The sequence below is a fragment of the Bufo bufo genome, chromosome 3 (genome assembly GCF_905171765.1).
Source record: "Bufo bufo chromosome 3, aBufBuf1.1, whole genome shotgun sequence".
Taxonomy (NCBI): domain Eukaryota; kingdom Metazoa; phylum Chordata; class Amphibia; order Anura; family Bufonidae; genus Bufo; species Bufo bufo.
This window is the reverse complement of record NC_053391.1, coordinates 406913772-407057950: the sequence shown is the minus strand read 5'-3', so window position 1 is coordinate 407057950 and position 144179 is coordinate 406913772. Positions and strand designations below refer to the sequence as shown.

The window sequence follows — 144179 nt, the reverse complement described above, 5'->3', positions numbered from 1 at the left end:
CATTCCTTCCCGTCCTTGGACGCATCTGTCCATGGACTTCATTACGGACCTACCTCGTTCCTCGGGGAAGACTGTGATTCTGGTGGTAGTCGACCGTTTTAGCAAAATGGCGCATTTCATTCCCTTTCCTGGGTTACCCAATGCTAAGACGTTGGCGCAAGCGTTTGTTGATCACATTGTTAAATTGCATAGCATTCCTTCAGACATTGTTTCTGATAGGGGCACGCAATTTGTTTCCAGATTCTGGAAGGCCTTCTGTTCTTGCTTGGAGATTCAGTTGTCATTTTCTTCTGCTTTTCACCCGCAGTCGAATGGTCAGACCGAACGCGTCAATCAGAATCTGGAGACATATCTGCGCTGTTTTGTGGCGGAGAATCAGGAGGATTGGTATTCTTTTTTGTCCCTTGCTGAGTTTGCTTTGAATAACCGTCGCCAGGAGTCCTCTGATAAGTCACCATTTTTTGGTGCATATGGATTTCATCCACAGTTTGGGACATTCTCTGGAGAGGGGTCTTCTGGTTTACCTCATGAGGAGAGATTTTTCTCGTCTTTGTCATCTATTTGGCAAAAGATTCAGGGTAATCTGAAGAGGATGAGTGAGAGATATAAGCGTGTGGAGGATAAGAGCCTGGTCCGGACCTGAATGTGGGTGATCTGGTGTGGTTGTCTACAAAGAATATCAAACTGAAGGTTCCCTCCTGGAAGTTGGGTCCTAAGTTTATTGGGCCTTACAAGATCTTGTCCGTCATCAATCCCGTTGCCTTCCGTCTTGATCTTCCTCAGACTTGGAAGATCCATAATGTTTTTCATAGGTCCCTATAAAAACCTTATGTCCAACCCACTGTACCCTCCTCTTTGCCTCCTCTTTCGATTTTTGTTGATGGTAATCTTGAATTCCAGGTCTCTAGGGTTGTGGATTCTCGCATTATCCGTGGTTCTCTCCAATACCTTGTTCATTGGGAGGGTTATGGTCCTGAGGAGAGGATGTGGGTCCCAGTGGCGGACATTATGGCCACTCGTCTCATCAAGGCTTTCCATAGGTCTCATCCTGAGAAGGTGGGTTCTGAGTGTCCGGAGTCCACCCGTAGAGTGAGGGTGTAACGGGGTTCCGAAGGTGCACTTGGTCCCCCATTACCCGCAGACCTGTTGCTTAGCTTTGGGAATGAGGATCTGTGTTTGACCTCATTCCCAGGGTGGCTTTACTAGCTGGGTGGCTCCCTGCTCCTAGTCTGCCTTGAGCGCCGAGCTGATCACTCGGTGCTCGACTGGTTGGTCTGTCGGTCATGTGATGCTGGCCACGTCACATGACCCTCACTCCCCACTATAAATACAGGCAGCCTGCTGGCCACAGGTTGCCTGTTAATTTAGGTTCCACCTGTGATTTGGTCTTTCCTGGCGTACTTACCTCCTGCTGAATTCCTGACGATCCTCTGCCTGCTCCTTGTGTACTTTGCTGCTATCCTGGTATTCTGACCCTGGCCTCCTCCTGACGTTCCTCTGCTGACTCCTTTGGTACTGATCACTCGGTGCTAGACTGGTTGGTCTGTCGGTCATGTGACGCTGGCCACGTCACATGACTCTCACTCCCCACTATAAATACAGGCAGCCTGCTGGCCACAGGTTGCCTGTTAATTTAGGTTCCACCTGTGATTTGGTCTTTCCTGGCGTACTTACCTCCTGCTGAATTCCTGACGATCCTCTGCCTGCTCCTTGTGTACTTTGCTGCTATCCTGGTATTCTGACCCCGGCCTCCTCCTGACGTTCCTCTGCTGACTCCTTTGGTACTTCACGTCTCTCCTGGTATTTATGACCACGGCTTCTCCTGACAATTCTCTGCTTGCTCCATTTGCACTTTGTAGCTTTCCTGGTATTGACTCGGTCCGTTCACGTCCTGTTGTTTGTCTGTCTGTCATCCCTGCACTTATTCCAAGTTAGGGATTGCCGTCCAGTTGTGCCCTGTCATAAGGACTCGTGAGGCAAGTAGGCAGGGGTAAGGGTGAAGCGCAGTGGTCACTTCCCTTCCCCCTGTGTGTGTGTGTACGCGACCGTTACAGAGGGGTACTGTCACCGCCTCTTCTGTGAGAAGGTCTGACAGACGTCCTTTTCTACCTCTTGCATGATGTTCTTTGTTTTGGCTTCACTTTGTCATCTCATTTCCTCACTTTGCGGTTTATACTACTTCCTGGATTGATGTTCACTGCTGGAGACTTCTGTTGCTGCTTGTTCAGATAAGTCCTTTCATGTATTGTGTTTCCTTGCTGGCTTGATTCTAGGTGACCCTGACTCCCTCCGTATTAAGTGCAGGGAGCCGGTGGTTGTGTCCCCTCACTATTATAGGGTTTTCAGGTGTCACACAGTCTAGGTACGAGGGCATGCAATCGTCTACCTAGGCTCTGAGACCCTTGTATGTGCTTAGCAGTCAGGGTGAGCTCTTAGGGTTTTATAGGGGTCACCTTTATGCTCCTTAGTTTGGGATCAAGCCAGTCGGATGTTTATATATAACTTCCAGCTATCTGCAACATCATCCGTGACACAGCATCGCTGCGCTGCCTGTGCGGTTCACAGTGTGCCCTATACTGATGAAAGGCAGAGAAAAGCCTAAAGCTTTTTGGTCCGCCTTAGGCTGGGTTCACATCACGTTTTTCCCATCCGTTTAACGTATACAAAAAGCATGTACGTTAAACGGATTCCTCAGACTGATGCCATACAGTGGCATCTGTTCACCATAGAGTTACATCGTAAAAAAAAAAAAAGTATACGTCAAACGTAGGCATAAAACGTGATGTGAACCCACCCTTAAGGCCTGGTTAACACTTGAGCGTATTTGATACGCGCATTTTACGCGTGTTTTTGCCAGACGTTTTCGGGTGTTTTCGTTCGTACGCGCTGTAAAACGCTCAGGTGTGAACCAGGCCTAAGACTTTCGTGATGTGATCCCACCCTTAAGACTTTCAGGGAGTAAAATGGCCTGAACAAGCGTCTATGACGCTTGTACAAGCGTTATTGCGACCTCTGTGTGTACTACACTCCAGCTGTAATTCTACATGTGTATTACACCTCAACTGTAAATCTACACATAATCTGTATTACAGGCCAGTTATACATCTACATTACATGTATATTACACCCCAGGTCTACAGTATATATACTGTGAGGCAGTGACAGGCCTCATATATGAAGGAAGGTATCTATCTCCCAGAATGGTGCAGGAAACCTTCTAAGGAGATACATATTGTGGTTTGCTGTGGTGCACCTGAGACATGCCACAAAGGTACCTGGCCTTGGTGGAGTGGAAGATAAGATAGATAGTGGACACTGTTGTTACCTAATATAGCTGGTAACAGCTAATCCGGGCCTGACTTTTACTGAGAGTAAGTAAAGAGCTGGGTGGGTGCTTACTCCCCACGATCCACTCCGGGGTTTATACGTGGCCCATGTCCACAATTGCGTTTAATAGTCAGCAGCATGAGGCAGGGTGTGTCTGTGGTGTGAGAGGCTGAAGATCACACCCTGCAAGGCGTGTGTGAAGCAAACCCTAGCCTGTGGACACTTCTAAGTCGTTCTGAGCCCTGAGACTGCTTGACTTTATTGTGGATGACATGAACTGATTACTTGTCCCGGCTGTGATCCGGCTGACTTGAACTCTAAGTTGGCTGGAACAAGCAATAAACTGTATTGAAGTGACTTTGTTGTGTCCCTGCCTGTCTTTAAAACTGGTCATAGGAGCCCACGGCCTGACAATACATATAACATGTGTACTACGCTCCTGCTGTAATTCTACATGTTTATTACACCTCAGCTTTAAATCTGCACATGATATGTATTATAGCCCGGTTATATATCTACATTACATGAGTATTACACCTGATGTCCATATATACTGTACATAATATGTGTACTATGCCCCAGCTGTAATTCTAGATGTACTGTATATTACACCTCGGCTTTATCTGCACATAATCTGTATTACAAGCCAGTTATACATCTATATATAGCGTGTATTACATCCCAGGTTAATATACATATATATAATGTGTATACTACACTAAAGCTGTAATTCTACATGTGTATCACGCTTTAAAGGGAGTCTGTCATCACAGTTTCATCTTTTTAATCCTTCCCATAGCTTTCTAGCAGCATTACAGTTGATAAAAAAGTTACCTTCATAATCAATCGTGGACTTATAAAACGGGCAAAAATCATCTTAGTAGGATATGCAAATGAGGGCTCGCAAGTGCCCAGGGGCGGTGTCAACCTCGTAGGTGCCCAGGCAGCTCTGCCTTATCGTCGCTTCCCCCCGCCCAGTCTTTCCCTCTGCCCGCCCATCTTCTTACTTCGTCTCTCGCCAAGATTGCGCGCTGAGGCCGGCGCATGCGCACTACGATGTCCATTCCTGCCGTTAGCCGGCGCATGCGCATTAATTACTGTGATGCCGTACCAGGAATGGACATCGCAGTGCGCATGCGCCGGCCGACGGACTCAGCGCGCAGGCGCGGGATCTCGGCGAGAGAAGTAGTAAGAAGATGGGCGGGCAGAAGGAAAGACTGGGCAGGGGGAAGCGACGATAAGGGAGAGCTGCCTGGGCACCTAGGAGGTTGACACTGCCCCTGGGCACTTGCGAGTCCTCATTTGCATATCCTACTAAGATGATTTTTGCCAGTTTTATAAGTCCACGATTGCTTATAAAGGTAACGTTTTTATCAACTGTATTGCTGCTAGAAAGCTATGGGAAGGGTTAAAAAGGTAAAACTGTGATGACAGACTCCCTTTAAATCTACACATAACCTGTTCTACATTCCAGTTATACATCGATTTAAAGCATGTATTACATCCCAGACATACATATAACTTATACTGCACTTCAGCTGTAATTCATAATTGTCACAGTTTTTCCTTAAATATATATATATATATATATATATATATATATATATATATATTTTAAAATATTTATATCCATCATCTAATGGCACAAAAGAAAGGTCTAAGGTGTCCCGAGAAAAATAATATCAAATACATGTAGGCTGGCTCAGAAATTAATCAGTTATTTGCATTCCCATTGCTACAACTGAAAAACTGGCCTGGTAAGGAAGGGGGATAAACTCTGGTAATGAAGTGGTTAATTTAGGTATTCAACGTATACTATTACAGGCAACTGTAAATTGACTGCTCAATATTAGATCAGACCTGTTGCTCCCACTAAGGGCTCATGCACCGACCGTGGGGCAGCCACATGCGGTTCGCAGAACCCATTAATTTGAATGGGGTCCGCGATCTGCATCCGAAGGTCCGCACAGCAAAAAATAGTGCATGCACTACCTTTTTGCGGTGCGGAGGCACGGACAGAAAACCCACGGAAGCACTCCGTAGTGCTTCCGATCCGTGCCTCCGTTCCGCATCTGTTATTGCGGACCCATTCAAGTGAGTGGGTCCACGATCCGTGGTGCAGGGTGCACACGGCCGATGCACGTGTATTGCGCCCCACAATACGGCCACAGCTGGGCAACGGTCGTGTGCATGAGCCCTAAGTCAGAGTTCATTAAAGGGTTTTTCCGAGACTTTAATACTGATGACCTATCCTCTGGAATGGACAGAATCTGGACAATCGACAGTTGTGTTTTGTCTGGTAAGATGCAGGGCTCCCGGACAGAAATTCCCCTGGCCCCATTATAGTGAATGGGATTTATTGGGCACTGCTCGTTTCTGTCATATGATGGATCCGCCAATGCTGAACATACACTTTTCACATGTTGTACACTAATGTGAGTCTGCTATGGAAGCAACTCTAGGAGGTTTTTCAAGAAATGCATTTTTTACGATACAGTCATAGTACACACTTCTGCCAGAAAATATGAACATGGAATACCAATAGTTTAGTTAGTTGCCTTTTAACAAAAAAGAATATTACATTAGTCATATTTCCTTCTCACTGTACTTGCATTGGACTCTATTCCTTGTGTCCAGGAAGGCATTCTATCACATTATAAATCTGAAGACAATCATTACTCATTATACTGACTATAGCGCACTGGAAGACTTTGACCCATTGAAAATATGACATTTGGTTAGAAAAAAAAAGTTTCATAATCATATTGTGCATAACAGCTGCTCGATCAGTCCACATACATAGATGTCCAAGTCTCCACTTACTAAAGCCTCATGCTAACGTCCGTGGAACACGGTCCGTAAGATACCAGGACTGTCATTACAGGAGCATACGGCGTCATTGGTTGCTATGACGCCGTGCGCTTCGTGCCGCCGGTGCTGTACAGTAATACACTCGTATATATCATAAGAGTGTATTACTTTACTGCGGCGGCGGCACAAAGCGCACGGCATCATAGCAACCAATGACGCAATGTGCTCCTGCAATGCCAGTCCGGTATCTCACGGACCGTGTTCCACGGACGTCTGCATGAGAGCTTGTTCACATGAACGTGACATGCCCGTTGTCGTATTGCGGACCGCATTTGCGGATCCGCAATACACGGGCACTGTTCTGTGGCCATTCCGCATCACGGATGCGGGCCCATTAGTTTCAGTGGGTCCGCAAATCCGGAGATGCGGAATGGAAGAACGGAACGGAACACTACGGAGTGCTTTCTGGGGTTCCGTTCCATGCTTCCGCACCGCAAAAAGATAGAACTTGCTCTATCTTTGTGCAGAACGGAAGGATAGCAGACCCATTCAAGTGAATGAGTCTACGATCCCCATGCGACGGTGCCGTGCATTGCGGACCGCAATCGGTCCGCAGCAAATTCACACGTGTGAACGAGCCCTGAGGCTTAAGGCATCCTGCACACGACCGTATGACTTTTTCAGTGTTTTACGGTCCGTTTTTCACGGATTCGTTGTGCTTCCGTTCCATTTTTCCATATGGCATATACAATATACAGTAATTACAAATTGGGCTTGGCATAAAATTTCGAATAGATGGTTCCGCAAAAACGGAACGGATATGGAAGACATACAGAGTACATTCCGTATGTGTGTGTGTTTTTTTTTTTTTTGCGGACCTATTTACTTGAATGGAGCCACGGAACGTGATTTGCGGGCAATAATAGGACATGTTCTATCTTTGAACGGAAACGGAATGCATACAGAGTACATCCTGTTTTTTTTTTTTTGCGGAACCATTGAAATGAATGGTTCTGTATACAGAACGCAAAAAACAACCGGAAAAAAAAAAACAGCCGAGTGAAAGAGGTCTAGGGGTCCTCCTCAGTGTCTTTCTGGACCAACAGCCTACAGAGTCTTAACAACCAGCACCATTCACCCAACTAACATACACATTATCACTTATCTATTATATATAGAGATAAATAATGTTTTATTTTTCTTTGGATTGGGGTGTAGGTATTCGTGAAAAGGAATTTACTGGTAAGTGTAATCCAGTTTTTCCATTTCATCCTCCACAATGGCATTACCATAAGATAAAACAGATAACTAATTCTAGGGTGGGACTATATACTACAGTACTCTTCTGCCAAATGCTAAGTCCTGTCTTGCATTAACGTCAAGTCTGTAATGTCTTATAAAAGTATGAGGGCTAGCCCAAGTGGCTGCCTTACAAATTTGTTCAACAGACGCCACTGCTCTTTCAGCCCCAGAAGTCGCGACTAATCCAGTGGAGTGTACTTTGAGAAAATTCAAGGGTTCTTTAACCAACACTTTGTAGGCTTCAGCAATCGATATTCTGATCCATCTGGCAATCAAGTTTTTTGTTGCCTTTAACCCTTATTTACCCTTATTTACCCCCTGAAACGGAATAAACAAATAGTCTGATTTTCTGAAGGAACTGGTGGCTTCTAGATATTCTAGAATGATATGTCTTATATCTAGAGTGACATTTTTTTGTCACCCCCCCAAAACTCATTTTTCATTTTTGGGCGTATTAAAATCCTTATTGTACGACTATTCAATATATAGGGCTCTTAACTTGTTCTGCGACTTCGTTTCATTTAAAATCGAGCTTTTAAAATATGCAAATTACTTCACTACCAGCAAGTAGGGCGTCTACTTGCTGGTAGCCGCCGCATCCTGTTTTAAAAAAACGCCCCCTCCTCCAGTTGATTGACAGGGCCAGCGAGCGCTCTCCTCCTCTGGCTGGCCCTGTAAGTATTTCAAATCCCGCGCCTGCGCCTTACGTGTCTTCATTCGGCGCAGGCGCTCTGAGAGAAGGACGCTCGCTTCCTCAGCACTCCCTTAGTGCGCCTGCGCCGATGACGTCACCTCTAAACCCGAAAGAGAAGACGTCATCGGCGCAGGTGCACTGAGGAAGTGCTGAGGAAGCGAGCGTCCTTCTCTCAGAGCGCCTGCGCCGAATGAAGACACGTAAGGCGCAGGCGCAGGATTTGAATTGCTGACAGGGCCAGCCGGAGGAGGAGAGCGCTCGCTTGCCCTGTGAATCAACTGGAGGAGGGGGCGTTTTTTTAAAAGGAGGATGCGGCGGCTACCAGCAAGTAGATGCCCTACTTGCTGATAGTGAAGTAATTTGCATATTTTAAAAGCTTGATTTTTAATGAAACGAAGCCACAGAACAAGGTAAGAGCCCTATATAGGGAATAGTCGTACTATAAGGATTTTAATATGCCCAAAAATGAAAAATGAGTTTTGGGGGGGTGACAGAAGCCCTTTAAAGAGAACAAAAGAATGGGCGCAAAGATAGAAGATCTTGAAAACCGTTCCCGACGGAATAACCTCAGGTTAGTTGGGATTCCTGAATCTGTAGCCCGCATGAGTTGTTCCACATTTGTGAACAAGAGCTCCCAAGAGCACTAAACCTACCTGCTACCTGCAAAGCTGAAAGAGCCCACAGGGTGGGTCCGCCTCAGATCTCCGACCAACGAGGCCAACAGGCGCCAAAATTACAGGTGTTAGCGCATAGACCAAAACAAGTAATAGTGCGCTAACTGGACTTTGCTGACAAGGTATCCATTTTACGAGCCTAAAAAAGTCACAAGGCACCGCTAGAAATTCGGGGCCATAGAGTTCTTCTATTCGAAGATTTCTCTGCAGAGGTCGCAAAGAAAAGGCGAGAGTTCTCATCCATTTGCTCCGAGTTGCATCGGTCGCAAACAAAATTTGCGCTACTTTACCCTGCGATCCTGCGGATATGACCTGACGGCTCATTCGAGACTTTTACCGACTCCCAAGAGGCGCGAAAAGCTCTCCAAGATGGATCCCTACGTGCCAACAACACTATGCCGTGCGAAAACAGGCGCTAGTATTACTCTCCGCAGAGGGACAATCCGCTATACAGCTCCAGGAATCCAGCTTGGACTTGGATCCGAAAGAGCAACGGAAGAGAACAAGAATTCAGACGGACCCGTGATAATGTTTTCTTTGAGGTTCTTTGTTGCTTTTAGTAAGTTTAACCCTGTCAGAGAATATTAGATATTACAGGTGCATGATGCAGAGAAACAGGGGGGAGAAGAAAAAAATACCATGATTTCTTTGTGTAAGCCGTTAGATGCTTCCCAGTATCACTTCATAAGAAGTTACTTTACTAATATATCTCCTGACACTGCGCCCATGTTGGGAAAGCAGAAGCCATGCTGGGAAGAAGTGAGGTCTGAAATGTATGGTTATATAATATGTTTATGTTTAGAATGGTTTGGGGTGTTAAAGGGATTAGGGATCTGGGGAAATCTTATTTCATCTCAGTTACAGGATAGTGGGCAGACTTCAATTATTGTTAGCATTATTATTGCGGTCAAACAGATATCTAGCTTTAGAAGCAATAATGACTAGAATAGTCACATGGAACGTTAAAGGGTTTCTGTCACCCCATTAAACCGTTTTTTTTTTTTTTCTTTACTAATATTCCCTATAGTGCGATCTCATGATACATAAGCAAATTAATCATTTTGGTTCAGTAGAATTTGCTAAAAATCGATTTTTAAAATATGCTAATTACCTTGCTACCAGCAAGTAGGGCGGCTACTTGCTGGTAGCAGCCGCATCCTCCGATGGTAATGACGCCCCCTCGGCATGCTGATTGACAGGGCCAGGGAAGGGAATCGTTCTCTACTGGCGCTGTTAGAATTTGAAATCTCGCGCCTGCGCCGTACCTGTCTTCAATCGGCGCAGGCGCACTGAGAGGCGGCCGCTCTCTCGACCACTCCATCCTCAATGCGCCTGCGTCGATGACGTCATCAAGTACACCCGGAAGAGATTTATTATTAATAACCGTTAGTGGTATAGTGTTAATAACTGTCATTTTTATAAAATTATTTATTCCCATTTCGTTGGTGGTTTTTGTGGCAGCATGCTTATTATTTACATACTTACCTGATTCGAGCATCCAGCGACGTCACCAGACTCTCCGCCTCCTTCCAGCGATGCCGGCGTCTTCTCTTCCGGGTGTACTTGTTGACGTCATCGACGCAGGCGCATTGAGGATGGAGCGGTCGAGCGAGCGGCCGCCTCTCAGTGCGCCTGCGCCGATTGAAGACAGGTACGGCGCAGGCGCGAGATTTCAAATTCTAACAGCGCCAGCAGAGAACGATTCCCTTCCCTGGCCCTGTCAATCAGCATGCCGAGGGGGCGTCATTACCATCGGAGGATGCGGCTGCTACCAGCAAGTAGCCGCCCTACTTGCTGGTAGCAAGGTAATTAGCATATTTTAAAAATAGATTTTTAGCAAATTCTACTGAACCAAAATGATTAATTTGCTTATGTATCATGAGATCGCACTATAGGGATTATTAGTAAAGGAAAAAAAAAAAAACGGTTTAATGGGGTGACAGAAACCCTTTAAGGGTCTAAAATCTCCCCACAAAAGGTTAATGGTTCTTAGACACCTTAAACGGTTGAAAACCGACACGGGGGGGGGGGGGGGGGGGGTTATGATCCTAATTCACAAAAAGCTAGCATGTGCCATCACATCAAACCTGGAAGACCAGGAAGGTAGACTTAGTCACATTCATTTGGATTTAAAAACTGAGAAACTGAGTATATACAATGTTTAATAGATGACATCTGCCTAGGAATGAGATGGGCAATTTTGCCCAGGAGTTAAGTTTGGTGTTCAATAAGTTTTTATTGAGTTATAACAAAAGAGGACAGCACAGTATACATAGGCGCGAATAGCGCAATTACAGTATTACAAATAATAACAATATAGTGCAAAAGAAAAGGTGTACATGATAAAACATGTGCAGCACAGTCTGAGTACATATATTTGGAGCGACATAGACAGTGAGAACTATTACAATACAATGTATACGCCCCAAATGACAGCACTTCAGTATTTTTTGGAGATTTAAAAAGGCATATACTAAATAACACGGCGGTAGATAATACTAGCAGGGGACATGAATGCAGTAATGGTCCATTAGGAAGACCATCGCTGCACAATAGGGAAAAAGATACTACCCAGACAGAGGGATTCAGCCCTAGCCAATTTATCGTCCGACATTGGCCTACTTGATGGGTGGAGACACCTTAACCCAGAGGGGAGGGAATATACACATTTTTCAGAGGTACATAATTCCTGGTCGTGACTCGATTATTTCTTGTTAACAGACAGCCCTTCAAAAAACAATACAGGTCGAAATTGGAGATATGCTAATATCAGACTGCTCCCCTGTAATTTTGGAATCAGCAGATAAAATTCCCAGAGGGTCAGACTTCATGTGGAGATTCCCATCTGATATGGACTCTAACGAAGAATTTGCGGAGATGTTGTGTCACGGCGGACGGGATCTCAGATACACAGATAAACCAACAAACCAGATTCTAGGCGAGAAGCAGGGGAAGGGTAACCTCCTAGCAAATCCCTGACTTCTCTCCCTACCCTGCTAAGCCCACATTCAGACCTTGATGGTAGGAATAATGTGTCCTCGTGCCTGGGCTAAAATACCCTAGGATCCCTGAGATAGTGAAAAGGGGGATAGGAGAAGCCTGCTCCCTCAGAACCTGAAGGGGACAGAAGACACACAAACAACCTAGACAGCAAACAACAAAAACAGAAACCAAACTTATCTGATCTGAGCTGGAACAGACAATCCTTCCTTCCTTGCTTCCAAGGCCAGACTGATTTCTATTACCCGCACAGAACACTGGGATTGAGTGAGATTTAAACCAATGACCCCACCCAGTGCACCTGAAGGGAGGCGGATCCAGCACGACTCCAAAACAAAAAACTAAATACGTGCTGCTATTCTGGCCGACCTCCGCACATAGTCAGAGCAGGGCATGACAGTACCCCCCATTCTACGGGTGACCTCCAGACACCCCGGACCAACCTTATCCGGATGGGATCTATGAAAAGCCGTCACCAGTCGGCTGGCACTGACATCCAGTGCCGGAACCCACATCCTCTCCTCAGGGCCGTATCCCCTCCAGTGTACCAGGTACTCAAGGGAACTCCGAAGAACTCTAGAGTCGAGAACCCTGGAGATCTCGAACTCCAAATTTCCATCGCCCAGAACAGGAGGAGGAGGCAATGGCGATGGTTCCACCGGTTTCACATATTTTTTCAGTAAAGACCTGTGGAACACATCATGGATCCTCCAAGTCTGCGGAAGATCCAGCCGAAACGCTACTGGATTGATCACCGCAGATATTTTATATGGACCAATAAATCTTGGACCCAGTTTCCAAGATGGCACTCTCAATTTAATATTTTTAGTGGACAACCACACCAGATCACCCACACACAGGTCTGGACCAGTCACACGTCTCTTGTCAGCCATTCGCTTATACCTCTCACCCATCTTCTCCAAATTCCCTTGGATCCTCCGCCAGATAGAAGACAAGGCAGAAGAAAATCTCTCCTCCTCTGGCATCCCAGAGGAACCAGTCCCAAAAAATGTACCAAACTGAGAAGGAAAACCGTATGCGCCAAAAAATGGCGACTTACCCGTGGACTCCTGCCTATGGTTATTCAAAGCAAATTCTGCTAGGGACAAGAATGAGGAGCAGTCCTCCTGATTCTCAGCCACAAAGCACCTCAAGTAGGTCTCCAGGTTTTGATTAGTACGCTCTGTCTGTCCATTCAACTGCGGATGAAAAGCCGAAGAGAACGAAAGTTGAATGCCAAGCCGAGAACAGAACGCCCTCCAAAACCTGTAGACAAACTGCGTGCCCCTATCAGAGACCACATCCGAAGGGATACCATGCAATTTCACGATATTATCAACAAAAATCTGCGCAAGAGTCTTGGCAGACTAGTTAATGATATAAAGTGAGCCATTTTACTGAAACGGTCAACTACCACCAAAATTACTGTTCTCCCGGAGGAACTCGGCAGATCCGTAATAAAGTCCATAGACAAGTGCGTCCAAGGACGAGACGGAATAGACAATAGAAGAAGTGAACCAGCCGGTCGAGTATGAGCAACCTTTGACCGAGCACAGGTTTCACAAGCTGCCACGTAATCCTCAATGCTCTTACGCAACCCTGGCCACCAGAACCTCCGGGACACCAGATCACAGGTGGACTTACCACCAGGATGTCCAGCAAGGACAGTATCGTGATGTTCCTTGAATACCTTGTATCGCAGACCTTCAGGAACAAACAACCTCCCTGGGGGACAAGAACCAGGAGCCCCCTCCTGGGCTCCCAACACCTCCATCTCCAATTCGGGGTACAGAGCGGAGACCACCACCCCATCAGCCAAAATCAGAGCCGGATCCTCTGAATCACCTCCCCCAAGGCAGCTGCCTTGACGTTCTTAACCCCTGGGCGAAAGGTAACCACAAAATTGAACCTGATAAAAAAATTTATGCTGCCATCCTTCCTGCGGAATTGGCGGTTAAGCAAGATAAGGGAGACTGTAGCGCATGTACTTAGCGCTTCCAGGAATGTTATAGCCCGCCAGTGGAAGTTGGCGCAGTCTCCGGAGGTAGCTGCGGTGGTGCAATCTGTTAACCACCTCCGGACCGCTGTACGCACAGACGCGTCCTGGAGGTGGTTGTTTCATTCCGAGTGGACGCGCCGGCGCGTCTTCTCGCGAGACGCGAGATTTCGGTCACAGCCGGCCCGCGCATGCGCATCGCGGGCCGGCAAAAGTTCGAGGAGAGTTGCATCAGCAACCTGCCAGCCAATGATCGTTGCTGGCAGGTTGCTGATTTTTAAAAAATCGAATCACAAACCAGATAACAGATCATATTAGTAAATATGATCTGTTATATGGCTTCTCTGCTCCTGTGCTGGTCCTTTTCGTCGGTTGGATCCAGCACAGGAGCAGACTTCACAGTGAGTACACCAAACAGCACACCTTAGCCCCAGATCACCCCCCTGCACCCCAATTAACCCTTTGATCACCCCTTTGATCGCCCCTGTCAATCACTAGTGAAAGGAAAAAAAGTGATCAGTGTAAACTGTCACTTTTTTTTTTTCACTGGTATTGGCTGTTAGGTTTTAGGGATAGTTTAGGCCCCTTGGTTAGGTAGTTAGCGTCAGTTAGCGCCCACCCCACCGCACCGCAGTCACTTTTATTCGCTGATTAGCGTATCGCTAATCAGCATTTGTACTTTTATAGTATCTGTAAGTGATCAAAACTGATCACGGTCAGATCTATAATAGTATTAGTGTCACTTTAGTTTGCCCTCCACCCAAAACGCAGTGTTTGCCCGATCAGGCCTGATCGGTCGCCCACACGTGCGTTCACCCACGCCCGCCCCACCGCAGTGACAAAAAATTATTATTTTTTGATCACTGCACATTCACTTTACACGCACTGCGGCGATAAAAAAATCTGTTTTGATATTTTTTATCAACCGCAGCGGCCTCCGGTACTTCGCTAGCCTCCCCTTTGTAAGACAGGTTTGCTTTTTTTCTTGGGTAGTCTCAGGGAATACCCCTAAATTTAGTAGTCCAAAATGTCAAACAGGGGGTATTCTTCTGAAGAGGCCTACAGGATTCTGACCCAGTCGGATGAGGAATGGGAACCCTCATCTGATGAATCTAGCGGGTCAGAATATGAACCTGTAGAAAGCAGTGGCTCTCTGACCCAAAGTTCGGACGAGGAGGTGGAGGTCCCTGGCAGCACCAGGCGTACCCGGCCCCGTGTCGCTAGACCACAGGTTACGCAGGATCCGCTTCAAGAGCAGCAGAGTGGGGCTGTCGCTGCCGGATCACGTGGTGAGGCATACACCAGCAGCGCAGTCCTTCCTGGACCTAGTACCAGCACTGCCGTACAACCTGGTGAAGTAGCGAGCACCAGAAGGGCAGTTGAAGCTGGTACGGTGGCACGTGCAGTAGTTACCCCGTCGCAGCCACCGCGCAGACAGGCCCGTAGACCCCCTAGAGTCCCTGAGGTGCTGGCAAACCCTGATTGGCAGTCACCAACTTCAGCCGCACCTGTAGTTCCCCCTTTCACCGCCCAGTCTGGAGTTCGGGTTGAGACGGCTCAAATCGCTTCGGCCCTGGGATTTTTTGAGCTGTTCTTGACTGCGGAGCTCTTGGACTTAGTCGTGGCAGAGACCAACCAATATGCCACACAATTTATAACCGCAAACCCGGAAAGCTATTATGCCCAGCCTTTCCGGTGGAAACCAGTCCAAGTTTCCGAACTTAAAATTTTTCTGGGCCTTCTCCTCAACATGGGCCTGACAAAAAAGCATGAATTGCGGTCATATTGGTCCACGAACCCAATTCATCACATGCCCATGTTCTCTGCTGCTATGTCCAGGACACGATTTGAGACCATCCTGCGTTTTCTGCATTTTAGCGACAACACCACCTCCCGTCCCAGAGGCCACCCAGCTTTTGACCGGCTCCACAAAATTCGGCCCCTCATAGACCATTTCAACCAGAAATTTGCAGATTTGTATACCCCTGAGCAAAACATCTGCGTAGACGAGTCCCTAATACATTTTACCGGGCGCCTTGGCTTCAAACAATACATCCCAAGCAAGCGTGCCCGGTATGGGGTCAAATTGTATAAGCTCTGTGAAAGGGCCACAGGCTATACCCACAAATTTCGGATCTATGAGGGAAAAGATCAGACCCTGGAGCCGGTCGGTTGCCCTGACTACCTGGGGAGCAGTGGGAAGACAGTCTGGGACTTGGTGTCACCCTTATTCGGCAAGGGGTACCATCTTTATGTGGACAATTTTTACACAAGTGTGGCCCTCTCCTTCGCAGACGACGTCCTCTTCTATTTAGAGGAACCTAAAACATCAATCCCAAACCTGTTAAACTTATTCAGCGATTATGGAGAATTCTCAAACTTTAAATTAAACATCACTAAAACGGAGATCATGAGTATAAACATAAGTAAGGTAGATGAGCAACTCCTGAAAGCGAGGTTTCGGTTTGCTTGGGTTAAAGAACTCAAATACCTAGGGATACTGCTAACTAAATCAATCAGGAAAACCTATGCGATAAACTTCATCCCCTTACTAAATGAAATTAAGACAGAAACAAAGAGGGTGGAAAACAGAGTAATTTCATGGATAGGACGAATTAACTATTGTAAAATGGTTATCTTACCAAAAATCTTATATAAATTTCAGATGATCCCTATAGCCCTTCCAAGAACACTGTTCTCTGCCCTTAGAAAAGTAATTATGAATTACATATGGAGAAATAAGAAACATAGGATATCACTCCAGACGTTAAAACAACAAAAAAAAAGGGGGGGACTAGCGGTTCCGGACATTAAGGGATACTATGACGCAGTGGTATTGACAAGGGTGGTGGAGTGGGCCAGAGCCAATAAAGAAAAAAGGTGGGTAAGATTAGAAAATGAATTATCACAGGTGAGGTTGGATAAGATAATCTGGAACCCCCCTAAATTTAGGACACTGGAAAAAAAAAATTTACACGAGATAACAAAAAATGCACTTAAAATATGGGACACTGTTTATAGGAAAACTGAGAAGGTATATAATTCACCTCTTATAGCACTGAAAAATAATGATTATTTTGCACCAGGCAAAACACAGGTAGGGGGAAATTGGATTAAAAAGGACACGGCACAATTAAGGGATATAATAAATGAAGGCCACATTAGAACACTACAGGAGTTAGGACTCCAAAAGAATTTAATGGAAATTAATGAATGGAGGTACCGGCAGCTAAATCATTTTGTCCAAGAACTCCCACACCCATTGAGGTCAGGAGACCAGTTATCAGAACTGGAAAAAATATGCACCATAGATAGATCCAAGGGAACCACCTCAAAGCTATACGGGATTTTATTAAAGATGGAGGAGCAGAGTATACCTCCATTCATTAAAAAATGGGAAAGGGAACTTGGGACACAGAGAGATAAGGTTACAATAGAGAAAATGTTGGCCCTGACACACTCCTCTGCGGTGGACAGTCGCACTGCGGAGATGAATTTTAAATGCATAACCGGGTGGTATATGACACCAGATAAATTAAGAAAATTTAAAGAAGGGCAAACAGGAGACTGCTGGAGGGGATGTGGATCACTAGGAAATATGGCCCACCTTTGGTGGGGATGCCCTAAGGTTAAGAGGTACTGGGAAAAAATATTGTCCTGTGTGGAAGAGATTACAAAGAAAAAGATTGAGATGGACCCATGGGTTGTCTTATTCCATGGAGGGAAAGAAAGTATAAAAAACTATAGGAATACCCTTGTACCGCACTTATTGAATGCCGCAAAGAGATTAATCCCAAGGGGGTGGCAAGAGACGGAGTGCCCTCCAATTTGGGAATGGATCGATGCGGTTGAAGAAACCTATAAAATGGAAGAACTGAAAGAGGGAATAGAGGGCAACCACATTTTACATAGTACGAAATGGGACAACTGGAGAATCTTTAAGAAATCATGGAGCTACGCGGAAAAATTAAGGGAAGACTTTTAAAAAAAAAAAAAAAAAAAAAAAGTTATCCTAGGAAAAGATAGAGAAAACCAGAGATACAAAGAGATTGTTTGTGGTGAGATAGGTGGGGGGGGGGGGGGGGGGGGGGGGGGGGAGGGGAGGACAAGGGGATAAAATGGTAATGGTATAAAAATTAATCATATAAGAAGAAGCAATACTAATGATGCGAAACCAGAATAGAGATGCAATGGGCTGGCACACAGAACATGAGCATAAAATGCACACTCTATGAGATGGAGTCTGAAGTGAAAAATAAAAGAAAAAAAAAAAAAAAAAAAAAAGTGTGGCCCTCTTTAGGCATTTGTTTCTAGAACGGATTTGCGCCTGTGGCACCGCGCGAACTAGTCGCGTGGGCTTCCCCCAACGGCTTGTAACCACCCGTCTTGCAAGGGGGGAGAGGGCTGCCTTGTGTAACGAAGAACTGCTCGCGGTGAAATGGAGAGACAAGCGTGACGTTTACATGCTCTCCTCCATTCACGCAGACACGACAATCCAAATTGAAAGGGCAACCCGTGTCATTGAAAAGCCCCTCTCAGTCCACGACTATAATGCGCTCATGGGAGGGGTGGACTTCAATGACCAGATGTTGGCTCCCTATTTAGTTTCCCGCAGAACCAGACGCTGGTATAAGAAGGTGTCTGTATATTTAATTCAATTGGCGCTGTACAATAGTTTTGTTCTCTACAGTAAGGCTGGGAGAACAGGATCCTTCCTCAAATTCCAGGAAGAGATCATCGCGAACCTCCTTTACCCAGGAGGTTCCGTGGCCCCATCCACCAGTGTAGTTAGCCGTCTACACGAGCGACATTTCCCCAGTGTCGTTGCTGGTACCTCAACCCAACCGCCACCCCGAAAAAAATGTTGTGTCTGTAGCAGGAGTGGAATAAGGCGTGACACCCGCTATTTCTGTCCTGACTGCCCTGACCACCCTGCCCTATGCTTAGGTGAGTGTTTCCGGAAGTACCACACACAGGTACACCTAGCATAGGGATTGCATCTCACAGGACAGGCACACAGGGCTATTAGGGCCCTTTTACTCACAGCTGCTGCAAACCTCTCCTTTCACCTGGGATAAAGTGCATAACGTACTTCGCCACATCTTTGGGCGATTTGCGCTTTGCACATTGTCCCATGGGGAAGGAGAGGTTTGTTCTATAAAGGTAAAAAAAACTAAACAAAAAAAAAATTACCGGTAAGTAAAAAAGTTACAAAAGTTAAAAAAAGTTAATATGTTCTGTTCTAAAGTTAATAAAGTTATTGCTTTGCGGCCTGGTTTTTTCTTTTTTTTTTTTTTTTTTTTTACCTTTCAGGTGGACCAACCGATCGACTAGCTGCAGCACTGATGTGCATTCGGACAGAAGCATTGCGCTGCTGTCAGATTACACGCAAGTCGGTGTATGCGGCGCTGCAAGACGAGATTTCTCCTCTGCAGTAAAAGATACGTTTGCCGAGGCATATGAGCTGAGGAGGTGGCGGTGTTCATATACTTTGGCAAACACTTTGTATATATAAAAAAAAAAATCCCGGCAATGATTTATTCATCCACATCGATTGATGTGAATGGAGAAATCGGGTTTGCCAGGGCATACGAGCTAAGTGGGCATGGATGTTGGGCGGAGCTCCTATGTCCTGGCAGACGCCTTTCCCCTCCTTTTTCTTTTTTTGGCAGAGATTTTTTCATCCACATTGATTGATGCGAATGAAGAAATCTGTGCCGTTCATTTTTTTCTTTCAGCCCAGCGGCTGAACGGAAAAAAAAAATCTCATTACCTGTATGCTCAATATAAGGAGAATAGCAGAAACTCCTAATGCTGGGCATACATGTAATGATTGCGGAGACCCTCAAATGCCAGGGCAGTACAAACACCCCACAAATAACACCATTTTGGAAAGAAGACACCCCAAGGTATTCGCTGAGGGGCATATTGAGTCCATGAAAGATTGAAATTTTTGTCCCAAGTTAGCGGAAAGGGAGACTTTGTGAGAAAAAAAAATAAAAAAATCAATTTCCGCTAACTTGTGCCAAAATTTTTTTTTTTCTATGAACTCGCCATGCCCCTCATTGAATACCTTGGGGTGTCTTCTTTCCAAAATGGGGTCACATGTGGGGTATTTATACTGCCCTGGCATTTTAGGGGCCCCAAAGCGTGAGAAGAAGTCTGGTATCCAAATGTCTAAAAATGCCCTCCTAAAAGGAATTTGGGCCCCTTTGCCCACCTAGGCTGCAAAAAAGTGTCACACATGTGGTATCTCCGTATTCAGTAGAAGTTGGTGAATGTGTTTTGGGGTGTCATTTTACATATACCCATGCTGGGTGAGAGAAATATCTTGGTCAAATGCCAACTTTGTATAAAAAAATGGGAAAAGTTGTCTTTTGCCAAGATATTTCTCTCACCCAGCATGGGTATATGTAAAATGACACCACAAAACACATTCCCCAACTTCTCCCGAGTACGGCGATACCAGATGTGTGACACTTTTTTGCAGCCTAGGTGGGCAAAGGGGCCCACATTCCAAAGAGCACCTTTCGGATTTCACAGGTCATTTACCTACTTACCACACATTAGGGCCCCTGGAAAATGCCAGGGCAGTATAACTACCCCACAAGTGACCCTATTTTGGAAAGAAGACACCCCAAGGTATTCCGTGAGGGGCATGGCGAGTTCCTAGAATTTTTTATTTTTTGTCACAAGTTAGTGGAAAATTATGATTGTTTTTTTTTTTTACATACAAAGTCTCATATTCCACTAACTTGTGACAAAAAATAAAAACTTCCATGAACTCACTATGCCCATCAGCGAATACCTTGGGGTCTCTTCTTTCCAAAATGGGGTCACTTGTGGGGTAGTTATACTGCCCTGGCATTCTAGGGGCCCAAATGTGTGGTAAGGAGTTTGAAATCAAATTCTGTAAAAAATGACGAGTGAAATCCGAAAGGTGCTCTTTGGAACATGGGCCCCTTTGCCCACCTAGGCTGCAAAAAAGTGTCACACATCTGGTATCTCCGTATTCAGTAGAAGTTGGGGAATGTGTTTTGGGGTGTCTTTTTACATATACCCATGCTGGGTGAGATAAATATCTTGGTCAAATGCCAACTTTGTATCAAAAAATGGGAAAAGTTGTCTTTTGCCAAGATATTTCTCTCACCCAGCATGGGTATATGTAAAATGACACCCCAAAACACATTCCCCAACTTCTACTGAATACGGAGATACCAGATGTGTGACACTTTTTTGCAGCCTAGGTGGGCAAAGGGGCCCATATTCCAAAGAGCACCTTTCGGATTTCACTCGTCATTTTTTACAGAATTTGATTTCAAACTCCTTACCACACATTTGGGCCCCTAGAATGCCAGGGCAGTATAACTACCCCGCAAGTGACCCCATTTTGGAAAGAAGACACCCCAAGGTATTCCGTGAGGGGTATGGCGAGTTCCTAGAATTTTTTATTTTTTGCCACAAGTTAGTGGAATATGAGACTTTGTAATAAAAAAAAAATAATAAAAAAAATCATCATTTTCCGCTAACTTGTGACAAAAAATAAAAAGTTCTATGAACTCACTATGCCCATCAGCGAATACCTTGGGGTCTCTTCTTTCCAAAATGGGGTCACTTGTGGGGTAGTTATACTGCCCTGGCATTCTAGGGGCCCAAATGTGTGGTAAGGAGTTTGAAATCAAATTCTGTAAAAAATGACGAGTGAAATCCGAAAGGTGCTCTTTGGAATATGGGCCCCTTTGCCCACCTAGGCTGCAAAAAAGTGTCACACATCTGGTATCTCCGTATTCAGTAGAAGTTGGGGAATGTGTTTTGGGGTGTCTTTTTACATATACCCATGCTGGGTGAGATAAATATCTTGGTCAAATGCCAACTTTGTATCAAAAAATGGGAAAAGTTGTCTTTTGCCAAGATATTTCTCTCACCCAGCATGGGTATATGTAAAATGACACCCCAAAACACATTCCCCAACTTCTACTGAATACGGAGATACCAGATGTGTGACACTTTTTTGCAGCCTAGGTGGGCAAAGGGGCCCATATTCCAAAGAGCACCTTTCGGATTTCACTCGTCATTTTTTACAGAATTTGATTTCAAACTCCTTACCACACATTTGGGCCCCTAGAATGCCAGGGCAGTATAACTACCCCGCAAGTGACCCCATTTTGGAAAGAAGACACCCCAAGGTATTCCGTGAGGGGTATGGCGAGTTCCTAGAATTTTTTATTTTTTGTCACAAGTTAGTGGAATATGAGACTTTGTAATAAAAAAAAAATAATAAAAAAAATCATCATTTTCCGCTAACTTGTGACAAAAAATAAAAGTTCTATGAACTCACTATGCCCATCAGCGAATACCTTAGGGTGTGTACTTTCTGAAATGGGGTCATTTGTGGGGTGTTTGTACTGTCTGGCCATTGTAGAACCTCAGGAAACATGACAGGTGCTCAGAAAGTCAGAGCTGCTTCAAAAAGCGGAAATTCACATTTTTGTACCATAGTTTGTAAACGCTATAACTTTTACCCAAACCATTTTTTTTTTATCAAAGACATGTAGGACAATAAATTTAGAGCAAAATTTATATATGGATCTTGTTTTTTTTGCAAAACTTGACAACTGAAAGTGAAAAATGTCATTTTTTTGCAAAAAAATCGTTAAATTTCGATTAATAACAAAAAAAGTAAAAATGTCAGCAGCAATGAAATACCACCAAATGAAAGCTCTATTAGTGAGAAGAAAAGGAGGTAAAATTCATTTGGGTGGTAAGTTGCATGACCGAGCAATAAACGGTGAAAGTAGTGTAGGTCAGAAGTGTAAAAAGTGGCCTGGTCATTAAGGGGGTTTAAGCACTGGGGGCTGAGGTGGTTAATGAACATATGCATTGTGAAATGTTTTTTTGCGGAAAATGTACGTTCCAGAATACGAATACATAATCAGTGGGTTACGTGGTTATCCAGTCATTATGCTACTCTTCTACCGGCCTCTATACTTTGATAGTGTTGCATTGTTACTGAAGTTCTCACTGTCTATGTCGCTCCAAATATATGTACTCAGACTGTGCTGCACATGTTTTATCATGTACACCTTTTCTTTTGCACTATATTGTTATTATTTGTAATACTGTAATTGCGCTATTCGCGCCTATGTATACTGTGCTGTCCTCTTTTGTTATAACTCAATAAAAACTTATTGAACACCAAACTTAACTCCTGGGCAAAATTGCCTATCTCATTCCTAGGCAGATGTTATCTATTAAAGATGATGAGTATAGGCAAACTCCTCTATCCCATGCAAACACTTCCTGTCCTGCTAAAGCATTCTGAAATCCAAACACTCGAGACAGCGTTTAGAGCCTTCATTTGGCAATCCAAGCGTAGCAGAATATCCTTGACTACTTTAACTAGACAAAGAAATAGAGGAGGCGTCGGCTTTCCAGATATCAGGAAATACAATCTAGCTAGTCTTATGAGATATTGTCTAGATTGGTTAAATAAAACTTCTCATTACTCCGTACTTTCACTAGAAGGAGAGATGGCTAAACCATGGACTCTTGACACCCTACTACATACTAAATATGCCCTGTTACCTAACACAATAAAACATAGCATATTGCTGAGGGACAGAATAGCAATGTGGAAAGCGGTCATAAAAATATTTAATCTTCCATTTTTGATATCTAAAAAGATGTCGCTATGGAAGCATCCTGAATTTAAAGCTAATGCAGTGAATAAACAATTCGCTATCTGGGCGGATAAAGGAGTAAAAAAAGTCAGACACCTTTGGCTCCATTCGGAAAAGAGATAATATAATTTTCAAGAAATCCAAACACAATATGGGATACCCTCTGATCATTTTCTGGCATATTACCAGATCCTGGCTTTCTTGCGATCTAGGGCAATAAACATGGTTGGGGAATTCAGCGTTAACTCCTTTGACGTATTTTTAGATTCCAACAATATTAGGAAAGATTTGTCTATAATATATGGTTCCATGAGAGACTTGTCTTCTAAACTAGGAGACTCCCAGCTATTTAAGTCTTGGCTTAAGGATTTCCCAAACTTACAACTCCCTGAGCAATTACTAGATGTGTGGTCTTGATAAGAAAGGTGGTAAGTAGCGAAGTCTGGAGGGAGACATACTTTAAATTGATCCACCGAGCTACATACGGCTTTTATAAACCAAGAGTTCCCCCAACGGTTTTACTAGATAACAGAATCACTGGTTGCCCGAAATGTCAATTGCCTAACTCGGATGTCACCCATGGTATATGGTTGTGCCCTAGTGTACGAACTTTTTGGCAATCATTGATCTCAATGGTCAACCAGAAAGGTATATCCAGGATTTCAGAAGACCCAGAACTTCTAATATTTCATATAGTGAAAAACCCAAGTACCACGAAAATGACATCAGCGACTCATGTAATACTCTTAGCGGCCAAAAGATGTCTTTCGAGTCACTGGCTTAAACCAGATTGTCCCCCATTTAGTGAGGTCATTCAGCAGACGACCAAAATGTTTAACTTTGGAACGCATCGAAGCAGAGCACAGTAAATCCTCATCTACTACCCCGTTCTTTAATAAATGGAGGAAATCTATGACAACTTTCTTCTCTAGTCAAGAAATACTCATAACTATCAAACCATTCACGAATACAAAATTATTTCTAAGCCTAGGGCTATCTGAACCAGTAGATCCCTGGTACAAATTATATAAAGACCAGGAAAAAGAAAGGCAAAAAACCTGAGTTCAATGTAAACTCCATGTTTATTAACAGAAATTGCAACAATATCCGTAAACATCTTAATATGCTCGCTATGTATCTGAGATGGGTGGGGGGGGGTGGAAGGGATGGGTTAAGGGGGAAGAGGGGCGTTGTGGGGGGTGGGGATCTATGAAAAAAAGAAAAATTGGATGACATGCAAAATCTTGATATCATATGTTGCTTTACAGAAATGTATGATGTACTTTGTATATCTTTTGATGTGTCAACATCCTATGAATAAAAATTATTTAAAAAAAAAAAGAACTTGTCTTTTGCCTCTGTACTGTGTCTGCTTACCCTATCTACCATAGCGCAACCCCACAATTGGTGGAGGATGCAGGCAAGCGCAGTGAGGCAGGCGTGATCGCCGAAGTATTGTTGTTTTTCATTTTTGCTCCGGGTACGGTTGTATGTCTTGCATTAAATCCACTAAATTTCAACCTGTGACCCTCGACAAAATGGAGGCCATAATTAGGGCTCTTGTGGAGGCTAACCAGCAGCAGCAAGAAACCAACCTGTAACAACGGGAGGCTAACAGGCAGCAGCAAGAAATATACCAGCTGCTGTTACAACACGTGATGGCTATACAGACAGCAGGAACATCCCAAAGCGTCCATGATGTCCGAAAAGCGATCCGTGCGGCGATCCCCGAGATGACACCCTTAGATGACGTCGAAACCTACCTGCCGATGTACGAGAAGGTGGCCACAAGGGAGAAACTACCCCGAAACCAGTGGGCTGAGGTCATCGCTCCGTTCCTGGCATCCGATTCTCAGCAGGTGTATTTCAACTTGACGACTTTCGATAGGTTAATGGAAATAGCTCACTGACCTCACACACACGGAAGGTGCACAATCTAAGTTGATTCACCTTTTAAATTAAGCTAATAACAATAGAAGATTGGCACACTAATACATACTGGGCAACACGGAAATAAGCTTCACAATTTATTACAGCTGTGTATACTCATTAAAATGCAATACAATAAAAATGCACATAAAAATAAAGAAATAAATGATCAAATAATATACAGTACAATATTCCCAATGTGCCCAATGGATTCAATTGATGGCTCCCAATATCCTTGATCACCTGTTGTTAATATGGAATCAACCACTGGTGAATGTCCACAATAATTGTAGATACCCTAAGGTATTTCTTTAGTATATGTCCTGTTTTGTAATTATGCAGGGATTTGCTGTGGCAAGAAATTGCGCATGGATTATGGATCCTACTTTGATAAATGGCAAAATGTTCTTATGGCTAGATGGCACATGTAGCGATAATTTGAGCTGCAGTCGGAATGCACCCGTCCACAGGTATCACAGGATAGTGGTTAGAGCTTTTTTAGTGGACGAAGATATGGCTCAGCAGCAAACAGGTACGTTCCTCCACTTCTAAGTGCAGCCCACCCACTTTCCAAACATTCTAGATCTGATATTTGGAGAGTGAGAATATTCACAAAGCTTCGCATGAAAAAATCGCATAAAAAATTGTATAAAAGATCGTATAAAAGTCAATGCTGACAGTATTCACAAGGTGCGCATCAAAGTCAAATACTGGTGACCCACATTTGTGGGCTTACCTTCTTTTGTACCCAGCATTCCTGAATGATGAATCACCGATTATACCGATTATACATGCCCACCCTAAGGTCCATAAGGGTATTAATCCCCCACCATTACGACCTATAGTATCAGGCATTGGTTCCCTGACAGAGAAAGCGGGTGAGTGGCTGGATGCAATGTTACAACCACTAGTCAAAAGAATCCCTGGATACATCAAAGATACATCAGATGTACTCAGATGTATGTACAACCGGAGATGGCTGGAAAACCACACATGGTTAACCATGGATGTTGTATTATTGCATCCATCCATTCCCCATGCAATTGCCCTTTTAGCATTGGAGTATCATTTACATAAATACAGTAAGCATTCCAATATGTTCATTGATTACATTTTGGAAATAACTTCATATTTGCTGACACACAATCATTTTTTGTTTGATGGGGTCTTTTATGTTCAAATTGCAGGAGTGTCCATGGGGGCCAAATTCTCCCCTTCTCTAGCCAATCTTACCATGGCCTATTGGGAGGAGAGATATATATTTTCAGTGAACAATCCCTTTTCTGGATGTGTGGTCTGGTATGGCAGATACATCGATGACCTGCTCATCATATGGGGCGGCGATGTGTCTGCCATACCAGAATTCCTGACGTATGTGAATAACAATACTTACAACTAAAGATTTGTTCATGCACAACATGCTGAGAGGATCAATTTTTGGGATTTAAAACTGGTAGGGATCCCAGACCAAATAATCAATACTGCAACATATAGAAAGGAGATATCAGGGAATACAATCTTAAAGGGATTCTGTCACCTTGTTTTACCCTATAGAGCTGCGGACATACACGGCTAGATCGCCGCTAGCATGTCCGCCATATACCTGTCCCATAGCGCTGTGTCCTTTTATTGTGTTTAAAAAAAGATTTTAGAGATATGTAAATGAGCCTGGTAAGGAGCCCAAGGGGCTGCACTAACCTTCTTGGAGCCCAGCCTCGCCCCCTGTGAAGGCATCCAGCACCGCCTGCGTCCTCCGAATCTCCTCCTTGCTCACAGTTAGGTCGCTGTTATCTCTCGATGCGCGAGCTCGTGCATGGGCAGTGCCGGCATAGTGTTCCTTCCCTGTGCTGGCATCAGCCCTGCTTCAATCAGTTTTTTGGGGGGCAACTGGTATATCACACCAGTAGAAATTATTTGTTCCAATAGTGTTTGTCACTCTGTGTAGCTGAGGTAACGCAGCAAAACCGCAAACAAATGCTGCACTACCCAAATGCACTATATAGAAAGTATATAATTGGTATATAACACCCCTGCCTCAATCACTTTTTTGGGGGGCAACTGGTATATCACACCAGTAGAAATTATTTGTTCCAATAGTGTTTGGCATTCTGTATAGCTGTGGTATCTCAGCAGAACCGCACACAACTGCTGCACAATACAAATGCACTATAATATACTTTCCATGTTAGAAAGTATATTATAGGTGTATTACACCCCTATATAATGCACACCTATTGATAGCACACCTATGCCAGTCCTTAAAAGGACTTTTGTGGCCCTATTAGCTAGCGTTTGGTGTCCCTAACAGTCTGTCTCTGCTCCAGACAGCAACCTCTCCCTACACTGGCAAAAGACTGAATGTAAAATGGTGGCCAGATCAGGTTTATTTAAAGGTAGGGGGTGTGTCCATGTGCTGAAATGTCTCAATTGGCTGTCCTATACCACCTGATGGATGTGTCATGGGTCAAAGTTCTTCATAATGTAAAAGAATATGGTGTCGGTGGACATCTCCATATGTTCGGCGAACCGCAAACGAGCAAAGTTCGCCGCGAGACGACCGCCGGGCGAACCGCAAGGCCATCTCTAGTCATCACCATCAAAATCCCAGAAAACCCCTTTAAGCCTGTGCATTGCTGATTCATTAATCTTCATGAGATTGCTAGAGATAGCCAAGTGCACATGCTCAAGTCCCACTCCATTCAAACAGGTCAGAGTGGGAGCCAGGGGTGTAGCATGGATCCATGGGACCTCACTCCGCCATGACCAATTTCAGTAGAAAGTTCAGAACATTAGAAGCTTATAATTATGTTGGTTTCCATAATGCCCAGGGATGATTGCACAATAGAGGCATAATGTACACAGTGATGTCATACTACAGCAGTAAGGCTAACTGTCATATCACAATGGTATGATAACATGCATGATGACGGACAGAAATAATGCAAAATGTAATGCACTCTTCCATTGGCCATATATATCATAAATATACATACTGTATGTCTGAGTTAGGATGGGCTCCCCTCAGTTTTCCAGCCTCGTAACAGCCGCTGTGCCTGCTACCCTGGTAGTTACACCCATAGTGAGAGCTCTATTCTCGTAATCGGTGTGTCTTTCAGTGGTCAGATTCCCCCCCCCCCCCCCCATTTAAGATCTAGGGCAGTGATGGTGAACCTTTTAGAGACCAAGTGCCGAAACTGCAACCCAAAACCCACTTATTTATCGCAGAGTGCCAACACAGCAATTTACCCTAAATACTACAGTCCAATACAGTATATAATATAATCTAGTATATGTTCCATGTACTTTATCACTTATCTTTAATATCCTGCTTACATTCAGTGCGCTACCTGTGCTGTTCATAGTGCGCCCTGCTAAGGCCTCTTTCACACGGGCGTTGCGGGAAAATGTGCGGGTGCGTTACGGGAACACCCGTGATTTTTCCGCGCGAGTGCAAAACATTGTAATGCGTTTTGCACTCGCGTGAGAAAAATCGCGCATGTTTGGTACCCAAACCCGAACTTCTTCACAAAAGTTCGGGCTTGGGATCGGTGTTCTGTAGATTGTATTATTTCCCCTTATAACATGGTTATAAGGGAAAATAATAGCATTCTGAATACAGAATGCCTAGTAAAACAGCGCTGGAGGGGTTAAAAAAAAAAAATAAAAAAAAATTTAACTCACCTTAATCCACTTGATCGCGATGCCGGCACCTCCTTCTGTCTCCTTTGCTGAACAGGACCTGTGGTGAGCGTCCATTACAGGTCAAGGACCTTTGATGACATCACTCCGGTCATCACATGATCCATCACCATGGTTAAAGATCATGTGATGGATCATGTGATGACCGGAGTGACATCATCAAAGGTCCTTGACCTGTAAAGAATGCTCACCACAGGTCCTGTTCAGTAAAGGAGACAGAAGGAGATGCCGGGCTGCGCGATCAAGTGGACTAAGGTGAGTTAAATTATTTTTTCTTTTTTTTTAACCCCTCCAGCGATGTTTTACTATGCATTCTGTATTCAGAATGCTATTATTTTCCCTTATAACCATGTTATAAGGGAAAATAATAATGATCGGGTCTCCATCCCGATCGTCTCCTAGCAACCGTGAGTGAAAATCGCAACGCATCCGCACTTGCTTACAAGTGATGGGTGAAAATCACCGCTCATGTGGACAGCCCCATAGAAATGAATGGGTCGGTATTCAGTGCGGGTGCAATGCGTTCACCTCACGCATCGCATCCGCGCGGAATACTCGCTCGTGTGAAAGGGGCCTAAGGCATATTGGTACACTATAGACGTTTTACACGGTGTGGATGCCCACAGAGAGGGCTCTGAGTACCGCCTCTAGCACCTGTGCCATAGGTTCGCCACCACTGATCTAGGGGATAACTTGTCAAACAGAATACCCCTTTAGAGGGCACTGTTTTACATGCCAAAAAAGCCTCTAAACAGCCTCTTATCCATTTCAATGGGTGGCAGCACAAGAGTTTTTTTTCCAAGTGTAAAAAAGAAGAGAGCTCTATCTTGGCGCAGAATCTGCAGTGAATGGGAAGCTGATATAAACAGTGTCGTATATGTCCACACATTTTCTGCGCACAAGAAACTGCAAGCTGAAACGCAGTTTTTTATTGAAGTAAACACGCGGTGGTTAAAAAAAAAAAAATGTTTACGAATAACTTTAAAAACAGATTCTGCTCTGAATTTTGTAGGTGGATTTCAAAATCTGTTGTGTGTGAACATTCCCTTAAAGGGGTATTCCCATCTTCAGTTTTCATACTTACCTTCGTCCAGCGAGAAGTTCACTTCCTGGATTTGGCGGTGCTTGATTGACGTCTTATCCCGGCCAGGCCGCGCTTGCGCAGAAGACTGAAGTTTTTTTCCCGGCCGGGCCGCGCAATGTCCTGAACGCGCACACCACCGCGCATGCGCCATGGTGACTTATTCCTGGCCTGTATAGTGCGTGTTCGCGGCTCTGTACTATACTGGCCAGGAAGAAGTCATCATGGCACATGCGCGGCCGGGAGAGAATCTTCAGTCTTATGCGCAAGCGCGGCCCGGCGGGATTCGACAGGAGAGGTGGCCGTAACCAGGGGAGACGAAAGACATCAGGTAAGAGGGGACTTATTTTCTCAAAAAGGGTGGGAATTGGGTAATAAAATGTATTTAGAAAAATGATCACTGTCAAATCATTAAGAGATTTAACAGTGATCATTGTGATGGGAATACCCCTTTAAGTAGGAGGGGATTCTTGTGGTGTATGGTTATCTGGTGACCATTGGTATGGTATCTGGTATTGCCTGTGTCTCCTGCTGTCACTGTGAAACTTATGGCGGGAGACACAACCTTTGTAGTCAGAGGTGCACTTCTTCTGCGTCACTTCCTCTGCGCCTTCTCTTCAGTTATGGCAGAAACCCCGTCTAATTGCAGTGGTGAATGTGCGCATGTAGTGAGCCGGCTGTAATTCACACTGTCACCACTAGAGGGCAGTGAAATAGCACGGAATGTGTGTCCTCCCCTATAAATAATCTCCGGAGGCTCCCGGAAGGAGCTGCATTGGCCCTGGGAGGAGAGGCTTCCATGCAGTGCCCATGCTCGGATACCTGGCAGCCGCTGCTGTGTGCCTGGCGGCAGTGCTAGTCCTGCGGACGGATCCATGGTCCTTCCCTGAGGTCCCCGGGTTGAGCTCTATCTTTCCAGAGCAGTGCAAGGTGAAGGAAGGGCGGCTGCTGAGCCAGGAGGAGCTGTCCAGATACCATGGGGGGCAGGGCAGCCCCGGCTTGTACCTGGCTGTGCTGGGCCGGGTGTTTGATGTGCAGAAGGGAATACAGCACTACGGGCCTGGGGGCTCCTACAGCTTCTTTGCAGGTAGCAGACCTCATCACTGGTTATATGGGTGCAGTCTGCCTGTAACATGGCGTGGGAGGCATTATTGTCACTACTGGGAGTCAATGTCTATAGGTCAGGGATCAGCAAGGCACTCCAGCTGTTCTGAAACTACAACGCCCAGAATTAGGATTGCGCTGATTAATCGGTCTGCATTGTTAATGGCCATACAGTATTGTGGGTGCTGGGCAGCAATTAACAATGCAGGCCAACTAAACAGTGTGGTCCTAATTAGTTTAGTTAGAGCCCACTGCGGCTCCCTCCTACGGCCAAGCAGTACTTGACCGCAGCACCTTCGTGTTGCAACGTGTGTGTGGATTTCACCCTTTTCAATGCAAAAGTGAGCTCTGGCAAAAATGCACGGAAAGCTGTGCGGATTTTCTATTTGTATCCTTAGGCCCCTTTCAGAAGAGCGAGTGTCTCGCTGTGGACTTGCAGCAGGGAACCCGGACTGAACTCCCAGCACTGCCGGGGTCGCCAGGTCAGTGGAGTTGGAGGCAATTTCGGGTACCTGGAGTCAGCAAAAAATGAACCGACTCAGAGTCCTACTAGATTTATATTGGAATAAAAAAAGCAAGTTTAAATGTCCCAATTCACAAAGTCATAATTAATTACCGTATTTTTTGCCCTATAAGACGCACCTAGGTTTTTGAGGAGGGAAATAAGAAAAATAATATTTTGAACCAAAAGGTGTGCTTTTGGTGGGTTTTGAACTAATGGTGGTCTGTGGATGACACTGTTATGGGGGCATCTGTGGGTGGCACTGTTATGGGGGATCATTGTTGGGGCATCTGTGGATGACACATATATAGCATCTTATCTTATGTGTCATCCACAGATCCCCCCCATAACAGTGTCCCTGTGTAGTGAATGTGGGCCGGCATCTGTTTCTGTAATGGCAGCGGGGCCCGGTGCCTGCTTCATTCATAAAGTGGGCGGAGCAGGCGCGTGACGTAGTGAGCTACGCTACGAGCGCCCACCCGGCCTCCTGACTGCCAAGAAGTTAGTAGTAAGTAGTACAGCGCTAGATTTAAGATGATTAGAATACTTTAACAATACCCACAAGTTAGATATGATCACCGTATACTACAGTGAGCGGGGCCCGGTGTAGTAGAATACAGTGACTGCACCGGGCCCCGCTGCCATTACAGAAACAGATGCCGGCCCCCAGCCCCTCCTCCCTCTCAGACTATTCACCGGACGGTCGCAGCATTCGCCCCATAAGACGCACTGCTATTTTCCCCCCACTTTTGCGAAAAATACGGTACTTCTCTACTGTAAGAATAAAGGCCAATGCATGCAGTGCGTCACGTTACCGCAAAACGAACACGTTAAGTGACCATGAAGAAGCATGCTTTTCATATGCTTCACTATATGGCACGCAACGCACAGTTAAGGAGCGGCAATACTTTCCATTGCGTTGTGTTCCGCTGTTACAGGCCCATGGTTAACCTAGCTTCTCACTGATAACTGATTAGGTAAATATGTTTTTTGCAGGACTAGAGACACTTGTATAACTGAAGGGAATGGGTAGTCAATAGTTTTTTGTTTTTTTTGTTTGTTTTTTGCCTTTCTCTGGATCAACTTGCAGGATAACAGGCCGAACTCGATGGACAAATGTCTTTTTTCGGCCTTATAAACTATGTTCAAGACTGAAGCTGTAAACCATTTGAAAAACTGCTGTCATTCAGCTAAGGCTATAAAAACTTGTAAACTCAGATTGTTAGCGTAAACTTTAAACATGACTATGGGATTCTATAGGGAAATCGTGTGTTACAATAAATGCCCCTTCCTGGATCCCCCCACTGCCCTATCTTCAGCAGAAGATCAGCACACAACGGAGAAGGCAGCAGCTTCTGCCCAACTACCTCTCTCTGCTATAAGAGCTTAGAAGAACTTGGTGGAACAGCCGTATGTTGCCTTTCTTTCCTTCAAGGAATGTATAAAATACATTTGCATATTAAATACAGAGGAGTCTGAGTCGGAAGTACCAAAAACTGAGGAGTCGGAGCATTTATCTACCGACTCCACAGCCCTGGGGGTCGCATAACATTATATTGATTTATGATGCTATGTAACCCTTAGACTCTAAGGTCTGGAATGTACTGGATAAGGGCTCATGCACACGACCGTTGTAGTTTTGCAGTCCGTTTTTAACGGATCCGTTGTTCCGTATTTGAGTTTTTTGTTTTTTTTTGTGGCTGCATCCGTTCCGTTATGCCACAAAACATATCCATATGGTTTCCGTATGCGATCCGTTTTTTTGCGGATCACAAACGGAAACAGGAAGTTTATCATTACTGTAATGTTTGCAAACAGTAAACACATGGGCAAAGTGGGCATGGATCCGCAAAATATGGATGACATACAGATGTGTTCCGTATTCATTCTGTATTTTTTGTGGATCTATTGACTTGAATGGAGCCACGGATCGTGATTTGCGGACAATAATAGGACAAGCACTACTTTTTTGCGGAACGGCCAAGCGGACATACGGAATGCAAACTGATTAATTTCCAGTGTTTTTGCGGACCCATTAAAGTGAAAGGTTCCGCAAAAAAAGTAACGAACACGAAAAGAAAATAAGGTTGTGTGCATGAGCCCTAACACTGACATAATGCTGTCCGTGTTATACAATACATTCCAGAACTGTAGATCAATGTAATGCTATGTGACCCAGGCAGTGCTGGAAGTTCAAGCCGGGTGCTGCGCTGAGAGTCCGGAGTGTGACACTCGCTCGTCTGAAAGCGGCCTTAGGGTGCCTTCACCTGCGGCAGATCTAGTTGCAGAACTGATTTTTCAGTTGCCGAAATTTTCTGCAACAAGATCTGCCACGTGTCCAGACATCCTTAGGCTCTGTTCACCACTTGTGCCCATTTTGACAGGAAGAATAGCAGCATTCATACCATCAAATCTAATTTGATTAGTAGTAGAGGCTCCAAATGAAGCCATCAATGCAAATATTTTTTTATATATGTCCGACAACCTAAAGGGTTATCCGACATGTATATAAAAAAATTGTGAAAATATTTAATTCACAATTGCTCTGTGGGGGAATATATCTATCTATCTATCTATATCTTGTTTAAAAGGACCCTCGCCGTTCAAGAAGGCAGCAGCACCCTCAGTAGCACAGCAGCCTTCTCCCTGCTTTTCCTATGCCAGTAACGACACTTTCGTTGGTCATATGGCCTAGAAGCAACTCAGCCCCATTCAAGTGAATGCAATACCAAGCATCTGCTATACGATTTACAGCACTGTGCTTGTTAAGCAGTGAGAAGGCCGCGGCACTCACAGGAGTGTTGGGCGTCTGACCCCACCGATCTTGGAAAACCCCTTTTTAATGGGAATCAGTCAGCTCCAAAACACCTCCTAAACTAGAGTAAGCAGTGTATAGTGTAAATGATGCTGCATCTGGATGCCTGGTGCCGCTACCCTTAGGCCCCCTTTCACACGAGTGAGAATTCCGCGCGGGTGCAATGCGTGATGCGAACGGAATCCGGACCCATTAATTTAAATGGGTCTGTGTACATGAGCGGTAGTTTTGACGCATTACTTTTGCGTTGCGTGAAAATCTCAGCATGTTCTATATTCTGCGGTTTATTTTTTTTCCCCCCCCATGCAACGCTGACCCCATAGAAGTGAATGGGCTGCCTGAAAATCGCATCCGCAAGCAAGTGCGGATGGGATGCCTTTTTTTTTTTTTTTACGGATGGTTGCTAAGAGATGTTGTTTGTAAACATTCCGTTTTTTAACACGCGCATGCAAAACGCAGTGAATTGCATTGCACCCGCGCCATAAAAACTGAACGTGATCGCAAACAAAACTGAATGGCTTTGTTTGCGAAATTGCGCAGTTCTCACTGAATGCATCCGGACACGCTCGTCTGAAAGGGGCCTTAGGGGGAGCTTATTGCATACGGATGTACAAAGGTGGTATTGAATGACCAACATTTACCAAGGCTGCACTCGCACACTTGTTTTGCTATGGTTTTTGAAAATCAAGGCATTTTTAATGCCATGCCAGAAAACTGCAGCAAAATCCGCACCGTGGCCAGAACATGTAAACATTTGAAGGCACTTTTTTTTTTTTTTTTCTTTTTTAATTTACGCTAACAAAGGAGGCAGGCTTAGTGATTTGTGTAAAACGACTATTGATTTATCTTATGCACAGCAAAGGATGCCTCCCGAGCCTACGTGACTGGAGACTTCACAGATGCTGGCCTAGTAGATGATGTGTCCGAACTCTCCCCAACACAGATGTTACACCTCAACAACTGGCTCAGCTTTTACCAGAAGAATTATCTCGCGGTTGGTATGTTTTTGGTGGGACAGTGTCCCCAGTATGAGACTTTTGTCCTGATAATAAGGTTATATTGGACTATATTGATGGTCCATGAGTTACCAGCTCACAGATACAAATACACTGCTCAAAAAAATAAAGGGAACACAAAAATAACACATCCTAGATCTGAATTAATTTAATATTCTTCTGAAATAATTTGTTTTTTACATAGTTGAATGTGCTGACAACAAAATCACACAAAAATTAAAAAATGGAAATCAAATTTTTCAACCCATGGAGGTCTGGATTTGGAGTCACCCTCAAAATTAAAGAACGGCGTCTCAAGACTCTGTCACATGTGCTCAGTGTGAACCTGCTTTCATCTGTGAAGAGCACAGGGCGCCAGTGGCGAATTTGCCAATATTGGTGTTCTCTGGAAAATCCAAACGTCCTGCACGGTGTTGGGCTGTAAGCACAACCCCCACCTGTGGACGTCGGGCCCTCATATCACCCTCATGGAGTCTGTTTCTGACAGTTTGAGCAGACACATGCAAATTTGTGGCCTGCTGGAGGTCATTTTGCAGGGCTCTGGCAGTGCTCCTCCTGTTCCTCCTTGCACAAAGGCGGAGGTAGCAGTCCTGCTGCTGGGTTGTTGCCCTCCTACGGCCTCCTCCACGTCTCCTGATAGCGCCTCCATGCTCTGGACACTACGTTCACAGACACGGCAAACCTTCTTGCCACAGCTCGCATTGATGTGCCATCCTGGATAAGCTGCACTACCTGAGCCACTTGTGTGGGTTGTAGACTCCGTCTCATGCTACCACTAGAGTGAAAGCACCGCCAGCATTCAAAAGTGACCAAAACATCAGCCAGGAAGCATAGGAACTGAGAAGTGATCTGTGGTCACCACCTGCAGAACCACTCCTTTATTGGGGGTGTCTTGCTAATTGCCTATAATTTCCACCTGTTGTCTATCCCATTTGCACAACAGCATGTGAAATTGATTGACACTCAGTGTTGCTTCCTAAGTGGACAGTTTGATTTCACAGAAGTGTGATTGACTTGGAGTTACATTGTGTTGTTTAAGTGTTCCCTTTTTTTTTTTGAGCAGTGTATATATTTAGAAGCACTTATTTTACTTCTTTCTTTTTATAAGGTAAACTCATAGGACACTTTTATGATGAAGATGGAGATCCTACCAAAGCTTTAGAAGATGCTTTAACAGTCATTGACGTTGGGTTAAAGTTAAAAGAGCAGAGACATGAAGAGAATAAGCAATTCCCACCATGTAACTCAGAATTTAGCTCTGGGGCCAGCAAAGTGTGGTGTTCCAAAAATAGGTGAGTATTTGTCTAAGGCCTCATGCACATGGTCGTTGTGCGGCTGTTCCGTGCATTGGGGACCGCAATTTGCGGTCCCCAATGCACAGGCAACGTCTGTGCGGCGGCTGGGACGGTTCGAGACCCATTCAACTGTTTGCGGGCCGCAATACGGCCACGGCCGTGTGCATAAGGCTCTATTTGCATCAGATTTGGAGCCAGTCAGAGGTACATGTTGGGAGGATCTCTGGGCAAATACTTACAAAGGAAGACTGCTTCATATCTCACTGTATGGACATACATGATACATCAATAATAGGCTCCCATTCTTAGAAAAACCCATACCTACCCATAATCTACTACACTATTCTTTACCAGAAAAAAATACTGGTATATAAAAGTAAACTGATATCATGGAGGCCAAGAGGACACCGTTTTTGCCTCAGTTGAGTGTATGGGACCCTATGGATATGTTTGCCTTTACACCTTATGCTTTTTCTGGCTATATGCCCAATGTGGGCTCTGAACGTGATGAGAACAGAGCATAACAACGGCTGCAAACTGTATGACGTGGTCAAATCGGTAACATGTCCGTTTTGTAGTGTCGTTTGCACCTGATACACCTGTACTCCCCTGATAAATATGCCCCAGTGTTTAACCACCTCAGGACCGCCGTACGCAGGATTGCGTCTTTGCGGCGGTCCTGTTGTTCTGGGTGGACGCGCCGGTGCGTCCTCTCGCGAGACGCGAGATTTCGTGCATTGCCGGCCCGCGCATGCGCATCGCGGGCCGGCAAAAGTTAAAGAAGTATTTCGTCACCAGCCTGCCAGCAACGATCATTGGCTGGCAGGCTGGCGATTTTCAAAAAATCGAATCAGAAGCCAGATAACAGATCATATTAGTAAATATGATCTGTTATATGGCTTCTCTGCTCCTGTGCTGGTCCTTTTCGTCGGTTGGATCCAGCACAGGAGCAGACTTCACAGTGAGTAGCACCAACACCACACTTTAGCCCCAGATCACCCCCCTGCACCCCAATTAACCCTTTGATCACCCCTTTGATCGCCCCTGTCAATCACTATTGAAAGGAAAAAAAGTGATCAGTGTAAACTGTCACTTTTTTTTTTTCACTAGTATTGGCTGTTAGGTTTTAGGGATAGTTTAGGCCCCTTGGTTAGGTAGTTAGCGTCAGTTAGCGCCCAGCCCACCGCACCGCAGTCACTTTTATTCGCTGATTAGCGTATCGCTAATCAGCATTTGTACTTTTATAGTATCTGTAAGTGATCAAAACTGATCACGGTCAGATCTATAATAGTATTAGTGTCACTTTAGTTCGCCCTCCACCCAAAACGCAGTGTTTGCCCGATCAGGCCTGATCGGTCGCCCACACGTGCGTTCACCCACGCCCGCCCCACCGCAGTGACAAAAAAAATTTTGTTTTTTGATCACTGCACATTCACTTTACAAGCACTGCGGCGATAAAAAAATCAGTTTTGATATTTTTTATCAACCGCAGCAGCCTCCGGTACTTCGCTAGCCTCCCCTTTGTAAGACAGGTTTGCTTTTTTTCTTGGGTAGTCTCAGGGAATACCCCTAAATTTAGTAGTCCAAATGTCAAACAGGGGGTATTCTTCTGAAGAGGCCTACAGGATTCTGACCCAGTCGGATGAGGAGTGGGAACCCTCATCTGATGAATCTAGCGGGTCAGAATATGAACCTGTGGAAAGCAGTGGCTCTCTGACCCAAAGTTCGGACGAGGAGGTGGAGGTCCCTGGCAGCACCAGGCGTACCCGGCCCCGTGTCGCTAGACCACAGGTTACGCAGGATCCGTTTCAAGAGCAGCAGAGTGGGGCTGTCGCTGCCGGATCACGTGGTGAGGCATACACCAGCAGCGCAGCCCTTCCTGGACCTAGTACCAGCACTGCCGTACAACATGGTGACGTGGCGAGCACCAGAAGGGCAGTTGAAGCTGGTACGGTGGCACGTGCACTAGTTACCCCGTCGCAGCCACCGCGCAGACAGGCCCGTAGAGCCCCTAGAATCCCTGAGGTGCTGGCAAACCCTGATTGGCAGTCACCAACTTCAGCCGCACCTGTAGTTCCCCCTTTCACCGCCCAGTCTGGAGTTCGGGTTGAGACGGCTCAAATCGGTTCGGCCCTGGGATTTTTTGAGCTGTTCTTGACTGCGGAGCTCTTGGACTTAGTCGTGGCAGAAACAAATCGGTATGCCACACAATTTATATCCGCCAACCCGGGAAGCTCTTATGCCCAGTCTTTCCGGTGGAAACCAGTCCAAGTTTCCGAAATTAAAATTTTTTTGGGCCTTCTCCTCAACATGGGTCTAACTAAAAAGCATGAATTGCGGTCATATTGGTCCACGAACCCAATTCATCACATGCCCATGTTCTCTGCTGCTATGTCCAGGACACGATTTGAGACCATCCTACGTTTTCTGCATTTTAGCGACAACACCACCTCCCGTCCCAGAGGCCACCCAGCTTTTGACCGGCTCCACAAAATTCGGCCCCTCATAGACCATTTCAACCAGAAATTTGCAGATTTGTATACCCCTGAGCAAAACATCTGCGTAGACGAGTCCCTAATACATTTTACCGGGCGCCTTGGCTTCAAACAATACATCCCAAGCAAGCGTGCCCGGTATGGGGTCAAATTGTATAAGCTCTGTGAAAGGGCCACAGGCTATACCCACAAATTTCGGATCTATGAGGGAAAAGATCAGACCCTGGAGCCGGTCGGTTGCCCTGACTACCTGGGGAGCAGTGGGAAGACAGTCTGGGACTTGGTGTCACCCTTATTCGGCAAGGGGTACCATCTTTATGTGGACAATTTCTACACAAGTGTGGCCCTCTTTAGGCATTTGTTTCTAGAACGGATTTGCGCCTGTGGCACCGCGCGAACTAGTCGCGTGGGCTTCCCCCAACGGCTTGTAACCACCCGTCTTGCAAGGGGGGAGAGGGCTGCCTTGTGTAACGAAGAACTGCTCGCGGTGAAATGGAGAGACAAGCGTGACGTTTACATGCTCTCCTCCATTCACACAGACACGACAATCCAAATTGAAAGGGCAACCCGTGTCATTGAAAAGCCCCTCTCAGTCCACGACTATAATGCGCTCATGGGAGGGGTGGACTTCAATGACCAGATGTTGGCTCCCTATTTAGTTTCCCGCAGAACCAGACGCTGGTATAAGAAGGTGTCTGTATATTTAATTCAATTGGCGCTGTACAATAGTTTTGTTCTCTACAGTAAGGCTGGGAGAACACGATCTTTCCTCAAATTCCAGGAAGAGATCATCGAGAACCTCCTTTACCCAGGAGGTTCCGTGGCCCCATCCACCAGTGTAGTTAGCCGTCTACACGAGCGACATTTCCCCAGTGTCGTTGCTGGTACCTCAACCCAACCGCCACCCCGAAAAAAATGTCGTGTCTGTAGCAGGAGTGGAATAAGGCGTGACACCCGCTATTTCTGTCCTGACTGTCCTGACCACCCTGCCCTATGCTTTGGTGAGTGTTTCCGGAAGTACCACACACAGGTACACCTAGCATAGGGATTGCATCTCACAGGACAGGCACACAGGGCTATTAGGGCCCTTTTACTCACAGCTGCTGCAAACCTCTCCTTTCACCTGGGATAAAGTGCATAATGTACTTCGCCACATCTTTGGGCAATTTGCGCTTTGCACATTGTCCCATGGGGAAGGAGAGGTTTGTTCTATAAAGGTAAAAAAAACTAAACAAAAAAAAAATTACCGGTAAGTAAAAAAGTTAAACGTTCAGTTAAAAAAGTTAAAAAAAAGTTTCTATGTTCTGTTCAACAGTTAATAAATTTATTGCGTTGCGGCCTGGTTTTTTCTTTTTTGTTTTGTTTTTTTTACCTTTCAGGTGGACCAACCGATCGACTAGCTGCAGCACTGATGTGCATTCTGACAGAAGCATTGCGCTGCTGTCAGATTACACGCAAGTCGGTGTATGCGGCGCTGCAAGACGGGATTTCTCCTCTGCAGTAAAAGATATGTTTGCCGAGGCATATGAGCTGAGGAGGTGGCGGTGTTCATATACTTTGGCAAACACTTTGTATATATAAAAAAAAAAATCCCGGCAATGATTTATTCATCCACATCGATTGATGTGAATGGAGAAATCTGGTTTGCCAGGGCATACGAGCTGAAGTGGGTATGGATGTTGGGCGGAGCTCCTATGTCCTGGCAGACGCCTTTCCCCTCCTTTTTTTTTTTTTGGCAGAGATTTTTTCATCCACATTGATCGATGCGAATGAAGAAATCTGTGCCGTTCATTTTTTTCTTTCAGCCCAGAGGCTGAACGGAAAAAAAAAATCTCATTACCCGTATGCTCAATATAAGGAGAATAGCAGAAACTCCTAATGCTGGGCATACATGTAATGATTGTGGAGACCCTCAAATGCCAGGGCAGTACAAACACCCCACAAATAACACCATTTTGGAAAGAAGACACCCCAAGGTATTCGCTGAGGGGCATATTGAGTCCATGAAAGATTGAAATTTTTGTCCCAAGTTAGCGGAAAGGGAGACTTTGTGAGAACAAAATCAAAAAAATCAATTTCCGCTAACTTGTGCCAAAATTATTTTTTTTCTATGAACTCGCCATGCCCCTCATTGAATACCTTGGGGTGTCTTCTTTCCAAAATGGGGTCACATGTGGGGTATTTATACTGCCCTGGCATTTTAGGGGCCCCAAAGCGTGAGAAGAAGTCTGGTATCCAAATGTCTAAAAATGCCCTCCTAAAAGGAATTTGGGCCCCTTTGCCCACCTAGGCTGCAAAAAAGTGTCACACATGTGGTATCTCCGTATTCAGCAGAAGTTGGGGAATATGTTTTGGGGTGTCATTTTACATATACCCATGCTGGGTGAGATAAATATCTTGGTCAAATGCCAACTTTGTATAAAAAAAATGGGAAAAGTTGTCTTTTGCCAAGATATTTATCTCACCCAGCATGGGTATATGTAAAATGACACCGCAAAACACATTCCCCACCTTCTCCTGAGTACGGAGATACCAGATGTGTGACACTTTTTTGCAGCCTAGGTGGGCAAAGGGGCCCACATTCCAAAGAGCACCTTTCAGATTTCACAGGTCATTTACCTACTTGGAAAGAAGACACCCCAAGGTATTCTGTGAGGGGCATGGCGAGTTCCTAGAATTTTTTATTTTTTGTCACAAGTTAGTGGAAAATGATGATTTTTTTTTTTTTTTTTTTTTTCATACAAAGTCTCATATTCCACTAACTTGTGACAAAAAATAAAAACTTCCATGAACTCACTATGCCCATCAGCGAATACCTTGGGGTCTCTTCTTTCCAAAATGGGGTCACTTGTGGGGTAGTTATACTGCCCTGGCATTCTAGGGGCCCAAATGTGTGGTAAGGAGTTTGAAATCAAATTCAGTAAAAAATGACGAGTGAAATCCGAAAGGTGCTCTTTGGAATATGGGCCCCTTTGCCCACCTAGGCTGCAAAAAAGTGTCACACATCTGGTATCTCCGTACTCAGGAGAAGGTGGGGAATGTGTTTTGGGGTGTCATTTTATATATACCCATGCTGGGTGAGAGAAATATCTTGGCAAAAGACAACTTTTCCCATTTTTTTATACAAAGTTGTCATTTGACCAAGATATTTATCTCACCCAGCATGGGTATATGTAAAAAGACACCCCAAAACACATTCCTCAACTTCTCCTGAGTACGGGGATACCAGATGTGTGACACTTTTTTGCAGCCTAGGTGGGCAAAGGGGCCCATATTCCAAAGAGCACCTTTCGGATTTCACAGGTCAATTTTTACTGAATTTGATTTCAAACTCCTTACCACACATTTGGGCCCCTAGAATACCAGGGCAGTATAACTACCCCACAAGTGACCCCATTTTGGAAAGAAGAGACCCCAAGGTATTCGCTGATGGGCATAGTGAGTTCATGGAAGTTTTTATTTTTTGTCACAAGTTAGTGGAATATGAGACTTTGTATGAAAAAAAAAAAAAAAAAAAAAATCATCATTTTCCACTAACTTGTGACAAAAAATAAAAAATTCTAGGAACTCGCCATGCCCCTCACGGAATACCTTGGGTTCTCTTCTTTCCAAAATGGGGTCACTTGTGGGGTAGTTATACTGCCCTGGCATTCTAGGGGCCCGAATGTGTGGTAAGGAGTTTGAAATCAAATTCAGTAAAAAATGACGAGTGAAATCCGAAAGGTGCTCTTTGGAATATGGGCCCCTTTGCCCACCTAGGCTGCAAAAAAGTGTCACACATCTGGTATCTCCGTACTCAGGAGAAGGTGGGGAATGTGTTTTGGGGTGTCATTTTATATATACCCATGCTGGGTGAGAGAAATATCTTGGCAAAAGACAACTTTTCCCATTTTTTTATACAAAGTTGTCATTTGACCAAGATATTTATCTCACCCAGCATGGGTATATGTAAAAAGACACCCCAAAACACATTCCTCAACTTCTCCTGAGTACGGGGATACCAGATGTGTGACACTTTTTTGCAGCCTAGGTGGGCAAAGGGGCCCATATTCCAAAGAGCACCTTTCGGATTTCACAGGTCATTTTTTACTGAATTTGATTTCAAACTCCTTACCACACATTTGGGCCCCTAGAATGCCAGGGCAGTATAACTACCCCACAAGTGACCCCATTTTGGAAAGAAGAGACCCCAAGGTATTCGCTGATGGGCATAGTGAGTTCATAGAACTTTTTATTTTTTGTCACAAGTTAGTGGAATATGAGACTTTGTAAGAAAAAAAAAAAAAAAAAAAAAAATCATCATTTTCCGCTAACTTGTGACAAAAAATAAAAAGTTCTATGAACTCACTATGCCCATCAGCGAATACCTTAGGGTGTGTACTTTCAGAAATGGGGTCATTTGTGGGGTGTTTGTACTGTCTGGGCATTGTAGAACCTCAGGAAACATGACAGGTGCTCAGAAAGTCAGAGCTGCTTCAAAAAGCGGAAATTCACATTTTTGTACCATAGTTTGTAAACGCTATAACTTTTACCCAAACCATTTTTTTTCTACCCAAACATTTTTTTTTTATCAAAGACATGTAGAACTATAAATTTAGAGCAAAATTTCTATATGGATGTCGTTTTTTTTGCAAAATTTTACAACTGAAAGTGAAAAATGTCATTTTTTTGCAAAAAAATCGTTAAATTTCGATTAATAACAAAAAAAGTAAAAATGTCAGCAGCAATGAAATACCACCAAATGAAAGCTCTATTAGTGAGAAGAAAAGGAGGTAAAATTCATTTGGGTGGTAAGTTGCATGACCGAGCAATAAACGGTGAAAGTAGTGTAGGTCAGAAGTGTAAAAAGTGGCCTGGTCTTTCAGGGTGTTTAAGCACTGGGGGCTGAGGTGGTTAAATGGAGTCTTAGGGAGCTCTCATACATGGCACATTTGGTTACAGATCATTAACTTTTGACTGAAAATCAGTTGCATTCATCTGAATGAGGTTTGCAGAAATTGATGTGCTCCCCACCAGAACAACCCCATTCAAATGACTGGAACTGATTTTCAGTCGCAGAACAAAGTCTGCCACATGTGAAGGCTCCCTTAGGCCTCATGCACACGACCGTTTTTCGGGTCCGCATCCGAGCTGCTGTTTTGCGGCTCGGGTGCGGACCCATTCACTTCAATGGGGCCGCAAAAGATGCGGACAGCACTCTGTGTGCTGTCCACATCTGTTGCTCTGTTCCGAGGCCCCACAAAAAAAAGTATAGCATGTCTTATTCTTGTCCATTTTGCGGACAAGAATAGGCATGTCTACGATGGGCCGCCCAGTCCGTTCATTGCGGAAGGCACATGGGCGGCTTCCATTTTTTGCGGATCCGCATCTGTATGTCTTCCGTATCCGTTCTGTTTTTGCGGAACCATCTATTGAAAATGTTATGCCTAGCCCAATTTTTTTCTATGTAATTACTGTATATGCCATACGGAAAAACAGACCGGAAACAAAAAACGAAACAACGGATCTGTGAAAAACGGACCGCAAAACGCTGAAATAGCCATACTGTAGTGTGAAAGAGGCCTAATACTGTTGAGGGGCCCTGACAATAAAATCTTTTAGTCCTGTTTCTGGGTGGCCGTCTTCTGAGTTTGGGCCCCACAGCAGCCGCTTCCTCCGCTTTCCCTATAGGTATGCCCCTCCCCTATATATAAAAGATTTAAGACAAACCCGTTAATTGAAAAGTTACCATGTTGAAAAAAATAAAAAAATCTGAGGTAGATGGACTATGTGTATTTGTAGAATCCCTTATTTGTAACTGACCCATTATTCTTTCTTTGTCTTTGTAGTGGTGGAATAAAAAGAGATTGGGTTGGTGTCCCCAGAAAATTGTATCTAGCTGGATATGATGGATATCGTTGTGTGTGCGTCAGGACTAATGGTCCCCCATCAGAAAATCCAGACTCTAAAGAACACCATGATCGGGGAGATCTAGACAATGCATCTCTAAAGGAATATAAAGACTGCAACCCTCTGTTTGACTGGTGCTGGCTTAAAGAATAAATGATATACCTATAATCCTAACTGGCTGATATTTGCAACATGCTAAATGCTATAGTTTATAAGATGGATTCCTCAGCGAAGAGAAGAGCTAGAACCCTACTCTTCCTTCACACAATTTTGTGGCTTTTTTTTTTTTTTTGCCATGTAAAAAAACAAACATTTTGAGGTTTTTTTTGGGTTGCACTTTTATATTCAGATATTTTATACATTTTGATGTACATTTTTATTTTTTACTTCTTTATTATAACATTCATAGGCTGACCAGACAGGCAAGGGCTATGCGTTTTGACTGTACATCTTAAGACATACAGTCGAAAAGCGTAGACCTTGCCTGCCTGGTCAGCCTATGAATTTTATAATGAAGAAATAAAGAAATTGGATTTTATCCTGAGCCTGCTCCTGGATTTATTTATGTTTTCTACTGTTTTCATTTATTCCTGGTCCGGGATCCGTGCACGGCGAAGGAGGACGGTGGGTGAGCAGAAATCCCTTTTTTTTTATTTTTTCTTATAACCTGTTCACAGGTATACAAGGGAAATTGTAATGCTCGGTAACATTAGTAATTAGTATTGATGGGGCTTCATACAGGTGAAGTGACGGTGTGAGCTAGATTCTGGGCGCACATCCCTTTTATATGAAGCTAGTGTAGGCCAAAACAGTGCCAGGCCTCTCCCATCTCTGTGAGGTCTTTGCTGAAACAACCAATTATATCTTCTATTATTGATTTAGGGCTCATTCACACAACCGTAGGCTCCCCGTGCCTGTGCTGCGGTCAATGGGTCTGCATCCGTGATTCACACGGCCGGGGCCCGTATATTGGGTGAATGAGCCCATATGTACATAAGTGGCAATCCAACTGCATACAGAAACCAGGGTAGAAACAACAGCAGATTGCTGGAACTGGAGGCTCTACATCTAGACCTGATCCACACATGTAGGAACTGAATTTGTGTTTTTTGTTGGTTATGTGGGTGCTTTTATTGTAAGGGTGTATTCAGACAGTGTGGTTAGTTATTAAAACCGCGTCGGTAAATAAAAAAAACGCATGCGGTTTTTGCCATGACTTCAGTGCACTTGAAAAACAACAACTGCATCACAATTGCATGGATTTATATGTTGTTTTAACCACACGTCTAAAAGAAGCTCTTAGTGAGTTTTCTTTATTCAGTGTGTTCTAAAAAAACAACAACACACTGGTGTAATGGAAAACTGGCTTATTTGCCCAAATATTTTGTGGATCGCACACAGACCCCATTAATTTTTGTGGGTCTGCAAAACAAATGAACAACACACGGTGGTGGCCAGGCCACAAATGATAGAACCTGTACTATTCTTGTCTCTTTTGCAGACAAGAATAGGCTTTTATTTGCAGTGGGTCCTGCATTCTTTTCTCCACACCTGCCTAAAACCTTTGCACAGTACTGTAAGACGGCTATCATATCTGTCAGCCATTAAAGGGGTTGGCCAAATTCCCCTGGAATTTCTCAAAATGCCATAAACGCTCCATACTGTCCCCCAGATGCCCTAAGAAAGGCCCTATTAGGACAGCTGAGGGACAGTATACAGTCATGGAGCATACATTACTGTTTACGTCAATTTGAAAAATACCATGGGCAATTGTCCAAGCCCTTTAATTGACCCTTTTCTGCAAAAGGGAGATTCAACACAAATATTCTCATTTTTCTGTTAAAGAAATACAAAACATACATCATATGTCCATGTAGCTTGGATATTTAATTTCTATAACAAATGATTTTTTTCTTATGACATGTTAGTGTTTAAATCTATTACATGGAACACTTGTATTATGAGGAAATGAGAGACATTGTGCAAGTGTGTGAGAAGTACAATGAAATTATCAGGATCGGTAATGACAAAATTATAGAGGCCTCTGATTAGTTGGTAATAAGGATGGCGAAACCAGTTTCTATTTCATGAGATGGGCATACTAAATGGGGAAGGTGCTATGAAGATTTCATCATCATGTTGGTTTTACAGCTTATAATTTTAAGGCCACAATTTTATTGGCTTTCCTCAAACTGAACCCTGTATTACAAAAAAAGTTCCTCTTGTATATTCACCCACGGATTATGGGAGGACACAGCACGTATTTTACAGGCAGAAGACATTTTAAGATCATGGAAATTAGTGGTAGTCTGAAAAGCTCTTGAGGACAGAGAAGAGACTTTTGACATGATGCATTGATCCTCAGACCATACGGTCAGATCAACGTCGTATTTTCCCAAACCAGTAGATATTTTGCACTTGACTTAAAAAGGAGTCCAGTTAGTATCTAGCAAAGCCTATACATGTACAATCAAATTGTTTATACTGTAATATATCATAATATGGTCCTTCGTCCATGATGAAGTGCAAACATCTGCAACTCAACCCAACAGCCTTTTAAGCTGCCATTCTTCATGTAGCAAGATTATGCCGCCAAGTATACTAAGACACTCCACCCAGAGTCAAAACATCAAAGCATATGTTGCAAACTCGAACTGGTTTATTCAAGTCAAACTTGATAATGGGAATCTCCTTTGTTGAGCATTTATGACACAGGAGTCGTCCACAATGTCGACTGTAGGAAGAGAGAAAACAAAGCATGAACTTGACAGGCGCAGACAAACATTACCAAGGAACACAATTATGTGAACCGTAGCTGCAGTAAAACTTCAGTTATTGTTGACCTTCTACCTAAACATTAAATTATGATTACTATTATGTAAAAAAGTTATCCATCTTACCAGTGGTGCTTTCGTGTTGTAACGCCAAACTTGGCAGCACACTCATAGCAATTGGAACCATCGCACCATGGAGGTTCTTGAGTTAACATGTCTGAAAATGGAAAGGAACTTTGGTAACTTTATGCAAATCCTACCATAAGTTAAAGAGATATTATATATGAATCGTTTTTCCATTGCATTAGAGTAACTTGCCTAGAAGTCTAAAAAGAAGCTGTTTTGTAGCAACTTGATAGTTAAATATGTTGATCCCTTGGTTGTTGTTCACTCCGAGTCTGGCTCCTGCTTTCACAATGGCTCGGCAGATATTGGCGTTACCTTTCATGTAGGCCAAGAGAAGAACTAGAAAGAGAAGTCATAAAGCCAGGATGAGAGGTTGATAATGAATATGCATATCTAATGTAGCCATTTCCTAAAAGTCCCTTGAGTTCTATCTCTACAAGAGGAAAGAACTATAAATGTAAAAATATTTCTGCACTGAAGAATCAGTATATGAGGCAGAAGGCTGCTCCGTAAGGTTTGCACATTCCCTCTTAATATTCCTAGTGATGCTGCTGACTTTAAAAAAATAAATAAAAAAATATGTGATTTAAACAATAGCTCATTTTCCAATGACACATTAAGTTTAAAATATTTTTGGCAAGTTTTTTCAAAATGTTTCAGTTCACTATCTATATTTAAAAAATGTTTACATAATCCTGCAATTTTCACACTGGCCACTAGTTCTAATAATAGGTTGTGCTTTCCTGTACAGGTCCCTTTTCAGTAGTTATCTCTTTATCACAACAGGCAGAATTTACAATGACAAGTAACAGCTCTATAAAGATAACACAGGATCCACCATTAACAATAAGTGATATCACAGCTTATCAGCTCCCTTCCTCCTGCACAGGTCATGGAGCATGCCTAGAAAACTATTCCATACAAGTCAATAGGATCAGCTCCTGTCCATTGTGTCTATGGCCCATGTAGCTGCTCTCAAAATACAGAAAGTCTTAACATACTGTATTTTAGGCCTAGTGACCAGTGTGAAAATTGCAGGATTATATAAAAACATTTTTATATAAATATTGACATTAGAGAGCGAATCTCATATTTTGAAATTCATTCACACTTCGTTTGTTGGTAAAAGGTAAATTGTGATATGGAGTCCGTCACCACGGACCATAACGTGGTTGTTAGAGGCATTCCGTCATAATAGAAGTCTATGGGCTGCAAAATGGAAATTCGCTCATCTCTAAGCAGAAATTCATAAGCGCAAATTCGCTCATCTCTAATTGACTTGGAAGAAAATAAATAAATAAAATAACATTAAAAATAAAAAACGTTTAACATAAAAATGTGATTTAAACAATAGACCATTTTCTGAAGACAATTTTTAAAAAAGTTGTATTCCAGTAACTGATTGGTGGGGGTCGTTCTGCTGGGACCCCCACCAAGAGCTGTAATCACAAAGATCAGTTTGTGCGATTTTGGCCTGTGTCTGATTATAACTTTGATCACTGACACCTCCGCTCTCCCTTCTTCCAAGCCAGGGATAAGCAACCTCTGGCACTCCAGCTGTTCTGAAACTACAACTCCAAGAATCCTCCTTTCACTTCTATGGGAGTTACAAGAACAGCCAAGTACATGTGCATGCTGGGAGTTTAGTTTCACTGAAGGTTGCTGATCCCTATTCCATGCACACTCACTAACTAATGGGGAAGGGGGCTGAGTGGGGGTATTGGTGTTATAATCAGACACAGGCTGGTATGTGATTATAAGGCTACTTTCACATTCGCGTTTGGTGCGGATCAGTCATGGATCTACACAGATGGATCTGTTCAGATAATACAACCGTCTGCATCCGTTCAGAACGGATCCGTTTGTATTATCTTTAATATAGCCAAGACGGATCACCATCAGACGTCTTGACCACCATTGAAAGTCAATGGGAGACGGATCAGTTTTCAATTGTGCCAGATTGATTCATAGAAAACGGATCCGTTCCCATTGACTTACATTGTGTGTCAGAATTTGGCTCAGTTTCGTCAGACGGACACCAAAACGCTGCAAGCAGCGTTTTGGTGTCCGCCTCCAAAGCAGAATGGAGACGGAACGGAGGCAAACTGATAATTCTAAGTGGATCCTTTTCCATTAAGAATGCATTAGGGCAAAACGGATCCTTTTTGGTCTGCTTGTGAGAGCCCTGAACGGATCTCACAAATGGAAACCAAAACGCCAGTGTGAAAGTAGCCTAACCTGTTTGCTCGTTCATCAGCGGCACTATTACACAGGCAGTTCCCACAAATGCTTGTTAGCGATGATCTGCCCGACTATCTCCAGGTCTAATACAGCCCTAAAGACACTGCATGCAGAGATAATATTATTTTCTAGGATTGAGGGAAAGAACCATCGGCAACAATGTAATCACCTGTGTTTCCTTCTGAATCTGGTTTATCAAGGGGATATTCTGGCATACATTCCAGGAAGAGTTCAAAGATAGCAGCTGCATTTTCCTTTCCATACTGCCCCAAAATATGCATTGGCGATTGGCCCCTGTCAAAATGAATAGGTTTTTTGTTAGATATTCAGAGATATATTTAAAGGTCCACAGAGATAACAGCCCAACCGACTGCTGGGGCCTCCCGCCGATCACTAGAACGTGTTCCATGTGTCTGCCGATACATTCAGCTCTATCCAAATGCTGGTAAAAGTGCTCGCTATATGTGGCAGCCCTACAGATTTCAAGGCAGAGGCAAACATGCATGTGCGTCTGTCGCGCCAATAAAACAGAGAACAGAGTCCCTCGTTCTAGTGATCCAGGGAATAAGATGTCATGGGATGACCCCGTTAAGTTGGAAGACAGGACAATGAAAACTGTAATTTGTAAGCATTTATAAGTTGTAATTCACAACCTATATAAATCCAACTTTATTGACAGTAGAAATAAAAAAATAAAAAGTAGATGTCTGGGAAGGTCAATATACAGCTAAGATAGTGCGTGCTTTGATGTCTGTGTAGGTGACTGTGCACTGATGTGGATGTCTGTGTGGTTAAGGGAGAGCGTGTGTGGGGATAAGCTAAACCACACCTGGCCAGGAAATCCTGTGCTCAGAGCCTAGCAATAGGCTTGGCATTTCTGATAGTTCTCCATTAAAAAGGGGGTGTCCGCTTTTTACGATTGATGGATAGGTTAGGTACCAGATCAATACCAGATCGCTGGGTGTCCGACTCCCAGAACTCCCATCGATCAGCTGTTTGAAGAGAAGGCAGCTCTCAAACGAGCGCTGTCTTCTCGCCTCTGTTTACCTGCTCGCCGCAGCAATTGCAGTGGTGAGAAGATGCAATTACCTGTATGGCGTCCCCATTCACTTCTATGGGATGGCTCTGTCTGTTCAAGTGAATACTACAGAGCCATCCCACAGAAGTAAATGGGGACTCAATACTTGTAATTACACCTGTGGCGATCAGGTAAACAGAGCAGAGAAGGCAACGCCCATAGGAGCACTGCCTTCTCCTCAAACAGCTGATCAGCAATGGTGCTGGGAATTGGACCCCTAGCAATCTGTAAGGATAGGTCATAGATAGTAAAAAGCAGACAACCCCTTTAAGGAAAACAGAAATAATAAAGGTTACTACAAGAGTGTCATATTATTTCTTAGCCAAAGTACTGCACACATCTTTCTAAAATGATATAAGGTACAGGATGGTGCATTATAGACAATGGAGGAGATACAGTCTTGTGAAAAAATTAGGACACCCTTTGAAAGCATGTGGTTTTTTGTAACATTTTTAATAAATGGTTATTTCATCTCCGTTTCAACAATACAGAGAGATTAAAGTAATCCGACTAAACAAAGAAAACTGAAGAAAAGTCTTTTCAAGATCTTCTGTAAATGTCATTCTACAAAAATGCCTATTCTAACTGAGGAAAAAGATAGGACACCCTTGCCCCTAATAGCGAGTGTTACCTCCTTTGGCTGAAATAACTGCAGTGAGACGGTTCTTGTAGCCATCTACCAGTCTTCGACATCGGTCTGAGGAAATTTTACCCCACTCCTCAATGCAGAACTTTTTCAGCTGTGAGATGTTTGAGGGGTTTCTTGCACGTACAGCCCTTTTCAAGTCACCCCACAGCATCTCAATGGGATTCAAATCTGGACTTTGACTTGGCCATTCCAGGACTCTCCATTTCTTCTTTTTCAGCCAATCTTTGGTTGATTTACTAGTATGTTTTGGGTCATTGTCATGTTGCATGGTCCAGTTCCGCTTCAGCTTTAATTTTCTAACTGATGGTCTCACATGTTCTTCAAGCACCTTCTGATACACAGTAGAATTCATCGTGGATTCTATGATGGTGAGCTGACCAGGTCCTGCTGCAGCAAAGCAGCCCCAAACCATGACACTTCCACCTCCATGCTTCACAGTTGGTATGAGGTTCTTTTCTTGGAATGCTGTGTTTGGTTTACGCCAAACATGTCCTCTGCTGTTGTGTCCAAATAATTCAATTTTGGACTCATCTGTCCAAAGAACATTATTCCAGAAGTCCTGGTCTTTGTCAACTTTATCGCTGGCAAATGTCAGTCTGGCCTCGATGTTTCTCTTGGAAAGCAAAGGTTTCCTCCTTGCACACCTCCCATGCAAGTTAAACTTGTACAGTCTCTTTCTGATTGTAGAGGCATGTACTTCTACATCAACAGTAGCCAGAGCCTGCTGTAGTTCTCGAGATGACACTTTAGGGTTTTTGGATACCTCTTTTAGCATCTTGCGGTCTGCTCTTGGGGTGAACTTGCTGGGGCGACCAGTCCTGGGCATGTTGGCAGTTGTTTTGAAAGCCCTCCACTTGTAGACTATCTTCCGGACAGTGGAATGGCTGATTTCAAAATCTTTTGAGATCTTTTTAAATCCCTTCCCAGACTCATAGGCTGCTACAATCTTTTTTCTGAAGTCCTCTGACAGCTCTTTTGCTCTCACCATGGTGCTCACTCTCACTTCAACAGTCAGGAGCACACCAAACTAAATGTCTGAGGTTTAAATAGGGCAAGCCTCATTCAACATGCAGAGTAACGATCTACTAATTATGTGCACCTGGTGTGATATACCTGTGTGAGATCTGAGCCAATTTAAGAGGGAATACATGTGAGGGTGTCCTATCTTTTTCCTCAGTTAGAATAGGCATTTTTGTAGAATGACATTTACAGAAGATCTTGAAAAGACTTTTCTTCAGTTTTCTTTGTTTAGTCGGATTACTTTAATCTCTCTGTATTGTTGAAACGGAGATGAAATAACCATTTATTAAAAATGTTACAAAAAACCACATGCTTTCAAAGGGTGTCCTAATTTTTTCACATGACTGTATATCAAGACTGGCGCATCCATTTGCCAGTCCTGATCTCTCTTCACTGGCGTGAGATGCGCAGAAGCCTCTTAACAAATCAGGCGCATCTCTGTCGCGCTGTGTGCCAGAAACTGAAGTCTATGCCAGCTACAGGCTGGCGTACACTTCAGCTATAACTTACGCCACTTTCTGGCGAAAGTTATAGTAAATACGGTGGGTTGCACTAAGCCCACCCTTTTCTCACTACTTCGGAAAAGTGGCGAGAAGCCTAAAAAGTTGCAAATTATTGCGCACATATGGCGTGCTATATAATGTGCGACTTTTTACGCCACAATAGTGGCATAATTAGTTTAATAAATGTCCCTTATTATCTTTGTTGGAATACTTAAATGAGGGGATTTCTGTGGAAAAATCATATACTGATGCACCAGCAAAGGTACTAGTAGAGGCACAGGCAATAGACAGCCTCAACCTTTGCTAGGCCCTGACTCAATGCCCTTTTAAGATAAGCCCATAACGTTGCTCAAATTTCAAACACGCTCAGAATAACATAAAAGCTGCAATCAAATTTATTGTCATGAGCAACATTAAAAGTCTTTGTTAAAACATTTTTCAGACATGATGGCTAGTATGTATACATTCAGTGTGCCATGGACCACACTAAATGGCATTGCGGGCAACATGAACTTCAAATCTAGGCTCTGTTCACATCTACCTTGGAGCAACTCAAAAACGTCAGACAAAATTGCACAGCATGCAGCTTTATTTTGTCCGGTAACATAAAAGACACCACAATGGAAACCCCACTATATTCAGTGGGGCCCTCCGGGGCGCCACTGGTGTAAATCGTGAGATGGATCTGGCACTGCCGTCACTTTCGTTGTCCTGCTCCTATAACAGAGCAGAACAACCGAAATGAAAGCGCCAATGGGAAATCGATGACAGTCGTGTTAAATTAAAGGTACCACAAATGCTCGTAATCACTGCTTACCTCAAATTTAGTGCCTCTGCATCAACATTACATTCTGTTAAAAGACAGCGAATATTGTTCAGACGACCATGCATTACTGCCAGATGAAGTGCTGTAAAGGTGAACAAAAAAAAGCCACACTTGTGATGTCTGATGAGACCAGTGAAAGTAGTGTGAATGTGTTCAGTAAATCTACTTTACAAACGTCAAGTGACCGGCAGCTACAGTCCTTATCCTCTGCGTCTATGCAGTGCAGAACAACTCTTGGTACTGAAATTCAATCACTATAAACTGGCTGACGCATGGGGATTTAGGACAAACTAATATTAGGCAAAACTGCATACACCCTAAAGGGGTTATCCGAGACTATAAAAAGCTCACCCATATACCGGGCCCCTCACATTGAATATACTTACCCCGCTCCCTGCACTGCCGGGGGAGAAGGGGGTCTCCAATTCCCCTGCATGTATGGAGCACATGCATGACCACTGCTTCGTTCAATTCTATGGGGCTGCCAAGTTCAGCGCTATCGCCAACAGTCCCATAAAAGTGAATGGATAGGTCATTATGCATGTGAACCACAGCTCCATACACACAGGAGACTCCTTTCTTTATGATTGCTAGTTGGTCCCAGGGTTAGATGTCCAGTGGTCACACATTTATCACCTAATTGACTACCAAAAAATAAAAAATCTTTAGTAATTTAGTACATATTGCCCTCTAGATCAGACACAATAGGTTGACACTTCCTGTTTTCTGTAGCTCACTTGTCAACTTTGCCATATAGACTGAGAGAATATGCAGAGTTATTTCAGTATCTGAACAGTATACTCGAGTTGTTGCACTGCTGGTTTATGTTTAGAAAAGACCAGACAGTAACACTAAAATTATGTTTTCATCTGTACCGCTACTCCATCTCGAGGTGTGGGGCTGTGTTTCATCACTTGCTGGAGACTGTAATAGTCTATGACATTTCCCAATTTGATGCCATAAAGCCCACATGCCCTGCTGGACTGTCTATAGCACAGACAATACAAGCAGGTAGTGTGTGTCTTCAATATGGCTGTCCCAGGAATATTATTGTTTTTTTTTAAATAAAAATAACAACACACATTATCATTCTTCTGCATACTTAAATATAGAAAATAAATAATTAAACTAACAGCATACAGGAGACATTCTCTTTAAAAGGGGTTGTCTTATATATGGATACCCATATCCATATTTTGGTCTAAGAAGGGCAATCTGACATCACACAGATAGTTTCTTTGGACCCCCATTACAGGGGTTGTCCCATCTGGACATTTCTGAGATATTCACAGGATATACCATAAATGTCCGATAAGGGCAAGTCCCACCTATCGGACATTCATGGCATATCCTGTGGATATCTCAGAAATGTCCAGATGGGACAACCCCTTTCAGTAAGAGTGGATTCCCAGCCTACACATATTACATAGCTGGAGAATGCCTCCTTCAGCGAGGGGCTCTGGAAGCTAGACGTGGAACAATCAATAAGGGTTCTGTTCAAAAGACAAGCTTTTAAGTACTGGAATTACCATTGTTCCCATTTTCATCTGCAGCTCCAAAATCAACACCATTCTCCAGAAGTACAGAACAGATAGTAGGGAGATCTTGTTGTGCTGCAAGGTGAAGGGCAGTCTGACGGTGTTTTGTCAGTTCATTCACTTTGGCACCTGCAAGAAGCTAACAACACAGATCATAGACCTTATTGATAAAGGCAACTACAGCAAAAAAATGAAAGCAAAGTCATAGTGCCTGCAATCTGTCAGGCTACTTATGCTTTGTAGAAACAGCAGTAAAATTCTGAAAATATAAAGAAATTTATTGAGTAGGTAATAAACGTGTAAAGCGCCTGATCAATAAATGTAGACATTAATGCACATACCAGGTTGCGGACAATAATCTCAGATCCCGCCTGCACAGCCAGATGCAGAGGCGTTAACTTGGAAGCATCCTGCACTCTTGAGTTGACATTGGCTTGCACACTAATCAGGAACAGCACACTCTCAATGTCCGAATTCTGCACGGCCACATGCAGAAAATTCCTTCCTTTGTTATCCACCTAAGTAATACAAATGCAGGCACAATAACAGACATTGATCATTTTCAAATGTCCTCACTACAGCGAATGCAAACTGTGCAAATCATGAAACTTGCTCAAAGCTTTCTTGGACATGCTGTTCCCGCTGGGCTCCACTTCCTGGTCCGGATTTACATGTTGGAAATGTCAAGAAAGGCCCAATCGGCCAATCATTGACCGTGGCGGTGACCTGCCTCAGCCAATGACTTGACTGGGTAAGCCTTTAATGGGGTTTCCAGAGTGCTGAGCCAGGACCAGGTAGTGAAGATCAGCAGGGCCTGGACCAGCACCACGAGGGTGAGAATGGTTTATTAGATTTTTTTTTTGCTCTTTGTGGCCTGGACATTTCCCTGGGGGAAAAAAAACCTTGAAATAATTTACTCATGTTATTTCAAATTCTCCAGGCATATTTACATTTTTCAAACCAGCACCTGGATCTGAATACTTTTGTAATTGCATGTAATTAAAAATGTAGTATAGCCAGTGAGCTAGTCAATACAATGTATCTGTATAGCGCCACCTGCTGTTTGTTTTTTCCTTATTTTTTGTCCATCTCACTGAGCTGGTCGAACGTGCTCAGTTTAAATTGTCAACTGCCACCGCCTATATGTTCTGTTAGAACCTGTGGCCGTACAGGGAGAGAGGTGCAGCAGAAAGGACATGCCCTCTGAGCTGCCAGGCTGAAGATAATCTAGCAGAGCAATTGGAGCCGTGAATGTAGAGATCTCTGGATACATGTGCAGTACAGAGCTAGGCTTGTTAAAAAGGGATTGTCATGTACTATATGATGTCTGATTTTCATTTTTTACATATATCATAGCATAACCCCTTTAACTATATTTTAAAAAAAAGTCCTGAAATCTTGCAGTTTTGACTGTAGCCACTGATCTCCATTATAGGCTGACGTTTCCTGTTATGTAGAGATCACTTCTCATCAATCATCTCATTATCAAGAGAGGCACACCAATGAATGGTACCATCTCCATTACACAACTGGAGGCAGATAACATGGGATCCACCATTGGTGATAGACATAGCTCACCTCCTCCCCCCTTCCCCTGCAAAATGACCACTATACTTTCTGATAGAAGTCCACAAGCCATTATGATCATATATAGAAAATAAAATACAAAATGTACAATCAGAAAATAAAGAACGTGTCTATCTAGTTTATGCTAATTAGTATAACTAATAAAGCTAAGCCGATACATTCATAAACATATTTCCCCGTTTCTTTTTACTGTATTAACCATTTCATTACCTGCTCCGCCGCTCCTGGTTCTCGCTTTAATATGGCCTCTGCAGCTTTGTTATTTTTGAATGTCATGGCACATGCGAAAGGGGTCATGCCCTGTCTATCCCTCACATTCAACCTGATTTCTGGGTGTGAGATCAATAACTGGATTATTACACGGTGCTGATTGCTGATGGCAACATGTATTGGAGTTCTTCCTTCTGCATCCTGTAATACAAAAATGTGACTTAATGCTGCATAAGCAATAATGAGATCCCAACTTTCCTTTTACCTAAATTAATATCCATTCATTGATAACAGATACAGTATCTGACTTGGTGGACAAGGTGCTGTATATTCGCTGTCCTGTTCTCCAATCCTACCTGTGCATTCACATTGGCACCAAACTCCAAAAGGCACTGAACTACTTCTTCTAATCCCCAAGTTGCTGCCAAGTGCACAGGGGTCTGCCCATCTCTGGCCTCCTCTTCCCCTTCTCCATTTGGTCCTGGTTTTCTGGGACTGTTTACATCGCAGCCACTGAAAGAGAAATGCGGTGCCATTTCACTCCAATGTGTAATGTTTTCATATGTAGGATAGAAAATCAAAGGAAAAAAAACTTGATAGAATGCCTTCTAAATACTGCAACCATATACTACCAGAGATACAGTTATTTATGAAATTTAAAGGGCACCTGTCAGCAGGATCAACTATATTAAACCAGGCATACTGCCTGGTATGGTTGTTCCTGCTGATTAAAGAGATACCCGACTTGTAAAAATAAGTTGCACTGGTCTCAAGAAAATGCAAATAAGGCTCCATTCACACGTCCGCAATTGTGGTCCGCATCCGTTCCACAATTGTGCGGAACGGGTGCGGACCCATTCATTCTCTATGGGGACGGAATGGATGCGGACAGCACATAGCGGCTCCTGAAAAATATAGAACATGTCCTATTCTTGTCTGCAATTGCGGACAAGAATAGACATTTCTATGGGGGTGCCGGCCGGGTGTATTGCGGATCTGCAATACACTACGGACGTGTGATGGGACCCTAAGGGCCTCAGTGCACCTAAAGGTGGGCTCTAGACACTCGGTGCACGTCAGCTCCTCTACTTCTGCAATATGCAACTTTTTGAATGCCATTGCACCTAAATTTAAGCACAAGCAGTGCTATTATGTCGCCTTGCCACTTTCTGAAAAGGGGGCATGGTGAGGCCATGGGCCCTGGCTCATTCATTATGATTGATGCTAGTTTTCAGACAGATTTCAGTCTAGGCGCACAGACTACCAGAGGATGCACCTAACTTTTGACGAGGTCGGCATCTCCTCATAAATTAAGCACATCCTCTGGCAACGAGTGGAATATGAAAGACTGGTATAAAACGGTGGTGTTTGATAAATGACTCCCAAATAGTGTAAGAAATTTCACTAAACCACAGTAATAAACAATACATAGAGCTAACCTGCGTATGAGGAAGCAAGCAACCTGCTCTTTGTTCTCATCGATGGCTCTATGTAGAAGGGTCTGTAGACATCCACTAGGGCCTGGACCCCAAAATGTTGCATCACATCCATGTCTTACCTAAGAGAGCAAAAATAAAGAGTCTTAATGTACATTACTGTACTGCTTATGTCCTGTATGCTCACACACAGTAAATACTGAAAAAGAGTGGGGGGGAAATGAAAGAAAAATAAAAACCCTCTAACTCTTTTCAGGAAGCAGAGTATACAATTAAAAGGGTCCTCTGGGAACAGGGATTTGTACCGGCATGGTTCTGGCTATTCATATTAACGGTTCATGCCATGCACACAAAATGAAATTTTTAGTTGGTCAAACCAAAAAGCAAAAATAAAACAATTCTGAGAAACAGGTTTATTTTACCAATGTGGATGCAATGTCCTCCAAGTCATTCTCCAGTGCGATCCACAGGGGAGGGTTTCCATGCTCATCAGTAACAGACGTGTCTGCCCCTCGTGTGCAAATAGCATCAACCACTAAGGGAAGCTGATTTTTAATGGCTAGCTGAAGTGCAGTCTCCCCATCTTGGGTCCTAAAAGGGAAAATATGTAAATGCTTCATCTACGGAGCAGCTACAGTCTTGCTTTGTGTATCTGCTGCACCAGTAGAAATCTACATTTCTACACTTTGTGCCTTCATTTAAATGGCTTCAAAGTGTTTGATAATCTGCTGAACGGAAAAGGCAGAAGAATTTGCTAAAGATGATTCAGTTTATCAACTAAGGGCTCTTTCACACTTACGTTCTTTTCTTCCGGCATAGAGTTCCGTCGTCGGGGCTCTATGCCGGAAGAATCCTGATCAGTTTTATCCTAATGCATTCTGAATGGAGAGAAATCCGTTCAGGATGCATCAGGATGTCTTCAGTTCCGGACCGGAACGTTTTTTGGCCGGAGAAAATACCGCAGCATGCTGCGTTTTTTGCTCCGGCCAAAAATCCTGAACACTTGCTGCAAGGCCGGATCCGGAATTAATGCCCATTGAAAGGCATTAATCCGGATCCGGCCTTAAGCTAAACGTCGTTTCGGCGCATTGCCGGATCCGACGTTTAGCTTTTTCTGAATGGTTACCATGGCTGCCGGGACGCTAAAGTCCTGGCAGCCATGGTAAAGTGTAGTGGGGAGCGGGGGAGCAGTATACTTACCGTCCGTGCGGCTCCCCGGGCGCTCCAGAGTGACGTCAGGGCGCCCCACGCGCATGGATGACGTGATCGCATGGACACGTCATCCATGCGCATGGGGCGCTCTGACGTCATTCTGGAGCGCCCTGGGATCCGCACGGACTGTAAGTATACTGCTCCCCCGCTCCCCACTACTACTATGGCAACCAGGACTTTAATAGCGTCCTGGCTGCCATAGTAACACTGAACGCATTTTGAAGACGGATCCGTCTTCAAATGCTTTCAGTTCACTTGCGTTTTTCCGGATCCGGCGTGTAATTCCGGCAAATGGAGCACACGCCGGATCCGGACAACGCAAGTGTGAAAGAGCCCTAATGTGTAACATGTACTGTGCAAGCTGTCAGGGAGGAGGCTGTCAGCAGTTTTCTGCATGCTAAACTGCTGACTGAGGGACAGCTGTAGTGTTCTCCTGACAGGGGAGGGGAAGGACTATGAAGCAGCTCAAGGTATAGAACACTTCCCAGTGAAGTTCTGCCTCCTGGACACTCCCAGGAGCGGAATTTGACAGATTAAAAATAAATATTTACATTTCTCCTGATAATAAAAACTCCACAAAATATATGCTTGTGCTGCTCTTCCTGACCCCTATCTAGTGCTGTCAGCTGTTCAGCGCGGTCAAAACGGCTGACAGACTTTCTTTGAAGAGGTTTTCCAAATTATTTAATTAGCTTAACTGCCAGGGCCTGTCAAAACAATAAAAAATCTTACATTTACCTTCCTAGCTTGTTCCAATCCAGCACCTCCACTCCTTTTCCAACCCTGGGCTGCAGCCAGTGACATACTTTTGGGGCTGCAGAGGTGACAACCCATATACCAATGTCATATACTGCTGAGGCCAGCGATTGGCTGCAGCCCCATATGGAACGTCACCACTGCAGCCTCAACAATACGTCACTGGCTGCAGCCCAGGGTAGATGAAAAAGTGGTGCCGCTGGACGGGAACGGGCTGGGAAGGTAAGTGTAAAATTGCTTATTATTTCGACAGGCCCCCGGGTGTTTAGTGAAATATAAAAATACCTTGGACAACCCCTTTAAGACGGACTGGACAATAACAATTATATAGGACCATCAGGGGTATATGCTCTTAATCATGGGATAAGCTAAATGATACTATACGTAAAACATGTGAAGACAACTGACAAAACAAGTTGTACTTTACTGACATCCCAATTACCAGCCACTTATGAAGTGAAACCATACCTGATATTTATATCGGCCTGATGTTCCAGTAGGAAGAGGGCACTCTTACTGTCTTGTCTTCTTATTGCCATGTGTAGCAGAGTCTGTCCATCTGACATGGTGTCATTGATAGCGGCGCCTGACCCAAGCAACTGTGCAGCAATGACATGCATCCCTATAGGTGGCACCAGGATAGTCAGTAAGGCAGAAAAAGGAGTGAGACTTGTACGTAGGACTTTAATAACAATGAATACATTTCAGCAAGTTTTAAAGAGGTGGGGGGACACTCTAGTTTGGTCTTTCGCTCACTTGGTTAGGGTTCTTGGTACGTGAAATTCCTCTCCATATAACAGATCTTCTAAAATCCTGTATCTTACCTGTCCATAAGGCCAGTGCCAATACAGTTTGTTCTATTGAGTCCTTCAGGCTGAAGTCAGGAATGATCTGAAGATTATTTGTTGCGTGCAGAGCATTGGCTTTAGGGGAAACAAAGAACAATTATCTACATATAATAAGCACTGCAAAGAAAAACATGGACACCATCAGTTTAAAAAATGTAACTAATATGCATGTCTTACGGTCACCATAAGGAGGAGCGCTCACCTTTCTGCTCTAATATGACTGTCACAACATCTGGGTGGTTGTAGGCTATTGCCATGTGCAGTGGTGTTTGGAGATATGTGCTGGATGATGGGCTGGTTGGTGGGGACCCTTTAGGAGCAGAAATGGGTTCTTGTGTCTGTAGGTTTGGATTGGCTCCTTGCTGTAATAGCTCTGTAGTTAGGTTGGGAAGACCATGTCGGCAAGCTGTGTGTAAAGGCGTCTCCCCCTAGGATAAGAACAGCACAACCATGACTACAGGCTCACATATATCAAATTTGACAAGAAGAATACATCCAGAGCTACTCTAGCTGTCAGAAGGTTGGAGATCATGATGGAACCCGAGTCGACATTATAAGAAAAGTCAATGAGGTTTTTTGTATGACAGATCAGTCACAGTATTGTGGAGTCCAATATACCTAGATGCAGATGTGAACATAGCCTTATCCACAAAGAGTATTTTCATAAGGCATGCAGTAAAATGAAATATAGTAATCATGAAGGATTGTGACATGTCCCACATTATAGTCTCTTTAAAGCAGTGCTTCTCAAATAGTGGGGTGCGCCCCCCAGGGGGGGCGCCAGGCTCCGTAAAGGGGGGCTCGTTCAGGGTGCCGGCCTTTGGGGTGTGCGAATTTCTTCTGTATAATGCTGGCAGGCAGGCCGGGGCGTCCCTCAGTGATGTCACGTGCCTGTGCCGCCTGCTTTATGAATGAAGCAGGCGGCGCAGACAAGTGACGTCACTGAGGGACGCGCCGGCCCGCCTGCCGGCATTATACAGAAGAAATTCGGATATACGGTACTATTAGGAGTGAGGGGGGCATGTTTAATAACTTTAAACGGTGGCGGCGGGCACACAGAATCTGTGGATGACACAGTTAAGGGGTGGGGGTCTGTGGATGGCACTGTTATGGACTGGGGGGGCACTGTGGATGGCACTGTTATGGGGTGGGGGGTCTGTGGATGGCACATATATAACAGTGCCAGCCACAGATCCCCCTGTAACAGTGCCAGCCACAGATCCCCCCCATAAGTGTCCGTCATCCACAGATCCCACCATAAGTGTCCGTCATCCACAGATCCCCCCATAAGTGTGTGTCCGATCCACATTTCTTTCTTTTTTTCATTTTCTTATACGTTAATAAGGATACCGTGTTATGCAGAGGTGTACTTATAACAATTTTATAGACAAATGATACTATTTACAGTCGCGCGGGGGGCGCGAAATGTTTTCTTCTTCCTAGGGGGGGCATGACAGAAAATAATTGAGAAGCACTGACATAGAGTATGTCATGGTTTTTTTCTTTACATTTCATCTGAACACCTGCAATGCATCCAGACATAGTAGATGCTCCATCAAAGCACACAGAGATCACTGATGACCAGTCGGTTTTAATAATTTCAAGAACATTATTTATTTGGTCAAAAATCGACTGAGCATCAACTTTTAAGAGCCTTTGAATTGAAACAAAATGCTCAACTGGACCTTGCTGTTCATTATTAAAATATCGTACTACAACAGACATCTGTTCATGGTGTCCACAGTCAGCAGTATTATCTGCAATTATTGAGATCATTTTTCCATTTATTGCTGACACAATTTTTTGCTGCACACTATTATGTAAGGCTCTTATTAAATCATTCTGGATGCGGTTACTCAGATATGTTGCATTTCGAGGAGATTCTTGCAAATGTCTTTGCATGACAGGATCATATTTTTTTAGTAGATTGACAATATTTAGAAATAAACCTCTCTCGTGGCTATCTGTTTTTTCATTGTGACCTCGAAATGGTCTGCCACCTGTTGCCAAACACCGAACAATGTCAATCAGTCGCTGCATTAGATTTCTGTTCTTGCACCTTTCTTCTTCTTTTTTTGATAGATAAAAACTTTCTTGCTCTCATCTAGTAACACATCAATAGGTTTTCCTTCACTAAAGCTTGACCATGCAGAAGTGCTCAGCATATGAGATTTGGATTGCTGGTGAGTTTTAAAACATTCATTAGCCCTGTGCCAGTTTCTGAATCCCTTTTCGATAAAGGCTGGATCAGCGTGACCTTTTTGTGTTAGAAGCGCGGCTTTAAAGTAACAAGTTCTCAGTTGAGATTTGGTATCAGATAACAGTTATACTGTGGGATGGCTGAACATAAAATCTTGAGGGAGAACGTGTTCTACCTGATAAAACACAGGCCAAGTGTTTCCATCGCCTACAATATGCCATCATATTAAAAGCACAGCAAAGGACAAACATTGGACCACCATGAGACAAGGAATTCAATAATTGTATCAAATAAAGAAACTAGCCAAGAGAGTCTCAGCTTGTACCTGCATATTAAGCAGGGATCGACCGATATTGATTTTTTAGGGCCGATACCGATAATTTGTGAACTTTCAGGCCGATAGCCTATAATTTATACCGATATTCTGGGAATTTTCATTTTTGAGAAAAAAAAAATTCCTACACAAATCTGCTGAAAATTAATATGTTTATTGTTAACGTGTATTTTTTTTTTGTAAATCTTTTTCATTTATACTTGTTGTTTTTTACTAACTTTTAGCCCCCTTAGGGACTAGAACCCTTGTCCTATTCCCCCTGATAGATCTCTATCAGGGTGAATAGGATCTCACACTGTCCCTGCTGCTCTGTGCTTTGTGCACACAGCAGCATGGAGCTGAACATGGCAGCCAGGGCTTCAATAGCGTCCTGGCTGCCATGGTAACCGATCGGAGGAGCAGGGGAGAGGGGATCCTGTGGCCACTGCCACCAATGATTAATACTGGGTGGGGGGGCGCACTGCGCCACCAATGTTTTTACTATTGGGATGGGGGTGGGGGGCGCACTGCGCCACCAATGACTAATACTGGGGGGGTTGGGGGGGCGCACTGCGCCACCAATGAAGATAAGTCTCTCAATCATTCATATACAGGAGGCGGGAGCTGCCTGCAGAATCACATAGCCGGCTCCCGACCCCTATGAGCGTTAGCTGCAAAAACGCGGCACCTAAGGGGTTAACTACCGCGGACCGCAGCTATTGCTCATAGAGGTCGGGAGCCGGCTATGTGATTCTGCAGGCAGCTCCCGCCTCCTGTATATGAATTAATGAAAGACTCATCTTCATTGGTGGAGCGGTGGCCACAGCCCCTCCCCTCCTCTTGTCTTCTCCCCTCTCATTGGCGGCAGCAGCATCACAGGGGGAGGGAGACACTGCTTTCTTCTCCCCTGTGCTGCTGAGGGAACACAGAGAGCGCTGAGAGCAGCGCGTTCTGTGTTCCCAATACGTTATCGGTATATCGGCAAAATAGATGCCGATACCGATAACGGTCAAAATCCTGAATATCGGCCGATAATATCGGTAAAACCGATAATCGGTCGATCCCTTAAGCTTAGCTGTTAGCGGAGTGGCAAAGTAGGACTTGAATAGACAACTAAAACAGTACCTTTGCCTTTGGAATCCATGGCTGCTTTTAGGAGAAAAATCACTTTTTTAGTGCTTTTTCTGCTAAATACAGCCACGGTAAAGGTACTATTTTATGGTTCAATAAGATTTTATTATCTTTTACAATCATAAAGGAAACATCCCAAATTGCAGTATAAATACCGCATACAAGGATACATTGCGACATGCAATCGTAAACAGCAGTATAGCATCAAGGACAAGGTATAAGCATGTATCTGTATTACAAACAATCAGCTGACGTGAAGTCAGCGGAATCAAAGGCCCTGAAGGGGCTTAATAAGGCCTCAAACAAATGATATATAGGCCAATAGTTCTAGACAACCTTTGACATAAAAGGCAGGAGACAGGACGACACACATGAGGAAGGGGGGGGGGGGGGGGGTTAGGGGAGAAATCATAGGGCATAGCTAGAGAATAGCTAGGTACTTTTAAAGGTACTATTTTAAAGGCCTACAAGCGACTCTGCTTAGTGTAATACGCACATAAAAGCTGACAGACTCCCCCTAATGTATGTCACTATATCACAAGAGGATTTTGTGATACAAATATGAAGGCTGACCAAACACACATTATATGCAAGTGATCTCAAAACACTAAACTCTCTCTCTCTCTCTCTATTATATATATATATATACACACACACACACACGTGTGTATATATATATTTATATAATTTATATGATATACATTTAAAAAACAGAAACAGAACTTACCCATTTATTTTTATGATTGACTTGAGCCCCATGGGTTGCCAAAAACAGAGCAGCAGCCTCATTCCCTGCCCCCGCAGCTCTTTGTAACAAACAGTTACCTAGGAAGATTGAAAAGGGGATGTTATACATATGATCAAGTACTCTATGTAAAACAGCAATATCAGATTATGTTAATGTGGTTTATCATCTCATAAAGTGCAGTCAAGTAAAAATTTGTAGGGGTTTGACCTCTGGGAACGCCACTGATCCGCCAAGAATGAAGGCCACAATGGGGGCACCTTCACTCCTTTTACCAGCACAGCCGCGCTCCCAGCAATGTTCCTTACATTCTTGGGATTACCTAGCGACATGTCATAATTATAAAATGGGAATACCCCTTTAAAGGTTGATTCAGAAGGACGATTTTCCCATTCAGAGTGCAGAACGGACAGCACACACACTCACCACTGACCCATTAAAGTCAAAGAGTCAATTCATGAGTGATTTTCCGCCAAGAAAGGTTGCAACATGCACCACATTCCTGTAAGTGAACTGGTTTGTGAGAAGAAAGGACTGTATGTAGACACCATCCATGTGCAGTCCGTTTAAAAACGTGTGCGTGTTTACTATATGGAACATGGACGCGCTTCATACTGGTCATCTGAAAGAGCTCTGGGCTTCTAGCCTATTATGTGAATTGTCATACACCTGTGCACGTAGTTACAGTCAACTAGTTGTTTTTTCCCTTAAATTGTAATTTTAAGGTCACTGACATGAATATTTAAAAAGCATCTGTCACCATGATAAACCCTATTAAACCAAGAATACTGCCTGGTAGGGTCGATCATGGTGACTAAAATGAGCACTTTGTCTCTGCAATCGGTATTACTGACACAGAGAAGTTCTTGCTTTTAATTATATGTAAATGAGGTGCTCAAACACCAAGGGGTTGGCCTAGTCCCTCGAAGCACCACTTCACCTTCACCCTCATTGTTGCCACTCCCCCTCCCAGTCAGATTGACATCCGATGCCTGGCCCTGAAATCTCGTGCTTTCGCCAAAGGTGGTTCTATCAGCGCATGTGTTGTAAAGATCTCAGAGTGGGAACGACTACTTCACTGTACTGGCGCATGCGCAAAATTTCACGGTCAGTAGTGGTATAGGGATGTAAAATGTCCACATAGGTTCCCTCTACAGGAGTTAACACATAGTCCACAACAGCGGCTCACATTCTGGAGGGTTCATAACCCATATAGAAAGCCTGCAGCAGGCTACTGTTTGGTGAATTAAATATCATATCTTCAACCGATATTTGCAACCATTCAGCCCACATGAGACTTAGGGCCCTTGCACTAGACCTTATGCCCCTCCGAGACATACGGTCCGGGAGCCGGCCATATGTCCTGGAGCATCATAGAGCGTGCACACAGGAGTACACAGCATCATAGATTACAATGATTCTGTGCACGTCGGGCCGCCGGCAGAGCTATTGTCCCGCACTCATAAGATCATATGAGTGCAGGACAATAGTTCCGCGGGTGGCCCGACGTGCACAGCATCATTGTGATCTATGATGCTGTGTACTCCCATGCGCACGATCAATGCCGCTCCGGGACATATGGCCGGCTCACGGACCATATGTCTCGGAGGGCATACGGTCGTGCGCAAGGGCCCTTAAAGAGGTTTTCCGAGATTTTGATACAGATACTTATCCTCAGAATAGGTTATCAGTATCTGATTGGTGGGAGTCCGACACCCTGGACCCCCATCAATCATCTGTTTGTAAGGGCACTGGCACTCCTGTGAGCGCAGTGGCCTACCAAGCACAGCGCCGTACACTGAAGTGAATAGGGCTCAGTGTGATACAATGTATGGCGTTGAGCTTAATAAACTGCAAGAAGGTCGTGGCACTCACAGGAGCGCTGGTACCTTCTCAAACAGCTGATCGGCGGAGGTAATGGGTGTCAAAATTGGGGATGAGCGAATCAACTTCGGATGCTTCATCCAAAGTCGATTTGCTCAAAACTTTGTTTTAATACTGTACGGAACAGGCACTCTGTACAGTATTAGAATGTATTGGCTCCAATGAGCCTAAGTGTCTCACGAGACTTTGTGTAATAACTTCGGAAATTAAATTTCTACTATAGAATACCTTTGTACCAAACTTGGATTCGGTTCCAAGGTACTACTTGGAACCGAACCACAGTTAGATACAAAGGTTTTTTACAGTAGAAATTAATTTCCGAAGTTATTACACAAAGTCTCGTGAGACTTCGCAAAGTAATAACTTAGGCTCAACGAAGCCAATACATTCTGATACTGTACGTAGCTCCTGCTCCGTACAGTATTAAAACAATCATCCGAAGTCGATTTACTCATTCCTAGTCAAAATCCCAGAAAACCCCTTTAATAATACTATAGATATACCGTACTATAGGACAATTATCCTGACCAACTGTCGCTTTCCCCTTTCCCTTTTAGACTGTAAGCCTCATGGGCAAGACATGGTTCTCTTTCCCTCACTTTATGTTTATAGTACTTATTTTTAATACATTACAATAAGTAAATCCTTTTTATATATACCGTACGCTGGAATTAATCATGTTTTAAAAGAAATAATATTAATACAACAGTGCTATATCTCCAACTAACACCGGAGAGCTGCAGACTCTCTATATATTCTATGTGGAGTCCTGGAACCTGGATCTTGTACAGTGCTGCACCCTCTAATGTTCCATTACTGTCAAAACTGTTGTCCTGCTTCTGTTCTTTATAGTATTCCGGTGGACTTGACAGGACTATATACTACATCAGGGATCAGCAACCTCTGGCACTCCAGCTGTTCAGAACCTACAACTGCCAGAATGCTTCACTCACTTCTGTGGGAGTTAAAAGAAGCCAAGCATGTTTGCATGCTGGGAGTTGTAGCTTCACAGCAGCTGGAGTGCCGAAGGTTGCTGATCCCTGTTCTACATGATCACATATTCAATTAAAGCATCTCAAAGGGGTTTTCCAAGATTTAAAAGGAAACCTATCATCACCTGTAACCAGATCAAACTGTCAGGTAATGCATAGTATGTCAGATACTGACTCTTGAATATTCACACTCAGCAGCAGCAGAGCTGGCTGGGTGGGTTGATGAGTATCAGAGCAGATGGGCAGGCCACAGTGCTGCCTTTTGCATAACAAGACTGCTCGACAGGACTTTGGAGGGTGAAATGATTACAGGATCACAGCGGAAGGTGAGATTTAAAAAAATAGTTCCATCTTCATAATAAGGGTTCCAGCTATTCAAAAGTGGTATTAGCTAGGGGTACCAAAATGTGGTGACACATTCTCTTTAAATACTGATGATGGGTCATCAATATCTCATCAGTGGGGGATCTGACTGCTGGTACCCTGCCATTCAGCTGATTGCAAAGGCCACTACGCTGTTTCTAGGCCTGTGGCATCTTGTCTGTTGGTCATACCGCTTTGTGCAGATCAGTCACCTTCAAGTGAATGAATGTGCTGCAATACCAAGCACAGTATGAAGAGCTGATCAAACACAGATCGGCAGGGGTGCTGGAAGTGGGAACCCCAAAGTCTATGGTAAAACATCCGCATAGAAAATGATCTAAGCCCTCGGGAGAGCTCGAGCACTTAGCTCTGCAGTGAATACAAACCTCTTGTGTTTACCTGTTACTGTGTCGGGAGCATCTGTGTTGCTGCCACGTTTAATCAGCCTTGCTGCAAAACTATTCTCATCAAACGAAGTTCCGTTAACCACAGGGACATCATCAAAAGGGTTCACAGACTGGTCAGAGGACACTGTGATGTACTGGACAGCAAGCCACAAAGCCGTACTTCCTTCGTGATCCTTTAGTTCTAAATCTAATCTAACAAAAAAGACTCTTTCAAAGCCTATCCATTGATGTGTATCTTAGGAGGACGTTATAAGAAACATGTTCAATAAAAAGCAGAAGGTAGACATCTTAGGGTACTTTCACACTTGCGGCAGAGGATTCCGGCAGGCACTTCCGTCGCCGGAACTGCCTGCCGGCAATCCTGACGCAAATGGGTGGCGTTTGTCAGACGGATCCGGATGCGGATCCGTCTGACAAATGCATTGAAATACCGGATCCGTCTCTCTGGTGTCATCCGGAAAAACGGATCCGGTATTTATTTATTTTTTGCATTTTTAAAGGTCTGCGCATGCGCAGACTGGAAAACCGGATCCATTTTGCTGGAACACTTAATGCCCGATCCGGCACTAATACATTTCAATGAAAATTAATGCCGGATCTGGCAAGTGTTCAGGATTTTTGGCCGGAGAGAAAACTGCAGCATGCTGCGGTATTTTCTCCGGCCAAAAAACGTAAGAGGGACTGAACTGATGCATCCTGAACGGATTGCTCTCTATTCAGAATGCATTAGGATAAAACTTTTCCGGTATTGAGCTCCTGTGACGGAACTCAATATCGGAAAACAAAAACGCTAGTGTGAAAGTACCCTAATAAAAACAAATATACAACGAGCTTCATGATCACGACATGGAGGTCCAGCTAGTGTAAGAGGCTTATTAGACAGAGAAATTATCATTTAAATTTTCATATAATCGTTCAAATTTGAGAAATGATGGTCATGTTAATAGCATGCAGAAACAGAACAACTAGGAATAAGTGTTCATTTTCCATGGATTGGACAAATCTGCCTGACTAAAAGCTTACCATTAGTCACCACCACATCCCCTCATCTAATCAGAAATCTGACAGTCGTTAGCAGTGTAAATACACTAGGGGCAAACTAGCAACAATCACAATAATAATAGCGAAAAATATTTAGCGATTATTTTTTTGTGTATCTAATCACTTTTTGATCATATGCTAACTTGTCGCTTGCTGCTCATGAATGAAGAAGTATCTGCCCGTCTAACAGAACCCTAAGGCCTCTTTCACACGAGCGTGTCCGGATAAGGTCCGGATGCGTTGTGGCAAACCCGTGCGAGTAGGTACGCAATTGCAGTCAGTTTTGACTGCTATTGCGTTCCGTTGTTCAGTTTTCATCGCGCGGGTGCAATGCGTTTTGCACGCGCGTGATAAAAAACTGAATGTGGTACCCAGACCCGAACTTCTTCACAGAAGTTCAGGTTTGGGTTCAAGGTTGTGTAGATTGTATTATTTCCCCTTATAACATGGTTATAAGGGAAAATAATAGCATTCTGAATACAGAATGCATAGTACAATAAGGCTGGAGGGGTTAAAAAAAAAAATATATAATAATTTAACTCACCTTAATCCACTTGTTCGCGCAGCCGGCATCTCTTCTGTCTTCTTCTTTGAGGAATAGGACCTTTGATGACGTCACTGCGTTCATCACATGGTCCGTCACAAGTGGATTAAGGCGAGTTAAATTTTATTTTTAGTTTTTTTTAACCCCTCCAGCCCTATTGTACTATGCATTCTGTATTCAGAATAGGGTTGGGCGATATACCGGTTTTTCGATATACCGCGATATTAAAAAAACGCCATATCGCCGTTTCCTAATACCGCAGTATATTTCGTGACGTCACAGCATTAAAAACTGAGTCCGCGGCGCCGCTGCCCTCCCCCATCATTATCTATATCTACCAGCGGCTCCTCCTGCTTGCTCTGAATGTGCTGTGACTGTCTCTGCCCACCGACCAACGTCTAACGTCGGAATCAGGTGACGCCCCCAGGCTGAGACTAGAGCAGCGCAGTACATACAGACTACAGCAGCGAGTGGTAAAAGGTTTGTAATGTCACTCCAGTCCACTCTGCCTATTACCCCAGTTATATGTCTTGGCCCACAGCCCACTCAGTCCTTCATGCCTGCCAGTGGCTGCATGCTCCGCAGTGAGCCATCATGAGTCCCTCGACTCCCTCCAGTACCTCCCGGCTCCCCCATGACATGATGAGCATGACCAACAAGAAAGAATTATGGTGGTGGCAGCCTGGCAGGCAGGTGACAAGTCACAGTCACACAAGTGGCCATAAGACATGGGGGGGGGCAGCTGCTGCCCCCCAGCCCCATACTCTAACTAAGTAATGTCTCCTTTTGTGGCTGCTGCAGGCGCAGCTGCCCCCATACTGTATGTAATGTCTCCTTGCGGCTGCGCTCCTTGTGGCCCCCATACAGTATAACGTCTCCTTGTGGCCCCCCCTACAGTATAACGTCTCCTTGTGGCTGCCCCCATACAGTATAACGTCTCCTTGTGGCCCCCCATACAGTATAACATCTCCTTGTGGCCCCCCATACAGTATAACATCTCCTTGTGGCTGCCCCCATACAGTATAACGTCTCCTTGTGGCTGCCCCCATACAGTATAACGTCTCCTTGTGGCTGCCCCCATACAGTATAACGTCTCCTTGTGGCTGCCCCCATACAGTATAATGTCTCCTTGTGGCTGCCCCCATACAGTATAACGTCTCCTTGTGGCTGCCCCCATACAGTATAACGTCTCCTTGTGGCTGCCCCCATACAGTATAACGTCTCCTTGTGGCTGCCCCCATACAGTATAACGTCTCCTTGTGGCAGCCCCCATACAGTGTAACGTCTCCTTGTGGCCCCCATACAGTGTAACGTATCCTTGTGGCTGCCCCCATACAGTATAACGTCTCCTTGTGGCTGCCCCCATACAGTATAACGTCTCCTTGTGGCTGCCCCCATACAGTATAACGTCTCCTTGTGGCTGCCCCCATACAGTATAACGTCTCCTTGTGGCTGCCCCCATACAGTATAACGTCTCTTTGTGGCTGCCCCCATACAGTATAACGTCTCCTTGTGGCTGCCCCCATACAGTATAACGTCTCCTTGTGGCTGCCCCCATACAGTATAACGTCTCCTTGTGGCAGCCCCTATACAGTATAACGTCTCCTTGTGGCTGCCCCCATACAGTATAACGTCTCCTTGTGGCTGCCCCCATACAGTATAACGTCTCCTTGTGGCCCCCATACAGTATAACGTCTCCTTGTGGCCCCCATACAGTGTAACGTCTCCTTGAGGCTGCCCCCATACAGTGTAACGTCTCCTTGTGGCCCCCATACAGTGTAACGTCTCCTTGTGGCCCCCATACAGTGTAACGTATCCTTGTGGCCCCCCATACAGTATAACGTCTCCTTGAGGCTGCCCCCATACAGTGTAACGTCTCTTTGTGGCCCCCATACAGTGTAACGTATCCTTGTGGCCCCCATACAGTGTAACGTATCCTTGTGGCCCCCATACAGTGTAACGTATCCTTGTGGCCCCCCATACAGTGTAACGTATCCTTGTGGCCCCCATACAGTGTAACGTCTCCTTGTGGCCCCCCATACAGTATAAGGTCTCCTTGAGGCTGCCCCCATACAGTGTAACATCTCTTTGTGGCCCCCATACAGTGTAACGTATCCTTGTGGCCCCCCATACAGTATAACGTCTCCTTGAGGCTGCCCCCATACAGTGTAACGTCTCCTTGAGGCTGCCCCCATACAGTATAACGTCTCCTTGTGTTTTTTTCTTTAAAACGGGTATTTATCTCGATATATATCGTTATCGCGATAAATTTTTTAATATCGTTATCGTCTGAATATTTTTGATATCGTCCAACCCTAATTCAGAATGCTATTATTTTCCCTTATAACCAGGTTATAAGGGAAAATAATAAAGATCGGGGCCCCATCCCGATAGTCTCCTAGCAACCGTGCGTGAAAATCGCACCGCATCCGCACTTGCTTGCGATTTTCATGCAGCCCCATTCATTTCTATGGGGCCTGCGTTGCGTGATAAACACACAATCTAGAGCATGCTGCGATTTTCACGCAACGCACAAGTGATGCGTGAAAATCACCGCTCATGTGCACAGCCCCATAGAAATGAATGGGTCCGGATTCAGTGCGGATGCAATGCGTTCACGTCACGCATTGCACCCGCGTGGAAATCTCGCCCGTGTGAAAGAGACCTAAGGAGTCATGGGCAAGGGAGGACACAGTCTTTCTATAGGTGGCTATCCTACAAGTCAATACCCAGCCTTAAACATGAAAACCGTAGTCATGTTTCAAGGCCATTTAATGGGTCAGACATTGACTTACACGGTAGCTACCTACAGGTAGCACTACAGCGACAGTTTTCTCCAAGCACCTCTATGGCAAAATGATTTTCAATTGCAGTTTGTTCACAAAAATGACACCCTGGGTAACAATTACCACGCAATCCCATACTCCAATAGAATACAGATGACAGCATAAAAAGCATGTCCGCAGCCCCAGCCTGAACGTGGTTAACCAACATTCATACTATGGGAAGTAAATAGTCTGTATCCAGTAAAAAGCCTATGCCTCAACTGTATGGCAGTAACGTAGTGTGAACTTATCCTTGCAGCAAAATAGCATTAGTAGTCGGATGATTTTTAATGAATAAAACCAGAAATTTTGCAATCAACCGTCTAAAATGATCTCAGCCTCTTGCTACTTACTGTTTGCATTGAAGCAGCTGGTTAAACACATATTCATTTCTAGAAAGAATAGCTCTATGTAGAGGAGTCCTGAAAGCAAGAAGGAACAAGTATTAGTAGAAATCCACTGAGTGCTGTGAAAGGTACTGGAAGCATAGTCCATTTAAAGTGAGCCTCTTGTTTCTTTCAGATTTCATTTAGTAGCGGTGATTACTGAGTTTCATATTTCAGGTTCTTTAAGTAGGACCAAAAAAGAGGAATTAAAAAGGAAGTTACGGCTGAGGACAGTGTTTGGCTGCAGCGGTCACATGCAGTTTGTAAACAGGCAGCGGCAGGAGGACTGGATCGGTGGCACCAGAGACAGAGGTAAGTACAGCATCATTTTTTATTTTACAACAAATGCATGCTTGTCCAACATTTTTAATTCTCTCAGACAACAACTCTATTGATCCCTTCATGATCTACACTTGGTGTTTTGTCTTCAGAATACCTGATCAAAACATGAATGTGTATGGGCAGCATAAGTATAGCTCCTGCCTAAATTTGTGAATTATTAAAGGGAATCTGTCACCACAATCTTGACTATTATTTGCTGTAATAAAGAAGCAGTACTAATGATTAGGAGTCCAAATGTCTACTTTTTATTTTCCATTCCCCCACTGTCAGGGCTCAAAGATGCCCTGAGATACATTATCAGGACTGCTGTGCATACACACAGCAGTCCTCTCCATTATATTAGAATGGCACAGCAATCCAGACTGTGTGGGGGGGAACAAAAATAAAAAAATAGTGATATGGATTCCTTATCTACAGTACTACTCGTGCATTCTACTGCAGATATAACCTAAAATCGTGGCGACAGATACCCTTTCAGTAAAACTGTTGTAGCCGGTTTAGCCTTTCCTCGTAGTTGGACTACGGGGTAGGAAGAGGCGCAGTATTGGTTTATGTAGGCTCTCTATCTCCTCTATCCTAATTTACTCTGGATGTATGCTGTATGAAGGTGTGTAGTACTACGCAGGTCGGGTGTGCAAAGGTCTGATACACAGACAGGAGGTGTACACCAATGGATGTGCCTTTGACATGTTAATAAGATGTCCAATCTTGGAGTTGGGATCCGCTCCATCGCTTGGGTAGGGAGGGGGGGGGGGGGGGGTACTGGGCTTTAGTTGGGTAGGGAGGGCTGGTTTCCTGTTGATAAATTATTGAATGGGAAATCTGGTTCTGTACCAGATATACTTTGTAACGAGAATACGTGATTTTATGTGCTTCTTGTACCATGGTTTATGTTACTTGTGATACTTATGTAAGTAATTATCTGTCCGATCATGTAATGCTATGGTATTTTTGTCATCAACTGTTGCATGTATGCTGTACAGACTGTCTTTCTTTGCTTTTTCGTGATTTTTTAAAAACTAAATAAAAATTATCTGATTTAAAAAAAACTGTTGTAGCCATCATTGGTCTACTAGTAATGCCTCACAATACATTACTACTGACTGAGCTCTCAAAATCAAGCACTTATACCTGATAATCTAAGTAAAAGCTCAATAGACATCACAGGGTAGCATTATTGGATGTTCCTGTTATAATTAAAATACAGCAGTAATACTAAATTAGAAGCTAAAACGGTTTGTATGAACATTCATTCAGGAATCAAAGAAAACTATTCTAGGCTTCATTAACTATTACTAAAACCAGCCAGAAGACATAAGAGGGATACCCATTGCAGTCATTATGTTACTCCTGAGGAAGCAGTGGTCACGGGGCTCTATTTTAATCTGGTCTGCTTGTCACGTAGAGCAGTTTAATTGCACTCAATGGTATTTTTCAGCTCTGTAGAGATGAACCTGAGCTCATGTATCATGTTAACCAACAATACAGCTTCTGTCATACTGAAAGAGATCTTGGATGTTCCCTTTATAGCACCACATGAAATGAAGCTACTAAAATAAGAAAAGTGCTTAAAAGTCAAACAACTTACATTTAAATTACATTAAATTCTTGTATCAAAGAGTAAAGAAACTGAGCTATACAGTCGTTTTCTTTAGGCTTTGTTTGCATCTGCATTGACCTTTCCGTTATTCTGTTCCATCAAAAAGAATTGACGGACAGAAAATGGAAAAAAGCATCCGATTTATTTGTTTAAATGGGTTACTTTTGAGTATGAATTGTGATCAGTGTCTGCTCCGTTGGGTTTCCACTACATTTGGTGGAAAAAACATCCCGTCTTTTCCTTCTACCAAAGATAATTGATACATGACAGAATGGAGCTTTCCATTTTTTCTTATCATCAATGGATGATGGATAGAAATGGAAGGTGTTCTATTAGTATCAGTCAATCGATGCATATAATGGATTTGTTTTATTCTGTTCCTCTGATGGAACGTAAAAGTCAATGCAGATGTAAACAATCCTGAAAGGGGTTTTCCATTTGGACAAGCTCCACTCGGTAGAAGAAGCTGATCCCAGAATGCTGGGACCCCCAGCCAGTGGTGTAGCATGGCGTGCCAGCACCCAGGGCAAGCAAAGTACTTTTTACTCAGCATAACTTTTTTTACATTTAATGATCAATTCTTTTTACACTTAGAAATATGTCTGATGGGAGACGGTTTTTCCCCTTCTTTAGGAAACCTTTTTGTTTCTTGGTGGAAACATTGTTTTGCTTTTTCAGAGAGTTGAGCGTATTTATACCCAAGGTTTCCTGTGTCCCCCAAGGAATTGGGCGAGAAACATTGTTTTGCTTTTTCAGAGAATAACCCCTTTGTCATGGATATTCAATGGTGCGCTTGTTATATTGATGACGTGCTCCTCGGGAACAAGAATTCCTGTAACCTCAAATTTACGGCACAGGGGTCTGAACAGGCCATTTCGTTCTTAGATTTATGGCTATCTGGTAATTGTAGTACAGTAAAGTAGATGCCTCGGTATACAGGAATCCTACAGAGAATATAGGAACTATAGAGAATATATTGCAACTAAGCTTTCACAAAGAGGATATTCTACTCCTCAATTAAAACGAGCAGAAAATATAGCCAAATCCAGAACTACAGAGTACTGGTTATGTCTCTGTAGAAAACCTAGAGCCCCCAATTGCCAGCAGATAGGCCAAGTCACTTTTAGTACTGGTTATAGCATTGAATACACCAAGGTGGGTAGTATTATTAAGAAGTATTTACCAGTACTGTGTAAAGTATAGTACAAAGTGTGAGTTTTGTTGCCAAGAGATCCCATACTAATGGTAACAGAATATAACCTAGTATGTATAATGTTAACAGGGCATCTAAATCAAAAATGGTTACATTTAAAAGGATCATGTAAATGTGGGCTCAATAGATGTGGATTATGCAAGATTATGACCAAAACTGATCAGATATTATACAGGATATCAGCAGGGGTGCACCTTACCTTTCTGCTGCCTGAGGCGAAAACTGAAATGGCGCCCCTTCCCTCCCCAATGCCAATTTCTTAACCTAAACCCTTCCCTTCAGCACATGGCCCTTCGGCTGCCCCTCTCTTGCCCCTACCTGGTGCTGCCTGCGGTGATGGCCTCACCTGGCCTCATTGGTGGTGCACCCCTGGATATCAGGCTAAAATTAACTCATGTATCAATTGTACCACTGATCATGTTATATATGTCATAGCTTGCGTTTCTTGGAGAGTCCAATACATAGGTTGTACGACCAGGCCTCTCAATAAACGCATAGCTGAACATGTTACACATATTGCTAACCCATCTAACAGCACTCTTTCTGCACCATCTACCTATTTCCATCAGTTACATCAAGGCAATACTGATACCATAAAGGTTATGGGCTTGGAAAAGGTCAAGAGACCTAACAGAAGTGCAGACTGGGAACATAAGCTACATCTAAGGGAAGCATACTGGATCCTGACTTTGGATACCAGACTCTCCGCTGGAATGAACAAATGAGCAGATTTAACAGATTTTTGTTGATTTTGTATTGTGCTGCATTTTCTCTCTCCTTTTTTTACATTATTTTCTTTTTTTTTTAGGTTCTGTGTATTCTGACTATTCAGCCTGCCACTAGTGAGTTAATTGTTTGAGCCAATGAATTAGCACCTGAGGTGTTGACTGACGTATTATAGGGGAGTGTTCAGATACTACATGTTATGCTATGACTAAGAAATTGGATTTTATGGTTCGAAACCTGTGAGCGTCAGTAGCAAACCTTTTTGATGTTTTTTTAACGTGTGACAATAAAGGCCTGATTTTTATTTAAGTGCTGCAAGAAAAAAAAATATGTTTCCCTCTTGCTGTTTGGACACAAGAAAAGTATTGCGCCTTGTAACCTATAGATACGTTTCTTTTTATCCAACCATGCCCCAGAGTATCCCACAACCAACATTACCAATGATAACACTATTTAAAGGCCAAATAATACCACTCCACTATGACCATACACCACACTCATTTCGGTCCCAGTCATTAATAATCCCGTTTAGGTCTTCACTCGTGATTTAAAGGTGATGTCTCCTCAGACTGGAGTCGTTCTATTTCTCTATTCTCTCAATCCTGTACAGATCACTATGATGACTTCTCTTGACCAGAATTTGTCTCTGTATAATTTGACACACAGAACACACCTATTTAGTAATAATGCCAACTTGTATGCCCCCACTTAGTAATCATCCCCATTTAGGCACCACTGAGTAACCATCCCCATTTAAGGTACAGCCACATGGTCAGGTTCCTGATGCGGTTTTGGAAGCCAAAATCAGGAGTGGATCATAAAAGGAGAGAAAATATAAAAGGAAAGCTATGACTTCACATCTTTGTTGAATTCACTTCTGGTTTTACCTGCTAAAAGTGCATGAAGAAACCTAACCATGTGGCCGTACTCTTAGGCCCTAGTAGTTATAATGCCCCCTTCAGCACCACCAATAGTTATAATGCCCTCTGTCATGGCCCCAGGAGTTAAAATGCCACAATGCAGTGCACTCATTAGTTATAATGACTTCCTGTAGTGTCCTCAGTTGTTATAATGCCCCCCCCCCCCCCCCCCCTCCCCGGCTGTGCCATCAGTAGTTATAAAGCACCTTCTAGTGCCTGCAGTATTTACAATGCCCCCTGTAGTGCCCTTGGTAGATATAATGCCCCCAGTAGATTTAAAGGGGTTCTCCAGGCTTTTAATATTGATAACCAATCCTCAGGATAGGTCATCAATATCAGACCGGCGGGGTCCAATAGCTGTGTGAAGAGAAGGCGCGTGCAGTGTGCACATGCGGTCTCCCTTCTCTCTTCCTGCTGTTTTGCCATAGACACAGCAGCAGCAAGCAGGAAGAGAGATGGACCCCCGCCAATCTGATATTGATGACCTATCCTAAGGATAGGTCATCAATATTAAAAGCCTGGAAAACCCCTTTAATGCCTTCTGTAGTGCCCTCAGTAGATATAATACCCGCCTCTGGTGCCCTTAGTAGATAAAATGCCACAGTAGTGCTCCCAGTAGATATAATGTCCCTGTAGTGCCCCCTGTAGTTTTCTCAGTAGACATAATGCCCCCAGTAGATTTAATGTTCCCTGTGGTGCCCTCAGTAGATATAATGCCCCCCCTGTAGTGCTCCCAGTATATAATGTCCCCTGCTGTTCCCTCACTAGATATAATGCTGCTCTTTAGTGACCCCAAGTATAAAATGCCCCTCTGGAGCCTGAGTATATTACGCTCCCTTGCAGTGCCATCAGCAGATATAATGCATCCTGTATTACCAAAAAAAATAAAAATGAAATTACCACATTCCTGCTCCATGTCGCTGTCTGCAATGCAGCCCACAGGGCTCTGCCGGACTTCAGCCTAGGTTGCCTGTGACCTCCTGAGCCAGGTCTTGGGCAGTGCGATAACGGTCACAAAGGCGGTGGTAATTACGCCATTGTGTTTCCTATGACAGGGCACAGGAGGTCCCAATGATGTCATTGTGACCTGTGCTGTTCCACTGTCTTATAGCCTTCAGGCCTAGTGGCCTATGAAAGTGATCAACGGGAGCTAAGGGCTCATGTCCTCTGCTATCAGCTGCCTTAGATGAGATGGGGCTACCGCCCCCATGGAATTTGGTGCCCAGACTAAGCCCTCTCTCTGAGTACCCCCCCCCCCCCCCCCCCCCCCCCCCCCCCCCCCCCCCACTACGCCACTAGCCCCAGCTGTTATCTGTCACAATAAGCTGATCACAATGTGCCGGGATTCCCGGCAATCAGCTGTTATATGCAGAGAAACCTGGCAAAATTTTCAATTTAACCGCAGCCCCACCACAGATGAAATAAAGCATTACACAGCCCCAAACAAATCAAAGGGTTGTTAAGATGATGCATGACAGGTCCTCCAGAGCTCTCCACTGTCTCCCAGAACAGGACAGAGGATTCCCTTCTACTCGCTCAGAATGGGTGTTCAATAAGAAGTCAGCCTCTTCAACAAGCGCCAAATGAAACAGCAAAGCATCAGCCTACCTTCCTTTACTGTCCTGCGTGTTGGGATTAGCTCCTGCATGCAAGAGTGCCTCAGCAATTTGTGCTATATCGGACATCACTTCTAGAGAGCGCTCCTTCATTGAGCAAGCAGCTACAAGATGTAGTGGAGTCTCTTGCTCCCCAATTGTAGCAGCATTTACACGTGCACCATTTTTAATTAGGAAATTGGCAGCAAATTTATCCTCTGTAGAGAAAAAAAGAATTTAACAATTTTTAGGCAAATAATATGCAAGATCGTGTACTTTCAGGAACAAATATTATCAACTCACCCCTTTGGATTGCTTTGTGCAACAGACTCCAACCTTTCTTGTCTACCATATCAACATCTGCCCTACTGTTGACTAAGGTGGTGGCTATGCTCTCTAGCTTCCGAGACAGAGCAAGATCCAGGGCAAGATCTCCATTTTGGTCCAGCTCATTTAACTTTGCAGGCAACTAAAAGAAAAAGGTTACACTCTATCATTATGCTGATTTGGATTCTAAAGGCAAACAGAAACTTTATGATTTATGAGGCTCTCTGGTCAACATTTGCAGCAAAACTATTGTAAAATTACACACTGCACTCATAGTATACAGATACTTCTATCATATAACTTGCAGAAAGCTCACTGGCAGCATGCAAAAAAATATTTCACCCATACCCCTATTATCGGCAGTAAATGAAAGAATAGCAACCGTTCTTATATAATGTTCACCATGTTACCATACCTGGGCATCCATCTCTATCAGATACAAGAAAACAACATCTTCTCTTTCCACTTTAATTGCTTTGTGTAAAGAAAACTGAGTCTTTGATTTAAACATTTTGTACAATAGCTGAGCACTCATTGAGCTGAAGTCTTCCTTCCTTAGATCGTCCTAAAAATGCAACCAAACAAATTATCAATGAACCCATCTCCTATGGGATATACATAACCAGCAAATGCTGAATACTGCAAGCAAAGTGGCACTGCTTCAGGAAAGTCTGGATGTATGGCTTACTATAGAAAACAGTGGCACTGCGGGACTAATCCAGACGCATGGACATGTATACGTGGATCTGTAGACTGCATGTTATGGCAAAGGGAGACTGGGTAAGGTCACACATAGCAGCACTGCCACTCCATACAACTCTATGGAGAAGACAGAAACAACCAAATGGTCCCAGTAGTTCAGCAAGTCTACTGGTTGCCTATCCTATAGGTAGGTAGTAGTTGTGGTATTTCATATGCACACAAGCTATAGTGTCTATATTAGCCCATAGAGTCCTACTCCAGATCCCCCACCTATCAGTGAATGATTGACAACTATCATGTACAGGGAGAGGGAGTCCATGACAAATTTTAAGTAAACGGGACTCATCCAAGAAGTCCAGTCATGTAGCCATGCATTTATTTTATCTGAACTTAATCCCAGGCCACGGAAACCCCTGCTTGTGGAAATGGCTATAGCACAATGCGCTACGTGCAGAGCAATTAAATTAGAGAAAAGGCCAGCTGACATGTTCCCGCAAGCCCCATTTAACACAACCAGCGGGTATATGTCCTATCAAATAATAGGACTTCCTATGCATTTGCCAGATGTTGCTTGTCTACCTGAGCAACTGTCCCACCTGGTGTACAATAGAGTTTCTCTGTGCCCTAATGTCACACCTAGCTTTTATCTGCCCTTAGGCATCTTATGGATGAGAAGGAAACTAGTGTGGACGCTGTGCATTTTAATACAACTCGGTGATGGACAGGTTGTGTCACATGCCCCTTTTCAAAAACATAGTTGACAAAGTGCCTGACTGAGGGTCCCCTTCCAGTACCACTCTGACATTTACACCCCTAACCACCACCTATAGTTATTAAGGGAGTACTTCACACCACTAAACGGAGGGCTCTGGCCCTTCTAAACTGACTAAGAGGACTCAGGGAGGGCCACCTCCCCCACACACTTATTAATAATGTGGGTGTGTATGGGCAGTGGTGGAGGGTGGTGCACCCCGAGACCCCTCAGTTAGTTTAGTTCTGTGGAGAGCTCGCTTGATAAGTAGTCATTTTACCCTAATCCCAATTCTCTTTTCATTTAATTTTCAGCACATTTTACCTGTGGCCTAGTTCATCAGCAGTACACAAGGTGGGCACTGGTCACACAGCCAGCCCTGCTGATCTGAAAGAAGGCCTGATGCTTGAGGCTCATAGCCCCTTTGCAATGCATAGGATGAAATCGGCTACAAGTGTGCAGCAAAAACGAATCCACAGCGGAATTTCTGCTGCAGAAAAATTTGCAGCAGCAATTCCTTTCCGCGTGACCATGCCCTAAGGGTGTGCTTAGCTTTTTTTATGCAGTTTTTGAAACCAAAGCCCCCAGGGAATGCAAAAAAACATAGAAGTCTCATTCTTTCCTATATACCAGGGATGCCCAACATGCGGCCCTCCAGCTGTTGCAAAACTACAACTCCCAGCATGCCCAGGCAGCCTACAGCGATCATCCTACAGCAGGTGGGAGTTGCCGTTTTACAACAGCTGGAGGCGCGCAGGTTGAGCATCCCTGCTATATACCGTAAGTGTCTTCTTTTATGATTCATTCTTGACCCCGACTTCAAAAACTGCATTAAAAAAACTAAACGTGGACCCCAGCCTGTAACCGCTGCTTTATTACAGCGTGGACTACAACTACTGGGCTATACAGACTGAGATCACTTGAGAGAACAGATCAAATGTTTTTATCTTATACAGTAGTTTTGTCCTATATAATTTTTATTTTTACCGCTTGTGTTTAGAAATACCTTGCAATAAAGTAACATTGACTAAAAAACATTAGTTCAACAGCCTCATACCCAGTGACTGGCAATGATCTCAGCACAATAGTTCAACAGGGTGGTGGCATTGAGTTCTTCTGCTGTCTGGTAGAAGCGGATACAGTTCCTTGCATTCACCAGCGACATGACTCCCTTTTCACACCTGCCACAAAGACAAAAGATTCATGCCAACGCACATCATATATCAGGAAAAGACAAATACGATAATGCTTGGAGGAAGCAGCATACCTTTCTCTCAGGAGCTGGAGCTGAAATCTGTTTGCAAGCTTCATCAACTCTGTTAAGTAGACATCGTCCTCCCGCAAGTCCAGCTCATCAGTATAGATCCAGCGAAGCATTGCCATGGTCACCTCGGGGTCAGAATCTGAGAACAGATCAAGCTTTTGTAACCAGTGGGAAGATATATCATTGGTTTCACACCACAAAAGAGGCGTAAAAAAAAAGGCACAAATTATGGCACACGCTATATTTGCACTATAATTGGCCTTTACGCTTCTCACTACTTTTTAAAAGTGGCAAGGAAAGTGGGCATGATTTACTAGGAGGGGGCAGGACGGGGAAGGTCCTTTTGCACAGTTGCCATTCAAAAAGCTGTCCATGCAACACATGACTGAGCAGGAGCTCCTTGTAAACATACGTACCTCTTAGGCCCCTTGCAGACGAGCGAGCGAGGCACCCGGCCTGAACTCCTAGCACTGTCAGGGTCACATAGCGTTATATTGATTTATGATTCTATGTACCCCTTAGAGGTATGGAATATGTATTAGATGACTCTGACATAATTCTGTCAGTGTTATCCAATACATTCCAGAACTGTAAGGGTTACATAGCATCATAAATCAATATAATGCTATGTGACCCCGGCAGTGCTGGGAGTTCAGGCCGGGTGCCTCACTGCGACTCCGCAGCGAGACACTCGCTCGTCTGCAAGGGGCCTTTTCTATATAAAAAAGAATTTGTCTGTCTGTCTTTCTGTTGTCTGTTCTTTATGCACGGCCAAACAACTGGACCGATCTGCACCAAATTTGGCACGTAGCTAGATCAGGTGTCCAGGAAGGCATCAGGTGTCAGCCCTCTAGGATGTAACATTCCTGAGATATTCCAAAAAATATATTAGCCAATAGGAGCTTTTAGCTTTACTCACATTCTAACTGCCATTCACACAGTCACATGACCCTTATTATCTAAGAGAAATTCGCAGGTCCTTCAGTCTTGACATACACAGTTACACCAGGTTTCCATAACAACTCCACTTTTCTTCACTGTTAGGGGTCACTGTTAGGGGACAGGGGGCTGTGGAAGTCTTATATTAAGGGGATGGGGTGCTGTGGAGGTTTTATATTAAAAGGGAGTGGTGCGGGGGGGGGGGGGGGCACTTTTAAAGGGGTTCTCCTGGAAATAAGAAAATAAAATGACTGAAAATACTTAAAATATTACTTTATTATAAGTATATTCCCAAATACCATTCATTCGGTATAATGTCTTGTTTGTCTAAGGAGCAATCATCAGGGAAAATAAAATGGCCTCCGTCCTATTAGTACACACAAAACCTGTCCTAATCACACAGGAGGACGAGTTACTCCAGAACACTAAGCTAAAGAGCTGCCTCATCCTCCTCTCTGCTCTACTTGTCAGGGATTATTATCCAGTTTAATATGATCTTCAGCTGAATATCTGTGGGAATGGAGTTCATGAGAAGGCATGAAGTACAGAGAGGAGGGTGGGAGTGTAGTAATGAGCTGCCGCACTTGTATGTTGTCTCCATTACCACATTATGGGGACGGAGGGCTGTGAAGGTCAAAGTTAATAGGATGGGGCACTGTGGAGGTCTCTGTTAAACGGACAAGCTGCTGTGTAGGTCAAAGTTAAGGGGTTGGGCTGCTGTGGAGGTCACTATTACGGGGGAGGGGTGCTGTAGAGGTCACTATTATGGGGGACACTGTGGAAGTCTGCGAAGGAGCAGTGCAGAAAGAACCAAGGAAAACCAGTCAGTGAAACACCAACTGGAAGGAGACCGACTGAACATAATGTCCTGGAAGGGACAGCCAGATATCGAGGACCGCAGAATGTTGTTGCAGCAAATCTCGCCTCCATGGGGACAAAGAAGTAGGGATGCAAATGTGCAAATACTAGGAAGGGATACTTCCACATAGGAAAAACTCGCTAAATCTTGAAGGAATCAACTGTTTATGAAAACATCTGTAGGCTGAACCACCGTAAAGGAAAAAAAAAATGAAGGAATAGAGTCCGTCAAGAAAGAGAAGTGACCAAGGTAGATGGAAAAACCACAACGGGAACAAATCAGTTGCAGTAACTGAAAACCATAAGAAAATGGGGCGAAGCCTGGTAGGAAAAGTAGGAAAAGAGCTATGCCAGGATTAGCGGAGCGGGCTCCTGCCTGTGCCTGGTTCGCTAAGCTAAGAGATCTGCATGTCAGCAATAGCAGTAGGAATTTTTAATGAAGACTATAAAGTTGAAGAATTTTGGATTTAGGAAGCAAATGAACAAAATAAAAATGCCCAGAGGTGTCCAGAGTCATTAACAAATTAAATCAGTAAAAACTTTACATATTAAGATAAAAGTAAAAAAAAAAAAAAAATGTATTCAAGAATTGACATAACATTAATTTGTATAAAGAGGTTTTCCAGGAACTAAACAATGATCCTCTGAATAGTTCATTAATATCTGATCATAGGGGTTCAGCCTCTTCACACTATACCAAACACAGAGCCGTTCATTGTAAAGCAGCTGCGCTTGTTACTGCAGCTCAAAACCCTTCACTTGGGAATCAGCAGGGTGCCACGAGTCGGACCCCAATGATCAGATATTGACGAGCTATCCTGAGCATAGGTCATCAATATTTAAATCATATCACCCCTTTATGGTAGGAGCATACACAACAGATAAAGCAAATGTAATGTTGCAGAGCAGAACTCAGAGGTTCCTCACCTGACAGGTTTAGTTCTTCTGTAGATGCCAGGTTGGCCAGACTCCATGTCTCACTTCTGGCAGCCAACACAAACTTATGAGCGTTGATGCTCTGGTCTCCAACTTTTATCTTCAGGTCACTGAGGCACAGAAGTAAAGCAAACAATTAAGACCTGTGTGATCTCTTATCACGGTCTACCAAAAATAATTATCTTCACACTGCTCACAATTTCATCCATGACCAGTCATGAGAACTGCATAGTATTTTCAGCACCTGAAAGGGTTTTCCCACCATACTAAGTGATGATTTACAAGGATATGCCATTTCTATCTGGTCGGGTGAGGTCTAACCACCAAAAACCCATCAATGCCAAGAACCAAGTGGCTGCTGTAAGGAGTGTCTGTGAGCAGTTAGGAAAATACAGATAAGGGCTATAGATTAAGCACTGTGAAGAAGAAAGCAACAGCCTGCACATGTAATGAAAGTGAAAGCTGTAGAGGAAAAACTGTTGGAAATGTTTAAAGTGAAAAAATTATTTTTAGTCCCAAATCAGTAGAATGATGTCCATAGCCTTTAACATTAGAATTCCATTTTTTTAAAATAAAACCAGCCTTCACAAACTCACTGAGATTGTATTTTATTCACCAATTGTAAGCAATGTACAAATGTATCTCTACAACACTAAAAACTGTGGTGCAGATTTAAGACCAGTGTTTCATATGCCAATCACAACACTGCGCTAAATTTTACTATGATAAATCTGACAGAAGGTTCTAGCCATGGCACCACTCAGGGAACCCTGTCCACTTTTCTTACCACTTTTCAGATATAAGCTCCCCTTCACTCCATTAGCATGTAGGATAGGAGCATCAGAGCATTTCCTTGCTCCGATGCTCCCCATGCCTTGCGCTGCACCTTGCATGACAAGGTCTGCTTGCTGTGAGCCGGGCTTCACATCACTATGCTAGGCGCAGACTTCCACCTAGCAGAGAGCCCGGTGACGCCAACAGCGCGGTGTATATCGCTGTTCTGGGCGGTTTTAAAGGTGGGAACTAGTAATATCTGCCTCCAAAACTGCCTAGAACAGCGATATACACCACCAGCTTGAGCTGGTGATGTCACCAGGCTCCCTGCTAGGCGGAAGTCTCCGCCTAGCATAGGGTTGTGAAGCCCGGTATGTCAACGGCTCACAACAAATAGACCGTGCCCTGCGTGATGCAGCGCAATCCAAGTAGAGAATCACAGCAAGGAAATGCCCCAATGCTCCTATCCTACATACACTTAGGCCCTGATTTATCAACAGGGGTCAAATTGAAGTTTGTCTTCACAGTTGTCTATTTGTGTAAGGCCTCTTGCACACGAACGTGTGCGCCCCGTGGCCGTGCTGCGGGCCGCAATGCACGAACACCAACCATGAGGAAGCCGCAGCGGATAGCGGACCCATTCACTTTAATGGGTCCGCGATCCGCCCGTTCCGCAAAAAGATAGGACATATCTTTTTGCGGAACGGAAGTACGAGACGAAACCCCATGGAAGCACTCCGTAGTGCTTCCATAGGGTTCCGTTCCCCACCATTCCACATCTACGGATTTGCAGACCCATTCAAGTGAATGGGTCCGCATCAGTGATGCGGGATGCCCACAGAACGGCGCCCGTGTATTGCGGATCCGCAAATGCAGTCTGCAATATGGCCACGGAGCGCACACGTTCGTGTGAAAGAGGCCTAAAGGTAAAGGTCTGAGCCAAATCTATGTAAGTGGCACAGCACTTGTTGAATTTAGCACAAGCAAACTCTCACATTCTGGCTTATTTTCACCTATCGCAGCTACGGCGGAGTGCAGGTGAGACAATTTTTTGGGACATTTCCTATCATAATTGAGGACGAAAATCAATGTGCTCCACAGGAACGCCCACAAAACAGCAGGATTTCGGAAACTGACTTAGCAGGTACAAAAAATAAACAAAAGCGTCTTACAATGAAAACAACAGAAGTCGAAATTTACTCCAGTACTAAGACAAAACCAGTTTGATAAATCTGGACTTTAAAGGGTTTTCCGACATTCTGATACTGATGACCTACCAATAGGTTATCAGATCAGCGGGAGTCTGACTCCCAGCACCCCAACCAATAGGCTGTTTGAAAAGGCAGTGTAGTTCCAGTAAGCGCCGATATATATATATACACACACATATATACCAGCCTAGTTATTATGCTCTCCCCACCCTGCCGTCCGGAATGGGGCTTGGCACTCTTTCAAGAAGTGGATTCCACGCACGGGATCCGCTCGTGTGAAGGTGCCCTTAACCCTTGGAAAACGAGCCCAAGCAAGGATCATCCTCTAAGAATGAGCATTAACCCCTTAATGTCTGGCTGAGTATCATTACCCCCTGTAACCCTTTCCCATTGCCACCAATATATCCATACACCCTGCAATATTAACCCCTACATTATATATCCCTGCTCCCTGCAATATTACCCCTGCATTAACCCCTATCCCTACAATATTAACCCTGCATTATCCCTGAAATATTATTAACCCCTGCAGTGCCTACCCCAAATAAATCATTTACCCCTACCTTGCCATATCCCTGTATTACCCTATACCACAAACGCAGTCTTATATCCCATTAACCCCTGCCATACCTCTGTATCCCACAGCTACCCCTGTATTGCCCTGTTAACCCCTGCATTAACCCTTTTTACCCTGTAGGGTCAGCTTATAGTTAGGTTTGGGAGGGTGCTGCTATTACGTGTGAGTGAGTGTATGTTTAAGCTAGATTTTGGAGTGGAATTATCCAAAATATTAATAATTAATATTTCCTTTTACAACGTTCATGCGGCTGAGCTACAATACCAACCATGGCCGCTTTCTAATGGATGGTGCTGTGCTTGGTAAGCTTCGAAAAGGAGCACACAGATGATTGGTGGGAGCCCCGGGTGTCAGACCCCCACCTATTTGATATTGATGACCTATTCTGAGAGGTAATCAATATCAGAACCTTGGAAATACCCTTTAATGTATCATAAACGGCTGAGGACAATGCTGCCCATCCCACGTGCTTTATACTGCAGGTCTAATTTTTCAGACCCGATGAACCAAAAGCACATCAAGCAGTCAGTAAACATATAATTGATTTTAGGTCAACTTCAACTATAGCCCATTGAGCAATAAACGAGGTCATACCGGGACTTATAAAAAATACAGGACTGCATACAGGGAATGAATGGAATCCGTGGCAGGAATACACCACGCTACAGAGCAGGAAACCTGACCAGTGCAAAAATCTGGAAGGAGCCAAAAACTGCTCCCACCGCAGGGAAATGAGCTTCCCACTCGTATCCTGTGATAAATGCACACAGGAACTAACTTAGCAATAAATCTGTAGTTATACCGGTTAGTAGACTATCAAATTGTGCAAAATAGGCAAATTTTCCCAATGAAAGAACCCGGTCACATTGCAAGTTTCAATGGAAGAGTAAGTCACATGCTTATGATACATTGTGCAAGCCAGTGAGCTTGATACATACCTGGTTTATTTATGCCAGGCAACTGAAAAGCAACATACTTCTCTATGGGAAGAATGCTTTCTAGGTATCCACAATGTAGCTGACATCTCGTACATGGAAATATTATGTCCATGGTGATCACATGGCTTTGAGTTCTGATACAATATGCACAAACAGCCCAAACCCATCCACTGGAGAACCTGGACCTGCAGAACTGCATAATGACAAGGACTTCAGCCTATGAAACGGTTTCTTTTGACCCCCCACACATCAGTTTATGTGCTTATGGTTTATGGAAGACATTATGGGGTGTCAGATCACCCATACAATGGATCCCCACCGGTTTAAAAACATGGTTTGTAGGACTTCCATCACAGCTTCTGTCATTCTGATAGCAAGAATATTGCTGGATGCTGCGCTATTCTAGCCAACAAGTGATGAGACGTGATCACACATACCTGCTCAGCTATTTTGTATATGGGGAATTATTAAAGGGATATTCCAGTTAAGAAAGTTATCCCCTATCCACAGGATAGGGAATAACTACTAGATGGTGGAGGTCCTACAGCTGGTACCCCACTGATCACGAGAATGAGGAACCCGTGCAGTCCTCTGAAATGAACGGAACGGCCGGGGGGGGCCTGTGTGCAGTTGCTCCATTCATTTCTATGGTAGTTTCGGAGACAGAAGAGCGCTGTAGTCAGCAATCTCTGGAACGCCAATAGAAATGAATGAAGCGGCTACGCACATTCCCCACCAGCCACTCTATTCATTTGGGAAGATAGGGGATAACTACTACATAATTGAGGGGGTGTGGGTGTCTCATGGTCAGTGAGGGTCCCAGCTGTAGGAGAAGACAAATTTGCGGTGCTGGATTGGAGGGGATTTAGAATGGTGAGTATATGGTTTTTCCTTTTAATTATTATTTCCTCTTCATATATTTCCTATGTTTTTTTTATTATTTTAATATTTATACTGTCCTAAAAAATTCGGACAGCCCCTTTAATCATACATGCATCTGTATTCCACTTATTTGAGGGTAATCCCTGTTGGGTGATGCTGTGAAAAGCTCTGTTTGCATTCGTGTTGTGGTTTCCATAAAGTGATGGATTCATTGCATATTATTCACTATGCAGGAAAAATATTATCGCAGTGAGTGACATTTTTACATTCAGAGATAACGGAATCTGTGAGGAAGGCTCATGTAGAGACTCCGATGAAGATGTGAACACTGTCTAATACAGTAATGTGAAGTTTATGTGCTGTCTAGTGCAAGTCACTGCCATGAGGTATATTCATTACATACATCTGGCTGGGTTGTAGCGCTGGCAGAGAATCCCATGGTGCCATTACTAGCTGAGCCCGCTCCCTCCTGACCCTGCTCCAGCTACTATCCAGGGACATGTGTTCAGTAAACACAATAATCATACTATGGGGAGCCGCTGTATTTCGGGTCTATTCAGACGTCCGTAGTGCATTGCGGATCCGCAATACACCCAGCCGGCACCCCCATAGAACTGCCTATCCTTGTCCGCAATTGCGGACAAGAATAGAACATGTTCTATTCTTTTCAGGAGCCACGAACCGTAAGATCGGGGGCACGCTCCGGAAATGCGGAAAGAACATAGTGTGCTCTCCGCATCCATTTCATCCCCATAGAGAATGAATGGGTCCACACCCATTATACGGACGTGTGGAGCCTTAAGAGCATAAAGCCGTATCACCGATATCATGCGGTGTAAACAGCAATCTGCTGCCGGGAAACAATGCATATGTATGAGGACGAGTGATCGCAATAGCCTTCGCTCATCATACTGTGGAGGTGATCACTGAATGTAAATACAGTGCTTCAACACCAATGAACGAGCAGCCAGTTGTCTGGAAGGATAGCTTCTTTCAAGATAACTTGCTGCTCCTCACCGCGTGAAAATGTACCTTTGGTCATGTGTAAGGTGAACGCATTGCACCCGCACTGAATCTGGACCCATTCACATCAATGGGGCTGTTCTGATGAGCAGTGATTTTCACGCATCACTTGTGCGTTGGTGAAAATCGCAGCATGTTCTATATTCTGCGTTTTTCACACAACGCAGGCCCCATAGAAATGAATGGGGATGCCTGAAAATCGCAAGCAACCGCAAGCAAGTACGGATGCAATGCGATTTTCACGCACGGTTGCTAAGGAGACGAGGGATGAGTTACCCGGGACCCCATTTACTTTATTATTTTCCATTATAATAGCATTCTTTAATTCAGAATGCTAAGTAAAAGGTCCATTGTGGGGTTAAAAATCAAAAAGAAATTTAACTCACCTCATCCACTTGATCGCGCAGCCGAGCTGGTCCTCTTTCTTCTTCTTCTTTCAGGACCTGCAAAAGGAACTTTGGTGATGTCATCGCGCTCACCACATGGTGAGCGTGATGACGTCACCAAAGGTCCTTTTGCAGGTCCTGAAAGAAAAAGCAAGAAGAGGATGCCGGCTGCGCGATCAATTGGAACACGTAAGTTAATTATTATTATTTTTTTCACACCTCAATTTACATTTTACTAAACAAACATTCTGTATTCAGAATGCTATTATTTTCCCTTATAACCATGTTATAAGGGAAAATATTAAAATCTACAGAATACCAAACCCAAACCCGAACTTTAGTGAAGAAGTTTGGGTTCGGGTCTGGGTACCACAGTCAGTTTTTTCTCAAGCACGTGCAAAACGCATTGCATTCGTGCGGAAAAAAATGAAGAACGCAACGCAATCGTATACAAAACTCGCCCCACTCGCAGGCAAAAATCACATAATCTCATCCACGTGGTGCGAAAAAAAAAAACTGCAACACGTCAATTTTGATGCGGATTTCCACCAAGAATTTCACCGTTTGTAATGCACAGAATGAAATCCACAGCAAAACCCGCAACAAAACTGCATCAAAATCAGCCCTGTGTGGCTATACCTTTTAGGCAACCAAATTTGTTTGGATTTACATATTGGATTTGGCATTGATTTAATGTGTAGAGAATCATGAAATAGAATCCAGCTCCTTTCAGCTTCCTTTAATTGATTTTCCTGGTTTACAACTATGTAAGTACATAGTGCAAAACTTGAAGAAACCTTGAAGACACAATACCACACCTTGAAGCACAATAACCTGTTAAGGTCTCTCCCACTGAAAAATGGAGAAGAATTGTCCATTGTTTTCAAGAATTCATTGCCATACGGCATACCCCTTGTGGAACCAGATTTGTAGTATGTGAAGATATACTGGGGTATCACCTGGACATGGGTTCACCTCTAGGTAACCATGTGTGCCAACAGAATAGTCAGAGAATAATAAGCATATAAAGAAAGGAAGACATAGGTAAGAGACAACACAGAAAAGTCAGAAACTCCCCCCAGCGTCTGACCTGTAATGTTCCTGTTGGTACAACTGGGCGACAATTGCCAGGAGGCGGCTGATGAAAGACTCGTCGGAAACCTCTTTGCTCGTCTGGGCGGCTAGAAGGGTGCATTTCTTTTCTGTTTCTGCCAGTTTCTGCTGTAGTTTGACATATTCCTGGCGTAGAAGCGCCAAGTGCTTCTGCAATTTGCCCACTTCCTCTAACAGAAAATCAAATGAAAACTAGCATGAAATAAGAAAGAAACGTGAACATTTTACAACCTGCAATTCTTCACAATGCTTTGGTCTACAGGTAAAAACATTAAGATGAAATTCCATTAATCTGGCAAACTATATACAGGAACTAATCAGATTTAGCTTTAAAGGGCCTTTTACATGGGCCAAGGATGACAGCAATGATCGGGGACCAGCTTGTTTGTCGTGATGAGATCTTTTATGTGGTCCATAAAATCAGCTTTTGTCCCGCAGATTGGCAGTGCAAGGATCAGCAAACAACTCCCAGCATGCACACGTGCTCAGCTGTTCTTGTAAACCTCATAAAAGTGAGAGAAGGATTCTGGGAGTTGTAGTTTCAGAACATCTGGCGCGCCGGAGGTTCCTGATCCCTGGTCTAGTGTAAACATAAATCGGCTGCTGGTAAACAATGAATGAGTATGGGGACAAACAATCACAGAAGTGATCACTTCTGCCCATACAAAGGAGAGGACTGCTGCATGTAAATGCAGCCATTCTCTACTCAGCAAGCAGGCAGTGAACCAAGGGCTATGCACTGGCCCATGTAAGGGGCCTTAAAAAGGGATATTCTAGCTTTAGAAACCCTTTTAATTTTAGCAAGTACTGCACTGTACCTACTGTACACATCCAAATGGAATCATGTGTGCCGCTGTGGCCAATCACTGGCCTCAGCAGTGATGTGTCGCTTGGGGACATGTCACCACTGAGCAGAGGTCGCACTACATTTTACCAGAGAAAAAAGCCTTATATGCAGCACTTTTTTGTCTGGTAAAAAGACAGATCCCAAATGGAAACTGAACGGACTCCATCATAGTTGGGGGGGGGGGGGGGGTCTGTTCACCTTCTTCCCTGTCAGCTAGGCTGGGTTCACATGACGTTTTTACACACAAAAAACTTATATATATTAACAGACGCCCATACTGTGACATCTGTCACCATAGAATTCCATTGTAAAAAAAAAGAAATGAAGACAAAGTATGTTAGCCTAAAAATTTTTTGCTGGACCTTACAAAATGCAAAAACACTACACTTTCCCATCCTGCAGAGTCATGCAAAAAACAAACTTTGTATGGTGACGGATACCACAGTATGGCATACGGTTTTTGTGTATGTTGAACTTCTGACAAAAACCCAGCCTTACATGCCTGATCCAGGACTTCCATTATATTCGTTGTTCTGCTTATCTAATGGAGCAGAACAACAGAAATATATAGTGGTGGTGTGAACGTGGCCTAAAAGGTGGGAATTTATGTGGGGGAACCATTACTGATCTAATTAACAGCAGGCAATTATAGCTAAGGGATAAAGTCTGGTCCAATATACTGGATCTTCCCTGTATGTATCACTTGGCTATAATAGCCTGTCTGCATTCACTACATACATCACACACACTGCACCACATACATCAGTGTGACATGTATGGAGTGCAGGGAGGGTGTGATGCATGCGGGGCAGGCAGGGTGTGATGCATGGGGGGCAGGCCGGGTATGATGCATGTGGGGCAGGCCGGGTGTGATGCATGTGGGGCAGGCAGGGTGTGATGCATGTGGGGCAGGCCGGGTGTGATGCATGTGGGGCAGGCCGGGTGTGATGCATGTGGGGCAGGCCGGGTGTGATGCATGTGGGGCAGGCCGGGTGTGATGCATGTGGGGCAGGCCGGGTGTGATGCATGTGGGGCAGGCCGGGTGTGATGCATGTGGGGCAGGCCGGGTGTGATGCATGTGGGGCAGGCAGGGTGTGATGCATGTGGGGCAGGCCGGGTATGATGCATGTGGAGCAGGCAGGGTGTGATGCATGTGGGGCAGGCAGGGTGTGATGCATGTGGGGCAGGGTGTGATGTATGGAGAGCAGGGTGTGATGCATGTGGGGCAGGGTGTGTTGCATGTGGGGCAGGCAGGGTGTGATGCATGTGGGGCAGGCCGGGTGTGATGCATGTGGGGCAGGCAGGGTGTGATGCATGTGGGGCAGGCAGGGTGTGATGCATGCGGGGCATGCAGGGTGTGATGCATGGGGGGCAGGCCGGGTGTGATGCATGTGGGGCAGGCCGGGTGTGATGCATGTGGGGCAGGCCGGGTGTGATGCATGTGGGGCAGGCAGGGTGTGATGCATGTGGGGCAGGCAGGGTGTGATGCATGTGGGGCAGGCCGGGTGTGATGCATGTGGGGCAGGCCGGGTGTGATGCATGTGGGGCAGGCCGGGTGTGATGCATGTGGGGCAGGCCGGGTGTGATGCATGTGGGGCAGGCCGGGTGTGATGCATGTGGGGCAGGCCGGGTGTGATGCATGTGGGGCAGGCCGGGTGTGATGCATGTGGGGCAGGCCGGGTGTGATGCATGTGGGGCAGGCCGGGTGTGATGCATGTGGGGCAGGCCGGGTGTGACGCATGTGGGGCAGGCCGGGTGTGACGCATGTGGGGCAGGCAGGGTGTGACGCATGCGGGGCAGGCAGGGTGTGACGCATGGGGGGCAGGCCGGGTATGATGCATGTGGGGCAGGCCGGGTGTGATGCATGTGGGGCAGGCAGGGTGTGATGCATGTGGGGCAGGCCGGGTATGATGCATGTGGGGCAGGCCGGGTGTGATGCATGTGGGGCAGGCCGGGTGTGATGCATGTGGGGCAGGCCGGGTGTGATGCATGTGGGGCAGGCCGGGTGTGATGCATGTGGGGCAGGCCGGGTGTGATGCATGTGGGGCAGGCCGGGTGTGATGCATGTGGGGCAGGCCGGGTGTGATGCATGTGGGGCAGGCCGGGTGTGATGCATGTGGGGCAGGCCGGGTGTGATGCATGTGGGGCAGGCAGGGTGTGATGCATGTGGGGCAGGCCGGGTATGATGCATGTGGAGCAGGCAGGGTGTGATGCATGTGGGGCAGGCAGGGTGTGATGCATGTGGGGCAGGGTGTGTTGCATGTGGGGCAGGCAGGGTGTGATGCATGTGGGGCAGGCAGGGTGTGATGCATGTGGGGCAGGCAGGGTGTGATGCCTGTGGGGCAGGGTGTGATGTATGGAGGGCAGGGTGTGATGTATGGAGTGCAGGGTGTGATGCATGAGGGGCAAGGTGTGATGATCACACACTGCATACATACATCACAAACTGCACCACATACATTACACACACTGCACTACATACATCACAGGCTGCTGCTGTCACCTTGTTCTGTGCCTCCATCTTGATGTCCGGACATAGTCATAGTCTTCTTGATGTCCAGACATAGTCATATTTGCTGTGGTCCTTGAGCAGTGCGCCCTGCTCTCGTTGGTACAGCCATCCTCGGGAGCCAGCCCCTCCTCCTTTCATCTCCCGCCAGCTTTCCCTGCTGCAGAGGTCTGTATTGCTCCGGCGCCCGCCCAAACTAACCAATAGCAAAGCTCCGTGCTGTGGGGAGCTTTGCTATTGGTTATTGCAGGCACAGGCAGCATCGCTGCACTGCCTGTGCCGATCACAGTGCTGAATGTAGGGGAAAAGTCCAAGGCGTATTGGTACACCTTAGACTTAGACTTCCAGGGAGTAAAATGGCCTGAACAGGCGTCAATGACGCTTGTACAGGCGTTATTGTGACCTCTGCCACTGAGGCCAATGTTCAGTTACTGAGCAAACATTGATCCCTCCGTTCATGTGACGACACAGACTTATATCCTGTTGAAATACTTAGCAACCGTCCTTCTAAGGAAACACTTAGTTCCTTGCAAGACTGTCTAGATTTCTTACTTTTATTGCATCATGCCTGTAACTGGTCTTACACTTCACGATGAACATTATTAAAGGGGTTGTCTCACAAGTTGCATCTATCATGCAGAGAAAGGTAATACAAGCCACTTTCTAATGTATTGTGATTGTCCATATTGCTTCCTTTGCTGGCTGGATTCATTTTTCCATCACATTATACACTGCTCGTTTCCATGGTTACCGACCACCCTGCAATCCATCAGGGGTGGTCGTGCTTGCACACTATATGAAAAAGCGTTAGCCCACATAGGCTAGTGCTTTTTCCAATATTGTGCAAGCACGACCACCACTGATGGATCGCAGGGTGGTCGGTTACCATGGAAACGAGCAGTGTATAATGTGATGGAAAAATTAATCCAGCCAGCAAAGGAAGCAATATGGACAATAACAATACATTAGTAAGTGCCTTGTATTAACTTTCTCTACATAATAAATGCCACTTACTGAAGTGAGACAGCCCCTTTAAGAGTGGGGGGGGGGGAATATTTAAAAAATAGTGTTGAGTCCTCTCTATGATACCTTCAATTTTCTGTATAAGGCCTCATGCACAGGACCATACCCATTTTGCAGTCTGCGAACCGTGGATCTGCAAAACACAGATACCGGCCGTGTGCCCCCCGCACTTTCTCTTTCCGCACGTCCAGCACTGTTGTAAAAAACATCTTTTGCCTATCTTTTTTGCGGAGCCACAGAACAGGCACATGGATGCGGACAGCGCACGGTATGCAGTCCGCATCCTTTGCGGCCGCCGTAGAAATGAATGGGTCCACACCCGCGCACTAAAGATATGGTCGTGTGCACAGGGCCTTATTGTGAAAACCTGCCATTTAGGATACTGGGAAAGCGTCGGAAGTTTCAGCCAGCCTCAGAAATGATGATGAATTTATAGTCGCAGAACATATTCTAATTTTATGTAACTGTGAAAGAAAGGACTTTGTGGCTTTCTTAATGAAATATTTGAGAAAACCAGCTAAGAACTGGTTAATTAAAGGACATTCCAGATCCTCTGACAAAGGTCTGTGCATTCAGCTGTGACAGGGACACCTTAAGACCCCGTGGTCCTCCTGACAATCTGCTGACAGGTTAGGAGCCGGCTACACAGTGACATCTGCCGTGTGACAGGAAGTCGAGTGACAAAGCTACAACTACATGGAGGCATGTGTCGCTGAACTTCTTGCCGCTGAAAAGTCAAGCAACTTTTTTTGTAATGAGAATCAATAGTATCGACAAGTCGCCGTGTAGCCAGACGCTTAGTGGAACGGGGATGTATTTAAAAGTGACAAGTATTGCACATTATTACTGCAGTAAAATGGAAACAAATGGCGGTTTTAACATGTCAATTTTCAATTACAATTAGGGTGCATTCACACGACCGTATTTTGGGTCCACATCCGAGCAAAAAATGCAGACAGACCACAGATCTCACCCGCATGCTGTCCACAAATTATAGAACATGTCCTATTCTTGTCCTTTTTGCTGGTAAGAATAGGCATTTTTTCCAATGGGGCCCGCATCCGTATTTTGAGGATCCACAATTTTCAGACTGCAAAATGGATATGGTTGTGTGAATGCACCGTAACTAGGAAGAAGTCTGTACTACGGGTATTCAACATTGAAGGGGCTATCCAGGAATATATAATGATGACCTATCCTCAGGACCTATGGATAAGCTGTTACGGGAAGCTGCCATGCTCATAGGAGCTCTGGTGAGACTAGCCGGCTCCCAGCATCTCCCCCAGGCATAGCACCATACATTGTACAGAGGTTGTGCCTGGTATTGCAGCCCAGCACCAGTGACTTCAATTGTCCATATTGTCTCCTTTGCTGGCTGGATTCATTTTTCCATCACATTATACACTGCTCGTTTCCATGGTTACGACAACCCTATAATCCATCAGCAGTGGTCGTGCTTGCACACTATAGGAAAAAGTGCCTCTCAGGTGGCCAGGACCATGGGAGCGCACATAGGCTGGTGCTTTTTCCTATACTGCGCAAGCACGACCAGCACTGATGGACTGGCAGGGTGGTCGTAGCCATGCAAACGAGCAGTGTATAATGTGATGGAAAAATGAATCCAGCCAGCACAGGAAGCAATATGGATAATAACACATTAGTAAGGGCCTTGTATTAACTTTGTCTATATGATAAATGCCATCTGCTAAAGTGACACAACCGCTTTAAAGAGCGTCAAGAAACGATTTAGGAAGTTGTTTGTGTTCAATCACTTAATATTTGTGCTGTTTGCTCGTTACCGCGATAGTTGCCGTTTTCGCCCCTAGAGCATTTACACTACTAATAAGACTGGCAGATTTCTGATTAGATGAGGGGATGTGGCGGCCACTAAAGATAATCTTCCAGTTAGGCAGAGCTGTCCAATCCACGGAAACAAACAATGTATCCCTCGTCGTTCCATCGTTGGAGGCTATTACGTGAGGAGAACTACATAAAGGGGTGGTCTCACTTCAGCAAATGGCATGTATCATGTAGACAGGAGAGAGTCAAAAGAACCACCCTATACATGCACATCCAACAATAACCGTAATAAAATATAGAAAGTTTATTAGACACATCAACAAACACACATTTTAAAATTGTATACAAAACTGAACAGCGTGTCGGTGTAAGAATAAATATCACCGACACATACAGAGACCACTGAACGTCCACTCAGTAGGGACATACAATATAAAGCAGCTATCTACAATATGCACCTATAAACAGCATAGAGAAAATATAAGAGAAGGTAAGGCCACTAATGAATAAAGAAGACAGACCACAATAGGGTCAGGTAACAAGAGCCAAAACCTGTGTAGGCAACTGGAGCGGTGGACCTGAATGAATGAGAAACGCCCAACGCGTATCGCCGGCGCAGTCCGGCTTCCTTGAGGAAGCTGCGCCGGGATACGTGTCTAATAAACTTTCTATATTTTATTACTTGGTTATTGTTGGATGTGCATTCATAGGGTGGTTCTTTTGACTCTCTCTTGGGTCAGGTGTATGTTGTGCCATTTTTTACCACCCCTTTGCACTCTCAGGATTATTTTTGTTTATATTGGTGTGCCCCCTATGTTTTAATATTTGTATCATGTAGACACAGTTAACACAAGGAACTTAATATTGTGATGGTCTATATTGCCTCCTTTGCTGGCTTCATGCATTTTTCCATCATTATACACAGCTCGTTTCCATGGTTACGACCACTCTGCAATCCAGCAGCGGTGGTCATGCTTGCATACTATAGGAAAAGGGATAGAGGGCACATAGGCATTCACTTTATTCTACAGTGTGCAAACACGGCCACTGCTGCTGGATTGCAGGGTGGTCGTAACCATGGAAACGAGCAGAGTATGGTATGATGGAAAAAATGAATCCAGCCGGCAAAAGAGGCAATATGGACAATCACAATCCATTAGTAAGTGCCATCTCTACATGACAAATGCCATTTGCTGAAGTGAGACAACCCCTTTTAACTTCAAAACGATCACACGAAAATTCAAACAATAATCGCTCCCTCAAATAGGCCGGTAACTTAAATGTACATATGGACACATGCAATCACACCATATACTCATCCATATATTACAGCACGGTATCGTCACACATGATCAAAGTATGCTCCGAATTCTTACTAATATTGCTGACATGCTATTCAAAGACTTCACTACTGCAAAATGTCATCTATTTCGGCGGTATATTCCTTGGTTCTCTACTGAGAAGGCGGCACACTGACCCACAATGCTGATAAGCAGAAGCTGCTCTGCCCTCAAGGTTCCCACCTACAGTCTGTCCACGGAAATGGCCTGCAGATGGTCTCCTGCCGAGGAATAATCTTGCTTGTGACACATTTTCATCATCAATTCAGTAGATTGCAGTCATTTACTCGCATATAGTGAATAATAGCATTTAGGGATGAACAGAGGTTTTTAACCATATTTTGTAGCCTGCCATAGCCGCACCGCAGGTCAATGTATGTATTTCTATGCTCTAGGGCTCAATGGATTGCTGTGGACTGAGGCTATCCAGCCAAGGTTCAATGGGGGCAAATTTACTAATGTAATTGTGCATTTCTGGGGCACATGATGTCACTTGGGAAGGTAGACACTTTCTATTAACTGGAGCTCAGGACTGGTCCAAAAACCGTACACGTCTTTGATAAATCTGGCATATTTTAGGAACCCACGTTCCCTTGCCTACTCAGTTTACAAGTGCTTTACAAGGTGGAGACATCTGTCCTTTTTTATGCAAATCAATAATAAATTTGTCTAAATTAATTTGCACCAAAAAGGTGTCACTTAGGGCAGAAATCTGCTGCAAGGAAATTCGTAGAGGAGAGCCCGCCGGTCTAAGTTTATGCCATCTAGATTTGTATTTCTGCCACTGTATTCTTATGGACTGTAGGTTACACACCATAGTGCAGTGTATTCTTATGGACTGTAGGTTACACACCATAGTGCAGTGTATTCTTATGGACTGTAGGTTACACACCATAGTGCAGTGTATTCTTATGGTCTGTAGGTTACACACCACAGTGCAGTGTATTCTTATGGACTGTAGGTTACACACCATAGTGCAGTGTATTCTTATGGTCTGTAGGTTACACACCACAGTGCAGTGTATTCTTATGGTCTGTAGGTTACACACCACAGTGCAGTGTATTCTTATGGACTGTAGGTTACACACCACAGTGCAGTGTATTCTTATGGACTGTAGGTTACACACCACAGTGCAGTGTATTCTTATGGACTGTAGGTTACACACCATAGTGCAGTGTATTCTTATGGACTGTAGGTTACACACCATAGTGCAGTGTATTCTTATGGACTGTAGGTTACACACCATAGTGCAGTGTATTCTTATGGACTGTAGGTTACACACCATAGTGCAGTGTATTCTTATGGTCTGTAGGTTACACACCACAGTGCAGTGTATTCTTATGGACTGTAGGTTACACACCATAGTGCAGTGTATTCTTATGGACTGTAGGTTACACACCATAGTGCAGTGTATTCTTATGGTCTGTAGGTTACACACCACAGTGCAGTGTATTCTTATGGACTGTAGGTTACACACCATAGTGCAGTGTATTCTTATGGACTGTATGTAGGTTACACACCACAGTGCAGTGTATTCTTATGGACTGTAGCTCACACATCATAGTGCAGTGTATTCTTATGGACTGTAGCTCACACACCACAGTGCAGTGTATTCTTATGGACTGTAGCTCACACACCACAGTGCAGTGTATTCTTATGGACTGTAGGTTACACACCATAGTGCAGTGTATTCTTATGGACTGTAGGTTACACATCATAGTGCAGTGTATTCTTATGGACTGTAGCTTACACACCATAGTGCAGTGTATTCTTATGGACTGTAGCTTACACACCATAGTGCAGTGTATTCTTATGGACTGTAGCTCACACACCACAGTGCAGTGTGTTCTTATGGACTGAAGCTCACACACCACAGTGCAGTGTATTCTTATGGGCTGTAGGTTACACACCACAGTGCAGTGTATTCTTATTGACTGTAGGTTACACACCATAGTGCAGTGTATTCTTATGGACTGTAGGTTACACACCATAGTGCAGTGTATTCTTATGGACTGTAGGTTACACACCATAGTGCAGTGTATTCTTATGGACTGTAGGTTACATACCATAGTGCAGTGTATTCTTATGGACTGTAGGTTACACACCATAGTGCAGTGTATTCTTATGGACTGTAGGTTACACACCATAGTGCAGTGTATTCTTATGGACTGTAGGTTACACACCATAGTGCAGTGTATTCTTATGGACTGTAGGTTACATACCATAGTGCAGTGTATTCTTATGGACTGTAGGTTACACACCATAGTGCAGTGTATTCTTATGGACTGTAGGTTACACACCACAGTGCAGTGTATTCTTATGGACTGTAGCTCACACACCATAGTGCAGTAGTGCAGTGTATTCTTATGGACTGTATGTTACACACCACATTGCAGTGTATTCTTATGGACTGTAGGTTACACACCATAGTGCAGTGTATTCTTATGGACTGTAGGTTACACACCATAGTGCAGTGTATTCTTATGGACTGTAGGTTACACACCATAGTGCAGTGTATTCTTATGGACTGTAGGTTACACACCATAGTGCAGTGTATTCTTATGGACTGTAGGTTACACACCATAGTGCAGTGTATTATTATGGACTGTAGGTTACACACCATAGTGCAGTGTATTCTTATGGACTGTAGGTTACACACCACAGTGCAGTGTACTCTTATGGACTGTAGCTCACACACCACAGTGCAGTATATTCTTATGGACTGTAGCTCACACATCATAGTGCAGTGTGTTCTTATGGACTGTAGCTTACACACCACAGTGCAGTGTGTTCTTATGGACTGTAGGTTACACACCATAGTGCAGTATATTCTTATGGACTGTAGCTTACACACCACAGTGCAGTGGTTGTGTCCCTCCAGATAACGGTGTACTCCTCCCTGTGCAGCCTCAGTGACATCCACTGCACAGCGCCTACAGTCAGACAGCCTGCACACACACCTCCCTACACACTGACAGAACAGCGGAGAGCGAGCCGGGGTCACCTGACCGGCCTGAACACACGCACACACCCGGGCTTCCGCCCCATATTGTCCGCGGTGGCCGCAGCCTCATCACGCACTAACCTGCCACCAACCCCCTGCCCCAACACCCCCTGAGGTTCCCCCAGGGCCACTTCTTTACCTTCCGCCATGATGGATCCGCCCGGCTGATATCGCGAGAACAGCGGATAGATGGGAAGTGACACAGCCAGGCGGGGTGAGGTAGATCCCGGGGGATGTCAGACAGAGGAAACCCATTGACTTATTCGCTGTCTTTGTGTTTGACACGTCTAATGATGGCGTTGGGCGCCATCTAGTGGTGAAATGGAGAAAATACCACAAATCCTCTCATCCTTTTGGATTGGAGCATATGGTGGAGATTTATTAAACTGGTGTAAAGTAAAACTGGTTTTGTTGCCTTTAGCAACCAATCAGATTCCTCCTTTCATTTTCCAAAGGAGCTGTGGAAAATGAAAGGTGCAATCTGGTTGGTTGCTATGGGCAACTAAACCAGTTCTACTTTACACCAGTTTGATAACTCTCCACCATATGTCTAAAAATAGTGGGACTGATTTAGGCTCCATGCACACCGACCGTACTTTTCATCTCTTTGCATCTGCGTTTTTTTGCAGATAGCTCACTGAACCATTCATTTCTATTGTGCCATGCACATGTCCATATTTTCGCGGATCTGTGTGGCCCTTTCGCAAATTATAGGACATGTCCTACCCTTAGGCCTCTTGCACACTAACGTTGTGCATCCGTTGTGCATCCGTTCTGCAATTTGCGGTCCCCAATGCATGGGCAACGTCCGTGCGGCGGCCAGGACGGATCGAGACCCATTTAACTTGAATGGGTCTGTGATCCGTCCGCACCGCAAAAAAAAATAGAACAAGTTCTATTTTTTGCGGTGCGGACGCACGTACAGAAACTACAACAGAAGCACTCCGTAGTGCTTCCGTGGGGTTCTGATCTGTGCTTCCGTTCCGCATCTCCGTGATTGCAGACCCATTCAAGTGAAAGGGTTCGCATCCGTGATGCGGAGTGCACACGGGCCGGTGCCCGTGTATTGCGGACCCGGCGTATCAATGTTCGTGTGCAAGAGGCCTTACCTATACACTCACCTAAAGAATTATTAGGAACACCATACTAATACGGTGTTGGACCCCCTTTTGCCTTCAGAACTGCCTTAATTCTACGTGGCATTGATCCAACAAGGTGCTGATAGCATTCTTTAGAAATGTTGGCCCATATTGATAGGATAGCATCTTGCAGTTGATGGAGATTTGAGGGATGCACATCCAGGGCACGAAGCTCCCGTTCCACCACATCCCAAAGATGCTCTATTGGGTTGAGATCTGGTGACTGTGGGGGCCATTTTAGTACAGTGAACTCATTGTCATGTTCAAGAAACCAATTTGAAATGATTGGAGCTTTGTGACATGGTGCATTATCCTGCTGGAAGTAGCCATCAGAGGATGGGTACATGGTGGTCATGAAGGGATGGACATGGTCAGAAACAATGCTCAGGCAGCCCGTGGCATTTAAACGATGCCCAATTGGCACTAAGGGGCCTATTGTGTGCCCAGAAAACATCCCCCACACCATTACACCACCACCACCAGCCTGCACAGTGGTAACAAGGCATGATGGATACATGTTCTCATTCTGTTTACGCCAAATTCGGACTCTACCATTTGAATGTCTCAACAGAAATCGAGACTCATCAGACCAGGCAACATTTTTCCAGTCTTCATCAGTCCAATTTTGGTGAGCTCGTGCAAATTGTAGCCTCTTTTTCCTATTTGTAGTGGAGATGAGTGGTACCCGGTGGGGTCTTCTGCTGTTGTAGCCCATCCGCCTCAAGGTTGTGCGTGTTGTGGCTTCACAAATGCTTTGCTGCATACCTCGGTTGTAACGAGTGGTTATTTCAGTCAACGTTGCTCTTCTATCAGCTTGAATCAGTCGGCCCATTCTCCTCTGACCTCTAGCATCCACAAGGCATTTTTGCCCACAGGACTGCCGCATACTGGATGTTTTTCCCTTTTCACACCATTCTTTGTAAACCCTAGAAATGGTTGTGCGTGAAAATCCCAGTAACTGAGCAGATTGTGAAATACTCAGACCGGCCCGTCTGGCACCAACAACCATGCCACGCTCAAAATTGCTTAAATCACCTTTCTTTCCCATTCTGACATTCAGTTTGGAGTTCAGGAGATTGTCTTGACCAGGACCACCCCCCTAAATGCATTGAAGCAACTGCCATGTGATTGGTTGACTAGGTAATTGCATTAATGAGAAATAGAACAGGTGTTCCTAATAATTCTTTAGGTGAGTGTATATGTGGATGAGAAGAGTCCTGTCTATTGATGGGGTTGAGAAGAATGTGAAAATCGCAAAGAGGATATCCGTATTTTGTGGATCAGTTTTTGTGCATGAAGCCTAAATGCCATATTAAAATGACATTTTCAAGTAGGTAGGCAATAAGCCTGAGTGCGGGGATAGATTGTTATCACTGAACTGCTTTGTCATCATAAACAGACCAGGCACTGGTCACTTACTGCTTGACCCAAATGTTCCATACTGCTATGTACTGCTTTATTCATTAGTAGGACACAAAGGCTCATGCACACGAGCGTGTGTTCCCAGTGCCTGTATTGCCGAGTGAGCATTGAGAATTACGTGACAGCCTGTGAAACCTGCGCTCGGTAAAAGGTTGCTCATACTCGACCGGCTGGTCCACTTCTTCCATTGTCTATTCCGTCTCGTCCTTGGACGCATTTGTCTATGGATTTCATTACGGATCTGCCGAGTTCCTCCGGGAGAACAGTGATTTTGGTGGTGGTTGACCGTTTCAGTAAAATGGCTCACTTTATATCACTAACTAGTCTGCCTAACGCTAAGACTCTGGCGCAGATTTTTGTGGATAATATTGTGAAATTGCATGGTATTCCTTCGGCTGTGGTCTCTGATAGGGGCACGCAGTTTGTCTCCAGGTTTTGGAGGGCGTTCTGCTCTCGGCTTGGTATTCAACTTTCTTTCTCTTCGGCTTTTCATCCGCAGTCGAATGGTCAGACGGAGCGTACTAATCAAAACCTGGAGACCTACTTGAGGTGTTTTGTGGTTGAGAATCAGGAGGACTGGTCCTTATTCTTGTCCTTAGCAGAATTTGCGTTGAATAACCGTAGACAGGAGTCCACGGGTAAGTCGCCATTTTTTGGCGCATACGGTTTCCATCCTCAGTTTGGTACCTTTTCTGGGACTAGTTCCTCTGGGATGCCAGAGGAGGAGAGATTCTCTTCTGCCTTATCCTCCATCTGGCGGAGGATTCAAGGGAATTTGGAGAAGATGGGTGAGAGGTATAAACGAATGGCTGACAAGAGACGTGTGACTGGTCCGGACCTGTGTGTGGGTGATCTGGTATGGTTGTCCACTAAGAATATCAAGTTGAGGGTGCCATCTTGGAAACTGGGTCCAAGATTTATTGGTCCGTTTAAAATTTCTGTGGTGATCAATCCTGTAGCATTTCGGCTGGATCTTTCGCAGACTTGGAGGATTCATGATGTGTTCCACAGGTTGTTACTAAAAAAATATGCGAAACCGGTGGAACCATCGCCATTGCCTCCTCCTCCTCTTCTGGTCGAGGGAAACTTGGAGTTCGAGATCTCCAGGATTCTCGACTCTAGAATTCTTCGGGGTTCCCTTCAGTACCTGGTGCACTGGAGGGGATACGGCCCTGAGGAGAGGACGTGGGTTCCGGCGCTAGATGTCAACGCCAGCCGACTGGTGAGGGCTTTTCATAGGTCCCAACCGGATAAGGTTGGTCCGGGGTGTCCGGAGGGGTGGTACTGTTATGCCCCGTCCTGACGGTGTGCGGAGGTCGGCCAGAATCCGCCTCCCATCAGGTGCACTGGGTGGGGTTATGAGTTTAAATAGCACTCCACCCCACTGCTCTGAGCGGATTATATTAATCACTTTGGTCTTGGAAGCTAGAAAGGAAGGTTGTCTGTTCCAGCGCAGAGAGATAAGTGTGGTTTCTTGTTTGATTGTTTGGTGTCATCTCTCCCATCCAGGTTCTGTGCGAGCAGGCTGCTCCTATTTCCCCTCTTCACCATCTCAGGGAATTTAGGGTGTTTCAGTCCAGGCACGAGGATACATCATACCTACCACAAAGGTCTGCATGTGGGCTAAGCAGTGCAGGGAGAGAGGTCAGGGATAAGTTAGGAGGTGACCCTTCCCCTGCCTCTCGCCTAGAGCCTGGTTGGTGGTTTAACTGTTAGTCTGAGTGCACATCAGCCGTGACACCCAGTCATAAAGTGGTTGCAAATCTCAAGTATAAAAAGGCTGTGCACTCTCCACCTGGGCCAGACAGAGATACAGACAACAATGGGTGATGGTAACAATATTTATTACACCTAATACAGATTCAATAATTAAAATGTAATATATAAAATATATAAAATATGTAAAACAATAAAAATAATAACACCTAGCAAGTAATAAGACAATATAGAACACTCTAATTAGAAACAATTTGAGATTAGAACAGCATACTAGATGTAAAACATGCAATAAAAATTACATAGGGTCATGGAAAAAAATGGGAGTAATATGGCAAATCACAAAGGCATAAACAGTCTATAGATGAAATCGATTAGAATTCAATATTCCGAAGAGTTGCTGAATATTCGCCAATAGGATATTCGGTATTTATTCGAATAGAAATCTAAGCAGAGTTCAATAGATTCTATTCGATTAATTTAATATATTCGACGAATGTTCACATAAGTGAGATGCAGTGATTACGAATGTTCACATAAGTGAGATGCAGTGATTACACTTCTCAGTAACTTTCAATTGTCGTCTGACCGGAGCACACGGTGGCGTCCCACGTGGCTAGCAATGTCAGATCCGGCGGTACCCGATTGTGGTGAGTCAGCTAGAGCGGTTCAGGCAATTTTGAGGTCCCCGATGTGAATATACTCCAGTGGTCTTCCCAGCTTATTGAGATATACCAAGTGTGTAGATGAAGATTACGCATTTTTTTTAATAGTATCTTTTTATTTATTAATTTAGCAAACAGCATAACAAACACATCAAATACAGACAATCATCAATTGAGTCCAGTACAAATCAAATACATGGGATCAATCATAACAGTTCCTCATGACCCAAGTTTGGGACAGAAGAAAAAGATATCACTTTCAGGATGAACAGTACCCAACATATCAATCCTAAGGAAGATTAAAAGTACTGCACACACACACACACATTCACACACGCCTTCATTGGTCAGAACAGTCTTTCAGTCATCTATGGTACTAGAGTCTGGGCTCCAATCCAGGGGTCCCATATCTTCATGAAGCGATCAGGGGTCCCTCTTCTCTCATACACAAACTTGTATAATTCAAGATCAGCATTAACTAGATGTACCCATTGTTGCACAGTAGGATTCTTAGGAGGTTTCCAGTTGAGAAGGATAGTTTTCCTAGCATAATATAAGAGTATTCTATACAGCTTCCTGCCAAATTTGGTTGGAACAATCTCGTTGGCTACTCCCAACAGACTAGTGAGTTCAGTACAGACGTTAGGAAAGCCTAGTTTGTCATTAAAATATTTATGGATCTCTTCCCAGAAGCCATGAATAATCGGACACTGCCAAACCATGTGTATAAGACAACCGTTTTCATGTCCACATCTTGTACAATGAGGGTTCGGCAATTTACCCATTTTAAATAGTCTTACAGGAGTATAATAAATCCTATGAAGCCATTTAACTTGAATCAACTGATCCCTAGCACTTACCACTGTAGATCTCCATGTACAGCTAGATTCTTTAACATGAACATCTTCCAAACCTTCAATGTCCCTTTTCCACCTAACAAATGCCCTGTCTAGGGGGGAGTCCTGCAATGCCATCAACGACGCATACAGGGTTGACACTGGTTTGACCAACGGAACCCTCCTAATCGCTGCCTCAACTGTACCACACTCCAGCTTTAAAGGTTCTCTACCAAACTGAGCCTGACAGGCATGCCTGAGTTGAAGATATCTATACAAACAACGCTGGGGCAAATTAAACTCCTGTTTCAAACTATTAAAGGTTCTAAATAGGCCCTTATCATATAGTTGGGTAAGGTAGCGCACCCCCCTCTGAGGCCAAAATTCAAACTCCAGTAATGAGAACAGCTCCGGAAGCACTCTGTTTCTCCACAAAGGCAAATATGGCGACCAAGTAATATCATTCTCATCAGGGTTACATTTCTGACCCCATTTGACCCACATCTGTACTGCAGCAGCCATCGATTGGGTGTAGTGTATTGTAGACCTAGCCCCCCTCCCATACGCCAAGTGCCTCATAGGACCCCAATAAAGCTGCCTCCAACACTACCGCCGGGTTACCTGAGTCAGCCTGTACCCACCACGCCACATAGCTCAGCTGCACCGCTACATAGTACATGTACAGGTTTGGCAAGGCAAGACCCCCCCCCCGCAGGTAAGACGCCTGGAGGGTGGATCTCGCTATTCTGGGAGAAGACTTATTCCATAGAAAGGGAGCGATTATTCTATCCAAAGTAGCAAAATGTCTCTTGGGGAGTAACACTGGGGCAGCCCTATATAAGTATAGCAATTTTGGGAGAAGAATCATTTTTACCACATTGATACGCCCAATCAGAGTTAAAGGAAGGTTTTCCCAAGCCTCTAGCTTTCGAGTAATGGATTGCATTGTAGGAGCAACATTCAAATCATAAAATTTTGCCACTTCTTTATGAACAATAATCCCCAAATATGTAAATTGCTCCACAATCTGAAGCTTATTGTTTACCGAAATGCGAGCTGGGTCAACATCATCAACCAGACATAGACTAGACTTAGCCCAGTTCCCACGGAGACCCGAGAAACCCCCAAATTGATCAACAACACCTAAAAGGGTATCCAAGGACTTCCCTGAATCAGCCAGGTAAACCAGCATGTCATCAGCATATAATGAAAGCTTTTCTGATATTCCAGCTATTTCCCAGCCTTCTATACCTGAATTAGAGGATATGAGTATCGACAAAGGTTCCATAATTAATGCAAATAACAGGGGGGAGAGAGGGCAGCCCTGTCTAGTGCCTCTACCCAAGGGGAAGGAGTCCGATGTGTACCCATTCACCCTGACTCTCGCCGAAGGGGATCTATAAAGCATTTGTAACCAGCACAAAAATTTCTCCGGAAAGCCCATTTGAGTCAGCACTGCCCACATAAATTCCCATTCTACTGAATCAAATGCTTTTTCATTGTCTAAGGACGCAAGAGCCCTCATACCTCTGTTATCATGTTTGACCTGAAGATTAGTGAACAATCGCCTTAAATTAATATCTGTGGTTTTCCCTGGCATAAAACCCGATTGATCTACCCCAACCAAAGAGAGAATTACCCCCCGCAATCTTAACGCCAGTACCTTCGCAAAGATTTTGACGTCAAGATTCAGAAGTGAGATAGGTCGATAAGAGCTACACTGGTCAGATGGTTTCCCCGACTTGTGAATCACTACTATCGTTGCCTCCAGAAAGGACGGTGGTAACGAACCACTTTCCAGTGCATACCTCAACAGCTTCCCAAATCTACTAACCAGGTCTTTAGAAAATCGCTTATACCATTCAGCAGGAAATTCTTCGGGTCCCGGGGTTTTCTTGGTTGCTAAGGAACTAATGGCCGTTTCAATCTCCAGGTCAGATATGTCTGCCGCCAGGGCTCCCCTGTCATCTCTGTCCAAAGAAGGAATATTAATACCTGCTAAGAAATTGACAATTTCCTCCGAAGTACACGTGATCTTGGGGGCATACAATGTCTCATAATAGGAGGCAAACTGTCGGCAGACATCTCTAGGCTCCCTCAATAAGATCCCTTGGTCATTCAGAACTCCCGCCACCACCGTTTGCTGTGTCTCAGATCTAGTCAAGTACGCCAAGGCCCTGCCACACTTATCACCATCTGAAAAAATAGTTTGCCTCTGATTTAAAAGTTTCTTCTCAGTATATTCAGTTAAATGCAAAGTAAACCTACGCTGCGCCTCAAGCCACAAAGTCTGCTTCTCAGGGCACGGATCTAGTATATATAACCTCTCCTTATCAGCTAGTTCCGTCTCTAGTTTTATCCGTTTGATATTCAGTTCCTTTCTATGAGTTGCAATAGCAGCAATCAATGCCCCTCTCATTACTGATTTGAAAGCATCCCATTCTACCAGAGGATTCGTAGACCCTTCATTTTCTGCCCAGTAGTTCCCCATTGCATCTAGACTCTCGCTCACCACAGGTAATACCTCGAGCCACATAGGGTTTAACCGCCACTGCTTATCAGTCGAAGCCAGCGGCTGTGACAGTATCAGAAGGAGGGGGGCATGGTCTGAAACTCCTCTCGGTAGATAATCACTGGACTTGATATACACTGCGTGCAGAATTATTAGGCAAATGAGTATTTTGACCACATCATCCTCTTTATGCATGTTGTCTTACTCCAAGCTGTATAGGCTCGAAAGCCTACTACCAATTAAGCATATTAGGTGATGTGCATCTCTGTAATGAGAAGGGGTGTGGTCTAATGACATCAACACCCTATATTAGGTGTGCATAATTATTAGGCAACTTCCTTTCCTTTGGCAAAATGGGTCAAAAGAAGGACTTGACAGGCTCAGAAAAGTCAAAAATAGTGAGATATCTTGCAGAGGGATGCAGCACTCTTAAAATTGCAAATCTTCTGAAGCGTGATCATCGAACAATCAAGCGTTTCATTCAAAATAGTCAACAGGGTCGCAAGAAGCGTGTGGAAAAACCAAGGCGCAAAATAACTGCCCATGAACTGAGAAAAGTCAAGCGTGCAGCTGCCAAGATGCCACTTGCCACCAGTTTGGCCATATTTCAGAGCTGCAACATCGCTGGAGTGCCCAAAAGCACAAGGTGTGCAATACTCAGAGACATGGCCAAGGTAAGAAAGGCTGAAAGACGACCACCACTGAACAAGACACACAAGCTGAAACGTCAAGACTGGGCCAAGAAATATCTCAAGACTGATTTTTCTAAGGTTTTATGGACTGATGAAATGAGAGTGAGTCTTGATGGGCCAGATGGATGGGCCCGTGGCTGGATTGGTAAAGGGCAGAGAGCTCCAGTCCGACTCAGACGCCAGCAAGGTGGAGGTGGAGTACTGGTTTGGGCTGGTATCATCAAAGATGAGCTTGTGGGGCCTTTTCGGGTTGAGGGTGGAGTCAAGCTCAACTCCCAGTCCTACTGCCAGTTTCTGGAAGACACCTTCTTCAAGCAGTGGTACAGGAAGAAGTCTGCATCCTTCAAGAAAAACATGTTTTTCATGCAGGACAATGCTCCATCACACGCGTCCAAGTACTCCACAGCGTGGCTGGCAAGAAAGGGTATAAAAGAAGAAAATCTAATGACATGGCCTCCTTGTTCACCTGATCTGAACCCCATTGAGAACCTGTGGTCCATCATCAAATGTGAGATTTACAAGGAGCGAAAACAGTACACCTCTCTGAACAGTGTCTGGGAGGCTGTGGTTGCTGCTGCACGCAATGTTGATGGTGAACAGATCAAAACACTGACAGAATCCATGGATGGCAAGCTTTTGAGTGTCCTTGCAAAGAAAGGTGGCTATATTGGTCACTGATTTGTTTTTGTTTTGTTTTTGAATGTCAGAAATGTATATTTGTGAATGTTGAGATGTTATATTGGTTTCACTGGTAAAAATAAATAATTGAAATGGGTATATATTTGTTTTTTGTGAAGTTGCCTAATAATTATGCACAGTAATAGTCACCTGCACACACAGATATCCCCCTAAAATAGCTAAAACTAAAAACAAACTAAAAACTACTTCCAAAAATATTCAGCTTTGATATTAATGAGTTTTTTGGGTTCATTGAGAACATGGTTGCTGTTCAATAATAAAATTAATCCTCAAAAATACAACTTGCCTAATAATTCTGCACTCCCTGTAGGGGGATAAGTCTCTGCTGACAATGGCCAGATCTATACGAGAGAGTGAGCCAGTAGAAGCTGAATAGCAAGAGAATTGCGCATCTGTGGGGTGGAAATAGCGCCACGTCTCTACTAAATCATAAGTATTAGCCCAATGTGATAGGACATTGTTGTGTGAGGCCTGGGGAACCCTTCTGTCCCGTATAGGATCTAAAGTGGCATTATAGTCACCCATAATAATATAAGGTATTGCTGGAAATCCTGCTATTTTAGCTGTAATTAAGTCTAGTACCTCTCTGCGGAATGGCGGAGGAATATATAGTCCCACAAATAGGTACTGCAGGCCTCTGACACAAGCATGTAAAATCACATACCTACCATAAGGGTCTAGCTGCACAGATAGTATTTGAAATGGAAGACTTTTAGCAATTAAAATAGACACGCCTCTAGCGTGGTTTGAGTAAACCGCATGATATGTGGGGCCTATCCATGGGCGCCGCAAAGCTAGTACTTTCTGGCCCTGCAGGTGCGTTTCTTGCAATAACATTATGTCAGGGTTATACCTCTTCAGATAATTGAACACTAAAGACCGTTTAATCTTATCATTCAGACCCCGAACATTCCACGAAAGTAGCTTAATTACCGCCATTTATTCTTCCAAAGATAACATCTCCATAGTTTCCGACCAATGAAGGCACATTCACGCACACACACAATCCACATCAAAGAACCCCTCAACAGAGAAACTCTCTTCAACCCACCCATTCCCAACCTCCCTAACCCACCCTGCCCAAACCTTCCTAACATGGTTGAGCCTGACACCCCAAACTAGCAACTCCTGGGTACGATAACCTACCCTAACTCATTAGAACATATATACCATATAGGTACGTTGGTGATAGGAAGCAAGTATATACGTCTACCCACAACAGTGCATAGTCATACAGGGTGTTGCCACCCAGCATACCAATATGGGGTTAAACATCTGATCAATAGACAAAGTCAAAGAACAGGGAATCTAACAGGAGTAATAATGGTGCATTTAAACCAGATACTCCCCCCCTCCCCCAACCATCTTGTCAGCAAAACAATTTAACATTTAATCAAGTATTATATGCTTCAGCTGCCAACACTATAGTATAAACCATCAGCGGTGAGGCCTTGCATTTAGATTTCTCTCAATCCATTCAGTAGCCTCTTCAGGAGTACTAAAAAAACGGACTGTTTCACCATCCTGCACCCTCAAGCGAGAAGGGTAGATCATGGCATATTTCAAATTTTTGTCCCTCAGCCGCGCTCGGACCTCAGTAAACTGCTTCCTTTTCTTCTGGACCTCTGCAGTAAAGTCCGGGTAAAAGGACAAACGGACATTCTCATAGCTGACATTCCCCTTCTGCCGAGCAGCTAGCAAAATAGCGTCTCTGTCCCTGTAGTTCAGGATCTTCATGATGAAAGGTCTAGCAGGGGATCCCGGCGGTAAGGGCCTGGTTGGAATCCGATGTGCCCTTTCTATAACAAAGCAACTGGAAAGTGAGATGGGATGTAACACTTCTTTTATGAGCTGTTCCGCAAAAATTTCTGGGGTAGACCCTTCTGCTCGCTCCGGTAAGCCCAGGATACGGACGTTGTTACGTCTATTGCGGTTCTCAGCGTCCTCCGCCCTGGCTTGCAGCATCTGTACCTGTTGCAGCAGCTGCCTGGTGTCATTTCCAGCTGCTCTGGACGCATCTTCCACATCACTCACTCTTTGCTCCACTGCAGATGTTCTTTCACGTATTTTGTCAAAATCGTGTCGCAAACAGCTAAGGTCAGACTGTAGATGGTCTATCTTTGATGTAAGAGCAGCTTGACAATCAGCTATAGCTTTCATAATTTGAGAGGCTTCAGCAGAGGCACCAGGGACAGGAGACCCCTCACTTTCCTGTTCAGTTTGACTCATGGCGTCCATGAATCGTTTAACAGATGATGGAGCCACAGAAGAAGTTTTGCGGCCCATAGAAATAGTCCACAGACACTTTAAAGATCTGCTGGGGTTTGTCACTCATGCAGCAAATCAAGATGAGGCTTTATTAAATTCAGCAAGTCCTGCCACACAGCCAAGTAGACTGCCAGATATCTTTACATTCCTCAGGGGGGAGGGGGATAAGTACACCAGCACCACCATTAAACTTTCATATAAACTGTGGTGAACTCTGCAGCTTTCATATATAAGGACTCCTAACAGGATTACCACTGCAGGACTTCAGGATAATAGTGGAAGTAGGGAGATACAGAGCGTTTCGCCGATCCACTCCGTTTGCTGGGGCAGAGAGGAGCGCCGCTGCACATACACTTAACGGCAAGATGGCGCCCACCGCGCGGCTTCTTCCCGCCTCGGTCTTCGGCTCAAGATTCCAGCAGGTATCGGCAGCAGTCCAAGGTAAGTTGTTAGCAACTTTCAGCAAGCCGTACCTGCACTGTGTACCTTGTGGCGGATCGTGTCCCGGCCTCACTCCACACTCTCCTCAGTTTGCGTCCCTCTGCTCCTCTCCCTCAACCCGTCGGCATCCACAGCACCACAGCCAAAACTCAGCAATCCAGCTCCGGGCAGAGTGTCCCCAAGTATGAAGGGGTCCAACATATAGTGAATGCGCTCAAAAAACCCCGATTATGCCAGGTGTAAAAAGGATATTTCACAGGATTTTGTAGGAGCACTGCAATCCTGCTTCCTCACTCCATGCTGGCTCGGCCACCGAAGATTACGCATTTAGCAGGACCCAGTTGGTTTTAGGTCGAGATATTCGCTGTATGTCAGAATGTCGAAAGTTCAACAATGTGAGGATCCAATTCCAGGATGTGGGGGTCAAAGTATATTCATCAGCTGATGTGCGGGTCTTTGAGATAACCAGACGCGTTTCAGGGTCTTTTCCTAGCCCCTTCCTCACTGAGGAAGGGGCTAGGAAAAGACCCCGAAACGCGTCTGGTTATTTCAAAGACCCGTGATTTTTTTTCCATGACCCTATGTAATTTTTATTGCATGTTTTACATCTAGTATGCTGTTCTAATCTCAAATTGTTTCTAATTAGAGTGTTATATATTGTCTTATTACTTGCTAGGTGTTATTATTTTAGGTTTTACATATTTTATATATTTTATATATTACATTTTAATTATTGAATCTGTATTAGGTGTAATAAATATTGTTACCATCACCCATTGTTGTCTGTATCTCTGTCTGGCCCAGGTGGAGAGTGCTAAGCCTTTTTATACTTGGAATGTCTGTAGTCTGTGACATGGGGATGGGGCCAGGGGGGGGGGGAATGATCTGCCATGGGGGAGAAATGTGACACAATAGGGAGTAATTGTCACGGATGTAGTAGGGGAGAACACCAAAAGACAATCAAGAAGGAAGGGGAAAGACATTAGGCCTCACCGCTAGGGAAGGAAAAGGGTCACCACCTATAAAACCCTGTTCCTGGCTCTAACTCCTATCCGTATGGGCACCTCTCGATGGTAGAGATACACATACACGGGAACCTAGAAAACCATGGTGACCCTCAGATGCCCTAAAGATAATGACAGGGCAGAGACCACCTGTTCCTTCCCTGGTGAAGGATCTAGCGTCTCACTGAGGCCTAGTAAACAACCGGGGGGAAGGGGGGGTAATACACAACACGACAAGCGGAACACTTAACTTCAGAGGATGAAGGATGATGTCATGCCCTGCTCAGACTATGTACGGAGGTCTGCCAGATTAGCAGCACGTGTCTAGTCATTTGTTTTGGAGTCGTGCTAGATCCGCCTCTCTTCAGGTGCTCTGGGTGGGGTCGTTGGTTTAAATTACTCTCATTCCCAGGGTTCCGTGCGGGTTATAGCTTCTGTCTGGCTGTGGAAGCAAGGAGTGAAGGATTGGCTTTTCCTGCTCAGATAAGATAAGTTGGTTTCTGATTTCTTTGGTTTGCTGTCTAGGCTGTTTTAGTGTCGTTTGTCCCCTCCTGGTTCTGAGGGAGCAGGCTGCCCCTTATTCCCCTTTCACCATCTCAGGGATTCTAGGGTATTCTCAGCCCAGGCACGAGGACACATTATTCCCACCTTCAGGATCTGAATGTGGGCAAAGCAGAATAGGGAGAGCGGTTAGGGATTCGCTAGGAGGTGACCTTATCCCCAGCTTCTCGCCTAGAAATATTGTTTGTTTAGTTATCTGTGTATCTTATATCCTGTCCGCCGTGACATTATAACCCGCCAAACTTTCACTGCCATTACTCAGCGGTTTTGTGATGGCGTCAATTGATGCGCTAGTTGACCGCATGCAGGGATTATCTCTGGAGGTGGCGGATCTGTGTAGTTTGGTCACACGGTGTCAGAATGCTCTGGCATCAGGTGCAGGTCAAATTTGTGGGGAGCCTAAAGTCGCTCTTCCTGAGAGATTTGCAGGGGGTGCGGATGACTTTATCCGCTTTAAAGAGTCATGCAAATTGTATTTTCGGCTGCGTCCATCTTCGTCAGGTGATGAGAGTCAGAGGGTAGGGATAATCATTTCTCTGCTTAAAGGGGACGCACAATCCTGGGCCTTTTCTCTGCCGCCCGGTTCTCTGGCCCTCCGGTCGGTGGAAGAATTTTTCAAAGCCCTGGGATTAATTTACGATGACCCGTAATTTATTACAGGGTGAACATACTGCAGAGGTTTTACTGCGTTGAGTTTAGGAGATGGGCTACCGAATGTCACGGAACCATGAACCAGACGTACAACAAGGGATAAGTGAAAATAAGAAGGCTTTATTGAAAATAAAGCTGTAAAGCAAAAGTCCAAACGGATGGCGAAACCGAAGCAAAGTCTTTGCGAAGCCAGAGGTCAGGAACCAGAAGGGTAGTCAGACGAAGCCAGGATCAGGAACCAGCAGGGTAGTCAGACGAAGCCAGGATCAGGAACCAGCAGGGTAGTCGGACGAAACCAGGATCAGGAACCAGCAGGGTAGTCGGACGAAACCAGGATCAGGAACCAGAAGCAGCAGCAGTCTAGAAGCATGTGAACACAGGAGGACCAAGCAAGGAACTGAAGCCACAGACCTCCTATATATATGAGCTAGGCATCCAGCTCCTCCCAGTGGGAAGGAGGAGCCGCAGGGTGGGAGGCTACAAGAAACCCAGAAACCAAGATGGCCGCCAGCACATGTCAAACGAAGGAGAACAGCAAGAAGGTAAGACCATGACAGTACCTCCCCCTCAAGGGCCCCTCCTCCGCGGAGTAAAGAACGGTTTCTGAGGGAAGCGTGCGTGGAAGGCTCAGAGCAAGGCAGGAGCATGGACATCTGCGGAGGGAACCCAGGAACGCTCCTCTGGACCATAACCACGCCAATGGACCAAAAACTGCACCCGACCGCGGACCAGGCGTGAGTCCAGGATATTGCTCACCTCATACTCCTCACGATTACCCACTTGGACCGGACGAGGCCGAGGAAGTGAAACGATTACACACCAGTGGCTTCAACAGGGAGACATGAAACACGTTGGAGATCCGCATGCCAGGAGGAAGCGCAAGGGCATAGGCTACCGGGTTTACCCTGCGAAGCACTCGGAAGGGACCAACAAAGCGAGGCGCCAGCTTGGGAGTGGGCACTCGAAGGTTGAGGTTGCGGGTGGACAACCATACACGGTCTCCGACCTGGTAGGAAGGAGCAGGCGCTCGTCTGCGATCAGCCTGGAGTCTCTGGCGCTGCGCAGAGACCTCAAGGGACTTCTGGATCTGTACCCAAGAAGCACGTAGGACGGAAAGGTGATCCTCCACAGCCGGAATATCCTGGGGAGAGAATACCTCCGGTAACACGGCAGGTTGGAACCCATAATTGGCCATGAAGGGAGACGTCCCAGAGGAAGAGTTCACCGCCGTGTTCCTGGCAAACTCAGCCCAAGGCAGGAGGTCAACCCAATTGTCTTGGTGATCGGAGACATAGCAACGAAGGAATTGCTCCAAGGCCTGATTGGATCGTTCTGCGGCCCCATTGGACTGAGGGTGGTAGGCCGAGGAGAAGGAGAGATGAATCCCCAACTGGGAGCAAAAGGCGCGCCAGAACCTGGACACAAACTGAATCCCCCGATCCGACACAATCTCCTTGGGCAAACCGTGCAACCGGAAGACCCCCCTGGCAAAAATCGTGGCCAACTCTTGTGCAGAGGGTAACTTCTTGAGAGGAACACAGTGGCACATTTTGGAAAACCGATCCACAATCATGAGAATGACCGTATGGCCTCGGGATGCAGGGAGGTCTACAATGAAATCCATTCCCAGGTGTGACCATGGGCGCTCCCCGGTGGCTATGGGTTGCAGAAGGCCCAACGGAAGGTGCCGAGGGGACTTACTCTGGGCACAAACGGAGCATGCCGCTACATATGCGGCGATGTCGGAACGTAGGGAAGGCCACCAGAACAGAGGTGAAACAGCCCAGGACAGCTGATTCTTTCCAGGATGCCCCGCGGTCTTGGAGTTATGGTAGGTTCGCAACAACCGAGTGCGCAACTCCTCAGGCACAAAACATCTGCCGTTGGGTCTCCCAGAGGGAGCACCAGATTGAGCCGCCAAAATCTGCTCACCCAGGGGAGAGGTCAGGCTGGTGCGAATGGCGGCCAAGATCTGATTCGGAGGTATGACCGAAGTCGGAATCGACTCCTCCCTGGACAGCTCGGAGTACTGCCGTGATAAGGCATCCGCCCTGATGTTCTTGGAACCGGGTAGGTAGGAGACCACGTAATTAAAACGTGACAAGAACAGAGCCCATCTGGCCTGACGTGGTGTCAATCTCTTGGCCTCAGAAAGGTAGGTCAGATTCTTGTGGTCCGTCAGGATGAGGACCGGAACCACCGAACCCTCGAGCAAATGCCTCCATTCTTTAAGGGCCTGCACGATGGCCAATAACTCCCTGTCACCAATCTGATAGTTGCACTCCGCGGAAGACAGTTTCCGGGAGTAAAACCCACAAGGAAGCAGAGGACCCTCTGGTGTTCTACGCTGAGACAGAAGGGCGCCTACTCCCGTCTCAGACGCGTCCACCTCGAGGACAAAGGGCAACCCAGGGTTGGGATGCGACAGAATCGGAGCCGACACAAAGGCGGACTTTAGAGCCTCAAAAGCTCGGATGGCCTCGAGCGGCCAGACCTGGGAATTACTGCCCTTCCTGGTCAGATCCGTGAGAGGCTTGGCTAGCATGGAAAAGTCCCTGATGAACTTCCGATAATAATTGGCGAAGCCCAAAAAGCGCTGCAGGGAACGAAGACCACTGGGCTGGGGCCACTGTAAGACAGCCGAAACCTTCTCAGGATCCATGGAGAACCCCTCAGCGGAAATGATGTAACCTAAGAAGGTTACCTGGGATCGGTGAAATTCGCATTTCTCAAGCTTACCGAACAGCTTGTTCTCTCGTAACCGTTGCAACACTCGTCTGACATCCAGAATGTGGGCCTCCATGGATTCAGAATATACCAAGATGTCATCCAAATAGACCACCACACACTGCTGCAACAGGTCACGGAAAACATCGTTGATGAATTCCTGAAAGACTGCGGGCGCATTGCACAACCCAAAGGGCATAACCAAGGATTCATAATGACCGGTCCTGGTGTTAAACGCGGTCTTCCACTCATCGCCCGCCTTGATCCTTACCAGGTTATATGCCGCCCTCAGGTCGAGTTTGGTAAAGACCGTGGCCCCTTTAAGGCGATCGAACAGCTCGGAAATCAAGGGTATCGGGTAAGCTTTCTTGATCGTGATGCGATTGAGACCCCTGTAATCGATGCAAGGCCTCAACTCACCGCCCTTCTTTTTCACAAAGAAAAATCCAGCCCCTGCCGGGGACGAGGATTTGCGAATGTGTCCGCGTGAAAGCGCCTCCCTCACGTACTCCTCCATGGCCTCATTCTCCGCTACCGACAGTGGATAGACTTTGCCACGAGGAGGAACGGCACCAGATTGTAACTCTATGGCACAATCGTATGGGCGGTGCGGAGGTAGGGCAACCGCGCGCACCTTATCGAATACATCCCGGTACTCCTCGTATTCAGGAGGCAACAGAGAGTCCGAGGAAGTACACAGCAACTTGACAGACCCATGGATGCAACTAGCCCCACACTGCGGTGACCACGAGAGGATCTCGGCCGATCTCCAATCGAAAGTCGGATTGTGCTTCCGGAGCCAGGGGTACCCCAAGACCACCGAGTAGTGTGGAGACGAAATAACCTGGAGGCAGACCGACTCTCTGTGAACGGCACCAATGGCTATCCCCACTGGAAGGGTCTCATGAGTCACGTGTGGCGGCAGAAGGGGTCTGCCGTCTATCGCCTCAAGAGCCAGTGGGGAACCTCGAGCCTGCAGAGGAATGGAATTGGCGGCAGCGAACACATTATCAATGAACAAACCACCAGCACCAGAGTCCACCAACGCCTGGGTCGTCACCGAGCCCCCGACCCAGGAGAGGACAACAGTGATCAGTGGTTTGTCAACACGGGAAACCGGGGACGAGGAGACTCCACCCAAGATCTGCCCCCGACAGGATCTCAGGTGCGAGCGTTTCCCGGACGGTTCGGACATGCCAACCGAAAATGCCCACCGAGACCACAGTACATGCATCGGCCCTCGCGTCTCCGGAGTACCCTCTCCCCCTCGGACAGGCGAGCAAACCCCAGCTGCATGGGTTCACCCCCAGACAAGTCATCCCCAGGAGGCGTGGGAGGAGAGGGAGGCACGGGTGGGACAACAAACGTAGGCGCCAATCTGTTAGAAAACCTCCGCAGGCTCTCCTTAAAGGAAGGTCTCTCCCTGAGTCTGGTGTCAATCAAAATCAGGAAAGAAATAAGAGACTCGAGCTCCACTGGTAGGTCCTTAGCTGCAACCTCATCCTTCAAGGCATCCGAGAGACCATGAGAGAAAGCAGCGACCAGACCCTCATTATTCCAGCCCACCTCTGCTGCCAGGGTACGAAACTCAATGGCGTATTCAGCTACGGATCGTGAACCCTGTCTGATGGACATAAGGAGCTTCGCAGCAGAGGCAGCACGAGCCGGCACATCGAATACCTTCCGAAGAGAAGCAACAAAACCGGAAAACTCGGCAACCACCGGATTGTTGTTCTCCCATAAAGGGCTGGCCCAGGCCAAGGCCTTGTCCGAGAGCAGCGAGATCAAGAAGCCCACCTTTGATCTCTCAGTGGGAAAGGCATGTGGCAGCAACTCGAAATAAATGCCCACCTGGTTAAGGAAACCTCGGCACTGAGTTGGCTCTCCCCCAAAGCGCTGTGGAAGAGGGGCAGAACCGGTCATACCCCGAAACACCGCAGGTGCAACAACAGGTGTCGGGGTAGACTCTGGCGCAACAACCGGAGCGGCAGTAGGAGCGGGCCCAGGAGCGACAACCGACCCATCGGCAACGGGAGCGAAATGAGCCGTGCATTCAAGCAGGGTTTGCAACGCCACAGCGAACCGACCCAACAGGTGATCCTGCTGATCAAGTCTGGCAACCAGCGTGGGTAGCGAGGATGGCCCTGTACCGTCAGAATTCATGGCTTGGTCCTAATGTCACGGAACCATGAACCAGACGTACAACAAGGGATAAGTGAAAATAAGAAGACTTTATTGAAAATAAAGCTGTAAAGCAAAAGTCCAAACGGATGGCGAAACCGAAGCAAAGTCTTTGCGAAGCCAGAGGTCAGGAACCAGAAGGGTAGTCAGACGAAGCCAGGATCAGGAACCAGCAGGGTAGTCAGACGAAGCCAGGATCAGGAACCAGCAGGGTAGTCGGACGAAACCAGGATCAGGAACCAGCAGGGTAGTCGGACGAAACCAGGATCAGGAACCAGAAGCAGCAGCAGTCTAGAAGCATGTGAACACAGGAGGACCAAGCAAGGAACTGAAGCCACAGACCTCCTATATATATGAGCTAGGCATCCAGCTCCTCCCAGTGGGAAGGAGGAGCCGCAGGGTGGGAGGCTACAAGAAACCCAGAAACCAAGATGGCCGCCAGCACATGTCAAACGAAGGAGAACAGCAAGAAGGTAAGACCATGACACCGAGTCAGAGTGGAATGACCCCGCGTTACGTAGTCAGTTTTGTCAGGGGTTATCTGAGAGATTGAAAGATGCCCTTGCTTTTCATGAGTACCCAGATTCTTTGGAGAATGCTATGTCTTTGGCAGTACGGTTAGATAGACGTATTAGAGAGAGGTGTAAGGCTCCCTCCGTGCAAGGGATCCCTTCTGTGACTGGTTTCGTCTCTACTACTTCCCAGGGTGATGTTACAGGTAACTCTGGGGTAGGGGAGGAACCCATGCAGCTGGGTCAGGTATCTTTCCGTTCTGGTAGTAGAGACTTTAGGAAATTGCATAAATATGTTACTACTGTGGGAAAAGTGGTCATTTTATTTTTGCTTGTCCTTTTGTTAAACCGCATGTTGATAAGAAAGAGAAAAAAAAAACGTCCTGACTCTTGGTAGCATGAATGGAGTGGTGGAGCAAGCAGGTATGCAAGCTCCCTGTAATACTCGTTTTCTCCTTCCAGCTATGGTGGCGCTAGACTCAAGAATTTTTTTTGTTGAAGTCTTCATTGACTGTGGTGCCGGGGTAAACCTTATTGACTTTTTTTTTCTTCAAAATCTGGGTCTAAGTACGTGCATTTTAGAAAGAGAGATTCCGTTTTTTGCTATTGATTCTTCACCTCTTTCTCAAAGGAGTCTCACTCATATTGCTCATGGTATTCAGTTAAGGGTGGGTGATTCACATGTGGAGATTATGTCTTGTTTTGTCATGAAGGATTTGCCCGCTCCGATAGTCTTAGGGTTACCGTGGTTGACAAAACATAACGAAATTATAGATTGGCAAGCAAGACAAATCATTGGTTGGAGTGAATTTTGTTCGGATAATTGTCTTGGCACATTTATCTCTGGTGTGTCCACTACGGTTCTACCTCAGTATCTCTCAGATTTTGCGGATGTCTTTTCGGAGGGTGGGGCTCAGGAATTGCCCCCTCATCGTGACTATGATTGTCCAGTTAACCTCATCCCAGGGGCTAAGTTGCCAAAGTCTTGGCTTTACAATCTTTCTCAACCTGAAAGAGAGGTCATGCGGAAGTATATCGGCGAGAGTTTGGCAAAAGGTCATATTAGGCCATCTAAGTCTCCGGTTGCAGTGGGTTTATTCTTTGTGAAGAAAAAGGATGGATCGCTGAGACCTTGTTTGGATTTCCAGGAATTGAACCGTATTACGGTCTGGGATCCGTATCCCCTTCCTTTGATCTCCGACCTTTTTGATCAGATTGTTGGAGCCAAAGTGTTCTCCAAGTTGGATTTGAGAGGGACCTACAATCTGATCAGAATCAAGGAAGGGATGAGTGGAAAACGGCCTTCAATACGCACGAGGGTCATTTTGAGAATCTGGTTATGCCTTTTGGGTTGACGAACGTGCCAGCGGTATTTCAGCGATTCGTCAATGACATTTTCCATCATTTGGTGGGGAGGTTCGTGGTAGTTTACTTGGATGACATTTTAATTTACTCTCCTGATCTGAAGACCCATCAGGATCATGTGAGACAGGTTTTGACGATCCTTTGGGAGAATAAATTATATGCCAAATTGGAGAAATGTGTGTTTTCTGTGCAGGAGCTTCCGTTTTTGGGATATCTGCTTTCTGACTCTGGTTTTCGTATGGACCCCGAAAAGGTCCGGGTGGTTCTGGAATGTGACCGACCAGAGAATCAGAAAGCTTTGATGCGGTTTTTGGGGTTTACTAATTATTATAGAAAATTTATTTTTAACTATTCTACCATTGTAAGACCGCTGACTGATATGACTAAGAAGGGCGCCGACGTCTCTGTCTGGTCGGATGAGGCATTGCAGGCCTTTTCGACTATTAAGGAGTGTTTTGCGTCTGCTCCCATTGTGGTGCAGCCCGATGTGTCTCAGCCATTCGTGGTGGAGGTTGATGCATCAGAAGTCGGGGTTGGAGCGGTACTGTTGCAGGGTTCATCTCCTGGCCAGTGGGTCCCGTGTGCTTTTTTTTTCCAAGAAGCTATCAGTCGCCGAGAAGAATTATGATGTGGGAGATAGAGAGTTGTTGGTCATCAAGTTGGCCTTTGAGGAATGGCGTCACTGGTTGGAGGGGGCGTCTCACCCCGTTACAGTTTATACGGATCATAAGAACTTGACTTACCTGCAATCTGCCAAGCGTCTGAACCCTAGACAGGCCAGATGGTCACTGTTTTTTACCAGGTTCAATTTTGTGGTGACTTTTCGCCCGGGGGTTAAAAACGTCAAGGCGGATGCGTTGTCTCACAGTTTTCCTGGGGGATGTGATTCAGAGGATCCTGCTCCGATTTTGGCTGATGGGGTGGTGGTCTCCGCTCTGTACCCCGAATTGGAGATGGAGGTGTTGGAAGCCCAGGAGGGGGCTCCTGGTTCTTGTCCCCCAGGGAGGTTGTTTGTTCCTGAAGAACTGCGATACAAGGTATTCAAGGAACATCATTATACTGTCCTTGCTGGGCATCCTGGTGGTAAGTCCACCTGTGACCTTGTGTCCCGGAGGTTCTGGTGGCCCGAGTTACGTAAGAGCATTGAGGATTACGTGGCAGCTTGTGAAACCGGTGCGCGGTCAAAGGTTGCTCATACTCGACCAGCTGGTTCACTTCTTGCTTTGTCTATTCCGTCTCGTCCTTGGACGCACTTGTCTATGGACTTTATTACGGATCTGCCGAGTTCCTCCGGGAGAACAGTAATTTTGGTGGTAGTTGACCGTTTTAGTAAAATGGCTCACTTTATATCGTTAACTAGTCTGCCTAATGCCAAGACTCTTGCGCAGATTTTTGTTGATAATATCGTGAAATTGCATGGTATTCCTTCGGATGTGGTTTCTGATAGGGGCACGCAGTTTGTCTCCAGGTTTTGGAGGGCGTTCTGCTCTCGGCTTGGCATTCAACTTTCATTCTCTTCGGCTTTTCATCCGCAGTCGAATGGACAGACAGAGCGTACTAATAAGAACCTGGAGACCTACTTGAGGTGCTTTGTGGCTGAGAATCAGGAGGACTGGTCCTTATTCTTGTCCCTAGCAGAGTTCGCTTTGAATAACCGTAGGCAGGAGTCCACGGGTAAGTTGCCATTTTTTGGCGCATACGGTTTTCATCCTCAATTTGGTACCTTTTCTGGGACTAGTTCCTCTGGGATGCCAGAGGAGGAGAGATTTTCCTCTGCCTTTTCTTCTATCTAGCGGAGGATCCAAGTGAATTTGGAGAAGATGGGTGAGAGGTATAAGCGAATGGCTGACAAGAGACGTGTGACTGGTCCGGACCTGTGTGTGGGTGATCTGGTGTGGTCGTCCACTAAAAATATTAAACTGAGAGTGCCATCTTGGAAACTGGTATAGAAGAAATTTGGCCGGCACACGCTGTGATGCACGCCGCACGGGACAGGAGTAATTCCACGTGTAATTGAAAGAAGATCCCAGCAGACGTGACTTCAATGCTCATGGAGTTTTATTGTACATAACAATATGTCCCATAGAAAAGGACGCGTTTCGGCTCAATTGCCTTTTTCAACAGGTAGATGTACATAGTCAGTAGCTCATATATATACACATATCAATGATTGGAGAGGGGAACCTCCCTGTGACGTCAACGCCCATAAAGAGGGCGGTGAATACATGGTCACATGATAGCATGATCAAAATAATCCATCAAAAACGAAACAGGTATCAGAACACATGTCAGTAATAATTACATGTTACACGTGTTCACAAGTGCATTTTTTCTGTTTACCATTATATATCAACTTCCATGAATTTGGTATTAATTTTCTTTGTATCATTATTTTCTAGACATCAACTACATAAATGAAGGAGTATCTCAGCTATACTGGTATTTGATAATATTTAATAACATGTAATTATTACTGACATGTGTTCTGATACCTGTTTCGTTTTTGATGGATTATTTTGATCATGCTATCATGTGACCATGTATTCACCGCCCTCTTTGTGGGCGTTGACGTCACAGGGAGGTTCCCCTCTCCAATCATTGATATGTGTATATATATGAGCTACTGACTATGTACATCTACCTGTTGAAAAAGGCAATTGAGCCGAAACGCGTCCTTTTCTATGGGACATATTGTTATGTACAATAAAACTCCATGAGCATTGAAGTCATATCTTGGAAACTGGGTCCAAGATTTATTGGTCCATACAAAATATCTGCGGTGATCAATCCAGTAGCGTTTCGGCTGGATCTTCTGCAGCCTTGGAGGATCCATGATGTATTCCAAAGGTCTTTATTGAAAAAAATCTGTGAAACCGGTGGAACCATCGCCATTGCCCGCCTCCTCCTGTTCTGGTCGATGGAAATTTAGAGTTCGAGATCTCCAGGGTTCTTGACTCTAGAGTTCTTCGGGGTTCCCTTCAGTACCTGGTACATTGGAGGAGATACGGCCCTGAGGAAAGGATGTAGGTTCCGGCGCTGGATGTCAGTGCCAGCCGACTGGTTAGGGCTTTTCACAGATCCCACCCGGATAAGGCGTGTCCGGGGTGTCCGGAGGTCACCCGTAGAAGGGGGGGTACTGTCATGCCCTGCTCAGACTATGTACGGAGGTCTGCCAGATTAGCAGCACGTGTCTAGTCATTTATTTTGTTTTGGAGTCGTGCTAGATCCGCCTCTCTTCAGGTGCTCTGGGTGGGGTCGTTGGTTTAAATTACTCTCACTCCCAGGGTTCCGTGCGGGTTATAGCTTCTGTCTGGCTGTGGAAGCAAGGAGTGAAGGATTGGCTTTTCCTGCTCAGATAAGATAAGTTGGTTTCTGATTTCTTTAGTTTTCTGTCTAGGCTGTTTTAGTGTCATCTGTCCCCTCCTGGTTCTGAGGAAGCAGGCTGCCCCTTTTTCCCCTTTCACCATCTCAGGGATTCTAGGGTATTCTCAGTCCAGGCACGAAGACACATTATTCCCACCTTCAGGGTCTGAATGTGGGCAAAGCAGAATAGGGAGAGCAGTTAGGGATTCGCTAGGAGGTGACCTTATCCCCAGCTTCTCGCCTAGAAATATTGTTTGTTTAGTTATCTGTGTATCTTATATCCTGTCTGCCGTGACAGATGAAGGATGAACAGGACTTCAACACGAACCACACTCCAGCTCTTCCAAGACCAAATGAAGCTATCCCAAGCAAGGATTGATGGGAAAAGTCAGACCAAATAGGGTGTGGTAGAGGTCACATGATCCACACCTGAACAGGAGGTGTGGACATACCAGCAACACACAGACAAAGTGAAACCAAAAGAGGCTGTCAGATCACTAATGCATAGATAATCTTTCAGACCTTCTGGGACCTGTCACAGATGTGACAGTAATGATGTGATCATGATGTGACACAAAGGGGGTGATGTGAAATGGATGGGGGAGAAATGTGACATGGATGGAGGGGGAGAAATGTGACAAGGAAGGGTAGAAATGTGACATGGAGGGCTGATGTAACATAGGTGATTTGACATGGAGGGGAAAAAATGTGACATTGAGGCCTTGAGGGGGAGAAATGTGACATTAAGGGGGAGAAAGTTTACATAGAGGGGGAGAAATCTGACATGGGGGAGAAATCTGACATGGGGTGATGTGACAGAGGGCATTATGTAAAAAGGAGGGGGGAAATGTGACATGGAGGGGGAGAAATGTGACATGAGGGGCTGATGGCTGACATGGGGGCATGATGGCTTACATTGGGGTATGATGGCTTACATGGGGGCATGATGGCTTACATGGGGGCATGATGGCTGACATGGGGGCATGATGGCTGACATGGGGGCTAATGGCTAACATGGGGGTCTAATGGCTAACATTGGGGGGCTAATGGCTGACATGGAGGCATGATGGCTGACATGGGGGCATGATGGCTGACATGGGGGCATGATGGCTGACATGGGGGCATGATGGCTGACATGGGGGGCTGATCTGAGGCATTGGGGGGCTGATCTGAGGTCTGATTGCTGGTCTGCCCTGAGGTGTAATGGAAAATATTGTTTTCTTATTATCCTCCTCTAAAACCTAGGTGCGTCTTATAGGGCGAAAAATACGGTCCTCAAACCAGCGATTGTCTGAAACAGAGAGAAGATACCAGGACCACACAGAGGAGAAGCCAGCTGCTGCAGACAGGTCCAGGGCAAGGTGAGCTGCGAGTGGGGGGGTCCTTCTGCGTGCGTTCTGTATTTTTCTCACACCTATCAATTGCAAGGGCTGTTATCGTCTGAAAGTATAAACAAGAATAGGACTTGCTCTGTAATTTGCAGAACAGTTGCAAAAATTCAGCCCCATAGAAATGAATGGGTCAGAAAATGGCGGTTGTGTGCATGCGCTATTTGCCTTCTTATGGTTCTTTACATTGATTTTGGTTTGTTTGTTTTTTAATTGTGCCTTTTATCTTGCTTATTTTTAAGCCATATTTACATAAAACATGAAAACCTCTCTGCTTTCACATGGCCGAACTATTGGAGCATTTTAGTGTCTGTATTACAGCTGCAAACGGACAATGGGTCAACTGAACCATAGAGTTCAACTTCTGGGGCAGGGGGGGCGCCAAAATGTAGCTTTGCTTGTGTTGGCAAAAATCCTTGCACCGGCCCTGTTGAGGAGTTCAGATGTTCATAAAATATTGCCAGGGAAGACATAATAAACTACCACAGATGCCCACATTCATGTGATGGCACCTAGATTTTTTTGCAAAACGTGCTAAACTTTGACACAGTTCTAGCACATAATGGCCCATCACGTTTTAGACCTATTGCAAATGTGGCAGTGAATCCACTGTGCTACTACTAAGAGAACGGTGCTTTCTGACATAGCTCATCGGCGAAGGTCCTGGGGACCCCCACCAATCAGATACAGATTATCTATCCAGAGGACAAGTCATCAGTAGAAGGCCTCTTTAATGTGAGCAATAAGGATTGTGTCAGGATCTGTTCAGGGAAAAACTGATGGTTTTGCACACAAGTTGGAATCAGTTTTTTCTTTGATTGCATTCAGTGATTAAAGTTCATTCAGAATGTATCCGGATTGCATGTGTTTTTCACTCACGTGAAGAAAAACTAAAGAATAACAATCTACATCCTACATCTACTAACGACCATCAGTGAAAAACTGTGCATCTGGATGCCTTCCTTTTTTCACACAGCCCCATTCACTTCTTTGGGGCGAGAGCTGTGTGAAAAACAGACAATATAGAACATGCTGCAATTTTTCCTGAACGGAAAGATGATGCATAAAAAACAACACTCATGTTTGCTATACACATCGCATCCAGACGAAAAACTTGCTTGTGTGAAAGATGCTTTAAAGTCTCAGAGAACCCCTTTAAGAGCCTGGATGTATAAGAATATAAGAAAAGGTACAGCAGAAAATGTTAGTACAAAATAATGCATATAAATAGAGTCTTACAAAAACTACTGACAATGTGGGGAATAAAAATAAAAATTGGAGAATTTTTCCATGAATGCCACTTGTTGAAATGGAAAATATATGGCTATAATGGATCTGTGCTTCAATCTTTCAGTTATGAGAGATTACACTGAATATAAACCGTTTTACAATGGTCAGATGTAGTAACACGGCTCTAAGCACTTCTTTAAACACAGGTCCTTCCATGGTGTTGGACCTTGGCACCTCTGCTCCTTCATGGAAATGTTTAGCCAAGTTATCTTACATTTATTAATCCCAAGTAGCAGATTTACCATCAGGCTTCTTCAAAGGAATGTATTCAACATTTTTCCTATCACACATACTGTATGCCCTAAAGGGCTTCTCCTCTTTGGAAAATTAGAACTTTTCCCCTGGAACTCCAGTGAGCAGTAGTAATCTGTTGGGAAAAGTGGCAGTGAGTGTTCAGTTTTCCTATAGCACCACCATTAAGAAAATGAAGCATTTGGCAGCACGGTGGCTCAGTGGTTAGCTGGGGTCCTAGGTTCGAATCCGACCAAAGACAACATCTGCATGGAGTTTGTATCTTCTCCCCGTGTTTGTGTGGGTTTCCTCCGGGTACTCTGGTTTCCTCCCACACTCCAAAGACATACTGATAGGGACCTTAGATTGTGAGCTCCATTGGGGACAGTTGGTTGCTAATGTCTGTAAAGTGCTGTGGAATATAGTAGTGCTATATAAGTGCATAAAATAAATAAATAAATTTCATAGTGCCCTTTCATCTCAATAGGTTTTCTGTATAATGTAATTTATTTTTTATTTTTTAGCAAAACCGAATAGAAACTGTATATTTGGTATCACTGTAATTGTACCAACCTGCAGAATAAGGTTGTCATATCTTTTTTTAGTTCATACTGAATGCTGTAAAAACAAACCCCCCCCCCCCCCAAAAAAAAATGGCCAAAATATATATTTTTTTCAATTTCACCCCACAAAGAATGTTTCCTGTTTTCCAATACGAGGTATGGTAAATCAAATGGTGGCATTAAAAAAAAACTTGTCCTGTAAAAAAAAAATTTGCATTTTGAAATTGTGAATGGAAATATGGCTCTTGGAAAGTGGGAAGGAAAAAAATGTCTGCAGTCGGACCTCCACAGATCTTGAGGTCAGGATAATGTGTCTCCCCGTCTCCATATGAATGCCGCAGCAGTCGAGTATGTGCATTGTCGCTTCATACATCTTTGTGAACTGATGGAAATAGCTAAGCGCTGTCCTCGGTCATCTCCAGCAATCCCATATAGAATAAATTGAGTGGCAACACACATGCTGACTGTCAGGGGCGTACAGCAAATTTTTGTTCAAGCCCCCCCAACTTAATCAACACACTTGTACATGCGCTCACCACATACATGGACGCACTCATACACGCACTCACCAACACATGGATGCACTCATACATGCGCTCACCACATCAATGGACACACTCATACACAAGCTGACCACATACATGGACACATTCATACACGCACTCACCAACACATGTACGCACTCATACACACTCTCACCACATACATGGATGCACTTAGAATGTATTGGCTCAGATGAGCCGAAGTTATTACTTCGCGAAGTCTCGCGAGACTCCGGGTAATAACTTCATAAATTAATTTCTACTGTAACAAAAACTTTGTACCGAACTCGGGTTCGGGTTCCAGGTGGTACCTTAGAACTGAACCAGAGTTTGGTACAAAGTAATAACTTAGACCCATCATAGCCAATACATTCTAATACTGTACGGAGCACTCGCTCCGTACGATATTCAAACAAAGTTTTATGCAAATCGACTTCAGATGAAGCACCCGAAGTCGATTCGCTCATCCCTACTCACTACACCTTTTGGTAAATTCTGTGAGGGTGTGGTTTCTAAAATGGGGTCACTTCTTGAGGGTTAAATTTTTTTTTCTTTTCTTTACTTCACCTAAAAGCCTAAAGCAGTTGTAATGTAACACATTTTGAGGTGCTTTTTCTCCTGTTACCACTTTTGAAAATGAAACGTTTGAGGCTAAAAAGACATACAATTTAAATAAAGTTTAATTTTTCAATTCTTGTCCGAATAAAAAAAAAATTATTCTATTTAACAACTGTGAAGTCAAGGCAATACCTCTAGTTCTTGAAGGGTTTAGTTTCCAAAGTAGGGGCAACTTTTTTTTTTTTACAGTGTACTGGTACCTTAGGGGGTCTGCAAATGTAACATAGCACCCAAAAACATTTCCAGCAAAATGGTGCTCCTTCCCCTCTGAGCCCTGCCTTGTGCCCATACAGCAGTTTACAATCACATATGGTGAAACTGCAGAATCAGGGTAATAAATATTGAGGTTTGTTTCACTGTTAAACTTTGCTGCCTTACAGGAATAAATGGATTAAAATGGAAAATCTGCAAAAGAAATAACATTTTTAATTTTCATCATAATGCAGTAATTTCTGTCTTACATCTAAAGGGTCAAAAACATTTCTAAAATCAGTTTTGAATATTTTTGATGAGGTGTGATTTTTAAAATAGGGTCATTTATGGATGGTTTGTGTTATGTAAGCCCCCTCAATGTACTTCTGAACTGAACTGGTCCTTAAAGGATATGTATTATTATTGCATTGTACTTATTTTAAGCTAAAAGTATATCTTTTTTAAATTGGTCTTTATTAAAAAAAATAGGGCGTCCTTTTTTCTGTTCAGAGCTGAGATGCTCTAGTAGCACCCTTTGGATTTTCATTTTTTTCTGTCAGATCAGGAGCTGACGGACTCCATATCTGATCTCTGAGCTCTTAAACACTCATTATGGCTCAGTTCTTATCTTACTGATAAGAATGTGGCTTAAAAAAAATGCCTCCAATGTATACATAGACTTGGAAATGGCATCCAAAATTCTAAGCCTTCTAACGTCCAAAAAATTTAAATGACATTTACAAAGTGATGTCAACATAAAGTAGACCTGGTGCATGTTATTTATTTTGTGTGGTGTCACAAATGGGCTGAAAAGCAGAAAAATTCTAATTTAGAAAACGGCAAGTTTTTCTAATTTTCTGTCAATTTGGTATTTTTTTTGCATAAAGGTAAAACCCAACCCTAATTTACCACAGGAAGTGCAATGTGTCACAAAAAAAAATAAAAAAATTAGAATCGCTTGGATAAGTAAAAGCGTTAACAAATAGTGACATGTCAGATTTGCAAAACAAAGCTGTGTCAGGAAGGTGACACCCGGCTGTGTCTGGAAAAGGCTAAAGGTGTTTTCCAGGATTACTATGGTTTTAACAGATCTGCTCATGTAGTTGCTTACCTCATGTACATCTTCCCCTTGCTTTTTTTATTTTTTTATTCAGACTCTCCTGAACCATTTTCACCATGTAAACAAATCACTCTGGTTTGTTTCCATTCTGTATGTAGCACTTCCTGTTGCTGTATCCAACCAAACCCATGATGCACTACTCTGTTCTCTGCCACACCTCCAGCACCGCCCCTAACAATCCCCAGCTAGTGTATATCTTCTCCTACCCAGCTAGCTGCATAGACACTCCCTTATCCCTACCTCTGTATAGACATAACATCATAGGAAATGCGAAAGAACTGAATGAACATGGCCATGTGACCACAGCCCAGTACAGGAGATAGGAGCCATAAAGGTAAAAGAAATACATTACAAAATTACTGCTACCTCCATAAACTATTACTTTAAATGATGTTGATGCAAACCAGAAAACCCCTTCAAAAGGTTAAATGAATAGTACTAGAAAATCTTTAACTGTCTCCAATTGTGTTACGGTTTACAAAAGCTGTGGTCTGCACAGGAGATTTCTCAATTGAAGCAAGAAAACACGCTCATTCTAAGGGCTCATGCACACAAACTTGTGCCGGCCGGGCCTGTATTGCGGCCTGCAAACAGCGGGTCTGCAATATACGGGCCCTGGCCGTTTTTGCACCCCATCACAGATGTGGACCCATTGACTTGAATGGGTCCGCAATCTGGAAGGTGCGGTGCGGAACGGAGGCATGGAACCCCACAGAGGCACTATGGATACATGCATAACTTTTTTGTGGTGTAGGAAGTCTGATGTAGATGGCGGAACCCATTCAAGTGAATGGGTCCGTGTCCGCATACAGTGGCCCTACGGTCGGAGCACATGCATTGCACACCTCAATTTGCGGCCCACAGCACGGGCCCGGCGGGGATCAAATTCGTGTGCATGAGCCCTAAGAAACGTTGTATCCTTTCAGTTAAGCATGGTTGCTTTGATCCCGTTGCGATGACTACACCACCTAGATGAACGTGATTGAGATATTACCCCACAGTGGTTTAGTTGCTACTTGTGTTGCCCATGTAACAATTCAAGGGTATCTAATAACTGCATTTATGAATAAACTGACAACTGGTTGTTACCATTGTCACCTCTTATCAAGAGGGTGTGTCCGTACAAGATATGATTAGAGATGGCCTTGTGGTTCGCCCGGCGTTCGTTTCGCGGCGAACTTTGCTCGTTTGCTGTTCTGCGAACATATGGCGATGTCCGCCGGCACCATATTCTTTGCATTGTGCAGAACTTTGACACATGACACATTCATCAGATGGGATAGGACAGCCAATTGAGACGTTTCAGCAAATGGACACACCCCCTACCCTATAAATAAACCCGATCTGGCAGCCATTTTACATTCAGTTTTTTTGCCAGTGTAGGGAGAGGTTGCTGTGTGGAGCAGGGACAGACTGTTAGGGACTGTTGAGGGAAGTTTGGATTTAAATATATATGTATATATGCCCTTACATATATGCATGTATATTGGCCCTTTTGCATGGGCCAGTCCAGGTGGTATGGGTGTATACATGGAGATGTATGTATGCCTCCTTGTCAGCATACATCTCTATGTATAATATATCCATATGCAGGTGGGTTTATTACTGCCCATTTATGATATTGTGTATATGGACATGCATGTAGATGTGCCCCAAACATCTATATGGATGTATATACCTAAGTATCCCCAGGTTGTGTAGTGTGTGTATATGTGTGTGTACATATATATATATATATATATATATATATATATATATATATATATATATTGATCAGCCTGGTTCGTTTATGACGTGGGAGTGTGTGATGTTATTTTGTAGCAGCTGGAGGCTTACAGCAGGAAGTCCTTTGTTTCAGCTCTAGCATTCCGTCACACGACCCCACGATGATGTCATCACCCTCCTGTTGAAGAAGGAGGAGGGGGGCTGCTTTTGAGCTATAAAACCCAAAGTCAGGGCAGAGGTGTGCTCTCTTGGATTCCTGGACTGCAATGACAAACATGGGAGCTGCACCCTGAAGAGAGGCCACATGGCCCTGAAAAATGGCTGAGTACCAACCATCCCCTAACCCCTGGCTGCTGACTTCATGTCTCAGCATTAATCCTTGATGAGCCTGTACCCTGGAAGCAGCCCAGTCACCCCCTGTATAACCCTTGGTTACCCTTATCCTCTCCTGCCCTGAGTCCCCCAGAGTCCTGACCATTAAACCCTTCAATGCCTGATCCCTGCTACCACTGCCCTGATAACTCATAACCCTGGGTCCCTTGGCCTGCAGGTATTAATCCCCTGCAGAGCCACCATTGTGTTTAACCCCTTGTACCCCATAGGGACAGTGATTAGTCAGGCGGGTGGGTTACTGATATTTGTGTGTATGCGAATGTATTATTGTATTATATAGATAGTGTGTGGGGTGGAATTTGGGATTGTGCTGTGTAGAGTAGTTAGGCTTGTATTGTGTTTATTGTAGTACCATTTCTATACTGCGGTGTGTACTTCTGTATGTATATATATATTCATATCCATTGATCTATGAATATATATAGATATAGCATATTGTTAGACTTGTATAATTGTATTGTGTAATAAATATTCCTTATTGTTCATAATACAGTGTATGGTGTTTTTACTAGTCGCCGCCGTAGTGTAGTGTAGTTCAGTGTAGTGTATAGGCAATCAGAGGTAATCAGTAGTGTTTTATACTTATTTAGGTATAAATGGGCGGAGTCATCAATAGACGGCTCCTCCCATTTATGAATATTAATTTTCGATATTTGCATAAATATTGGTGATTAATATTCCCCCTTAACATTGGCGAGCCAGGCCCACTGCTAGGAATTTGTTTTCTGTGTTTGTTTTTGGTGAAAAAAAATCGTTTACGCTGTGAACTAGTCAGACAGGAGGGACGCGGTCAGTGGATTCTGAGCGTCCATTGCCTGATAGTTCGTACAGGTAAAGCGTTTTGTTCAATCAGAACCAAACACGGAGCAATCTCTACAGCAGAGAATTTAAATCTTTCTGATTTGTGTATTAACGATTTTCTGATTGCCTTGCACGCCCACTGAACACTGGAGAGAAGTCGTCGCATACGTCACTGAAGAGAGGACCATCGCCGTTGGAGCTGAACAGAGAAGTCCGGCTTGAGCGGGAGAAGGCGTTCCAGATACTACAGGACCTTCTCCACGCAGCATACAAGGGACAACAAAGGACAACACCAAGAAAGATGACCTCTCATCAAAACGGGAGTATGGACTTCTCCACACTACACCAGCTAGCTAAACACAGCACATTTAACCCCATCCTCCCCACCACTCACAAGTCAGCAGAAATGCTGTGGTCCGATTTGTTAACACAGGCTTGTAGTTACGACAAGCTATGTGTTAACAAACGGACGGTTTTTAACAAGGCCACCAAACGGCTTCGGATGCTGGCCAAACTCGTTCATACGTTTGAGGCTAGCATCTGTAAGCCAAAGGAAGTGGCGCTGGTGTCTCAGTCAACGGAGACAATTCCTCCGGCCATTCACTGCCAGTGCTGTACCAGTAATTCGGACCAGGTTTCGGCATTGCGGGCACAGCTGGCAGAGAATGTGCAGTCTACTGTTGACCGAGATGCGCAGGTGGCTAGGATAGAGTCACAGTTAGTAGAGCTGCAGAGGCAGAAGGAGGAAATTGAGGCTAAGTTGACTCAGTCTTATACTGAGGTCAAGGCCTTCAAGGAGCGGACTGCCTCTACTGACGTGACGGTAGCCAAATTGAAGGCTCAGGTTGCTGTAAGGTCCCAGCTAATGTCTGGCATGCAACAGGTTATCACCAAGTTGGTGCCGGCCCTTTCTTTTTCCATAAAGCCAGGGTCGGAATCTCCCAAAATGTTGCCCTGTGCAGGGCCACAAGGGGGGAGAGTAGTCTGTGACCGGTCTAATCATCAGGTCAAGCCGGTCCAGACTAACAGAGATTTTTCCCTGACTTTGGGAAAAAGAACTGTGGTGAAGAGTGCGTCCCTGAGGATGGAACAATTCAGGAGAAGGGAGCACGGCTGCAGTGTAGATGGACCTGGGCCATGCAGAGCAAACATCAGATGTTTTGCTTGTGGTGGCCTAGGTCACATAGCAAGACACTGCAAAACAGATAGGAACATAACACACAGGACAGGAAACCAAGTCACGTGTTTCAGGTGTGGGAACAAAGGACACATTGCAAGGAATTGCCCTTGTGCAAGTAATTGCAATGTGTCCAACAGTATCAGCCAGGTAACAAATTGTGCAGTGGGGTCTAGTCAGCCTGGCCATAACGGGGTTACCTCTCGGCAGCATCACCAGCTGCTGAGGGGTCAGAATGGCCAAGCTAGGCTAGGCAACATTTGACACCCCTGTACGATTTGTTACACCGTTTGTTCCCTGTGTATGTCCATGTTGTGTGTTTTTGTTATCTGTTTGTAAGTTTTTCTTGATGTTGGTGGTGGTGGTGGGCCTTGTCTATGGATGTGTTCCACCATGCTGATTTTTGTAGTTTACATTCCTTGCTATAAGTCCAGTCGCTGCTGTGTTTGTTTCATTCTGTGTCCCCTTGCAGTGGAACAGTGTTATACTGTGGATCGAGAACGTATAGGCTCGCGAGCAGATAATTTCACACGGGAAATCCTACACAAAGGATGATGTGATATTATTCTGGGCAGCCAGGGTCTCGGATCGATACAGATAGCGCTGTTGTGCTCAAGGTTTTCGGTAGGGCTGTGTTGCGCTGGGGACTGGGGCGGACAGACAACATTGGTGTAATGTTGTGCTGCGCACTTGATTCTAGTCCGGTCAGGTAGCACAGCTCTGATAGGGATTGGACGCAGAGTGTTTGGCAGCAGAGTGTGGACTGGGTTCTTGTGTTGTGGGGTCCTGGGGAGCCAGGGCATGATTATGCCATTGGTTCTGCGGGCCCCCACAAGACGGGATCACAGGGGGAAATCAGCCTGGGTACACATGAGTGGACAGGGATGCGGTGCCATCAATAACAAGATGGTGCTTTGTCCACAGAACTCCAGTTATCCTAACCTAGTAGGGTGGCCATCCTTATCTGTTGGTGCAGAGGGATGTGTAGCAGAGGACGCAATCCTCTGAAGGTAGGGTGTTCAGACACCAGTGTTAGGATAACGAGGGGTCCTGTGAGATAATGGGCAGCCCAATGCCTTTCTCTACTCATGGGTCAAAGGTATTGGTGCTGGGATTTTTGACATTTAATTGCACCGTGAGGGGAGAAATCCCCCAGGAGCGCCTGGCATTTTCTTCTGCCATAGGTGTGTTTATATGGAGCAGAGGAAAAACCCAGATGACGCCACAGAGACCAGCTATTCCCCCTGACACTGTTGTGAAGCTCCAGAGGATCCCACTAGATTTTGGCAACTAAGCGACCTCTGCCTAGAGGTGTTCTAGAGATGGAAGACTGCCACAATCCAGCGGGAGCATTATTTAAGGCTCTGGAGGAAGACTTGGGAGACGTTCGGGTGGAAGAACCTACTATCACTTGTTTCACCCAGTGAAACTTCTTCTGGTTCTGGTCATCGTCATCGGAGGGTCAAGGGACTTATTGACCAAATACACCAGAACCAGACAGAACTTTACAGAATTATCCGGAGGGGGAGGCTCAGGACATAACCCAAACATTGTTCCTGTAGCCAAATATTGTATGGACACACTTTGTTTCCTATGAGGGTTCGGGACGTATAATTTGTACTACCCTGAAACCCCATAGCACATTGTATTGTACATTTATTGATTGTGTTTGTTGTTCGATGGTGTACCCATAGACACTCTAGGTACAAATGTGTGACAGCCCACACCCAAGGAAACTCTCCCAACACACTGTGGTGAGTTATTATTTGGCTGTACACATTTGCATCCTATAGTCGTTTCCCATTGACACAGGGGTCTGCGACCTACCTGTGTCTTTGGAGGTGTAGAGATATGCCAGGTTGCATGAGTCTCTATGGGTACACACATTTAATGGAATCTGGTGGTGTTGGGAGGGATGTGACCTGTTTTTGTGTGAATGGGGAAGAGTAGATTCCCTAGGGACAGGCCCCCCCCTCCTTTACCAAGTTCATTTGCCACTTTAACCCCAAGAACGGTGACGTTTGTAAGGGTTGGACTGAATGTCAGTGAGTGCGGTGTTCTTTCCCGCAGTTAGTATTTAGGTACTATGACATCACCTCTTACCAGAAATTCTGACCTGCCTTGTAAAAACCTACGTATCTGTCCATGGGAGAACCTCTCCAACAACTGAGTCTAAAGTTGTACTTGTGTTAAAAGGTCAGCCTACGGCCGTCCGTACCCCATAAGGAGGTGCTACATGGATTAAGGGTAAAGTCATTCTGGAATCATTGGGAGTGACTGACACCGAAAGACTGGCACTGACATTGGGGGTGACGGACGCCAGAAGAACAACACTGGCAAAGAGAAAGAACACGGTCGCTGATTGGAGTGATAAAAACGGCGAAGGTGAAGCCATTCCCGAGTCAGAAATAGACTACATAGGGAGTGGCTGACACCTGAGGATCATAATGTAAGATGCAAGTAAATTCCAGAGAAGAAGACGGTGTATTCTGTGGATGGAGACGCCTGGTTACGTTGAAGGGCAGTACGGAGGTGTTAGTGCACGATGGGTGATGACTAGGTACCTAAGGGCCATATTACTTCAGTCCTTCCTGAACTGTTACCAAGAGGGGGGTTGAGGGGGCAAATATATCCCAACACTTCCCCAAAGTTTATTGTCGAATTGCGACAACAGGGGGATTGTTGAGGGAAGTTTGGATTTAAATATATATGTATATATGCCCTTACATATATGCATGTATATTGGTCCTTTTGCATGGGCCGGTCCAGGTGGTATGGGTGTATACATGGAGATGTATGTATGCCCCCTTGTCAGCATACATCTCTATGTATAATATATCCATATGCAGGTGGGCTTATTACTGCCCATTTATGATATTGTGTATATGGACATGCATGTAGATGTGCCCCAAACATCTATATGGATGTATATACCCAAGTATCCCCAGGTTGTGTAGTGTGTATATGTGTATATATATATATATATATATTGATCAGCCTGGTTCGTTTATGACGTGGGAGTGTGTGATGTTATTTTGTAGCAGCTGGAGGCTTACAGCAGGAAGTCCTTTGTTTCAGCTCTAGCATTCCGTCACACGACCCCACGATGATGTCATCACCCTCCTGTTGAAGAAGGAGGAGGGGGGCTGCTTTTGAGCTATAAAACCCAAAGTCAGGGCAGAGGTGCGCTCTCTTGGATTCCTGGACTGCAATGACAAACATGGGAGCTGCACCCTGAAGAGAGGCCACATGGCCCTGAAAAATGGCTGAGTACCAACCATCCCCTAACCCCTGGCTGCTGACTTCATGTCTCAGCATTAATCCTTGATGAGCCTGTACCCTGGAAGCAGCCCAGTCACCCCCTGTATAACCCTTGGTTACCCTTATCCTCTCCTGCCCTGAGTCCCCCTATAATCCTAATATCCCCTGTGTTCCCCCAGGATTGTAGATCCCTCATATCCCCTGTTCCGTAATAACCCCTGGTTATTCCCCGTAGGGATAGTATATTGTCAGGATTGGGTGGGCTGCTGGTAAAGTGTATGATGTTGGGGAGGACTTGGGACCGTAATAGTGTATTGTTATAGCGTGTGTACTTATATATATTTATAGCAGCACACAACAATATATCTATTCCATTGATATAGATATATATAATTATAAGCAAATATTAGACTGTGACATATAGTGTGTGAATAAATCCCTGCAGAGCATTAACCTCTACATTGCCCAGTCCCTGCAGAGTCCTGACCATTAAACCCTTCAATGCCTGATCCCTGCTACCACTGCCCTGATAACTCATAACCCTGGGTCCCTTGGCCTGCAGGTATTAATCCCCTGCAGAGCCACCATTGTGTTTAACCCCTTGCACCCCATAGGGACAGTGATTAGTCAGGCGGGTGGGTTACTGATATTTGTGTGTATGCGAATGTATTATTGTATTATATAGATAGTGTGTGGGGTGGAATTTGGGATTGTGCTGTGTAGAGTAGTTAGGCTTGTATTGTGTTTATTGTAGTACCATTTCTATACTGCGGTGTGTACTTCTGTATGTATATATATTCATATCCATTGATCTATGAATATATATAGATATAGCATATTGTTAGACTTGTATAATTGTATTGTGTAATAAATATTCCTTATTGTTCATAATACAGTGTATGGTGTTTTTACTAGTCGCCGCCGTAGTGTAGTGTAGTTCAGTGTAGTGTATAGGCAATCAGTAGTGTTTTATACTTATTTAGGTATAAATGGGAGGAGTCATCAATAGACAGCTCCTCCCATTTATGAATTTTAATTATCGATATTTGCATAAATATTGGTGATTAATATTCCCCCTTAACAGGGACACCAAATGCTAGCAAAAGTCCTATACCTATAATATACTTTCTAACATAGAAAGTATATTATAGTGCATTTGTATTGTGCAGCAGTTGTGTGCGGTTCTGCTGAGATACCGCAGATAGATAGAGGGACAAATGCTATTGGAATAAGTAATTGCCACAGGTGTGATATACCTGTTGCCCCCCCATAAAAACTGATAGAGAGGTATGATATACCTATAATATACCTTTTAACATAGAAAGTATATTATAGTGCATTTGTATTGTGCAGCAGTTGTGTGCGGTGCTGCTGAGATACCACAGATAGAGGGACAAATGCTATTGGAATAACTAATTGCAACTGGTGTTATATACCCGTTTGCCCCCTCCAAAAAAATCTGATTGAGGGGTGTGATATACCTATAATATACCTTCTAACATAGAAAGTATATTAAAGTGCATTTGTATTGTGCAGCAGTTGTGTGCGGTTCTGCTTAGATACCGCAGCTATATAGAGGG

At 44.8% G+C, this 144179-nt stretch overlaps 2 protein-coding genes across 4 annotated transcripts; one reads left to right on the top strand and one right to left on the bottom strand.

Annotated features, from left to right (window-relative positions):
- The first annotated feature begins 30936 nt into the window (after positions 1-30936).
- Positions 30937-45541, top strand: LOC120995573 (neuferricin). Of its 3 annotated transcripts, none has more exons than XM_040424849.1 (5): positions 30937-31123; positions 31696-31761; positions 35471-35612; positions 36739-36922; positions 45249-45541. In XM_040424849.1, the coding sequence occupies exons 1-5, from the start codon at positions 31004-31006 to the stop codon at positions 45460-45462; spliced, it is 726 nt and encodes a 241-aa protein (XP_040280783.1). In that variant the 5' UTR covers positions 30937-31003; the 3' UTR covers positions 45463-45541. The 3 variants fall into 3 exon arrangements, with proteins under 3 accessions (XP_040280783.1, XP_040280782.1, XP_040280784.1); XM_040424850.1 differs by lacking the exon at positions 30937-31123 and adding an exon at positions 31150-31280; XM_040424848.1 differs by lacking the exon at positions 31696-31761 and having other exon boundaries at positions 30938-31280; positions 35472-35612; positions 45249-45534.
- Positions 45542-47177: 1636 nt separating this feature from the next.
- Positions 47178-104766, bottom strand: ANKFY1 (ankyrin repeat and FYVE domain containing 1). Its single transcript, XM_040424846.1, has 25 exons — positions 104684-104766; positions 93999-94191; positions 87109-87227; positions 84388-84523; positions 84178-84301; positions 82083-82232; positions 81644-81809; positions 81354-81558; positions 74912-74980; positions 70141-70340; positions 66485-66582; positions 62316-62541; positions 62090-62188; positions 61734-61887; positions 59720-59888; positions 59301-59419; positions 58218-58374; positions 57862-58062; positions 56406-56582; positions 56056-56203; positions 54518-54608; positions 50620-50744; positions 48402-48548; positions 48210-48300; positions 47178-48043 (listed from the first exon to the last, which is right to left on the bottom strand). The coding sequence occupies exons 1-25, from the start codon at positions 104691-104693 to the stop codon at positions 47911-47913; spliced, it is 3507 nt and encodes a 1168-aa protein (XP_040280780.1). The 5' UTR covers positions 104694-104766; the 3' UTR covers positions 47178-47910.
- Between the last annotated feature and the right edge of the window lie 39413 nt (positions 104767-144179).

Coding starts and splice junctions, on each gene's coding strand:
- LOC120995573 (XM_040424848.1), top strand. CDS start 31,004: ATGCTCGGATACCTGGCAGCCGCTGCTGTGTGCCTGGCGGCAGTGCTA. Junction 35,613..36,738: donor GAAGAATTATCTCGCGGTTG/GTATGTTTTTGG, acceptor TCTTTTTATAAG/GTAAACTCATAGGACACTTT. Junction 36,923..45,248: donor GTGTGGTGTTCCAAAAATAG/GTGAGTATTTGT, acceptor TTGTCTTTGTAG/TGGTGGAATAAAAAGAGATT.
- ANKFY1 (XM_040424846.1), bottom strand. Junction 74,981..81,353: donor ACGCAGGACAGTAAAGGAAG/GTAGGCTGATGC, acceptor TCTTGCTTTCAG/GACTCCTCTACATAGAGCTA. Junction 56,204..56,405: donor AGATTATTGTCCGCAACCTG/GTATGTGCATTA, acceptor CTGTGTTGTTAG/CTTCTTGCAGGTGCCAAAGT.